This window comes from Acomys minous (assembly GCF_964271855.1).
Source record: "Acomys minous genome assembly, chromosome: 1".
Lineage (NCBI taxonomy): Eukaryota > Metazoa > Chordata > Mammalia > Rodentia > Muridae > Acomys > Acomys minous.
Window position 1 is genome coordinate 77,421,652 of NC_140483.1, and position 144,179 is coordinate 77,565,830.

Below are 144,179 nucleotides of genomic sequence, written 5' to 3' on the forward strand. Positions count from 1 at the left end.
TCCCTATGCTCCTTTTTTTTATAGTTAGTGTGTATGGTTTTATGTTGATTTCTTTGATCCAATTAGACTTGAGTTTTGTGCATGGTGATAAATATGAATCTATTTGCATTCTTGCATATACAAATATGGGATCAAAATTTAAAGGTGTAAATTGTGACACCCATAAGACCTCCATACTTTTTCATAAGGACTATTTCTTTAATTTTTTTCATTTCTAGAGGGATATGGGTATTCTCCTGACTTTGCTGGACTGAATGGTACTGATTTACTGAAATGATCTTTGTGTTCTCCCTGAAATCTCTTGTTGCTGTTTTATTTCTGGACCCACAGTTCTCCTCATTGGCCCTCATTTCAGTCTTGCAGCAGCACAACATGGTGATAATATTTTAGTTTGTTTGTGGGTTTGGGAATTGTGAAATTTGAGCCTTCTACTATGTTCTCCTTTCATAATAGTATGCTGCATATTCTGGACTCTTATAATTCCCCATGAATATATGAGTTTTCAATAATAATTTCACTGTGTCTTTTCTAACAGATGTCTGTGTGGCTCTTTTTCTTGCCTAGCTGTGGTCAGTTCTTCTTATTGAATTCCAGTTATGACAGTCAGTATCCTTCCTATAGTTGTGGAAATGCCTATGGAATTTCTGTAGAAAATGTTATTAAGTGTAGGCTGTTCAGAGATGCTCTAAATATAGAATGATAAAATTTAAAATTTCTAACGTCATATTTTTATTATAAGGCTCTTGCTTTGGACAACTGGTTTTGGCATGTATTAACATCACATATTTTGCCTTGTTAAAATATAATGTTAATTGATTTTTAATATGAATACATTCCTTGCGATCATTGGTATACTTTCTTTATTTGCTTTTCTGTTTGCTTCATGGTTATTTGTAACAACTTTGCTTCTGTAATTATGTTGCCTGAGACATTGCCTAAGTACACAATTAGTAAACAAAGAAGAAGTAATTACCTCTTTCATCTTTAAAGCCAAGGAAACAAACTATTAAGACTGGTGGTTTGAAAATACCAATAAAATCTCATGCACAAACAGCACAGAATTTTTATTTTTATATACTTCTATCTTTAGATGTGTACTTCTGCTCAATAGGTTTTGTTTGATAATAAATCCTAAAGATAATAAGACCTCTAATAAACTGGAGCAAGAGTAACTTGCTAGTGACCTTGACAAATGCTACCTTAACTTTCCTTATTTTGTCAACCAATCAGTGAAACAAACTTATGTTAATTCCTGCATATTTGATAACTTTGTTTTAAAATTAGAAGTGATACAAAAAAAATTCATTTGTGAAAAAAAATCATATGCACATAAAAACAAATCAAACTGTTCTTAGGTTCCTAATATAAGAAAGCATCTGTTATCTTATAAGATACATGAAAATATCCCTAGAAACTGGTATTACCTTGGGATTCAGTAACTGTGATAGCTTATTTGATAAAAATCCATATCATTTTTTTTAAAATAAAAGTTGAGTGTCAAATAATGATATAGACATGCAGTTTTAAGAAAGCCACTGTCTGGAGGAACTAGATGTCTCTGTCTGTGTTTCATCCTTTTCCTGATGAATATGTCCTCCAAACAAGAAGTTATCTATCAATAGTTTTATCCACGTTTGCCAAAAGGATACTACATGTGTGTCCTAAGTAATTTCTCCAGCTTTGACTATTTAATCCATATCAGTCAGTGGCCTGAACTTGGGCACAAAATTCCTGTTGTATTTGACTTAATGGTTATTGTCTGAACTTACCCACTTACTGCATTTCTGATTTCTTTTTTCTTTCTGCAGTTAACAATTTTTAAGGGGAGAGCTTCTGTTCATATATGCCTCTGACAATCACAACTAATGCCTCTAATTTCTAGCTTATGTTTGTTTTCTGAAGCTCCCTGAGCCATAATCAGGAAGATACTCTTTGTGCACTAGCTTCCTTGTTCTACAGTCTTCTGATGACCCTATCAATTGTTCATTATTAATCTTTCTCATCTTTCTATTTATTAATTTTAAGGGAATATTCACTAATTTGAGCATAATCTAGAGAGTGCAACAGAATATTCTGAAAGTAAGTTAGAAACCTACAAAGCAGCTATCTTTTTGCCTAGGTTTTGATGTCTGTGTATTTATAGATGTGTATAACGCTACAGGCATACAATGGCTTGCATATACATTTCAACCTCAGATGGGAATCCTTGCCTTAGCATCATAAGTAAGTATATCCAGGTATCCTAGAGACTTTCAACAGTTACATGACTATACACTATTCTATTATACAAATATATAATTCATTTCTTGTCTGTCAATAGGTTTCAAGTGTTATAAATATCACATCTATTAAATGTGTGTTGTTTATGCCATTGGGTGAGAATTATATATAACATTTAGGCATATCACAGAGTGGAATGCATGAGTATGTGGATATTTTGCTTTTAACACACCTTGCTAGACAATTTCCCAGCATGTCAGCAGTTTATCGTGTTACCACAAATTTATTAGAGTAATCTCCAATTTGACATATCTACAACCAAACTTTTTCCATTCTATGATCTTTCCTCTTCTAAAGATATCAGTTATGTAATAGGAAATTTATCTTTTGGTTTACTCATAATTCCAAATCAAATTTACATTCCTGACATTTCTCTTGACTCTTATTTTCTGATTACTCGATTCTCATACCCAGCAGCAAAGACTTTAAAGCTCTCTTAAAACATAAGCACAAACATACACATACAAGGACAAGTAAATTGTATGCAAACATATAAATCTGATGGATATTTATATGTACATATAATATATATATATATATATATATATATATATATATATATATATATATATATATATATATATTTGGAGCCTTCCTGGGCTTGAAATTCAGGAAGCCTACCTGAGAACCCCACCGTAGCTATTGTTTTCCTAATTGACCCTCGAAGGGAGGAGGAGACCGCCCTTTGCATGTGACTGGGAAGAGGGTGAGAGAAAAACAAGAGGTGGAGAGAAGGCGAGGGGAGAGCGCGGAGAGAGAGGAAGGGACCGGACCAGCTCGTGGGACTGAGACACCTAAGGACCCATCCTGCCGAACGGATTCCAGGAGGTTTTAATCTTCTGTCCCTTTAACCTTTTTTTTTCCTTCTTGTATATGCATGCTAGTTGGGTTGTATAATAAAGTTTAATTGTTAATAAACAGAGCCTATATATGAGAGAGGAGCATGGTAGGACAGAGAAGGAGAAAAAATAACGAATGGTCATGTCCTCGTCTGTCTTGTCAAGTTTAATTTTATAAGATTCATTTACTCAAGATCATGCAAGGCCTGGATCTTAATATGTATGTTTTCATTTAGCTCTTTGAGGAAGAAAGGCTGCATGAACAGAATTAATTTTTGGTATGATGTTTTAATTATTCTATTTTTCATTTTAAGTTTTTAAATTATGTATATGTGTTGGGTATACATACATGTGGGTACCTGAGAAGGCCAGAAAAGGATATTAGATCCCCTGTAATTGGAATTGTAAGAGGCCATGAACAGACATGGAAACAAATTCAGGGCTTCTGGAAGAGTAGAAAACTCTTAACCATTAAAACATTATATGTATACATACATACATACACACACACATATATATATCATATATATATATATACTCACATATATTGTGTATATATTTGTATATTCATACTACTTATACATATATGTTTATAGTTTTGTATATTTATACATACATTTATTTATTTATTTATTTATTTATGTATATGTATACTTTGGCACTACCCAGCTTGGTAACTGAAAGTAAAAGATGAGATTCCCATACCTTCTCAAACTGGAATCATCCCCTGACATTCCTCATACAGTTTGAGAAGGTATGGGAATCTCATCTTTGACTTTCAGTTACCAAGCTGGGACATTCATTGTTTCCACTAGTGGATTCTACTCTACAGCACAATTGGGGTCACAGAAAGCTAAGGGTACTTATGCTGGCCTGGTATACATCATTTCCTTGGTCTTCCTTGTGTCTTCATGGTTTGTTATTCCTGTTCTAGGCAGACCCAGCATACTGCCTTTCTTACTACCTCTCAGGTGATCAAAGTATACTTAGGCTCTAACTCTTTTATTATGCTATCTTTTCTATTTATATGTGCTGTCCTAATGACTTATCTCTTCTAGAAAGCAAAAAGAGTCCCTGGCTCCTTCTCAACACTCCATATATTCTTTTCTTCACAACACCCATGCAACATTTTTTGAACTGATGATTATCTGCTTATTACCTTTACAATACCAAAAAAGATAATTGGAAAGAACAAACTTTTGTCTTATTCTATCTATTTTCCTATTATTTGGTTAGAAGGCAGTCATGTAGTTGCTGAGATATTGTATATTTATTGAATAAATACATGGATTTATATGTTAAAAAGTAATTTTAAAACAGAGCAATAATCAAAATATACTAAGAATTGAAAAGTAGTTTAAAAACTATTTAGCTTAAATTCTGTATTAAAATCTCCAATTCACAAGGGTGATATTGAGGGTTGTTAAGTAATACAAATGTATTCTTCCATGCCAAGTAACTAAATTACTCAATAGAGATCTAAATATAGACTTTCCATGTCAACAATATTAATAATGTATGCAAGCCAGATAAATGAAATAATACTGAATTCTAATCTATAACATACTATGATTCAGTGTGTTCATGTTTCTAATTAGTCATGTCTGGCCTTTGGCAGAGGGGGAAAATGTTATTCCTTGTGATGATATCAAAAATTCTAAGACTTTTTACTTATGTGTGTCTCAATACAAGTTTATAATGGGCCAGGGATTTCCGAAGTAGTATGAGTAAGACAGTTTCTTATATTACAAAAATGTTAATGTGACCTATATTCACAGATTTGAGTTTTAAAATATTCAGTATAATTGTGGTATCATTGATCAACATCATTAGAGATTAAAAAATTATTTCAGAGCGCCTTTTCAAATGAATATCTGTAGCAAGTCTTTACGCAACACAAATCAAATCAAGTTTCTTAAAGAAAACTAGAAAATATTTTCCCATTTTCTCTTCCACTAATATTCTAATCTAGATGATTACATAATTAGCAAGGAATGTCTTCATTTCTTATCATATACACATTATAATGTTATGATATAATTTTCTATTCCATGCTCTAGATTTAACAAAAGAAGCAGACCCAATTCTGAGGAGATATCTAAGTGGCCAAAACTGTTTGCTGTACAAGCGTGAGGATTTGAGTTTAAAATCGTGACACTCATACAAAATTCACTGTGCATGTAGAACCCAAGAATGCAAAGAGGCAGAAATGTGAAGTTTTTAGGGATGATTCGCCGCAAGTTAACATCCATCTTCAGTGAGAAACTGTGTCTCAAGAAAATAAGAGAAAGTGTTATAGAGCAAGACATAATCTTCTTTGGACTTAGCACAAAAAAACTCATATGTGTACCTGTGCACAAACTTAGGCATCCAGAACACATCTATGTGCACATGCATGCACGCACACACACACACACACACACACACACACACACACACACACCACTAGATAGAATCACAACCTTTCATCTTAGAAAAAAGGGAAGGGAAGAACAGCAAGGATTTCATGGAGACAAAAGTAGATCAAAGAAGGAAGACAGAGTCACAAAAGTCAAGATTTCATACCTTCTCTGCAATTTATTTCAAGACAGTAGGACTGCAGTTCATCTCCCAGTAGCCATTATAACAGGAAATGTGCCACTTGTAACTGTGTCCTTGAGCTTATCTTGACATTGAATCTTACTTAACTGAGCAGTTTGCATTATTACCCTGACTTTAAATTCTTCATCTGTAAACCACAGATTTCAGGTTTTATTTTGATGTAGGATTAATTTAAAAATGTGTTAAGCATAATCTTTCACATAAGATTCACAATAAATGAATCTTAACCTTGTCTTCACTGGTGTTCTCATAAGTACATTTTTTGATTTGCTTCAAACAGTTGTGATGTCACTGTGAACTAGACTCAGCCCCTCCACAGGAGTCATCCTTCATTCTGACATTTCATATAAGAGTAAATGATGTAGGAATGATACTTAATGAATTTACATATGAAAGGTACTTTAGATTGTGCAGATAAAAGACTTGTTGACACTGTAGGTACAAGCCCCAGTTGGGGGAAGTGGACAAAAAAAAATGCATTAGTCAGTTCTGGTTCAAATTCAAAACATCCAACATCACTGATCTTCAAATGGCTTTGCAAAGGTATTTTCAAGTAAATTGTTTGAATTGCACATAATTTAAAGAAAAAAAATCTGCTAAAAAGTTTGAACTCATGTATACTTGCATCATAAAGCTATTTTCTAAGCTCTTTAAGCAGTTCCAGCAGTAACCAGTTCATTTAAAAACAGCAAAGGTAAATTATATGTAGTATATTCACAGAAAGGACACTTTTGAATGCTATAAAAGAAAATTACTCAAAGAGACTGAAGTCTGAAAATACATATGTAGTAGAAGGTAACATGAATGAAAGGGCAAAATGCCTGCCAAGTAATCAAGAAGAAGTGAGTTTGGATCAACAGCACTCACACAAAAAGCTGGGCAGAGCAGGGCATGCAAACAATGTCAATACTGGATGGTAGAGACAGCCTGAACTCTAGCCATCCAAGGTAGCTGAGCTGGTGAAATCCAGGTTCAGTAAGTGTGTCCTGAATCAAAAACTATGGATGAGAGAAAGTAAGGAAGATATATAACATTATCCTCATTCTTCTAGATGCATGCCTACCTGCACATTGGACACACATACAAACACACACACACACACACACACACACACACACACACACACACACACACAAATAGACACTGCAATTTCACAGGTAAAATCTATCTGTCTATAGAAAATTAAAAATATTCTCACACACACACACACACACACACACACACAATATAGACTCTGTAATTTCACAGGTAAAATCTGTCTATAGAAAATTAAAAATATTCTCAGAAAAGAAATAGTTCTTTCCTTTTTACTTTACCATAGTCACAAAAATCTTAGAATTAGAAAGCTAGCAGCAGCAGCATCATTCTGTGTACTTTGCAAGATTCCTATTATGTTCTGTGAATCAATGGTATAGCAGTTTAAGTTACTCTGAAGAAAGACATGACAGGAAATAACACCACATCCTGGGGGGACTAAGTCTTCAAATATAAGAATCCAGAGAGTATTTCATATTCAAATCATAACCTATGTTTTTCCATAAACTACTTGGAATTTTCTGAGGTTGCAACCATGACCTTCAAAGTTGAAAAATCTACCCCAGCACACATAAAACATGCATATCTCATGACCTCACTTCTTCCCTCCTTGTTACATTAGTTACATTTCACTTCCAAGATACAACTGTTTCTCGACTTCAGCTCATAAATAAAGGGAGATTCACAAGAAGTATCTCTTGACACTTCTATATTTAGGAAATTCAAATTGCTAGGAAATCTTTATTTATACAGAGATTATGCTCATTTCTTTTACATAAAGGAAGCAGTAGTTAGGAGTTGACATGTTATTTTTGAAACCTGTGATAATTAACTTTGACTCTGAACTCCACAGGGCTATGAATGATCAGAGAAATAGACTTTGACGCATGTCTGTGAGAGAATTTCTAGATTATTTTAAATGAGATGGAAAAACCTATCCTAAGTGTTTGTAGCATCACCCAAAAATTAAATGAAAATGAGTACACAGCACACACAAACTTCTGGAAATAATGAAAGTGGTGATAGCAGTGTAATTCATGGTACTAATTGCCTAACATAAAACATAAAAAAACATAAAAAGGAGATCCAAAGTTGTGGTGGCACACACACACACCTTGTTTGATTTACAAAGACTAGCAGCACACACCCAGAAGACAGGCAGCTTCTGAAAACAGGTTTACAGAGAGAATTTTGGGCTGCAAATCCACCAGTGTATGTGGCTTCTAGCACACAGACAAATGCACAGTCTGAAGTACAAGTGGATCTCACCTCAAACCACTTGGCCAATGCACAGAAAGTTCCTGGGTTCCTGCAGTCATGGGCACATGCTCCAAAGATTAGCCACACACCTTCCTGGCAGGCAGCTTTTGAATTCTGAGGCTTAGATAGAGGCCTGGCCTGCAAAACCGCCAATGTTCAGGCTTATATATCAGAGACAACCCCACAGCCTGAAACACATAAGGATCTGACCTCAGGTCTTGTGGCAAATATACAGAAATGTCTCAGATCTAAACAGGCATGGGTGCCCACTCCAAAGATTAGCTGCAAGAATGCATGGCAGGTAGCGTCTGACCTCTGTGGCTTAGAGAGGTCTGTGTGATGCAAAGACTCCAGTATCTTTCAATGTCCTCTGCCCACAGGAAGCAAGTGGGCCTACCAAAGCAGCTCTCTGCTTAGATATCTTTCTGCCTGCTCCCGAGCTGCCTGGTCTAACTGGTTCAAAAATATGGAGCCAAAAGAGACAGTGAACTCAGCAGAGGTGAATTGACTGATCACAGAACCAAAGTGTCATTGTCCTCCACCCAGAGGAACAAGGCTAGCCCACTGGGGCAGCTCTCTGTTCAAATATTTTTTCACCTGGTACCCAGGTACCTGGCCTACCTGAGTCATAAAGAGGAAGCCAACAGAAGAAAAAGTGAGTAGGGTACAGAACTAAGGCCAGTTGTCTATAACTACCCCAAACCCTCTGATCATCAGAATCCACCAAACCTGCTATTAACAGAGGCATAACAATGGGAAAATGTCAGTGAAAGAACACAAGAAACAATTCCCAGGCCATTTGATACACCCAGAAACCAGACTTTCCTCAGACCACAACAAGCCCTAGAGGTACTATTACACACCACACACAAGAGAAAGATTTCAAATATGAAGTTATGAAAATGATAGAGACCTTAAAGGAAAAAAGATGTCCCTTAAACTAGAATAATATTACACAAAGGAAGGGTTGAACAAATTGCTTTAAAAAGTTACAAAAATGCAAGAAACAACAATTGAACAGAGGGAAATGAATAAAAGAATTCAAGATCTAAAAATGGAGATAAGAGCAATGCAGAAAACACAATCTGAAACAATCCTGAAAATGGAAAACCTAGGGAAGAGGATAGGAACTAAAGACACAAGTATCAACAACAGAATATAAGAGATAGAAGACAAAATCTCATGACATTTGGACAGATGTCATGCAGACACTAAGAGACCACAGATGCCAACCCAGACTACTATATTCAGCAAAAACTTTCAATCACCATGGAAGGAGACAACAAGATATTATATGACAAAACCAAAATTTAACATTTCTTAACCATAAATCCAGTCATACAGAAGATACTAGAAGGAAAACTCCAATGCAAATAACATAACTTTACCCAGGAAACAAAGGAAATAAATAACCCCACATTCACAAAACAAAAAGAAAATAAGCACACAAGCATATACTCTACTAATACCAACATCAAAAATAGGAACCAATAACCACTGGTCATTAATATCTCTCAACATCAATGGCCTCAAGACCCTAATAAAGAGACATAGACTTACAAAATGGATGCAACAATACAACATTCATTCTGCTGCATACAAGAATCACACCTCATCAATAAAGATAAACATTACCCTAGAGTAAAGGACTGTAAAAGGGTATTCCTAGCAATGAATCAAAAAAAAAAAAAAAAAAAGCTGAAGAATCCCTTCTAATATCTAATACAATGGACTTTCAAACAAAAATAATAAAAACAGATGAGGATGAACATACTCAGCAAAGGAAAAATATACCAAGATGATATCTAAATACTCAACATCATGCCAAAAATGTAGGAGCACCTATATTCATAATATAAATATCACTAATGCTTATGTTACATATCAAACACCAGAAATTAATAATGGCAGACATCACTACCCCATTCTTCCCAATAGACAGATCATCAAGACAGAAAATAAATGGAGAAATAATGAAACTAATAGATGTCATGAATTAAATGGACCTCAGTGAGATCTTTAGAAATTTTCAACCAAATCCAAATGAATATGAATTCTCAGTACTTTGGCTAAGTGTTTGTCTAACTTATTGTTTTTCTCACAGAGCCAGCTTTTGGTTTTGTTGATTCTTTGAGTTGTTCTCTTTGTTTTAATTTATTTACTTCAGCCTTGACTTTTAAGATTTTCAGGCTTCTACTCTTATTTGTTTAGTCTGCTTCTTTTCTTCTTCAGCTTTTAATTGTTTTGTTATGCTCCTAATATTGAATTTCTCCAATTTCTTTATAAAGGCACTTAGTACGAAGAACTTTCCTCTTAGCATTGTTTTCTTTGTGTCTGATAATTTTGAGTATATTGTGCCTTCATTTTCATTGAATTATATTAAGTTATTTTCCTTTTTCTATTTCCAAGATGTCATTGAATAAGTTGTTCAGTTTACATGAGTTTGTAGATTTTCTGTTGTTGGTGTTGAGTTCCAGCATTATAGGACAGATTGAAAGCAGTGCTATTAAGAAAGTTCATAGCACTAAACACCTTCATAAAGAAATTGGAGAGATCACATCCTAACAACATAACAGCACACCTAAAAACTCTATAAAACAATAAGCAGACACAAACAAGAGTAGTACAAGGCTAGAAAAAAATCAAATTTATTCCCGAAATAAGTAAATTAAAACAAAGAGAACAAGTCGAATAGCCATTAAAACTATAAGCTGGTTCTGTGAGAAAATCAACAATATAGACAAACCCTTAGCCAAATAACTAAAAGGCAAAAGGAGAGTATTCAAATCAACTAAATCCAAAGTGAAAAGAGAGACATAACTACAGACACTGAAGAAATTCAAAGAATCATTTGGGTCAGCTTCAAAAGCCTATATGCCACAAAATTTGAAAATCTAAATGAAAAAGATAACTTTTTAGTAGTTACCAATCTCAAGAATTGTGTCAAGAGTAGGTAGACAATCAAAATAGTCTTATAACCCCTAAAGAAATAGAGGCAATCATAAAATGTCTCTCAACCAAAAAAATGCCCAGGGCCAGAAAGATTCAGTGAAGAATTCTACCAGAACTTCAATTAAGATCAAATACCAATTTTCTTCAAATTTTCAACAAAGAAGAAAGAGAAGTACCATTACCAAACTCTTTTTATGGTGCCACAGTCACCTTGATGTATAAATGACAAAAAGACTCAACAAAAATAGGGAATTTCAAATCAATTTCTCTTATGAACATTGATGTAAAAATACTCAATAAAATATTTGCAAATAGAATCCAAGAACACATTAAAAATATCACTATAACCAAGTAGGTTGAAGAGTCACAGGCACATAGGGTTGGTGCAATATACGGAATTCCATCAATATAATCAATCATGTAAGAAAACTGATTGAAAAAACAAGCGTGATCATTTCCATATATGCCAAAAATGTTTGAATAAATCCAACACCCATTCATGTTTAAAGTCTTGGAAAGAGCAGGGATACAAGACACATACCTCCTCATAATAAAGGCAATATACAGGAAGCCTATAGTCAACATAAATCTAAACAGAGTGAAACTGACAACAATTTTATTGAAATAATGTCTCCCCACATCTTTATTGTCCTAAAAAGAAACAGTCTAGACAGGAAGTCGTGGAAAAGAACTCTTTAAAATTGTGATGGGGACTCTGAAATGTGTGTATAGTTCTTCACAGTTGATGGCTTCTGGCATGGGGTGGGGAAGGAATAAATTTTCTTTCAGGGTTGCCCACTGAGAGTTTGATCATGTTCTAGTGGCAAATGGGAATCTAAAATTGGGCTTGGTATTTTCCTTTTTCTTCTTCCTTGTTTTGGAAGAGGTTAGAAAGGTGGAGACTACCTGTGAGAACTGGGAAATGACTTTGATCAGGGTATGTTATGTAAAATTTTCTAATAATCAATAAAAATATTGTTTAAAAAATACAGAAAAACAAAAAAGGAAATGATAATACTGTCCATTTTCTCTGTATTTCTTCAATATTGTACTTGAAGCCCTAGCTAGAGCAATAAGACAACTAACAGAGATAAAGGGGTACAAATAGGGAAAATAGGCCAAATTATTACAATTTTCCATGATATAATAGTATACATCAGTGAACCAAAAATTCTACTGAGTAACACCTAAAGCTGATAAACACCTTCAACAATGTGGCTGAATACAAATTTATGTAAAAAAAAAATTAGAATTCCTTCTCTATGCAAATAACAAATGGTCCAAGAAATAATTAGGAAACTATAATCTTAATAATAGCCACAAATAATATATTGAAATCATCTTGGTATAGCTCTAACCAAGCAAGTGAAAGACCTGCATAAAAAAAGTTAAAGTCTCTAAAGAAAGAAATTAAATACAATATCAGGAGATGGGATGATCTCCCAAGATCATCGATAGGAATGATCAACATAGTAAAAATGGCTATCTTACCAAAGTAATCTACAGATTCAATGAAATTCCCATCAAAATTCCTACACATTTCTCTACAGACCATAAAAGATAAATTCTAACCTTCATATGGGGAAACAAAAACCCAGAATAGCTAAAAAGAATCCTGTAAAATAAAACATCTTCCAGAAGAATCTCCATCCTAGATCTCAAGCTGTACTATAGAGCAATAGTAATAAAAACAGCATGGTGCTGTCATAAAAAAATAGGCTGGTTCATTGAAGGACTCAAATAAAAGACCCAGAAATAAATCCACATAACAAATGACACTTGATTTTTAACAAAGAAGCCAAATCCTTACAATGGAAAAGAGTTAATGCCTTCAACAAATGGTTCTGGTCTAACTGGATGTCTATATATAGAAACAAGCAAATAGATGCATATTTATCACTTTGCACAAAGCTCAAGTCCAAGTGAATTAAAGACCTCCACAAAAAAACTGACACAGTAAATCTATTAGAAGAAAAAGGGGTGAAGAACCTTGAATTCATTGACACAGGAAGCAACTTCCTGAACAGAACACCAACAGCTCAGGATGTATGGTCAACAGTTAAAAAAATGAGACTTTGTAAAACTGAAATGTTTTTGTAAGGCAAAGGACACTATGAACAGAACAAAAGTACAGCCTAGAGACAGGGAAAGATCTTTACCAAGCCTACATCTGGCAAAGTGGTAATATCTAAGACATATAAAAAAATCAAGAAATTATATACCACCAAATCTAAAGGTACAATTAGGAATACAAAGCTAAACAGAGAATTCTTTTTAAAAATTTTTATTAAATATTTTTACATATACATTCATATTATTACACATTTTTTAATAAACTACCTACATCAAGAAGAACCCTGAAATAATCAGTAATTATATAAATGTTACATTCACAGTGTTTTGGCTATTTGCATTTGGTAGTCTTGAAGAAAACATCTTTCCTGTCTTGGTGTGTCTGAAATTCTGAATATAAATCAAGACCAATCAAATCTCATCATTATCAACTTAAAACATCTATATAGACCTAAAAACATCTTAACCACTAAACAAGTAAGCAGTAAGCTTAACTGTAAAAGACAACTATCTGGCCTTCAACTCTATCAGATACTTGAGAAGTAATAAAATTGATTAGCTAAGTATACAGGGAGTGCAGGTTTGCGCCTTTCCAAATGAGAAGATGACAGAGACAGTTTGCTGTCTGAGCTGACAGAGGACTATCAAGTCACTGAGAAAGACTTAAAAAATGTGTAATGTACTTTGTCATCAGGGAAATACATCAAAATGACTCTGAGATTCCACCTTACACCTATGAAAATAGTTAAGAACAAAAACTCAAGTGACAGCACATGATGGCAAAGACATGGAGAAAGTGAAATACTTCACTGTTCTTTGTGGGAGTCAAACTTGTACAACTCCTTTGAAAATAAATATGACTCTTTTTCAGAAAATTGAGAATAGTGGTACCTAAAGACCCAGCTAGACCACTTCTGGATACATATCTGAAAGATGCTCCACCTTACAACAGGGACACTTGTTCAACTATGTTCATAGCAACCTTATTTTTAATAACCAGAATTTGCATCAACCTAGAAGTCCTTCAAGCAAGGAAAAAAATTAAAAATATTGTACATTTACATAATGGAATGCTATTCAGCTATCAAAACCAAAGAAACCTTGAAATTTGCAGGCAAATGGATGGAACTAGATATTATCATCCTGAGTGAGAGAACCCAGACCAAGAAAGATATGCATGGTATATACAGAGTCATAAGATGATATTAGCCCAACATAGATGACCTCTAAGAGAATCCACCCAGTGGGAGATTATGACAGATTCTGAGATTCAAACCTGGGCTCTTCATTAAGAGCTGTGAATTTTTTGGAAGAAATGAGGGATTGAAGGATGAGGGTGAGTGAGGTTGTAAGGAGCTCCACTAATAGGCAATCAGTGCTGGAGGATCTGAACCCACCGGGCCTACACAAACTGATTCTCCAACAAAGGACACTTTCATCAGAGAATCTAGATACCCTCTTCGGATGTAGCCAATGGACATCTCATTCTCTGCCGATGCCGCTCCCGTCCAGCAGGAAAGACACCAACACCGGGAACTCTTCTTGTAGCAGTTTTTATTCAGGATCCTTGACTATTGGAGTGACCCTTGGAAAAGCTCCCACAGAACCTTTTATAGTGTGCCTGTCCTATCAGAAACTGCCGCGTCACCACTCCTGGTTGGTGCATTCGGATCACACCACCTCACACCATGCCTTGTCAGAATCACGCCACCTTATGTCATGCCTTCAGGCATGCACATAAGGGGCTTGCTCACTGCGCATGTGCAAAGGTTTACTCACTGCGCATGCACAAAGGGTTTTCTCACTGCGCATGCGCAGAAGGGGGCACATTGCGCCAGTGAAGCAGCAGGAGGCGCTGCTATCTATGGCTCTCCACAATTCTCTACATAGAGAAGGGGAGGGGAGAGTGGGGGATTACCTCTGACAAGAACTCTGATGCCTGTGATTTGATCACTGGCCCTTGATGGAGAGGCTTGATGGGAATACAAAGAACAAAGACTAAGGGGATGCAGGTACCCAGATAAGACCTGAGAGGCTGTAGTCATAAAGTGGGAGATTAGGACCCCACCTGCCAGAGGCCTAGGGGAGAGGAATAGAGGGGAAATGGGAGGGAGTGTGGGAAAAGGAACATAAGAGTGAGGGGACTACAATCAAAATGAATGTAAATAAATTAGAATAAAATATGTGTAAAAATGTACAGATCATACTAGTGAGGTAATAGGACAACTGATATAATTCCTTTTTGTTTCATGTTTTTTTCTTGCTGTAGGCAGTATAGTATATATACATATATACATGTGTGTGTGTGTGTGTGTGTGTAGATATGTGTAAAAAATAAAAAAGAAAATAAATTAGCTTCCTAAAAAAAGAGAGAAATTAATTATACACAGTAAAAAAATAGCACAGATGAAAATTGCAACAGAAAGAAGTAAGAACTACCATGAATATTATATGGCAAGAAATAAACTAGGGGACTAAACAAATAAAGTATAAGCAAACAGAAGAGTATAGTTAATAAATGAAACAAACTTGGTTCTTTGAGTAACAAACATGATAAACACAGTCTTATTCAAACTGACTACAAAACATAGATTTGATATCAAAATTAACAAAATCATTTTAAAAAGTATACACAACCAAAGATATTAAGGAAATGCATAAAACCTATACAAAATTAGAAAAATAATTTTCTTAGTAGAATTTATCAAAGTTTTTTAAAAAATCAAGGTAACAATTTAAATAGGCTTATCACACCTAAAGAAATAGAAATAGAAATCACAAATCTCCCAGATAAAGTCTCTCAGAGTCACACTGTTTTAGTGTAGAACTCTGCCAGGTTTACACATAAGTGCTAATGTCAATAATTTTCATATTATTCAACAAAAGGGAAAGAGAAAAAACATTGGTTTAATTCATTTCATAAGGCTACACATAAACCACATACCAATTCAATAAATAAAGAGAACATCAAAGCAATTCCCTTAATGAACATACAAACAAAAATACTGAATAAAATACTTGCAAACCAAAATCAAGAACACATCAAAACAACATACACTATCATAAAATAGACTTCATCCTAGATATGCAGGCATAGTTAATTGTATAAAAAAACCATCAAATTAATCCATGATATAAAGAATCTTAAAGAAGAAACCCACATAGTCATATTAGATGCCAAAAAACACTTTGAAAAAATCCAACACCCCTTTATGATAAAAATCTTGGGGAAATTAGGGATTCAAAAGACATACCTAATATGTACTACAAGCTTATGGCCTACATCAAGTTAAATGGACAGAAACAGAAAGCAATTGAAATAAAACCAGTAACAAGATAAGAATTTTTAATCTTTTCATATATATTCAATATAATACTAGAAATTTTATCCATAGCAATAAGTCAACTGAAGATTTAGAAAATACAATAAGGAAAAAAATAAATCCAAGTATCTTTATTTGCAGATGATATGATAGCATATATAAATAATGTAAATAATTACATAAGGGAATGCCTATAACTGATAACTCTTTACACAAAGTGCCTGGGCAGAAGATTAATTCACAAAAATCAGTAGATCTTTATACAAATGACAAATGGAATCAGAAAGAAATCAGGGAAACAATACCTGTCAAAATAGCCTCAAATTATAAAAAACAAATTGCAGAAATTCTATCCAAGTAAGGGAAAGACTTGTATGATAAAATCTTTAAGTGTTTGAAGAAAGACATTGAAGATATCAGAAGATGGAAGTGTCTCCATTGCTTATGGATCAGTAGGAATAACATAATAAAAAGTGTCATGTGACCAAAAGAAAAATTCAGATTTAATGTAATCTCAATTGAAATTCCAACATATTTCTTAATAAAGCTGGAAAGAACAAGTATCAACTGAATACTGCAAAACAAAGCCCAAGATAGCTAAAACTATATTTAAATAAAAGAACAATAAATGTATATATAAATAAAAGTATAATAATAGATTGCCTGGAAGCATCTCATCCCTAATTTTAAGTTGGACTACAGAGCTGTACTTATAAAATCTACCTAGTATTTGCATAAAAATAGACATATTGATTAATGAAATTAAATGAAGACCCATGCATAATTCAGCACACTTATAGACACATGATTTTTGATAAGGAAAGGAGAAATACACAGTGGAAACAGGAAACATCTTTAGCAAATCATGCTGGTCATACTTGATGTCCTCATGTAAAAGAATCAATGTAGATCCATATTTAAAACTCTGCACAAAATACAAGTCTAATGGATCAAATATCTCAAAATAAAACTACATACATGGAAGCTGATTAAAAAGAAAGTGTGGGGTAGCCTTCAAAGAACTGGCACAAGAGAAGACTTTCTGAACAGAACAATAATATTGCAGGCACTAAAAACACCACTTAATAAATAGAACCTGATGAAACCATAAAGCTTTTGTAAGGATAAAGACACTAATAGTAGGACAAAATGACATTCTCCAGTGTGGGAAAAGATTTTCCCTAACTCCACATTTAACATAGGGTTAATATTTAAAATAGATTAAGTTAAACATATGAAACCAGATATTGAAAACCCAAAATAATTCCATTTACTTTTGTGGTAGAAGTATAAGCAGAGAATTATCAATAAAGGAAAATCAAATATCTGAGAAACATTTATGTAAATGTTCAACATCATCAGCAATCAACGAAATGAAAATCGAAACTCCTTTGAGATACTATATTACACCTTTTAGAATTACTAATATCAGTAACAGAAGTGAGAGTTCACGATGGTGAGGATATGGAGAAAGGGGAATACTCATGCATTGCTGGTGAGATTACAAGTTTCTATAGCTGTTATGGAAATTATTACAGCCATTCCTCAGAAAACTGGAAATGCCTCATTTAGTTATAACATTATTTGGCATATGCCCAAAGATACCAAAAAGATACTTACTCAGCTATGTTCACTGTCTCCTTCTTTATAATAGCTTGAAATTTAAAACAACGTAGATATTTCTCAACAGAAATATGAAGAATCAAAATGTGGTACATTTATACAACGGAATGTTATGCAACTGTTAAAAAAATGACATCATATTTGTAGCAAATAAAAAAAAAATCAGCCTGCAGGAGATAGTCCATACCCAAAAAGGCAAATATGTTATGTATTTACTTATAGTTGGGTAATAGACATTAAGTAAATGGTAACAAAGCTAAAATTCATAGACCCAGAGATTAGGCAAGAGGAGGGGTCTAGAGAGGAAAATAGATCTCCATGGGAAGAAGAAACGGAATAGATATTTTACATGGTCTGAAAATGAGAGTGTACAGTAATGGGAGAAATCAAGTGGTGTAGGGGATATGGGATGGAAATAGAGAGTGAAAGGAGAGATGGATGGAACTCAGAGGCATTTTTTGGCAGCAGAGAGAAATCTAATGCAGTGGAAAATTCTTTGAGTCTATAAGGGTGATCCTAATGAAGACTCCTAGTACTTGGGAATAAGGAATCTCAATTGCCCATCTCTTGTAACTAGGCAAGGCATCTAGGCATCTAGTGGTGAGGCAAATTTGTATTGGTTGAGCTGTGGGCCATGGAAATCATGTGGAGATAATGAGAAACACACACACACACACACAAACACACACACACACACACACACAGAGAGAGAGAGAGAGAGAGAGAGAGAGAGAGAGAGAGAGAGAGAGAGAGATATGCTTGAACTGAGGATTGTTCCACCTAATCTGACAGTGTGGCTCCATTGCTGAGGAAAGCATCAGTACTGATTATTAAATCTGGAGGTTGAGCTAGTGCCTACATGGAGCCTTCACCCATATGTTCTAGTCATCATGGTGGTTAAAGTGCTCCTCAGGCTACAAAATGTGGACACTAGTCCAACCACAAAACCTTGAATAACAACCTTTCCTGCCTGTAATACATGTTGTGGCAATGGTCATGTGGAACTTGTAGAAGTGACCCACCAAGCCTCACTTTACTTGAGGCCTCCTCTCTGAGATGGAACCTTTGCCTGATACTAGTGGGATGGCTAGGAGCAGAGACTGGTTAGTCCAGAACTAAGATAGAACCAAACAAGAGTGGTCTAAAAAAATCAATAAAATTGTTTATAATTATATTCTATTATACTCCTAGATTTGTGCCTTGTAAAGTTTCTATCAAGAAATTGTGTGGCCACAGAGATAGTAGACAGGAGCATATACAGAAACTCACAGCCAAACACTATTTTGGGTATCTAAATCAGAGGTTTTTATCAGGTACCTCCTGTTGGAGGTCAGTAAATCCCCAGGGGGTAAAAAATTGGAGGAGTCAGAAGAGACTGAGAACACCAAGAGAATATGGCCTATTGATTGGTTCGTAGATGCAAGCATGGGGCCTGAAGAGATATGTGCAGCATCCTCTGCATATATGTTGTAACTGTCAGCTTCGGGTTCTTCTGCAGACTCCTAATTGTGGGAGCTGAATCTGACTCTTGCCTACACTTAGGAAAGTTTTTCTATGGTTATGTTGCTTTTCTTTAGACTGTTTATCTCTTAGAACACAAAACTTACCTTCATTTCATTTTGTGGTTGCCCTTTTCTCTTCAAACATTATTTTTTTCCTTGCTCAGCTTGTTCCTTTTTTATGATAGGTCTGAATAAGAGTGAAGGCTGATAATTGCAAACTAGAGTCCATACTAGGCTGTTTTGAGATATCCTCTGCCAACAAAATTAATCCAAAATATGTCAATCTCAAGCCAACTTTTCTGACAATGCCAAAAAACAGAAATATTCTTTCCAAAACAAAAAACATGTTTACAGCCATTAAAACTCTCCCTCTCCTGAGGCTGTTATTCAGCTGTAGGCAAGGTAAAGGCATTTTAACCTCCCACACTTGGGGTAAAACAAAAACACATTTACATTCACTGTAATTAGGCATAAATAACCTAAGAGTCAAAATAAAATTCAAACTAAAATCAATCAGAAGATATAAAGGATCCTTCACTCTAATCAAGTGAATAAGTGATCAAAAGGCACTAAGAGGAGTAAGTGGACAAAAGGTCATCTGCAATTGATACGCTCTAGGAAACTTTTCAGTTTTCACCAATGGAGTGCCACTGGACATATTATCTACACTCCAGGTCTACCTCCATGCCCAGAAATACTTGGGCAACACAAAATGAACTCTGGTGTATGTGTGGACTTTTTGTTTTGTTTTTTCATTTTAATCTGATCTTTTACTCATTTTTTTGGATCAATGTATTTGTGTGTTTAAGGGTTTGTTTCTTCCAGAGACTGGGAAAAGAGAAAGAACAAGTTTGGTGGGAATGGAGAAGTGTAAGTGGTATAGAGGAAAACATGATATATTTATGAAAAATAATTGAAAACAAGAAATTAAGCAGAGGGACACTCCCCTAGAGACCCCAGGCTCTCCCCAAAACCCCATTTTTATGAATAGTCCAACTCCATGACAGGTCTTTACTCTGCCTAACTAGGCCAAGTTTCTAACAATTCCTGAAAAAGCCACAACTCATAGACAAATGATGGACAGCTCATGAGCAGCTATTCAGCTTGTAAGACAAAATGACCAAATACCTTGTGTTTATTACTTCATGGCCTTGGTATGGAAACAGCTAATCCCATGCAATCAAATTAAAGGCAAACTCCTGAGTAAAAGCCCAAAATTCAATGACTCAAAAAGTCCCCAGTAACCAAAAAAGCAGTCAATCCTGAATCCCTTCATAAACTCTGACCCATTTCTGGCCAATCAACTAAAGTTTGTCACAAATCCCTCTGACTGTCTATACATTGAACCTACACATCCATTTCAGTGTCACCCTCTAGAAGAGAGAGGCAATCACGGAATGCTTTTACCGTTTGCATAGTACCTTGGTTTCTTTCTTCAGCAAATCACCCATACTCTAACAAAGCCATGTATTTGTTAAATAAATGTAGAAAAGCAAAAGAAAAATTAGAATTGACCCAAGTTTATAAGGAAGCTTTGTCTTGAAGGCTTCTCATGACACATATCTTTTTGAAAAAGATCTCTCTCTCTCTCTCTCTCTCTCTCTCTCTCTCTCTCTCTCTCTCTCTCTCTCTGTGTGTGTGTGTGTGTGTGTGTGTGTGTGTGTTTGTGTGTGTGTGTGGTGTGTATGTGTGTGTGTGTGTGTGTGACAAGAGAGAGTCAGAGAGAGACAGAGAGGCAGAGAGAAAGACAAACAGAGATAGATATAGACACAAAGACAAATGCACACACATGCAGACAGAGATAAACAGAAAGACAGAGACAGAGATGTCATGTATGTGTGTGTGTCTCAGTGTGTGGGAAAGAGAGAGAGAGACAGAGACATAGACACAGAGACAGACACAGGGACAGATAGAGAAACACAAAGACAGAGACAGACACATGCAGAGACAGATATAGAGACAGAAGCAGATATAGTGTGTGTGTGTGTGTGTGTGTGCGTGTGCGTGTGCGTGTGCGTGTGCGTGCGCGCGCGCGCGAGAGAGAGAGAGAGAGAGAGAGAGAGAGAGAGAGAGAGAGAGGGAGAGAGAGAGAGAGAGGGAGAGAGAGAGGGAGAGAGAGAGGGAGAGGGAGAGGGAGGGAGAGGGAGACAGAGACAGAGACAATGAAAGAGAGAGACAGAGTCAGAGACATAGACACCAACACAGAGTGTCATGAGTTTAGTTCCCTGGTATCCACCTCATGCTTGTCCTGGACACTGAACTTGGGCCTGCTACATGACCAGTACATACTCTTAAATACTGGGCCATACCTCTGTGCTCTACAGCTGAACATCTTCATTTGCTAATATATATTATAAAATGTACATGACTTACTACTTTAAGTAAAAGCAATGTTAGGAATATTTTTATATTTATATTTTTATCAATATTCATGGATACTAAAATATAGCTCATATTTTTATTTTCTATGTATATACTACAGTGAGCAAAGACATTCTATTTAAATTTTCATAAATAGAAAATTCTTATCAATGTTCAGTATCTATGTAGCTCAAGATTTTGGGTAATTTTACTTTTTAAAAAAATTACACTTTAGTATTAATTTTACTATTTTCAATATTGTGTTTGCCATCTCTTTTTATTTGTGTTTTTTAATATTTGATATTATAATCACAATAATTTTGCATATTTTATATGACAGCAAGTTATATCTGAAATCAGTTGGAGTACTGGAAAAACAGTTTAAATTTAAGAGAAGACTGAATGAGCTCCATGGGACCTACATCTGGTGGCCCACAACTGCCTGTAACTCTAGCTAAATGGTATTTGATTCCCTCTTCTGGCCTTTGTGACCTCCACATTCATGCACATACACAGGGACTTTCACAAGATGAACCACATATGTGTATGCTTACATACACACACACACACATGCACACACGCATGCACACATACACACACACTTACAAAGTAGAACAAAATAAATCTTTAACAAATGAGTTAGATCTCATTTGGAGAGCCTGTTTATCTTTCCACTGTGACCTGCCAGGCCTCCTCACCAAGTGGATGTAATTAAACCGGGGCACCAGAGTTTACATAGAGGCAGTCCCTGTTCTCCCCAAAAACATGGAGAATGAGCTGTCCTTTGGCTACATCTGAACAAGGAGTCTAGATGTACTGCATGCATTGTATAGGTGAAGGAGGTGGTCCCGTTCTGTGATTCCTTCGATTAATGATGATTTTTTTTACCTTCATTATAATTACTCTGTATAATATTGTATAATGTTTAAAAGGAATTAACTTGAAACAATCTTATTTTTAAAATATATTAACATGAATTTTATATTCATCATGCCCTAATTTTCTGGCACATCTATTTTCCTTAATATAGACAAAACCATTTTGGCAGTTCAAGTGACTTGCCCTAGATCAAACAGGTAATAAAGAAGAATTGGCTTGGATTTGATCTCAGTTTTTGTAATTTTTAACCTCAGCTTACTTCTCATCTGTCAGTACATATCAGCCTGATTGTTCTTATGGAACATTCAGGAATACTAAAATAGGTTTAATAGTGCAAGGCTCTCACTAACTTTCTAGTTCCAAAAAGCATTAATATGCATAGGTTGTTAGCTTATCTTTGGTAGGCAATTTGACTGGATATATATTTTTTTTTCTCCCAAAGGAGTAAAAAGTGTATAATTCAGCTTGGCTTCTAATTCTTATTCTTTCCTTTTCCTCTTTTTCTTTTTTATTCTGTCAAACATTCTCTTTATCCTTTCAAATTTGTTAATATTTAATTTCACCCCATTCTTTCTGAGACTGTTATTTTAATAATTATTTAAATTATCTTAGGAAACTGAGAAAAGGCATTTTCTCTAAATATTCATATAAACAGAATCTGGACTGTGTGCTGGTACATACATGGGTCAGAATTCCATTTCCAGTATTTACCAACTTCATTGCTATAAACAGAGTCATTGAGGTATTTTAAACCGTGGTTTCCTTATGTTTTTTTTTTATTTTTTTAATTTGTTTTTTTTACATGTACATTTTTATTACTACACATATATACAATGAACTAGCTACAGTAAGAGGAACCATGAAAAAATTACAAATTACATAAATATTATATTCATTCTATTTTGTATATTTGTATATGACAGCCTTGAAGAAAACATCTTTCCTATCTTGGTGTACTTAAATTCTTTAAAATAAGGACAACTTCCATTTTATGGATGCTGTATGGACCCGAGGAAACTGCAGTGAGAGCACTTATCTCTTACCATGTTGGTAAAAGCAATTGAATGTCTAAAACTCTATGAGCTTGGTGAGCATGATGGTGATGTTTTTTACCACATCAAATATGTATGATTTCATTCATGATATATTTTAGATATTACATGGAATGCTACAGAATGTTGGTATGATTTCATTCATGATATATTTTAGATATTACATGGAATGCTACAGAATGTTGGTATGATTTCATTCATGATATATTTTAGCTATTACATGGAATGCTACAGAATGTTGGCCCTATCAAATAGAAACATGGCTGCTTATAGGTCATTTACTTCAACCAAAGATAAATGAAATATTTACAGAGCCTTGAGGGCTATAAGAAAACCATAAAGGCACCACTGGTGTGAATGTAAACTGGTCTAAACACTGTGCAAGTCAATATGGGGTATTTCCAAAAGCTAAAATTGTATCTTCCACATGACCCAGCAGTACTACTCAATATTACCCAAAGACTGCAAGTGAACACATCATAGAAACAGTTGCATATGTTGTTTACAACAGAACAATTTATGATGGCTAAATCACAAAAGCTCCCTAAGTGTCCATCAATACATGGCAAAATAAAACAAATGTGCCAAACATACACACAGATAATTTTAGGCATAAAAAATGAAACCAGGATATTTGCAGGAATATAGGAAGAATTGAGATGATCATATTAAGCTAATTTAGTAAGTCTCAGGAAGACAAATATCAAGTGTTTTCTTACATTTGTGGTCACTATATTATATATAAGTACATAAAATAATTTATGTATGTGTGGCAGGAAAGTAGAAGCAAATTTATCTACTGAAACAAAGGGAGATTATTTAGGGTTAGAAGTGTCTGGGGAAAATATTAAAAACAATAAATATTTTTTGGTTTTGAGCCTAACCTTTAACAGCCGCACCATCTCTCCAGCCATTCTGGCATTACAAATATGTCTGTCAGATCCATTGGGCCAGAAGGCTTAAGATGATGTTTCAATGTTATAGAGAGTTTTTGGTGACTATTCAGGCAGCAAACTGTCTCTGTTGTATACTCATTTTGGAAGCTGCTAACCTGCACTCCCAGTCCAGTCAAATGATTAATTACATTCCTTCTCAAGTCTCTGATGTGGTTGAAGACTAGATAGTTTGGTTTTACAATTAAGCTTAGTTGTTTGTGGGTTAAAATGTTTTTAGGTCTAGATAGATGTTGACACAGATAAGATATGACAGATATTGAATTACATTCAGAATTTTTAGACCTTTACTGAAGCTAGAGCTTATATTTTAGGGCTAGGGTGGTGGCTGCCTACTACTATAATGCACTTGATCCTCCTGCTATAGAACTAAGGTAAAAGTTTTGTATAAAGTCATAGTTGTCTTTTTTGTGGTTTTGGGGGGACTTAAACTCAAATCCTACTGCTTATGGAGTGCAGCAAGCACTGTTACCCACTGGGTCCTTTTCACAGCCAGTGTTTTCTATTTTGGATTTTAATTTTATATGAACAGCATCCATGTAGAAATGATTCACATAAGTTAAGGTATGTATCTTTTCTCACAATTCATTGTACACAATTCAAAGTTATGTTTTCAGATCTAATATATATTAAAATGGGTAATATTTTCTGTTGTACTACCACATATGTTTATGTTTTTTCCTATCAGTTAGATGATATGCCTATTTAGTTCTCTGCAAAGTTTTTACAAAAAGTAAAATTGCTGTTTTTAAGTGATTTTAGATTTAAAACACTCTACCAAAAAAAAGGAATATTCTATCTTTCAGGAAGGGAGGGGGCCAGAGTAGAGATCAGGAGGAAGAGGGTGAATGTGTGTGTGTGTGTGTGTGTGTGTGTGTGTGTGTGTGTATGCCCTTTTGTGTGTGTGTGTTACTGATGTCAGGATTGGGAAGGGCAATATATGCATGAATTCAGTATGAGTCTGAACATACTCAGTTTACCTTGGTTAATTTTATTTTTTGCCAATGAGATCAATGAGGTGTACAAAAGCAATGACACCAAATCAAATGATCTGACCTGAAAATAGCTACTTATTGAAAAGATTGAGTGTACTCACCAAGTTAACATATCAATAGGCAGTATGCGCTAGACAGGTCTTACATTGCACAAAAAAACCAAGTCTAAAAAGCATAGTTTGGAAGAGAAGGTCCTTAACTAGTATCCTCACATGTTTCCATGGGATCTCTTTTTCTGGCCACCAGCAGACAGAAACATATAGTATCAGGAAGTACTTTTATAGCCCTTTGATTTGGAGGCCTGAAAATGAACAATGCCTATTGAAGGCAGTATTCCAAATGTGAACTTGCAAGTCTCAGCTCCTTTCATCTGATTTATTCAGAAAATCAGTTGAAAATATGTGATCAGGCCACACTTCTTTAGGTTAACACCTCTTGTGGGTAGCATTTAAATTAGAAGAACATTTTTAGGTTGAATAGTAAGAAATGCTAAAGACAAGCCCATAGTTCGTAGGTTGTGAAAAGCAAAGACGCATCAGATCATGCTTCAAGAGAGTTATTCTGATATTTTTGGTGGGAAGAAGTTTGGATTTTTTGCTAGTTTATATATCACCTAGGAAGCTGTAACTGGATTAAGATTTCTGAAGCTTAAATATGAAATCTCTTATGTTTTTTCAAGGATAAATAGAAGCATTTTAAGAGAATACATGCTTAATAATTTTTTTATATTGCATTGACATTGTGTTGAAAGGGAAAATTTTTAATTAACATTAAAACAACCAGAAGAGCAGAGCTCTCTAACTCATAAGTGCAGGTCGACAGGTATGCTAGCCCAAGGTCCCAGATGATAAGTCACAAAGAATGCAGAGATAAGAGACAAAGGCCTACTGAGTGTTCCAGGGACCGGCTGGCCATAAAAGATAGGGAGGATACACAAGGACAAATTCCTGAGAGAAGCAGGTACCAGACATAATCAAGTGAATAATGAGCCAAGACCCCTCATCCCATTTTATGGTGTTTGCTTAATCCTCTTTGAGGCCCGCACACAATGTTCCAGTTTTGAGTTTAACCAGATGTGTTGTCAGCTCAGATAAAACATCTACCCTCGGGTTTCAAGAAAAACAGGAACCAAGGACTGTTCCCATATGATTAAGTCTGAGCTTACCCCAGATCTGCCTACGCAATTTGCTGATGTTCAAATGTTTGAAACAACCAATTGTGTGTGGCTGCGCCGAAACTTCCCACTCCCCCCGACCCTTGCCCATATAAACCCCAAGCCCCTGGGCTTCTGGGTCGACCCCTCTGTCTCCTGCATGAGATACGAGTCAACCCGGAGCTCCGCCAATAAACTGCCTCATGTGTTTACAGCAAGATGGTCGTTAGTGTGTCTTTGGGTGCGCGCCATCCCGAGGCTTGAGTGAGGGTCTCCCTTTAGGGATCTTTCATTTTGGGGACTCGTCCGGGATTTGTGCGACCAACCAAGACCCCCAACGACCCCTTGGATGTAGGTCTGTGTGAGTTTTGTGTGTCTGAGTGCGGTGCTGCTGATTTCGTGTCTTGGTTTCAGTTTCTGGCAGCTGCCGCTGTGGGCTGTAAAGACCCAGTGGCTGCGGAGGCAGATGTGCTAGGGCCGCAGGCTGCAACCCTGGGGGATGCCCTAAGGGTAAAGGGGAGTCAGGACAGCCTGACTGCCTCTTTTCGGGATGAAGGAGACGGAGTGCTCCTTCTTGAGGGGAAGGTGTGGAAGCCTACCCCATCGGAATTTGCGTTCGGTTGGTTGTACAAGTCCAGACTCGGATGAGTGTGCTTGGATGTGATAGTGTCTTGTGTATTTGTATTGTTTTTGTGCTTCTTGTTTTTGAAATGGGACAGACTGTGACAACCCCTTTATCTTTGACTTTGGACCATTGGACGGACGTTAGGACAAGAGGACATAATCTATCCGTAAAAATTAAGAAAGGACCCTGGCAGACGTTTTGCACCTCAGAATGGCCGAATTTCCATGAGGGCTGGCCACCTGAGGGGACTTTTGATTTACTTGCTATTAGAGCTGTCAGAGCAATTATTTTTCAGGAAAGATCAGGGTCACATCCAGACCAACAGCCTTACATCACTGTGTGGGAAGATTTGGCCCGTTACCCACCCCCGTGGGTCAAGCCCTTTATCCCACCTCGCCTACCAAACTCCTGAGTCTTGGCGGTGCGAGAAGGAACCGCAGAAGAGAAATCGAAGCCATGGCAGATTGGAGGAAGCGAGGCCAACGCACCACCGGAGCCCATCCCTAAAATATATCCTGACATAGCAGAACCCCATGAATGGCCCATGCCCCTGCTCCCACCATATCCCTGAGTTCCCCAGCCGGCAGCCCCAACCTCAGCCCCACCCGCGGCTTCCGGGGCAATGGGTGATGGACCCTCAGCGGGCACTGGGAGCCACCTTGGAGCAACCCCTGAGGGGCCTGATTCCACCGTGGCTCTGCCCCTTAGTGCTGTCAGGCCAGCCCCGACAGGCAAAAAATGTGTTACAATTCCTACAGTATTGGCCTTTTTCTTCCTCTGATCTCTATAATTAAAAAAACTAATCACCCACCTTTTCAGAGAACCCTACGGGACTTACAGGTCTGATAGAGTCCCTGATGTTCTCCCACCAACCCACGTGGGATGACTGTCAGCAGCTTCTGCAGGTTTTATTCACCACCAAGGAGAGAGAAAGAATTCTCCTTGAGGCTCGAAAGAATATCCGAGATGACGCTGGACACCCCGTCTAGACCCTGGCCAAAATAGATGAAGGATTCCCCCTGACCCATCCTCAGTGGAAATACAACACGGCAGAAGGTAGGGAACGGCTGTCCATTTTCCGCCGGGCTCTGGTGGCAGGTCTCAGAGGGGCCGCAAAGAGGCCCACCAATTTGGCGAAGGTAAGAGAAGTCATGCAGGGAGCGACCAAGCCCCACTCAGTGTTTCTAGAGAGGCTCATAGAGGCTTACTGGAGATATACCCCTTTTAACCCTACGTCAGAGGGACAGGGAGCCTCTGTAATCATGGCTTTCATTGGACAGTCAGTACCTGATATTAGGAAGAAACTACAGTGCATTAGCACATTGAGAGATTGCAAGATTATACCATCAGGGATTTGGTGAAGGAAGCTGAGAAAGTTTATCATAAAAAGGAGACAGAGGAAGTGAAACAGGAAAGAGAAAAGAAGGAGAGAGAGCTGAGGATAAGGAAAGAGGAAAGAAAGAGAGAGCTGAGGATGAGGGAAAAAAGGCAGGAAAAGAATCTGACGAGAATACTGGCCGCAGTGGTAAGAGAAGGAAGGCGTCAGGGAACAGGCAGGCCTAGGCAGACAGGGAACCTGGGCGACAACAGAAGGCAGGGGCCAAAGAGACCCAGAGAAGATTGAACACTGCCACCTGATCTCAAAGATGCCTTCTTCTGTCTGAGATTGCACCCTAACAGCCAATCCCTGCTTGCCTTTGAGTGGCAAGACCCTGAAAACAGAAGAACTGGACAGCTTACATGGACGAGATTGCCCCAGGGGTTTAAAAACTCCCCCACCCTATTTGATGAAGCCCTACATCGGGACCTCGCCCCTTCCGTGCTAATAATCCCCAGGTGACTCTTCTACAGTATGTAGATGACCTCCTATTGGCTGCAGAGACCCGTAAAGAATGCGAGCTTGGGACTCAGAAAATCCTGGCTGAGGTAGGTGAGTTGGGGTATCGGGCTTCTGCCAAAAAGGCACAACTGTGCCGGACTGAAGTGACATATTTGGGATACACCCTGAAAGACGGACAACGGTGGCTCACAGAAGCCAGGAAATGAACAGTGACTCAGATCCCAACCCCAACCACTCCTCGCCAGGTAAGAAAATTCCTAGGGACCGTGGGATTCTGCAGGCTTTGGATTCCCAGGTTCACCACTCTGGTGGCCCCATTATACCCTCTAACAAGAGAAAGGGGAGAGTTCACTTGGACTAAGGAACACCAATTGGCTTTTGAGACCCTTAAAAAGGCACTGCCACAAGCCCCTGCCCTAGCACTGCCTGATCTGAACAAGCCTTTTACTCTGTACATCAACGAGCAGAAGGGGATTGCTGGGGGGGGGTGGGTCCTCACCCAAACTCTAGGACCCTGGAAGAGCCCAGTGGCCTATCTGTCAAAAAAACTGGATCCTGTGGCCAGTGGGTGGCCCTCTTGTTTGCGGGCAATAGCAGCAACGGCTGTATTGGTAAAAGATGCTGATAAGTTAACCATGGGCCAAAATGTGATAGTGGTGGCCTCCCACGCTCTCGAGAGCATTATCAGACAACCACCAGACCATTGGATGACCAATGCCCTGATGACCCACTACCAGAGCTTGTTGCTGACAGAGCGGGTGACCTTCGCTCCGCCTGCCATCCTTAACCCTGCCACCTTGCTACCCGAAGCTGGCGAGACCCCAGTTCATCATTGTAAAATGATACTGGCTGAAGAAACAGGGACTCAATCAGACCTCACTGACCAGCCGTGGCCTGGGGTAAAAACTTGGTTCACTGACGGAAGTAGCTTTGTGGTAGCAGGTAAGCGGAGGGCTGGGGCAGCGGTAGTGGATTGGAAGTTTGTCATCTGGGCCAGCAGTTTACCAGAAGGGACGTCGGCCCAAAAAGCTGAACTTATTGCTTTGACCCAAGCACTAAGACTGGCAGAGGGAAAGGCTATCAATATCTACACTGATAGCCGGTATGCTTTCGCAACAGCTCATGTGCACGGAGCGATTTATAGACAACGTGGGCTGCTGACTTCAGCTGGCAAAGACATTAAAAATAAAGAAGAAATTCTTAGTTTATTAGAGGCTGTTCATTTGCCCCGCAAGGTGGCAATCATCCATTGCCAAGGACATCAAAAAGGGACTGGTCCTATAAAAAGGGGGGACCAAATGGCTGACCAGATGGCCAAAGAGGCGGGACAAGGACCAATGATTCTAATAGCTAAGGTTATGCCCCAACAGGCTGAGGGGATTCCAGAGAGAAGAATCCTCACAGAGGAAGAGGGGCTAGAATATCTGGCTAGTATACACCGCCTTACCCACCTAGGGCCCAAAAAGATGACAGAACTGGTCAATAAGTCACCCTATCACATCCCCAGACTACAAAAGACAGCAGAGGGTCTGGTAAAAAAACTTCAAGGCTTCAAGGCTTGCGCTCTCACTAATGCCGGTTCCAGCAGACACTGTGCAGGAAAGCGCTTGCGGGGAGATCGACCTGAAACTTATTGGGAGGTTGATTTCACTGAAGTCAAACTGGCCCAATATGGTAATAAATACCTTCTAGTTTTCATAGACACCTTCTTGGGGTGGGTCGAGGCATTTCCCATGAAAAAGGAAATGGCAAATGTAGTGGCCAAGAAGATACTTGAAGAAATCCTTCCCTGGTTCGGGATACATAAGGTAATTGGGTCGGAAAACGGGCCTGCCTTCGTTGCCCAGGTAAGTCAGGGACTGGCCAGACAATTGAAGATAAATTGGAATTACATTGTGCTTATAGACCCCAGAGCTCAGGACAGGTAGAAAGGACGAATAGAACTATAAAAGAGACCTTAACAAAATTGACCTTAGAGACCGGCGGGGGTGATTGGACAGCCCTTCTCTCCCTTGCTTTGTTCCGGGTACGGAACATGCCTGGACCGTTGGGACTGGCACCCTTTGAGATACTGTTTGGTGCACCACCACCTCTGTTTGAAATCCTAGAGAGTGTGGCATGTCCTGATGACAGTTTTGTGCCTTCCACCCATCTTTTAGTCCATTTAAAGGCTCTCGAGATGATCAGGCGAGAGATTTGGGAACAGCTGAAAGATGCCTACACCGCTAGAAACCCTACAGTTCCTCATCAGTTCGAGATTGGAGACGCCGTCTTGGTATGGAGGCACAGAGCTGGGAATCTCGAGCCATGGTAAAAAGGACCCTACCTGGTACTGTTACTGGCTCCAACTGCCGTTAAGGTAGAGGGAATCCCCACCTGGATCCATGCTTCACATGTGAAAAGGGCTCCTCCTGAGACTAGTCAAGATAAATGGATACTGGAAAAGACTAATAATCCTCTTAAGCTGCGTCTGCTTCACAGACACAACCCTAAGTCAGGACAACAACCCTCATGCCCCGATGCAACAGACTTGAGAGGTGATCAATAAAAAGGGGAACAAAAACAGGCTAGATAAAAGACAGAGGGACAAAAAAGCTCAACAAGGCTGGTTTGAGTCCTGGCTCACCCGGTCCCCCTAGATGACTATCCTATTTTCTGCTTTAGCTGGGCCAGTGTTGGTAATTTGCTTGATTTTAATTTTTGGCCCGTGTATGGTAAATAGGTTACTTGCTCTTATTAAAGATAAAATTAGTGCTGTTCAACTGATGGTACTAAGACAACAATACCGATCAATAAGAGACCCCGACAGGACAGAGTATGAATCTTTTAGTCTAGAATAAAATAATACACAAAAATTAGAACAGATATTCTAAGATTAGAATTATCAAATAGAAGAAGAGGGGAATGAAAGGGAAAATTTTTAATTAGCATTAAAACAACCAGAACAGCAGAGCTCTCTAACTCATAAGTGCAGGTCGACAGGTATGCTAGCCCAAGGTCCCAGATGATAAGTCACAAAGAATGCAGAGATAAGAGACAAAGGCCTACTGAGTGTTCCAGGGACCAGCTGGCCATAAAAGATAGGGAAGATACACAAGGACAAATTCCTGAGAGAAGCAGGTACCGGACATAATCAAGTGAGTAATGAGCCAAGACCCCTCATCCAATTTTATGGTGATTGCTTAATCCTCTTTGAAGCCCACACACAATGTTCCAGGTTTGAGTTTAACCAGATGTGTTGTCAGCTCAGATAAAATATCTACCCTCGGGTTTCAAGAAAAACAGGAACCAAGGACTGTTCCCATATGATTAAGTCTGAGCTTACCCCAGATCTGCCTACGCAATTTGCTGATGTTCAAATGTTTGAAACAACCAATTGTGTGTGGCTGCGCCGAAACTTCCCACTCCCCCCTGACCCTTGCCCATATAAACCCCAAGCCCCTGGGCTTCTGGGTCGACCCCTCTGTCTCCTGCATGAGATACGTGTCGACCCGGAGCTCCGCCAATAAACTGCCTCATGTGTTTACAGCAAGACGGTCGTTTGTGTGTCTTTGGGTGCGCGCCATCCCGAGGCTTGAGTGAGGGTCTCCCTTTGGGGATCTTTCAGTGTGTCCTTGAATGAGAGTGAGAGTGAGAGAGACAGAGACAGAGACAAAAAAAGAGACAGAGACAGATAGACAGAGAACATAGTATATCTGTAAGGGTAGAATGGATGGGGGACATATATATGTCTGTGAATGTGGAAGCCAGAGTTGGTTATGTCTTGGCTGTCTTTCTTCCACTATCATCCTCTAGCTTATCTCTGTGTATATATGAGATGTCTGCATATATGGTGATTTGTGTGGGACTCCTAACAGAGGGATTGTGGGCTGTTTCTGACACTTTTGCCTGCTTTTGGAACCCTTGACCTCCTCCTCATGGAACTCTTGACATCCTCCTCATGCATGCATTTCAGGTATATATATATATTAAACAATTTTCTAACTTTTTTTGGTCATGGTGTTTCATTGTGACAAAAAACATCTAAGAAATAAATAGATATGGATGGATGAATGGGAGATAACTATAACTTGTTTGTTTGCATGCTAATACTATGATGACTTTATTACTATCATTCTGTAGTACAATTTTGAGGTCAGGAATGGTTTTGCCTCCAACAGTTCTTTTATTATTCAGGATTGGTTTTTGCTACCCTGAGTTTTTAAAGTTTTCATATAAAGCTAAAAATTGTCCTCTAAAGATCTGTGAGAAATGATGTTAAAATTTCGATGAGAAATCCATTGTATCTGTAGATTACTTTTGGTAGAATAGACAGTTTTACAACATTAATCTTACTTGAGCTTATGCAGGGGGGCCTTTTTCATCTTCTCATATCCTTTCTATTGTACAAGATTAACTCTTTTCATCCATAAATAAGGATCAAATTGGAGTGGCATATATATTGCTCAGGGATAGCATATTTGCCTAGAAATTCCATTACTCTGGTTTTGGTTCTTAGCACTAGACAAGAGATGTGGGGACAGAGAGAGGGAATGAGGGACAAAAGGAGTGAGTGAGTAATAAAATTTCTATTATTAAATGTTGAAAAACATAACTGTATCCTAAATATTTCTCTAATATCCTAAAAGTTAAATATCTAGGCCTTGGTTTTCTTGTCTGTTCTTTTATTTAATTGTGTGTGTGTGTGTGTGTGTGTGTGTGTGTGTGTGTGTGTGTTTGTGTGTATGTGTGTGTGATGGAAATAGCATGAAAAATATACCCACTAGACAAGAATAGAAAGAAAACAGGCTTATTTAGTTCTCTCTATTGCCAACACTAGGCACAGCAGTGAAAGACAAATATGGACAAGAATAAGACGATTTGTGGCAAGGACTGTAGGTATGGGTAAGATATATGTTCTATTTCCCCACCACCCAATACATCTCTCTCTTAATGGTTTATGTTATAATTGGAATTATTGGAACAGATGTGGGAAAAAGAGTCAAAATCTGAGACAATGGGCAATATTCCTTAATTTGACTATTCTTTCCTTATTTTGGTATTAATAAGATCATCTTACAGCTGAAGGTATCCATTATCAATGCTAAAGAGACAGGGAAACAGCTTGGAATTCCCACCCTCAGCAGCCTGAACCTCCAGGTAGTTTGGGAGGAGTTAAGTCAAAATGGGGTTCCTGGTTTCAATACTAAAAACCATTTTAGAACAAGTTACTTTATAATAGAGCCATTTTTCTGATTTCATTAAAGATATTTTAATATATCACAATGCATAGATGAAGAAAGAAAGAGGCCTCTGCAGAAGAACCTAAGATATAAAAGTAAGATTATGAAACAACAACTACCATGTGGTAGGAAAGATATCCAAGAGACACTCTTGTCCCTCCCTTTGGCTGTTGGACACTTGGAACAATAAATCCCAAGGAACTGGAATTTCCAAGGAAATTGTATATTGTAAGAATAATTTAAAAAATAAAGACAGAAGCTTTTTCCCCAGACACGTGGGAGCTCTGTCTTCTGGAAAACATATCCACAGTATGACAACTTGCCTGGCTACCTACAGAAAAAATTTGTAGCACAGAGAATGACAAATTAGTGACAGTGACTGCAACATCCTGACCAGGATGGATTAGTTATGCGTATTTCTTACCCTGTTTTAAAATCTAAACTTTAAGTTAGAACAACAAAAGTGGACTTGGGTGATGTGAGTGCATTACTGACGTTCATTGTTCCCTTTTGTATTTGGCTACATGGAGTAAATCTCCTTCTTCTACATGTTACTGTCACTTGTTCATTTAGTTAGCCTACAGAAGGCAAGTGACTGGTCCTGGTTCTCAATGCTGCTGGGTAGTTGATACTCAGTCTGCATAAAATTCTAATGAAATAAAGAAGCCATGGCAAGTGTGGGGCATTTAATGCTAGGATTCAGATAAAAATGTCATTTGTAAGTGTAAAATTTTTATGTATGTGCAAACATTCACTGAAGATAATTTAATTGAAGAGATGGCATTGTATAATGTTTTCAAATTAAGAGTTATTAGAATTAAAATCATTCTTCCCAAGTGTTTTAGGCATATTGTTCACTTTGATAGATTTAGTTTGGCTTCTACAATGAGCCCTTTAAGGTTACTTTTTACAATTAGTTTCCCTAATGTAATTTTGAACCAGGAAGAGTTCACCATGACAAAGTCTTCAAAGACAATATTAGACATTTATTCTTACATATTTGTGTAGGATTGCTCAACAATGTTGACAGAAAAAAAAAGAAACGTATGATGGTAATAGATTAGTTCTGAAAGGGGAAAAAAGTCGAGAGAAGGTAGATTTGAGATAGCAGAATGGGAATGTATGCCCAGTGTAAGCCTGGACCAGATGGATTGCCCCAAAGAGAAAACCCAAAGCTCAGCTCTAATGAGACAATTGGCAAGCAAAACAGAGGTCCTGGAAACTGATTGTTATTCAGTAAAACAAAGCTGTGGATTCTCAAACAAGATTTTTTCAAGGAATAAACATATATATACATGCATGCTTGCGTGTTGTACAGCAATTTCCTCAAGGATTAAAGCCTTCCATTTTTGCAAAGAACTCTTTAAGACACATCAAAAGGACACTCTCTAACTTGTTTAGTTACCTGCTGGGTGTTTAAGTGCTCCAGATTCCAAGTTTTTGTGAGCTGTCTCATATGCTAGGGTGGGTCTCAGGGAATCAACTGTATTTGAGTCATTTCTGTTCCTGTAAGTAAACCCTTCTCTAAATTCCTGTATATCACCCCAGTAAAACTCATCGATTCTCCAGGTTAGTGTATGGTATTATATAAACTTATTCTGTAGACATGTGTGGTTTCTCCTGGGATGTCTCACAACAGCACGAAATAAAAACAACAACAATGAAAATAATAAAAGTACTTCCAGGAAAACAATGTTTTACAGAAATGTCTGAATCTTTGATGTTTGAGGCTATACTGTTATGTTATTTTTTATTTTTACATGTCAATATAAAACATGTATGTATTTCTTTTTCTTTCCCTATAACTAAACATTTAATTCCCCCTAGGCTTTAAGCAGTACATCAAAAGTATGAATAATTATCAGGAACTTAAATTTGAATATGTTTATAGTTTGAAGACAATGTTTAAAGTTGATAAGCTCTGCAGGTGGAGGAGACACTCCCTCCCAGTAAGCTTTGTGCTAAGACATAGGTGAATGGAACCCCCTGCTGATAACAACCCATCAAACCCAAATGTGTTAAAAAGCTAATTCCTTGCAGACCCTAAACCACACAAAAAGTGTCAAAAGCTGGCTCTTTGAAGGAAAGGTCTCAAAGGTTCCCTGGAGAATAGCCCTAGGAAATGTCCTCGGAGTGTATCCTGCTATTCAAGTACCCTTGATTTTTAAAAAGGCTGATGCTGGAAGGTTTGCTGAGCAGAGCACTCTCCATTTCTCCCTCTGTAGCTCCTTGTCCTTCTCATTTTTAACATTAAGTTTGGTGAATTAAAATCTAGGTCTTTACCACTTGACTGTCTTTATTTTAATCAAGTGTGGTCAGTTATTGGGAAGGGATTCAGTTTTCCATTGTCTCCACCCCTGAGCATGGCTGCTCTGCACTCCCTCCCTGTCCAGAAGGCCTTCTTTGTGAGGGTTCTCAGAACAGACCTTTCTTCAGTTAGCCTTAGAAGGAGAAGAAAACTCTGCTACCAGATTCTCAGCCCAGTCTCCCAAAGAAAGGAACTCACAGTTGGCATCAGAAGTGGGGCAACACTGTCATCTAGTGCTGAAAATTAAAAATACCAATCACGAGAGATGAGCGTGAGTTTTCCCATGCCATAAGGCTTAAGGGGGGTAAAAATCTTTATAGCTATTCTTCCTACTTTTCTCTTCCTTTCAGAGGCCTCGCACAGGTCCAGATATGGTTTATGTAATAACTGAAGCCTTTTGGACTACCCAATCACCTGCCGCCCTCATCCTCAAGGCCATTGTTAGATTTAATACTTCCTGCCTTGACTAAGCTCTCAAATGAGCCTTTCCGGGTTGAACAATGGCATCTATCAAGGGAGAAGCTTGAAGCCCTCACACAATTGGTAGAAGAACAACTTGTACTACAACACATCTGCCCCTCCTGTAGTCCCTGGAACATCCCCTATCCCCGTATTCCCTATTTAAAACAAAAACAAAAACAAAATTTAAGAGGTTGGAGACTAATACAAGACTTGAGGGTGGTTAATAAAGCTATGTGAATTTGAGGTTCCCCTCAAAGGGGTACCTCACATCTCACCCATTCCTACCAATGTTCCTTTATTAGCAATAGATATAAAAGTCTGTTTTCTATTCCCCTCCACCCCCAAGACTGTGAAAGGTTTGCATTTTTAGCAGGTTTCATTGACAAAGAAGGGCCAACCTCTCACTATGAATAGATTGTCCTCCCTCAAGGCATGGCCAATAGGCTGACCCTCTGCCAAGAGACTGTGGCCACTGCACTACGACCTCATCTTGAAAAGGGGCTCAATATTTACCATTTTATGGATGATATCTTAGTGTGGGGGAGTTCTTCCATCTCCCTTTCCCAACTTAAGGACCAGTTAATACCTTCATTATCCTCCCTAGTATTTGAAATAGCTCCTCAAAAGATACAACTTATCCCACCCATGAAATTCTGAGGAATGGAAATTTCCCTCACCTCAATATGCCCTCTGAGGCCACCCTCTGATTTCCACAAAAATTAACTCCGGCCTCCCTCCAAAGTATTTTTGGCAACCCTAACTGGCTTCGACCCTGGCTCTCTCTCCCAACAAGCACTCTCCAGCCCTTTTTTTTTATCTTCTAAAAGGAGACCAAAATCTCTCCTCCGCACGTACATTCTCCCCTGAGGCAGTCCAAGTGCAAAATTCAGTTAATAACATAAAAAATATGACTCTCGCTAGATATGACCCTACCATGCCCATAAAACTCCTTATCTTTAATTCCTCCCCTACATTTGAGGGAACCCTACACCAGACCCAATGAGTGCTGGAATGGCTCCATACCACAGTGAGTGGTGCTCCTCGAATCCTAACAGAAGTGGATGCACTGGCCACTCTGATTAAGCCTGGCAGTGACAAAACCCTACAAACCCTAGGGGAAAACTCAATGTGCTTGTCACCCCCTTTCCCTTTCTGATACCCCGTGGCTACTCAAAAACCACTCCCACTTTGCCACCTGTTTGATAGTATTTTCTGGACAAATTGATAAACATTATCCAAATGAAAAGTGGGCTTCTGCCCTTCTCCTCTTAATGTGGCAGATTGCCAGGCTCTTTACCAAAGAATCTGTTGCTGGTGTCCCTTAAATATTCACAGATTGAGGAAAAGAGGAGTGACTGCAATAGTCTTCTACTCCTCAGGAGAAGATGGCCCCATCATCCAAATCAAAGAATTACCTCACCACTCCCCCCAATATAAAGAACTCTACACTGTCTACTTAGCCCCAAAAGAAGTTAATAGACTGCTAAATTTTTTTTCTGATCGTGTCTATGTTGTTAACCTACTTCCCTGGCTACCAAGGTCTTTTAAGTTCTCTCAATTGATCATATAGATCTCTACTCTCTTACAAGAAAGAGCCTCCTCCCTCTTCATCCTACATGTAAATCCCCTACCAGGACCATGAGGGAAATGCCCTTGCTGACCAAACTGCCTCTATAGGGACATTTGTAGCTTCGATCAAGCATGCAGATCAATTTCACACACACACACACACACACACACACACACACACACGGACTTCACACCCACTTTACCCATTTCCCTTTTAGTCAACTCCAGAGGATAATAAAAACAAGCTCTCACTGTGAGTCTGTCATTATGACACAAGCCCCACAAACTAGGGCCACCAACCCTAGAGGCCTCAAATCCAATGCCCTATGGCAAATTAATGCCACTCATATCCCTCAGGTTGACAGAAAAATATGTCTTTGTCACCACCGACACCTATTCACATTTTATCTGGGCTACTGCTCAAACAGGAGAGGGCTCAAAACAAAACAAACAAACAAAACAAAACAAAACAAAAAAACTAATTTACCATATGCTCTCCACATTTGCCATCATGGACATATCTCAACAAATAAAAACTGATAATGACCCTACATTTGTTAGTTCCTAATACAAAACCTCTTGCTCACAATGGAAAATTTTCCATACATGCAGAAAAAGGTAGGTAGTGACACACATGAATGCCTATAGCAAATACACACATAGGATAGGTACATTGAATACAAGCCATGATAAAGTAGATAGATTAGTTAATAGTTAAGATCCCTTATGAATACAAAAGACTTTCTTTTTCTGCCCAGCACACAAGCCAGATATTTAGCAGGTAACTGTAATTCCTGCTTTTGGGAATCTGATCCTCTCTTCTTGCTTGAATATGTATGGACATGTATAAGTTTAGGCACACATAGACAAAGACACAATAGATGTGTATGGTATAAAAGTATAAAAGTAGTCACAAAATATGATATAGATAGAAGATATAGGCAAAACTGACAATCATATTCATTCTATCGTGTTTTTCCTCATATTTATATGGCATATACTTCATCATGGTCATAGAAAATAATATAATGGGTAAATAATGAGGCATATGAACATAGGTTGAGTGATGAATGAAGTAAATTTCAAGTATTTTTCCCATTTCTGTCTACTCCTATTAAGACTACCCTGAGCGAGAAAGCTAATGAGAATTGTGACTTTATTTAAATGTAGAAAAACAAGAAATAATCTACCTAAACTAAGCCCTGCATAAGAACATCAATAACCACAAAGATTATGCCTCCACCTTGGCTTCTCATTGCATGCATGTCCTGAAGATAAAGAAGATAGGAAGCAAAATGTAAAAAATGTGGCATTTCCGTTAGCTATCTTTTGCGTTATAATATATTTCTGCTTTGAAGATATATCTTACCTATTTGGTAGCCTGAAACACCTCTAATATCTTTTTAATAATGGATTCAAGAGAAAATTATTATTTTGGGTGAAATTATTAAAGTGAAAGCAATTTTATCTAAATTACTACTTTACATGTTTCAAATGATGGGGCAGCCAAAATTAATTCATAAACATTTCAATTCATGGAAAGAATGCCCTCATCTTTGTGAAACATTTGAATAAATAGTCTAAAAAGAAACATCTTTCAGAATTAAATTATATAAAGCTTTATTAATGAGTTCAAACAAATATTAGTCATTCGATTCATGTGTGGATGTGTGTGTGTGTGGATGTGCATGTGTATTTTCAGGTGTGCCTGTCCTTGTGTAAACATATATGTGGAGAACAGAGGTCCATATTAGGTACCATACTCGGTCTCTCTCCATCTTATTTGTACAGAGAATCTCACTGATCTTGGATTTTGACATTTCAACTATGATGACTGGTCATTGACGGTTCTTAGAAAATATGAACACAGAATTCTGTATTGCAACACTATTTCATAATTTCCTTTTAATAGCTTCTCATTGTCTATTTGACATCTGCATAAATGTCCATATTTCATAGAAGAGGAGAAATCAACTCACTGAAAAAGAAGGAATGTGTGAACTCTTTTCTAGATTGTCAAGAGAATAAGAATGAGGAACAAGCTGGTCAAAAAGTGAGCAAAATCCTAACTTACATTTAGTGTCGTAAACACATGAATAGACAAGAGAGAAAATACTTGATATCTTGCTCTCACACAAGCATGTGTGTGTACATGTGCATTTTTATACAAATTCACATGCATACATCATACATGTATATATGTATATCACACATACAATATACAAAAATAAATATGTAAATAAATGTTTTAGAAGATTCTTTACAGTAACCTTTATGCAATATTCAAATTAGATATATCCCATCAACAAAATTGGACTCTTTTTGCCAAGGAATGTGTGTTATATCAGATAAGCCATTTAAAATCTAAGACATCAAGGTAGAATGCTTAAAATGGAAGCTGATTTCTCTGCATGGCAGTGTAGTTCATCAGTGATAGTCAGTTTGGCTTCATGAAAAATTGGACGCCACAGATGTTATCCATTATAGTGACCTCTATATTACTTAAGGATGTGTTGACAGAAAGTAGGGAAATCACCCTCTATTTCAGAACAGTATGGGGAGAGGCAAGAGTCCACATATAAGGAAAGAGGCCTTTCTTTTATGTGCAGATATTTGGAAAATTGCTTAGATTCTCTCTCTTCATCTACATTCATCTACATGTAATTAAACCATCCTAATTATGTGTGAAAATGGAGAAAACTTAATCATGTGTCTATAAAGAATGGGAAAGCAGCATTTGAGAGAGAGAGAGAGATCTTCCCAGAAACAACAGTATGCAATTTATATTACTTCCGTATCTCTTTCCTCTTATATTCTGTTATATCATAAACAATTGACACATTGAGCTGCTATTAATTGCCTTATGTAAATAGGTTAATTTCCAGTATATTGTGGTGTCAAAGATCTGCTATCTGTCTCTGTATGCTGCAATATTTAGAATCAGGTATAAGTTAGAGTTCTGGTCTTTCCTCATTCATTAAAATCAATGAATTCAGGCCAGGCTAAGAGCTCTTACTGCACAAACATCATAACTTGAGTTGAAATCCCCAGCTCGTCCATAACAATTCAGGGGTAGACAAGTGTTCCTATGTCCTCAGTGTTGTGAACGAAGGAGACAGGAGAGCCACTGCTCAATTCAGTGATATCTTTCTCAAAGGAATAAGACATAGAGTGATAGAGCAGGACACTGAACTTCATCATACTCTTGTCTCCACATGTGAGTGCAAGGGTGCATACACATCATGCAAAATAATTACACACCTACAATCCTTCAGCCATTTGACCCTGACTTAAAAAATAGATAGCACCTGACATAAAATCATAATTAGCTAATAAATTAGTAAATTACATGTTTAACAATGTGAATGACTGCCAGTGAGATGATTCTGTGAGTAGAGACACTACTGGCAATCTTGATGACCAGAGTACAATACAACAGACCCTTTGATCTCCACACTGGAGCTGTTGTTCATGCAGGCGAAAACAGACACAAATGCATACATTGAATGAATGAATTAATGAATGATTGAAATTTTATAAATTAAAAACGATTAAAGACAAATTTTCTAAAGCTATATACTCAGAAATCTAAATATCTCAACCTGTGTAAAATTCTTGTCAGAATGGTGCTACAGTCATATTTACCAAAAATATTTCTGTAAATTGCCATGCAATTAAACCAAAATCATTTATTTACAAAATTTAATTCATGAGATGCACAGCATATGTTTTACAGTCTACTCAATTTCCTTACGTACTCTCTTGGACATTTCTTTCATTATATCTTATAGATGAATAAATTGGCCATAATAAAAATTATGAACAAGTCCAAGTGGAGATTGTTTGTGCCTGTCTTTTATAAGTATTATGTACATAGAGTTTTCTCAGCCCATGACAAAAATTTCCCCAAAGAGCAGAGAGATTTCCTGCTGAGGTTATTTGAATAGTCAAAGCAGCACTACTGCACCAGCAAGAGGCTCTGAGAGAGGATATACAACATGCTGAGTACTGAGGAGAGTATATCTATCATCCTTCCCATTCAGGCATATGTCTTCTCAGCTGTCAGAAAAATCTCTTGTTTGCTTGCCAGTCTTTTCCTTATGGCCCCTGGAGAGCATAACAAGTAATGATAAAATACTCATGTCAGATGCCTAAGCCATCTCTGCCTAGGATTTCTACAGCAATGTCAATAGGGTAAATCTATCCTCCATAAAAATCCTGGCTTGGCAGTTGAAGTTATTTTACTAGTATGGTCTAATAATGTTTGTTATTAGGCATATAATTATTATTAAGGCAGTATTTTCTAACCCACTAGCAATCAATCAAGACACAGATACCTGTTATATTGTAAAATAGCCTTAGTTAACCTGGGGCAGTGTAGATATTAATCCCCTAAACAACTTCCCATAGTGGGGCCAGTACCTGTCCCAATTCCAGTCTAATGGGCTGATAAACTTCTGGATTCTCAGCCTTCCTTCCCAAGAGGAAGGTAGTTTTAGACTAGCTGGACAAAGCCTGCAAACCATTATAAATTCTATTTTATTTTAATATTTATATCCATCCTATCAGTCCTGTTCCTTTAGTTTACTACAATAGGAAAGAAGCTAAGTTCTGCGATAAGAGACCACACAAAGTTCTTTATGTTGACATTTATTTAGATTCAGTGTACAGTGATGTAAAGAGGATTTCACTAGAACACATTAAAATGGGCTTCCCACTCCCGTACATAATATTCCCTTTCCATCTCAAATGTTTCTGGAAGTTAGTTTTTTCTGCTTGTTCATGCATTTGAAATAATCACAGCTATGTACTCTTATAGAAAAGTGGCTGTAACATATAATCATCTTTCATGGTTAATCAATTTTTCTGATATTAAATAAAGGTATATTATATTGTTCTACAGAATATATGTGAAAAGCTTCTCATATTAACATGCTGAGGACAACCTCAATTGTATTTCTCAGAATGGGATTAGAAGATTATTTGAATATCTTGCTGTGTTTTAAATTCTGCAATCTAAAAGCCCATACTGTAGTTTTTATAGAAAGAGATGTGAGGAAAATTCTTTAGTCTTTGTTCTCTTTTGATTTTTTTTTTAGCACAGTCTCCTCTCATACTGACCTGCCTCAGCCTATGCAAATTCATTTTTCTGTGTATGTTTACATGTGTGTGCTCATGCCCATATGTTTGTCTGTGTGTGTGTGTGTGTGTGTGTGTGTGTGTGTGTGTGTGTGTGTGTGTAAACATGCATGCACATGAGTCCACGTGTAAAAGTCAAATTTAAAGTTTGGGTGTTGTGCTGCTCATCTTGTCTTGTTAGGAAAGGTCTCTCACTACTTTAGGACTCACCCATGCAGCTAAAGCTAGTCTGCATCTGGCAATGATCCTCCAGGCTCTGCCCTTTATATCTGGAATTATCAAGTTCTCTTTGCCATACTTGGCTGTTTTTCATGTGTCTGAGGCTTGAATGCAGGTACTTGTGCTAACAGGGTACATTACCTGTAATCTAACAAGCCATCTCCCCAGCTCCCTTCTTGTCACTGTGTCTAAAGGACAAAACTCTCCTCTCTGTAGAGCCTCTCAGAAGCCTTTGTGATGAGGATGTGATTGCTCTTCCCCTTTGTGACATTTCCTTTATGAGTTTTTCCTCTTGATTTGCTCCCCATTTCCAGTGGCATCTCAATAAAAAAAAAAGAAAACCACACAAAAAACATAACATCTAACTTATTGAATTTTGGGAAATCAAAATAGTAAGATTCGGGAAGATCCAAGATGGTGGCGAGCAGTGTGGACCATGTTTGGAAGCTCCAGTGAACAATTCAGCGAATTGCACAGATTTCTGAACCAGGAACACCAAGGTCTCCACACCACTGCAGCAGGAGTGTTCCACAGTTCAGCAGGACCAGGGTGCAGAGGACCTGCATGCCCCTGCACACAGGAGGAGCTCGGATTTTCTCGGATCAGAGCAACAGCAGCAGAGGCAGCAGAAGCAGTAGCAGCACCAGCGGCAGCAGTGGCAGCAGCTGAGGTTTGCAGCTCAGAGCCTTCCGGTGGAGGCCATTGGTGTAGTGGCCGGTGGGAGTTGCTCCAGGAGAAGGGACTCTGGACAGGATTTGGGTCACGTGGTGCCTTGAGCCCCAAACTGGGCGGACAGTTCAGCCCCAGAATCTAGGGCTCAGCACAGTACGCAGTGCCATGGAGACACTGGCTCAGCTCAGTAAACAATTCTGCCTGAGGGACTACCTCAGTGCAGGCACAGCTCCCCTGCTGTGATGCAGGCTGGGCCAAGTGCTCAGTTCCACCCTAGGTACCAGCTCATCTTATCTGCAGTTCTCCTGCTGTGAGGCAGGCTGAGCAGAGCACTCAGTTCCACCCTAGGAGCTATCTCAGTGCAGCCGCAGTTCTCCTGCTGTGATGCAGGTGGGGCATAGCCCTCAGTTCCACCAAAGGCACTTGCTCAGCACAGCCACAGTTCTCCTGCTGTGACGCAGGCTGGGCAGAGTGCTCAGTTACACCAGAGGTGCTAGCTCAGCACAGCCACAGTTCTCCTCCTGTGGCAGATGGTTCAGGCCCTGAGAAGCTAGCTGAGCTTGATGCGTGTTTTGGGCCCAGTGTCCCTGGCTAGACTTGGCAGGGGACCTGGAAGTCTGTGGATACCTTGGACTGACCCAACGCTCATTCAGAGACCCAGAAGGACTGCAGAACCCACAGCAAATGGGAGCAGAGGATCACTGGCTGTGAGAGCCCAAAACGACAGGACTAACCTCCTGCCATCCACACCAATAAAGCATCAGAGCTTCCAGCCTCCAGAAATCATGAGAAAACAAGTGAATCTATCAACAGATTCCCTCCATCCAACTCTGAAAGTTACAAAACAAAAAAAGAGATGACAAGATGTCTAAAGGATAGCTTAAAAGCATACACAAAAAAACCCAAAACAACATGGCATCTCAGGTTTCCAGCTATCCCAAAGAAAACAACCCAGAGAAATCAAATGCAGCGGAAACACAAGAAAGTGACCTCAAATCCTTGGTAATGAGGATGATAATGGAGGAAACAAATAAAATTCATACTCAAATGCAAGAAGATGCAGCCAAACAGGTGAGAGACATAAAAGAAGCACATAGAGTGGAACTAGAAAAATTTCAGGAAAATGCAAACAACCAGATGAAAGAAATAAATAAAACAGTTCAAGCTCTAAAGACCTATAAGGGGACACTGGAAGAAAATGAGGAATATACAAAAAATCAGATGAAAGAAATAAAAAAATCTGTTCAAGATATGAAGATGAAAATGGATTCAATGCTAAACACACAGACAGAAGAAAAAGGAGAACCTGAGACCTCAGAGAAGAAGGCGAGCAACACAGAGGTGAGCTTTTCTAACAGAATCCAAGAGACGGAAGAACGAATCTCATCTCTAGAAGATACAATCACAGATCTTGAAGCAACCATTAAAGTAAATGCCAAATCTGTAAAATTCCTGACACAAAACATCCAAGAAATTAAGGACACCATGAAAAGAAGATCTGAGAATAATAGGCATTGAAGAAAGAGAAGATATCAGACTCCAAGGCCCAGAAACTATTCTCAACAAAATCATAGATGAAAATTCCCCCAATGTAAAGAAAGAGATGCCTATAACCATACAAGAGGCCTACAGAACACCAAATAGAATTGAACAGAAAAGAAAAACTGCCCAACACATAATAATCAAAACACAAAAAGTACAGAAAAAAGAAAAAATATTAAAAGCTGCAAGGGAAAAGGGTCAAATAACATTTAATGGCAAACATATCAGAATTATACCTGACTTCTCAGCAGAGACCATCAAAGCCAGAAGGGCCTGCACAGAGATCCTGCTAACCCTAAGAGACCACAGATGCCAGGCCAGACTACTTTACCCAGCAAAACTATCAATAACCATTGAGGGAGAAAACAAAATATTCTATGAAAAAAAAAAACAAATTCAGACAGTACCTATCCACAAATCCAGCTTTACAGAAGGTACTAGAAGGAAAACTCCATCCCAAAGGGTCAATCTACAACCAAAACTACTCAGGAAATAGATAACTATACCATGGCAAAAAAAAAAACTACACAAATGCTCGACTGGAACCAACATCAAAATTAAGACACTTAACAGTCACTGGTCATTAATATCACTCAACATCAATGGTCTCAATTCTCCAATACAAAGACACAGACTAACTGAATGGGTACATAAACAAGATCCAACATTCTTCTGCATTGAAGAAACACATCTCACTCATAACGATAGGCATTGCCTCAGGATAAAAGGTTGGAAAAAATATTCCAAGCAAAAGGTCACAAGAAGCAAGCAGTGGTAGCCATTTTAATATCGAACAAAATAGATTTTCAACCAAAATTAATCAAAAGGGATGCAGAAGGACACTTCATACTCACTAAAGGTAAAGTCAACCAAGATGACATCACAATTCTGAACATCTATGCTCCCAATACAAGGGCACCCACATTTGTAAAAGATCTGATAAAAAGGCTTAAACCACACATTGATTCCCCACCCAATAGTAGTGGGAGACTTCAACACCCCATTCTCACTGAAGGATAAGTCATTGAAACAGAAACTAAGCTGAGAAATAACATCATTAACTGATGCAATGGTTCAAATGGATCTAACAGGTATCTATAGAAACTTTCACCCAAACAAGAAGGAATATACATTCTTCCCTGCACCCCATGGAACCTTCTCCAAAACTGATCACATCGTAGGTCAGAAAGCAAGCCTCAACAGGTACAAGAGGATTTAAATGATACATTGTATCTTATCAGATCACCATGGGCTTAGGCTGCAGTTCAACAACAACAGAAATAAGAAAAAGCCCACACGCACGTGGAAAGTAAACAACTCTCTGCTAAATGACACCTGGGTCAAGGCAGAAATAAAGAAAGAAATCAAGAGTTTCTAAAATTCAACGAAAATGAAGGAACAACATACCGAAACTTGTGGGATACATTGAAAGCAGGGCTAAGAGGAAAATGCATGGCACTAAGTGCCTTTAAAAAGAAATTGGAAACATCACACATAAGCACCTTAACGACACAACTGGAAGCTCTAGAAAGAAAAAGAAGCAGACACACCCAAAAGGAGTAGACATGTGGAAATAATCAAACTCAGGGGTGAAATTAACAAATTAGAAACTAAGAAAACAGTCCAAAGAATCAACAAAACCAAGAGCTGGTTCTTTGAGATAATCAACAAGATAGACAGACAGTTAGCCAAACTAACCAAAAGGCAGAGAGACAGTATTGAAATCAACAAAATCAGAAATGAAAAGGGAGACATAACAACAGACACTGAAGAAATACAAAGAATCATAAGATCCTACTTTGAAGGCATATATGCCACAAAATTTGAAAATCTAAGGGAAATGGACAATTTTCTTGATCAATTTCACTTGCCAAAGTTGAGTGAAGAACAGATAAACAAGCTAAATAGTCCCATTTCCCCTACAGAAATAGAAGCAATCATTGATAGTCTCCCAACCAAAAAAAAAGCCCAGGGCCAGATGGTTTCAGTGCAGAATTCTACCAGACCTTCAAGGGCAAGCTAGTAGTGATACTCTTCAAGCTACTCCAAAAGATAGAAATGGATGGGACATTACCAAATTCATTCTATGAGACCATAGTCTCATTAATACCTAAAACTCACAAAGACTCAACCAAGAAAGAGAATTTGGACCAATTTTTCTTATGAACATCGATCCAAAAATACTAAATAAAGTACTTGCAAAACAAATACAAGAACACATCAAAGATATCATTCATCATGACCAAGTAGGCTTCATTCCAGTCATGCAGGGATGGTTTAATATATGGAAATCCATCAATGTAATCCACCATATAAACAAACTGAAAATAAAAAAACCACATGATCATCTAATTAGATGCATAGAAACATTTGATAAAATCCAACACCCAAACATGTTTAAAGTTTTAGAGAGATCAGGGATACAAAGCACTTTCCTCAACATAATAAAAGCTATACACAGCAACCCAATAGCCAAAATCAAAGTAAATGGTGAGATACTCAAAGAAATTCCTCTAAAATCAGGAACAAGGCAAGGCTGCCCACTCTCTCCATATCTCTTCAAGAGTACTCGAACTTCTAGCCAGAGCAATAATACAACAAAAGGATATCAAGGATATTCAAATGGGAAAGGAGGAAGTCAAATTATCCCTATTTGCAGATGAAATGACAGTGTACATAAGTGACCCTCAAAATTCCACCAGAGAACTACTACAGCTGATAAACACCTTCAGCAAATTCTCTGGATACAAAATTAACTCAAAAAAGTCTGTAGCCTTCCTATACACAAATGACAAGCTTGCAGAGGAAGAAATTAGGAAAGCCACACCCTTCTCATTAGCCACAAGCAATATAAAATATTTAGGAGTTCCTCTAACTAAGCAAGTAAAGGACTTGTTTGAAAAAAATTCAAAATTCGGAAGAAAGAGATTGAAGATGAGATGAGAAGATGGAATGATCTTCCTTGCTCATGGATCAGGAGAATTAACATAGTAAAAATGGCCATCCTACCAAGAGTAATTTACAGATTCAATGCAATCCCTATCAAAATATGTACACACCTTTTTAAAGACATTGAAAATTCAATTCTGAACTTCATATGGAAAAACAAAATACCCAGAATAGCAAAAACAATCATGTACAATAAAATGTGCTCTGGAAGAATCTCCATACCTGATCTAAAACTGTCCTATAAAACAAAAGTAATTAAACAGCATGGTACTGGCACAGCAACAGGCTGGTTGATCAGTTGAATCGAATCGAAGACCCAGATATGAACCCACACACATATGGTCACTTGATATTTTACAAAGATGCCAAAACCATTCAATGGAAAAGATAGCATCTTCAACAAATGGTACTGGTCTAACTGGATGTCTATGTGTAAAAAAATGCAACTGGACCCATATTTGTCACCTAGCACTCAAATCCAAGTGGATTAAAGACCTCAACATAAAACCAGAGACACTAAGTCACTTAGAAGAAAAAGTGGGGAAGAGCCTGGAACATATTGGCACAGGAGACAACTTCCTGAACAGAACACCAACGGCCCAGGCCTTAATGTCAACAATTAATAAATGGGACCTTATGAGTCTGAGAAGCTTCTGTAAGGCAGGAGACACTGTCAAGAGAACAAAGCAACAGCCTACAGACTGGGAGAAAAAAATCTTCACCAACCCTACATCTGACAAAGGTCTAATATCCAAAATATATAAAGAACTCAAGAAATTAAACATCACCAAACCAAATAACCCAATTGAGAAATGGGGCTTGGAACTAAACAGAGAATTCTCAAGAGAGGAATATCAAATGGCTTAGAAACACTTAAAAAATGCTCAACCTCCTTAATCATTAGGGAAATGCAAATCAAAACAAGTCTGAGATTCCTTCTTACATCCATCAGAATGGCTAAGATCAAAAATTCAAGGGACATCACATGCTGGCGAGAATGTGGAGAGAGAGGAACACTCCTTATTTGCTGCTGGGAATGCAAACTAATACAGCCACTTTGGAAATCTATCTGGTGCTATCTCAGAAAAATGGGAATAGTGCTTCCTCAAACCCCAGCTATTCCAATCCTTGGAATATATCCAGAAGATGCTCCAACACACAACAAGAAAATTTGCTCAACTATGTTCATAGCAGCCTTATTCATAATAGCCAGAACATGGAAACAGCCTAAGTGTCCATCAATAGACGAATGGATAAAGAAACTGTGGTACATATACACTATGGAATACTATTTAGTTATTAAAAACAAGGAATTCCCGAAATTTGTGGATAAATGGATTGAGGTAGAAATGATCATAATGAGTGAGTTAACCCAGAAGCAGAAAGACTCAAAAGGTATATATTTACTTATATCTGCATATTAGGCCAAGGGGCATGTCCCACGAAAGCCTTCACTTACCAGGAAACTGGGACAGAAGGGAGGACATCGTATTGTGACTCTAGATGAGAGAATCATGGGAGAATGGCAAAGTAGAAGGATCCAGAGGGTCCTAGAAACGTACTAGAAGAACATTATGATAGGCAGATTTGGGCCCCGTGGTCCCACTCAAACTAAGGCACTAGCCAAGGACAATATAGGCTGTAAACTTTAAACCCCTACCCAGATATACCCAATGGTCAGAACATTCTCCACAGTAGAGTAGAGAGTGGGATATGACTTTCTCACTTACTCTGGTGCCTCACATTTGACCATGTCCCCTGTAGGGGGAGAGCTGGTGGCACTCAGAGGAAGGACAGCAGGTTACCAAGAAGAGATTTGATACCCTATGAACATTTACAGGGGGAGGTAATCCCTGTCAGGAACAATCATAGGGGAGAATAATAAGGGGAAAATGGGAGGGAGGGAAGAATGAGAGGATACAAGGCATAGGATAACCATTGAGATGTAACAAGAATAAAGTAATAAAAAAAGAGATACAAATGAAGGGGAAAATAGTAAAATTCATAATTATACCTATCTCTCAGGAAATAATGGCTTAATTAATATACCTTCATGAGACTTTGCACTGTGGGAAGTGCACAGCTGCACTGGTTGATGGAAATTAAAATGCCATGAACTGCAGAAGCCTGAGCCTTTTGATTGTATGTATTTTAAATATTTAGTTCAGATTTTCTTCTTCATTTGGTAATTTGTGCACAAACCTTGGCTCCTCCCTTTCTCCAGCCTTCAGATGGATATTTCATGTGCAGGAGGCAAAAGGTATAGAATACAGAATTCCCTCGAGTTTCAGAAATAAACATCTATCACAGCTGCAAGGGTCTGGACCATGCCTTCTTCCAATCACACATTTTATGATAATTACTTGTCCTGTTTTGCTCAATTATTCTATGAAAATGCATTACACAGTTGTTTGGAGGAATATTTTATTTTACTCTTTCCACGTGAATAGACTTTTAGGAGAAAAATTCTGTTATTTTTCAGGCACTCAGAATGGGGGAGTTTATCCAGTCCAGGCTTTAGAAAAGTGTCTTAGTTACCTGTGATTTGGTAGAGACTTCTGTTTACTACAAGTGAAAGTTTCTCTGCTTGACACCCTTGAGCATAGGGTACATCCAGTGAAGTTTAACCCAATTGACAGCACTATTTCTGATGGGATAAAAGTTGAATGTATACAGAACCACAGAGGCTGTCCTATTGTGCACTGGGTAGCTCAGGCTGCTCCTCAATTCACAATTTTCCTTGCACTTTTCTCCTAACAGCTGAGATTACAGGAATGCACTTCCAGAAATATCTTCCATCTCTTTCTCTTTCTAATGCAGAACTTTAGACAAATGAAGTAGATAGACGAATGAACAGATTAAGATAGATTATTGATCATAAATAAAAAGATTTATACATGATAAATAATAGATTTATAGATAAGTGATAAATAGATGAGATAGGTTGATGCTAGTTACATAAATAGATGAGATATAGATAGATAGACAGACAGACAGACAGATTATCCCTGGGTTGGGGATTTTGGGATAAGATGTAAGGGGGAAAAGGAAGTGATTTGGCAAAACTTTAAGAAGAAAGAGCAAATAGAAAAGTTTTGGAAACATTGATTAATTCAAAGGAAGTTAGAAACACTCAAGAAGGGGAGGCTGAAGATCCCACTTTGCTTTTTAAGATTGAATTTTCTTCTCATTTTTAAAGAAAAGAGAATTATATGATAATTTCTCCACTCATTTACAAGCAAGAGAATGAGTGAATAATTATAGGACCATATCAACCACAATGACTTGTCCTTTAAATTGTGTAGACTGTTCTCTCAAAAGCTGCTTTTACTGTGGCATTGTATCACAGGAGAAATTAAATTAAGATATTATACATCACTTGACAGTACATAAACTTTTCAAAAATAGACAAGGTTTTCAGTTTCTTAATGCCAAATTGCTCTATATTTTTTAAAAATACATTACTCTCACTATTCTAGTAAAAAATTAAATTATATGAACACTAAACAAGAGTCTTTAAGCCATTTTAACACAACAGTGCTGGACATACATAAATAAGGAAAGAAAACAATGTTAATAATAATAACACATACAGTACCAATGAAAAATCCAGTTGGTAACTAATGCATATGAGAAAAAGATGTAATAAGGTACTATGATTTTATTCTTAATTTTAAAAATGATAAAACTGCAGTGGTTAATTCTTATCTTGTCCTTCTTAGGTGAAATTATGATATGGAGTGCCACATATATTAAAGTATATAGAGTATAAAAGTATATGGCAATTTAAATTGGACTTGATGAGTTAAAAGCCAAAAAGTGAGTATGGATCTAGAAGGAGCTAGGGTGGGTAGAATATAGTCAAAAGACATTGTACAAACTTATTAAAAGAACTAAAAAAAATTTTTAAATGTGTATTCTCCAATTATGCAAACCAAAATTTGAAGTTTCTTTTAAATACTATTACAATATGCTCGATCTTACCATCTTGCTTATGCCATAGCATCACCGGGATCATTTTGAATATTTGATAAGGTGATGAACAAATCATTGACTTTCTAATCCTAAAAGTGGGAAATATTTGCTATCTTCTATTTTCATTAGGGGATGCATTATCCAAGTAACAGTGGGATATATATGCACCCCCGGTTTCTGTAGACTAGATTTGAGTATTCAAATATCAAAAAAAAAAAAAAAAGAAATTTTGTGAAATGAAGTATTTTTTTCTGTGTATTTGAAATGGCAGATATGCATTGCCTGAGAAAGCTGATTAGCTGGTACCCATGAGCTTGCAGTTCACATGACAATACCAACCATCTGCTGAATGGTTTCAGTGGTTCTGAAACTCAGGCTTGCCAACACACTGTGTGATGAAATTGCTAGGTGCTTCTCATATTTTCAAAGGCTCTGTTACCAGTATTGAAGGGTGGAGTGTCATTCAAATATTACTACTCAACAACAACAATAACAACAAAAAACCCAGAATCACAAAATATACTTTAAAACTACATAGAAAAGTACAAAACTCTTTCTCCCTAGGGGCACATCACCTGTGCATAAGTGTGAAGATGTGTGTCTTCACTCTCTTGTTCCTCTAGTCTTTAAAAAGGATTTCAAATTTGAGCTACAAACATAACTATTCAGCAGATAACTTTCTTAAGACTATTTGTATACACATGTATGTGTGATTCTTTGTGTATGTACCAGGGTACATGTGTATATATGCAAGACAGATGTAAACTTAAGATTTCCCATTTGTTTAAAATATTGTCCCTCATGGCCTGGAATTTCCAAATAGGCTAGGATGGCTAGCTAGGTAGTGCTGCCAAGTTTTGGCATTTTCTAGCACTACAATTAATTATGAAAACATGCCAACAAACACTGATATTTTTTAAATTTAGTATAATTTCTAGAGTTTGTGCAGCATTGGTTCCCAGCCACATCTCCTAACTGCCAGTCTCCAGCACCTAACCCCCAGGATATAACTTCTATATGCTTGAATTGGCCATATATTTAAGGTTGTTAGCAACAGTTCTTACTAATAGAAATTGCAAGTTTGCAATATTAGCTGGACTAATGTAGAGGCGTAAAAGCCAGGCAACCACTTTATTCAAACTTATTTAAGAGGCATAAAGACACTTTCACACATGGAAGTACAGAATCATCCCTACAGTGGCTGTTGGTTTTTCTTTGTTTGTTACTATATTTTTGTTTTTGAGGCATTTGGTGTATAAAGAAACAAGTTTCTTTTCTTTAAGGCACTGAAGTTTTACCTAATGTTATGGGTTGCTGGCACAGTTTCCTAACTATTAACAACACTGACATCTTCCCATGTCCTAGAGGTGATGGGCTCCTCTTCAGCTTACAACTATCCAAACTGTAACCTTTGTGGAAGGGGAGGAGAGTCTCCATCCAATCACATTTGTAGTTAGGAATCATGGAGATGGATTAAAAGAAAAATAGGTGATAGATAGGTACTAGCAGAGAGATGATAGATAGATAGATAGATAGATAGATAGATAGATAGGGATAAACAGATGCCATAGATAACACAATTAAAAGATGATAGATAGATAGATAGATAGATAGATAGATAGATAGATTAAAATATAGTTAGATGCTAAATAATTGATAGGGAGATCTATACCTGGTAAGTATTTTAAAATGATAGATGAATACTTAAATAAATGGCAGATGGATGATAAATAAATAGGGACTTAGATTAAAAATGATAAATAATAGGTAAATAAATTATATATATATATATATATATATATATATATATATATATATATATATATATATATGATAGTTTAGGACAAATAGAAAATAGGTATGTTGATAGATGATAAATAGGTAATACATAGATTCTTAATAGGAATATGATAAGTAGGTGCTATAAGATACTATAGATGATAGATGAATAAATGAATAAATAAGTAATAGATTAGATATATATACTAATCTATAATTAGTATATTTAGTATATATATATTATATGTATATATATATACTAATATATATATTAGTATAATTAGTAAATAGAAGATATATATACATATACGGATGATACATATAGATGATAGATAGATAGATAGATAGATAGATGATAGATAAATACATGATAGAGATAGATAGATAGATGATAGATAAGTAAATTTGAAAGAGTACTGATAATGTTTAGAAAATATCCAAAAGGAAGAAAGCTTGATATCTAATGGAAGAATCTGGAACCCAGTATCTCCAAAGTAGTGAAGATATTTTAAAATATAAAGTCTGAGTAAAGAGGGAGGCTTGTACTAATTCTTAGGTAAGTAATGACTTATAAAAAATGTTCTGTTTCTTCTTTTTACTCATTTCAGGACACCAGCATAAAGTATAGAAATATAGAAATTCAAATCTATACAATCCTCTAGGATTTTTAAAAATCATGATCTCACTAACATGTTTCTTTATTTATTTAAATTGTATTTATTTAAATGCTATTTATTTGTATATATGTCTGAAATTTGGTATCTGTGCTTGTTCATGGGGTGCATTTGTGTGTGTGTGTCTGTGTCTGTGTGTGTATGTGTGCATGTGCATATGAGTCTGTTTGAGTGTAATGCATGTGACTGTGTGGATGTATAACCTCATGTATGCATATGCAGAGATCAGATCAGGATATCAAGTGTCTACCTTTATCATTGTCTAGCCTATCTCAATAAAGCCAAGTCTCATCTTGATCCATAAACTCATTCTTTCAGCTAGGCTCTCTGGCAAATGAACCCCTGGGACATCTGAACATCTCTAACCTGTAGTAATGGGATTACAGTCATGCATTGTCATGTGTAACATTTTGTATGAGCTCAATGGATTTGAATTCAGGTCCTCATGCTTGCAAAGTCAGCACTACTACCCACTGAACCATCTTTTTACTGGTTGCACTAGATTAGAAATAATCCAATAATATTATCTGGGTCATCAAGGAACTATAATAGAATTATATTAGTGGGGTGTGTGTGTGTGTGTGTGTGTGTGTGTGTGTGTGTGTGTGTGTGTGAAATGTGAGGTGCCTTAAGATCTCCAAGAGTGGCTGTCGGGCTCCCTCATGTGGGTGCTGAGAAATGAATCTAGGTGTCCTCTTCCAGAGCAAGAAGTGCTCTTAACCATTTAGTCATCTCTTCCAAACCAAAGGCCATGTTTCATAAAGAACTAAAAAGTAATGTTATGTAAATCCCATAAAAAAATTTAAAGCACACACATATACATTTTTGTCAGGCTTAGAGGATTATAAATCCTGAAAACTTCAGCCTAAAAGAAAATGTTGTTTCCCTGCTGCTGATCAGTCATATTCAAAACAGGAAAGCTTAATACAAAGGCTAAAAATAGGTAGAGGAAACAAGGAATGCAAGGGTCAAAGACAAAATGTGATATTTTTTCAACATACTAAATGCCTTCCCAGTTTCGGCTTTAAAGCTGATCTTTAGTACAGACTCGAGTTAATAGGCTTTGGTTTTTCTGTTTGCTGGTTTTAAACCAGTACCCTGATGTCCTTAGTTTATGCCTGCTTAGGGCTTTATTTAATCTCCTTTTGTCAAATAGAGAATGAGAGGCTTAGTAAATCCTTTGTTCTGCTTTTTCTTTCCCTTTACTTCTTTGCTTAAGGATCATCTCCCAGTGGGAGTATTGCATCTGCCTTATGAATGTAAGGTTTTATACATTTGACAGCTACTGAAAGGTACTTAACATGGATTAAATGCATATTGGACAATCATATATTCTACAGATAGGCAATCGACTTTCATCACATGACATCTTCTAGTCTCATTAAATCCTTGAGATATATTGTTTGCATATTAAGTATTTTCTCAAGGAAGTCTTAGCAAGAATGGGATAGTGCTACACTCTTCAGTGAGTATGTCTTCATTAAAACATCTATGCTTCTCATCTCAGCTAGTTTCCTAGTTGGGGAAACTACAGTTTTCTGCAGTTTTCTACCATGAAATGTTTTTAATCATGTAATGTCCTTCACAGTCTCCCATGTTTAAACAATTGGTCCAAATGGAGTAAACGTTTCAGAAGGTTATGAACTGTTTAGGAGGCAAAGCCTTGGCAAACCATGCATATTACTAGGTTTTTATTTCAAAATTTAGTTTCCTGGCCACATTAGCTGTTGGCTTTTTCTCTTCTTTTACTATGTATGCTGAAAACATAATTGGTCCACCTCATAACTCGTTGGTCTACCTTCCCTATTAAGATAGATTATATTGCTTCCAGAATTGTGAACCAAAGTGAACCTTTCCTACCACAAGTTGATTTTTGGTCAGGGTATACCATAACAGCAACAGAAAGCCACTATTACATCGACTAAGAACATGCACACATTCTGTCACTGGATGACTTAGACAGTGAGATATATGTTGACAGCAACTATGGAAAGCTCTGAGGTTGAGTGTCACCGTCACTCCCTTGATTTTTAACAGTAATTCTGCTAATTTGGATAATTGACTTTAGGTACACAAACAGAAAATACAGGCAATGACATTAAGCATCTATTTAATCTCTTACAGAGACATCCAGAAGTGGTAAACTATAACAGGAGTTTGAAGGTGGAGAGATTATGATTTTCTAAGGAATGGGAAGTTTGATATTAGGAAACATTAGAAGAAATAATTAAGTTCAAGTGGAAGGTTAGCATTAGTAAAGAGAGAGTCAATACACAGAACATAGAAAAAGAGGGAAGAAACAGGACAAAAGGGTCAGAAAAAGGTAGTTCTTGCAAGTGAAGCCACAAGAGTTAAAAACACACTTGTCCTAGGAATATTTTCACATTTTACGAGAGAATAAAGAATAGAAACTCTGTGGATATAAGAATGCCCAACTCCAATTGATACAGTTATAATACAGTTCAACAACTGAAGTCAAGGAACATTATATGAAAAGGAAGAAAATAAGGTCCAAAGGACCAGTATGTCTGCTGTAAGTGTTAAACTATACTAAAGCTATTATTCTTCCTATATATTGATAAATGTTCTTTGTAATGGTCTCTATGTTGTAATTTTTCACGTGTTCAGGAGGAATACTATTACTTTTCTTTACCTAATTGTAGTCACATAAGTCTAAACTATGGATAGATAGATAGATAGGTGTGTGTGTGAGAGAGAGAGAGAGAGAGAGAGAGAGAGAGAGAGAGAGAGAGAGAGAGAGAGGGATTACATGCATTATGTGCAGTTTATACTATTCTGTTACTATTCATTTCTATTACTGTCAGCAAATTGCTTTGGAATATTGTTTTTAGCACACATTTAATAGGCACAGTGCTACTTGTTGAACGTGTTGTTTTCTTTTGTTTTGTTTTTGAGTTACTTTGGCACCTCTGTCTCTGAGCTAATTGTTTACATTTCATCCAAATTCAGTATTTTCCAATAAATGCTATTAATATCATTGCTTAATTGTCAATAGCTTTCAGTCTGTAACTATGTTGCCTTTTATTTTTTTTTCATTTTTTAATTAATTTATTCTTGTTACATCTCAATGGTTATCCCATCCTTTGTATCCTCCCATTCTTCCCTCCTTCCCATTTTCCCCTTATTCCACTCCCCTATGACTGTTCCTGAGGGGGATTACCTCCCCCTGTATATGCTCATAGGGTATCAAGTCTCTTCTTGGTAACCTTTTAATTATTACTGATAATTTGTTTTAATTCTGTTTTCCTATTTATAATTTTTCAACTTTATTGTTCTTCTTAAAGGGCCAACTTGTACTTTCTTTGATTTTTCTCTTCAAGTTTACCATTTTCATTTCAAGGATTTCCATTATCTTTATTGTTTTTTTTTTAAATGATTTTTAAGAGATTATAGTTCCTTTGTCTCTTCTTAGACTTTTATTATAATTACTGAGAGACAGACAGAGAGACAGAGAAAGTCCTCTGTGTCAATGTGGAGGTCAGAGTGGATCCATTCTATTTTTCCACTTTGTGGATCCCAAGAACTGAACTCAAGTCCTCAGACGTGGAGGCATATTTCTTAATTGGTGATCTATGTTACCAGCTCCTATGATATTTTTTAAATGTAAAAACTGAGGATCTACCTCTGAGACACTTTTTGTTATCTAGAATATACACATGAAGTGTAATTGCCTGTTGAACTGCAAAAGCAGTGACCTATAGTCTTTCATTTGGTAGAATCACCTTTAAACCATTCAAGATTTATTTCAGCTTTGTCCTTTGATTTCCTTTTGTCTGACAATAGTACAATATGTTATTTTCTAATGTTGAAGACCTTTCCTGAAATATATTATGTACATCTAATTTAATTTCATTAAGGATAAGGAAGGTATCTTTTATGCTTTAAATCTTATTTTGCTTTTCTGAAAGTAGGAGTAGTATTATAGAACATTTTCTGCATTTAATAAATATAACATAAACATGTGAGTGTGTGTTTTCCTGTTCTTGCTGGGGAATGTACAATAAGCTGAAGTCAGATAACATATCTTGATAACACCAATTAGGCATTTGCAATACTGTCAAACCCTGAATTTTAGCCAATGTAAATGTTAGCTTTTTCTCCTTTTAACTTGTCTAGAGCATACTTTACTCTGAAAGTTAGTCATTAACAAACCATTTTGACCATCTAATTTTGGATTTCAAGAGTCACTATCAGAAATAATCTGAATAGCACTGGACAGCAACCAGTGATTCATCATCCATGACTCTCTCTTTTTGCTATTTGCAATAAGCACTATTCCCAGGCTTCTGTTGGAGGGCAGATAGGTCACTCTGATCCTTAGTTGATTGTCCCAACACTGACGAGTGTCTCTTCATACACTTCATTGTGAAGATCCTAAGAAATATTTTAGGTGAATCCCCCAAACATTTCAAAAATATCTCTGTCTGTGCAGCTTTTTCTCCCCTCTGATGCTTTGTCTTACAGACACTAGAAAGCTTAGTCTGCCAAGGATCTCACTGATCTCTGTAACCATGGTACACTTCCTAATTATATAAAAAATTTATACTTATATCGACTCAACATAGCGGTACCATGCACTGAGGCCTTAACCATTACACCATGATGGCTATATATGTAAAAACAAGTAAAACAACTTTTTAGGTTTTATTATCTGTCAATCCTAGTAATTTTGTGGCCTTCTTCCTTTTTTATTAATAATTGCACATAAATAAGTAGCATAATTACATAATTTAAGTATTTCTGCGTAAATATTTTTATTCAAAATGTTACTTTATGCTTAAGAGTTGTAACTATTAGTGTTCTAGTTTATTCCAGAATCTGATTTACATAGGATATTGGAATAATCATGAAAAAATGTATGATATGTATGGTAGAGACCTAAACAGAATTTTGTTTTTTAGTTATTTTTTTAGTAACGTTTTGTTCTTTGAGAATTTTATTCATTAATATAGTCTATACTGATTATATTTATCACCTCTCTTTAACTTTTCCCACTTCCTACTTTGATAGTATTTAATATTTTTTAATAAAAATTTCAAATTTCAATTCAGCTGTCACACAAATTCAGCAAAATAGCTAGATACAGCATTAACTCACATAAGTCAGTAGCCATTCTGTATATTAATGACAAATGAACTAAGAAAGAAATCAGAAAAAGAATATCTTTCACAATAGCCTCAAATAATATAAACTATTTTGGAATAATCCTAATGAAGGAAATAAAATATTTGATGACATAAACATCAAGACTTTGAAGAATGAAATTAAGGAAGATATCAGAAGATGGAATAATCACCCATGCTCATGGATAAATAGGACTAACATAGTAAAAATGATCTTCCTGCCAAAAGCAATCTACAAATTCAATGCAACTCTCATCAAAATTCTAATACAACTTTTCATAAAGATTGAGAGGACAATTCTCATGTTTATATGGAAAAACAAAAATCCCTGGATAGCAAAAAAAATCTTAACTATTTAATGTCTGCTGTTTCTCCATTCCCAATTGTAAGTTGTTTTACAGAGCTATAGCAATAAAAGCTTCATGGTATTGGCATAAAAACAAACATGTTGATCAATAGAATTGAAGACACATGTATATATCCTCATACATATGGACACCTGAGTATTTAATAAAGAAGCCAGAAATACACACTGAAAAACCATAACCAGCTTCAACAAATGCTTTTGGCGAAACCACTTGTCTGCAGCAAGAAGAATACAAATAGATCCATACTAATCACACTACACAAAACATAAATCTAAGTAAATAAAAGGCCTCAACATAAAACCACATACAGTTAACATGATAGAAGAGATATTAGAGAACAACCTTGAACTTACTGGCATGGGAGATTTCCTGAACAGAACATTGATAGCACAGACACTTAGATTAATAATGAATAAGTGAGACCTCATGTAACTAAAAACAATCTATAAGGCAAAAGACACTATCAGTTGTACAAAGTAACAGTCTAGAGAATAGGTAAATATTTTTACCAACCCCACATCCTATAAAAGACTAATATTCAAATTGGAAATCAAAAAGCCAAATAATCCAATTAACAACAGGGTTCATATATAAACAAATATTTATCTATAGAGGAAACTTAAACAGCATTTGTTGAAGCTGTTTATGGTTCTTTAATGTGTATTTCTGGCTTCTTTATAAGAACTCAGTGTCCTTAGGTATGTGGATTTATACACGTGTCTTAAATTCCATTGATCAACATGTTTGTTTTTATGCCAATACCATGTATCTTAGAGACATTTTCAAATTACTTAGCCACCAGACAGTTACAAGTCAAGGTTACTTAGAGATTCCATCTCATACCTCTCATAATGGCCAAGATCAATAGCACAGATACCTCATTGTATTGAAGATGAGAAATTAAGTGAACACTCATGCACTGCTGGTGTGATTGAAAGCTCATGTATGTGGAAATCTACATGGTGGTTCCTCATAAAGTTGGAAATGAATCTACCTCATAAAGTTGGAAATGAATATAACTCATGATCTAGTTATACCACTTTTGGACATATACCCAAAGATCTCTCCATCTTAGCACAAGGACACTTGCTCAAATATGTTCAGTATTTCTCTCTTCATAATAGCCAGAAAATGAAAATAATCTAGTTGTTCTCCAATACAAGAATGGATGAATTGTGGTATATTTATACAATAGAGTTATACTTAGCTGTTTTTGTTAATTGGTATCTTCAAATGTGCAGGCAAATGGAGGGAACTATAGAAAACCATCATGAGTGAAGCATCCTAGACCCAGCAAGATAAATAAAGCATGAATTCACTTACATATGAATATTAGTCCTTAAATAAATGACAGAAAACCTAGAACCAAATAGGTTGGGTATTGAGCAGTTGTTCTCAACTCCTTTGGTGGTTGAATGAACTTTTCATAAAGGTTACCAAAAGTTAAAAAATGCAGATATTTACATTATGAGTCATAACTGTAGCAAAATTACAATTATGAGGTAGCAACATAATTTTGAGGTTGGGAGTCACCACAACATGAGTAATTGTATTAAAGGGTCTCAACATTAGAAAAGTTAAAAACTTATGGTACAGAGGAATGGACTGGAGAGGAACACAAGGATCTTCCTGGAAGGGAATACTTTCTTGATGGACTGGAGTAGGTTGGGATGAGAATCTGAGGATCAGATTGAGAAGGAAAAGATAAATAGTGTTGTGGGTATAATGCTGGGAGAAATGAGGGGCATTTGAGTGTGGGTATGAAAACATAGTAAAAAAGAAACTTCCTAAACTATAAGGTCATTTTAATGGAGTCTACTAGTAATGAGGATGACGGAGTTCCAACTGGCCCTCTCTTATTAACAAAGAGGCTTACAAGAGAAGGATTGTGTTGCATTCAATTAACTTGTTGTACAAGGCTGTTGGTAAGACAATGAGCTGTTCTCTTCAAACTGACTACAGAAATCCATTGCTGGCAACAACACCCACCCAACTCATTTAACAAGGAGAAGTCCAGCTGGAGCCTAAATGTAGCCATCACTCCTATGTTCTAGTTTCTTTGTTGTGGAAAAGTACTCTGCAAACTACCAAAAGACAAACGTTAGTATCAACTGAGCCACAAAAGTTTGAACTACAGTATGTCCAGTCTCCAAGATATGGTATGGCAATGATGGCACAGATTTATGGGCGTAGCCAACCAATGTCGGTTAAACTTAAAGTTCAGTCCATGAAATAGAACCCATACCTGACACTGTTTGGGTGACCAAGAAAAACAAAGTAGATACTGCAGAGATCTCAGGTGAAACCAAATACTACTGGTCTTAATTTTTTTTAAGTATCAACAAATTAACTCCATATGACATTCTGCTGTAGTCATAGAATGGTGCCTGATTCAGCCATCATCACAGAAGCTTCTTCTTTCAGCAGATGTAAACAAATACAGAGACCCTGGCTAAGTTTGGGTTTATTGCTGTGAAAATACACCAAGACTATGGCAACTCTTATAAATGAAAAAAATTTAACTGGAGCTGGCTTACAGTTAAGAGGCTTAGCCAATTATTGTCATTGCAGGAAACATTGTGGCATGGAATCAAAGATGGTTCTGGAGACTGAGATGAGAATTCTATATCAGATTCTTATGTAGCAGGGAGATACTGAGACACACTTGGTCTGGATTGAGCATTTGAGACATCCAGACCACTTCCAATGACATAATTACTCCAACAAGATCACCCTTGCTAATAGTGTCATTTTCTATGGGTCTATCAGGGGCATTTTTATTCAGTTTACCACGTACCACAGACCCACTGCCAGACATTATGCAGACAGAGAGAGAGAGAAAGTAAGAGAGAGACAGAGAAAGTGGGGGAGAGACAGAGAGAGACTGAGATAGAGAGACAGAAATAGAGAGACAGACAGACAGAGACAGAGGCAGACAGACAGACAGAGACTTTGGAACATACAAAATTAAATTGATTATCTCCCTCAAATTTTTCTTCTCAGAGCTCAGAGAACCTCAAGGAAGAATGGATGGAAACAGAGTAAGAGTCACAGGGTTTAAAAGCCTTCTGGAGAATAAGGCCTTCAGATTCAACTGAACTCATAAAGAGTGAAGCAGCAAACAGTGCATACAGGAGTCTACACTAGTTTCTCTGCACATATATTATAGCATTCAGGTTAGTATTTACATGGGAATCTTGAGTATGTAAATAAGTTGTTCTCCACTATTTTGCTAGGTCTTGGGCCCTTTTTATTCTGTTATGTTGCCTTGTCAAGAATGACCCGATTTAGAAGTCTGTCCTTTCAGAGAGACACAAACAAATGGATCTGGACATGAGGGGTAGGCATGGGAAGAGAACAGGTTGGGAGGATAAAGCATGAGAAAATCTATTTCCAATAAATAAGAAGAAAATTTTAAAAAGGAAAAATATCAAATCCATTGTCTTGCTAATATATAAAAGTATTGATTGTGCTGATGTCTTCTATGTAATTTAGTAATTGAATTTTATATATTAACACTTGTTTTCTGAAGCTCCTTAATAATTACAGTATTTTTTTGTACTTTGGTAAAAGGTAAGGTATAAAAATATTATGGCCCATTAAAATATGGACAATAAGGAGATTTTGAAGCTTTGATTTTTAAGTAGTTGACACTTCATGTTATAAATCTATGTGAGAATGGAGGCTAATTGGTCATCAGCACTAGAGTAAGATAAGTAATAACTAAAACATATTGCTGAGCATCATTCTAATTTGTTTTTCCTTAAAAATTATATACTTGTTTATTTGTATATTCCTATGTGTGTGTTCACATGTGCATGTGTGCACATGAGTGCTTGTGGAGGTAAAAGGACAACATGTATGACCTAGTTCTCTCCTGCCATGTGGATCTCAGGTATCTAAAACAGGTCAACAGACTTATCAGCTGCTGTTACTCACTGAGCAATCACATATTGTATGTTCTTCACAGGTAAATTTTCAGCTACTTCTGCCACTTTCTAAACTCCATAATATGTTGTGAGACATGTTCAGCCATCATGGTATATGTCACCATAGTGCTTTGGTGTACCTGTGATTCTGAAGGGAATTTTCTGATATTTTTCATCATGAGATTCTCATATGTGGACATAATGTATTTTGTCCAAATTTGTCTTTATTATTTTTGGTTGACTCCCCTTCCACTCCTCATAATAACTGTTCAGTTTACAAGTGTGGGAAAGATTAAGCTTTGTCGTAGGTGGAAACAGTCTTGGCGGGCTTTACCCTTGGGGCACACCATGAATACCTTGTGAGAGACTGTTTGGAGCCTTCCTGGGCTTGAAATTCAGGAAGCCTACCTAGGAACCCCACCGTGGCTATTGTTTTTCTAATTGACCCTCGAAGGGAGAAGGGACCGCCCTTTGCATATGACTGGGAAGGTGGGGGAGAGAAAAAAACAAGAGGTAGAAGGAGAGAAGGAGGAGGCGTGGAGAGAGAGGAGGGGACTGGACCAGCTCGTGGGACAAAGACACCTAAGGACCCGTCCTGCCGAAGGATTCCAGGAGGTTTACTCTTCTATCCCTTTAACCTTTTTTTTCTTCTTGTGTGTGTTAGTTGGGTTGTATAATAAAGTTCAATTGTTAATAAACTAAGCCAACAACAAGTATGCTCCCTTCCACTTTCATGTTAGTTAGTTAACTTGTTTGTTTGTTTTAATTACCTACAGAGAGGGTTTCATTAGGGTGGCTTAGAGAAGCATGCATAAAAGATTATTTTCTGGCACATGGACAACTTACCAGAGGCTACACTACTAAAGGAAATGTCTCTCCTTTCCTAAAGAATCATTAATCACCTATAAATCCTCAGAATTAGGTTGGGTCTCATGAGCTTTCCTGCCTCCAGCATCTGAATAACGATGGGTCCAATGGTGTGCAGGTCTTGAGCAGTACAGCCCTTCCTTCAGCCCTTCAAACTTCCATTTATCCTGGGATGTTCCCTAAACCCTGGAGTGAGTGATATCATGTCTCACTTAGTCTTGAAATTCAGCATTAAAGTATTCTCAACCTTTTGATGAACTATGATTCCCTTCATTTTCTGCAGATCACTCTAAGAAGCAACAAGGTTGATAGAAGCACTTATCTTGGTGTTCATACAATTATTCAGAGGGCTGTTTCATCTATATGTATTTATTTGGAAAAACAACAGTAGCTTTCCCATTAAGGCTTCCTCAGCCACAGACTTGTTACCAGTTTTAGAGTAACAAATACATATTCTCCTATTAAACATTGTGGAACACTGCAGGATAAGATTGAAGTCTGCCTTATCCAGATCAATTTTTTCAGTACAGTTCTCATTCAACTTGTCCTTGTAACCCCTGAACTTAAAAAGAATATCACATAGGCCTCAGGGAAGATTACAAGCCTGACACTTTCCTGATGAGCACCAGGCATGCTTCGAAGTACAGCACCCTATGCTGAGGAGATCCTAGCCTCCAACAAATGACCATTAATCATATATTATTGTTTTTAAATTACCTGTATTATCTGTAGGCCCAGCTACTTATCAACTAAGACACTGACACTTGTTATATTTTAAAATAGCCTTAGTTAACTTGGGCAGGGCAGATATCAATCCTCTAAACTATTTTCCATAGTGGGGCAGGTGTGTAATACTTGCCTCAATCCCATGCCATCTGCTTCTAATAACTTCTATGAAGCTACTTCCCATCCATAATCACAAATACTTGCTAATGTTCTTCATCTGGGCTGAATCTCCTTCCATGCCTGCCATGTGCTTCTCTTCCATCTAACCCATGGTAGCCTTCCTCTCTTCTCCTCAGAGTCTCTCTTCCTCCTCTTTCTGGAATTCCTGTCTCTTTCTCTCCTTCTTGGGACCCTTAGACACAACTCTGTGTCATCTGCCCTGCCCAGGTGGCATGGCTTTTTAGTAATTAAAAGGTGGGTCACAGAGACAGCAAGCAGTAATTAGCATCAAAATACATTAGACTATCCCCCAACAATACATAGAAGACATTCCCTCTCATATGGAGTAATTAAGTACTGTTTTCTCCTTGGATAAGGACCCATGCTACTCTATGTAAATAAGGTACTGTACCACTGTATGCTGATTAAGTATCCTGGCACCCTTAGCCCTATCCAATTAGCACATCTACCATCAAATCTCCTCTCAACTGCCCAAGGTTTATAAATAAAGGCTGACTGGTATGCTCTTAGGCTCACTCGCTTGCTTGCCATTCCTCTACCATGACCATCTGAGACTCCATTTACTCCAGGAGGAGGTTTAGGGGACTGCCATAAGATGCCCAATATTCAGGCAGCAATGGCAGAACTAAGGTCGGCCACTGGGGTCTGCTACATCCACTACTGCTGCTATTTTGGTGTTGATCCGCAGTAATCCTGGTAACCTGTCCTAGGACCCAGGCCACGGGCCTCACATTAACATTCTCTAGCCACCTCTGTATGAGAAACAGGCTCTTGTGACATTTGATTCCCCAGTCTCCCCATTTTGTGCAGAGGTAAGCAATGCCTAGACAAGCCAGCTAGATGTGGGACACAGGCCACCCTGTGCCAGATGGTGAATGACAGAGCAGGCTTCCGTTCTAATCATGTTTTAAAACCTGTTATAGACTTTTGACTATGGCACCAGTGGGCACAGTTTACATGGAAAGATGATTGTGTTGCACTGAGTGTCCACAGCAGAGATAAAATAAATGACAATTTTCTCCCTCTATCTTCCAGCATCTTCCAGCACCCTGAAAGCCATCCAAGATTTACATCTTTTATTCCATCTTGGTTTGATCAAGGCATTTCAACATTTTGTTTACAAAACTCTTTTGAAGCTTTAGAAATTATAAAGGTACTGTTTTGTACAGCTTAGCTAAATTGTTCCTGTGATTCCCTAAGTGGATAAGCATGAGGGACAGGACCTTATAGTGTTGAAAATCTCACATTGCTTGGTGCAGGAGTTTCTATGCCTATAAATACTACATGGAAAACATCTTAGAAAGTAGCAGATCTAAAGAAAATACTTAATTGGACATAAATTTGGACCTAAGAAGTACATCTTTCAAAGTAGCCTTTAAGAATGATGACTGAAGAATCACACTTCTAAGTGTTTTTACTAGCATGCAAATTATCTTCCTGAATAGGTTTCTGGGATTGCAGGTAATGTAGCTTTCCACTTTGCAGTCACTTGTAGTGTGCTTATTAATAAACAGGGTCTCTCTAAATATTGATTGTCTGGCTATCAAGGGAGAAGTTTGGAAGTTCTCAGTGAGTTAGCTTTGGGAGACAGCTCAGTCAGTACAGTGTTTCACTGCTCATTCTTGAGATCTTATGGTAGTAAACAACCATGACTGCAAATTTCTTGTGTTCTTCTGTGAGTTTGAAATTCTAGCCATGGAAAGGTGGAACAATGCAAAAAAGCTTGGGGTCACTATAGATCCTGGCTTAAAAAATGAAATGAGGATTGCCTAAGTCATGAAAGCCAAGGCTGACTACAGGCCTTAAATATATGCCCCCACAACAAAGCACACATATGCTCAAATATATGTAAGTACATATGTATCCACAAAGAGGCTAGCAGTTGTTTGTATCTGATATGGATCGAATTCCACTACCAGTTTCTCCTTTTTGAAACATTCTCTGCCCCTTTAAGCATCATAGTCTAATTGATGATATGGTTAATAAAATTCCTTATCCTGGTTTGTCGATAGGTTTACTTCCATATCCAGAGGATACATTCATTTCCATGCTCCTGGGTACTATTCTTAGGAATGTTAAAGCCATATCTGTGTGTTTCCAGCACTTTTTCCTGAAGATATTGATGACAAAGGATTCTTAATAATTTCTCCTATACATATGTCTACAATCAACATGAAATGTGTCCACCTTCATCAACTGAAATGATTAATTGTAATGACTTTACTTAGATGTGCAACAGGAGTATGATTAGCATTTTAGAGAAGAGTAACCTTTAGAAACAATTTGCATGCATCTATGAATTCATTCACTTCATTTAATGTAACTTCTTTTTTCCTCATGGTAAGGAATGTCCATTTTTAAATTTTATTTTATTTGGAAGGAGAACTCCAATCAGGGGAAGAGTGTCCTGTTTGGCATGTTTCCTAGGGAGACAGGATCTGACAGTACTAAGAATATACCAATGAAGACTTTTGCCAATGTGCCTGGTTCAGATTTTACCCTCTTTTGTTTCTGTGAATTCTCTTTGTTCATCTTAGCCAATTGCACAATTAAATGAAAGTTTGAGTAATGTTTTTAGAACATTTTTAAACCCCTATTCTCCAAGTTCTGTAGTTAAGATAACACAATCCATTCCCCCAGCAAGGAGGGGGAATAGCCATGGAATACAGATACATTATGGGAATCTGTTATTACACTTGTGCCTCATTAACTTTCTGTAGAGTTCACATAACTTTTCATACAAATGATAATTTTTATTTCCTTTCTTTAGTCTTCATACTCCTATTAAACATGTTTTCTAAACTTCATTATATGTAGGTTTTGAGTGATTTTGTCTCATTGGTTTTCTTTAAGTCAGCATAGCTTTACATTTAAAAAGACATGTTTGTGTGTCTGTCTGTGTCTGTGTGTTTGTGTCTGTGTGTGTGTGTGTGTGTGTGTGTGTGTATGTGTGTGTGTGCATGCCATGTGCTTTTGCACTTCTGTTAATCATCAAAAGAATGCATTGGATCCCTTGAAACCAGAGTTACACACAGTTGTAAACCACATGAAGTCCGTGATGTGAACTGAACAAAGGACCTCTGGAAGGGAAATAGTCATGTTTATCAATAAGCTATGATTTCAGCCCATGATTTTACTTTACAATGACACTCTGATACTGTCATGAGGAGGTATAGACACTTATTCATGCTATTGTTTTACTATGTTTTGTTGTTTTCACTGTTGTTGTTGTTGTGATATCACTAGCTTGTTAATATTTGTTACTATTCTCTGAGTTTAATCATTGTTTTGTTGTAGAGTTCAAGACCATGTGAACAGATGACCAAGACAATTCAGATTATAATTAAGCCAATTTCCTAAAACCATTCGAAGGGCCACAGTCTCTACCTCAAATCAGAAACATGCAATCCAGAGGAAGGGACTTTTAAATGTAAAGACCCAATAATCGTACTGTTCTGCCAAGATTATATGGTTAAGACAACATCAAAATTCTCCTTGAATGTTTGCATATGCAGGTTACAGATGTCAAAAATTAGTACTTAGTCATATCATAACAAGAAGATAGTCACAGCTTTACATTTCTGGTGGGCATCACATTGGCAATCAAGTCAGAGACAAAGAGCTACTAGGTACCAAAATGGATACCTTAAAAAAAATGGAGTTTCTTTAACCATCACAGGTTATTGTGGTGGATCGAATGAGATGCTCTCTGTAGGTCCCAGATATTTGAATATTTTGTCCTGATTTGATGACTGTTTTTCACTGGAGGAAGGCTTTGAAGTTTCAAAAGGGTCCATCATTAGCAATTAGTTCTCTCCTTCTCCTCCTGTGGTTCCATATGTGAGCTCTTAGCATTCCTGTGCCATTACTCCACCTGCATGAGTGCAGAAGTAATTGCACAAGGTATCTTGAGAAAAGCTCATACATTGGAACATTATATAGCTAGGCATATTATAATTTACAAAGGTAATAATATTGTTCCATGGACAATAAAGATAGGTATCTTCAACAAAGGGACAACACTGATATGATTGTTTTCTGAAAAGAAACAGTTTGACCCAGTGAAAGAATGGGAAATTATGAAAGTTTGATGTTTGCCCTCTTCCTCAGTTTATTAATTTATTTTCTTGCTACTGTGACATAAAATAACAAAAACTCCTAAAGGAGAAAAGTGTTCACTTAGGCCCATGTTTTGTGGTTTCATCAAGATGGGAAAAAGCCTAGCAGTAGGTATATGAGACAGGTGCTCAGATTGACACAGACAGGAAGCTGAGAGGCAGATGCTGTGCTCATCTGGACTTCATAGTCTTCTCTCTTTATTCAGTCAGGGACCCCCATGTTATGAAATGGTACTGTATATATTCAGGGTACATCACCATCCCTTAGTTAACGGTCTTTGGAAATACTATGACAGACACACCTGGATGTGTATTTCCTGGGTATTTGTAGTTATATTCAAGTTGATGATGAAGATTAACCATCACATAAGCATGAGATACAATAAAAGAATTCATCATTTTCAATTATCAAGTCAGTTTTTATAGTTAACATTGTCATGAAGCTTTTATAATTTAGTTAATGTCCCATATTGAATAGAGCATGACCCACTATAACTGCTGCTTATTTGTCTGAGTATATTTTCAAGTACAATCAGTATGCTGTGTTGTATCTGTCTGCTTGAAAATCTAAACCTCCCTGGACTCTAGGCCATTGAACAATGTGAAGAAAAACACAAAGTTTTAAAACACTAAATCAAGGTAGGCAAATGTTTGACTTGAATATAAAATTCAATCTTGTTTCTAATAATTTTAGGACTTCTAAATAAGGCATATCTATGTGAATCAAATTCTGGAATTACAACAATTTTAATGAGAAAATCAAGTCCAGAAGACAAATTTCAGCCTTTGTACACTAGTTAATTCTAAAGCAACAGCAACAGTGCACACACACATACACACACAAAGACACACACACACACACACACACACACACACACACACAAGTGACATGGTCCTCTATGTCCACTCAATGTGAGTAAAGGAGTAATATTTAACTTTAGTTCCGTGGGGTGTCTATTATAAACAAGGCAGAAGGCAGGAACTAGACCTTGTTTCTCACAACTTACAACCTGAGTAAATAATAACAGCATTTACTTTTTTAAACAGGTTTCAGAATCTGAATGCAAAAGACTTCCCAATAATCCAATCAAAAGCAAAATATCATAAACAGGATACCCTTGAGGACAGAGAACCCAGGCTGCTTCCTTTCCTGTGGCATGAATCAGTTCACCTACAATCTATTCAGCAAAACTTCTATTCTAAAACAAGGTGAATGTTAATTATGACACAAGAAAGTTTGTTTGGTGTTAAGAAATTACTGTGTACAAATATATTTATTTAGTATGGATATGTATGCCAATGGTAATGGTGTAAGACAGAAAAGGGGAAAATTCTCCATATAAAGCTACTGGAAGAGGCCAAGCATAGTTATCTATAAGAAGTCTGTAGTGCCATTCCTGTATCTTGTCCTAGACTCTGTGTATGGAATTTTTTTCACGTCATGGTTTCTCTGTGTGGATTTTACTGTTATGGACTCACTTTGTAGACCAGGCTGTCCTCTAACTCACAGAGATCTACCTGCCTCTGCCTCCCGAGTACAGGGATGCATGCACCACCACTGCCCAGCATGCATGAAATTTTAAAGTATGGAATAATCAAAAACAGCATGGTTGGGGGGAGAAAGCTAAGAAAAGAAAAATCAGTGGCCCTTCAGAAAAGTTGTGACAAACAGGCCACAGCAACTTTTTAAAAATTAACTGTACACTGTGAGCATACATAGAGCAAAATTTATAAACATATGTATAAATTAGCACACTACTCAAAAGATAGCTTAGAAAACCATTCTGAAGGCAATGGCAATGATATATGCCCAATTCTGTCAACAATAAAAAAATACTATTTCCATTGCCACAGGTGATATTGAGGCTCAAAGTTGCTCTGATCCTGATGTGATCTGATCATGCTGCCATGGCATCCAAGTTTTGGCTTTCTTTACAGGCTTAAAGAAACACTAACTAAAGTTAAAATTTATTGGATTTTGCTGATCTTGAGTTTTATAGAGAGTCATATTGAAATGTGTTTGAGAATGTTTGTGTGTGTTTGTGTGTGTGTGTGTGTGTGTGTGTGTGTGTGTGTGTGTGTGTTTATGATAGATGTATCTAGTGGATTAATCCATGCAAGGCTGAATGAAAACTGGTTGAATATGTACATACACTAAATGAAATTTCATTCTAAATATTGCTGACACATAAATCCTCTAGAGGTCTGAAAAATGAGTTGAGATTCTTCATGTGCTACAAAACTTTACCTGATGCTGTAAGATGGTGGCATCTTGACATGCATTTCTTTTATTTTCATAACATGATGGTGAGGTCATGCTGATGCTCCTTTACCTGAAGTGCTTGAGCCTGGAGAGAACGGATCCATATCTGCATGTAAGAGTTGCTCCAGATCTAAGTTTATTTTGATTGTAAATATTTGCTTTCATTTAATGAGATCTCAAGCTTAAATTTAAAATTGATTGATACTTTATAAATACATTATGCATGCATTAAAGATAATTTTATATAATTCCTTTCTTTTATTTGTGTTATAAGCTACAGTTTTTACATGAGACATTCAGGGGAGTTTCCTCCTGTGGTGTCAATTATTCTCAAAAGTTTCTAATCTTGAAGCATTTTTGTAATCAGATAAGAGATTTACACCTTGTACATAAAAAATGAAAAATCAAGTTTTTATTATGTTTATGTTTAAGTCTTTGTGTGTTCTTGTATGTGTACATAGTGTGTGTGTGTGTATGTGTGTGTGTGTGTGTGTGTGTGTGTGTGCATGTGTGTGCATGTGCCCTCAGAGGCTAGAGACATCATATAACCCTGGAGCTTGTTTTAATATGCAATTGTAAACTGTCTGATAACATGGGTGCTGGGAAGCACACTTGGTCATCTGCAGGAACACCAAGTGCTCTAGGGTGTTGAGACATTCTCTAACCCAAGGAAAAAAATAATTTTTTAAAATATGCAACACATTTGAAATGTTTATCATTCTCATTGCTGTGATTAGATACCTGGCAAAGGTAATGTATGGAGAGAAAATGCTCATTTGGGTATCTGATATTTGGGAAAAAGAAGCAGCTTGTCGTATTCCATATACTGCATGCAAGTGGAGCAGTGAATGCTGGTGTGTAGCTCACTTCTGCCTTTTTATATAGTCCAAGTTCTAGTCCACTGAGTAGTACATCTCATACTTAGTATAAATCTTACCATTTCAAATGGAACAGTCTAGAAGTCCCCCTCCAAGTCGTGTGTGCTAGAGGCTTGTCTCCTTGATGAATCTAGTTCTGTCCAACAGACAACCAATATGAACAACTGGTCATATGCACCAGAAAGTATAATTTTTATGTTTATGCCAATGGTGTGTTTGCCCATCAGTTGTTTTGGTTTATCAACAATATTGATCATTAATGTTAATTGAAATACACTTTTCTGATTATTCTTACCAAGCTGTGTTCATCACCCACAGAATGCTGTTCAAGATTTATTTCCAGATATGGTTCTCTGGGCAATTTTAACATTTTAATCTCCTTTTCTAGTCTTTTACTTCAGTGGCAAACAATAATTTGATAGGTGTCTTTAGGGTTTTCTCTTTTTGTTGACTTTACTGAAAACAGTGATTATTGTCTATAAACCCTTTGCCCCAGTGTTTAAATTGCAATGTGTTTTTAATGTAGTGGTTCTTAACCTTCCTAATGCTATAACCCTTTAATATAGTTCCTTGTATTTTGGTGACCCACAATCATATAATATTTTGTTGCTCTTTTATAGCTGTGATTTTTCTTCTATTATGAATCATAATATCTGATATGCAACCCCCAGAAGGGTCATGACCCCCATGTTGAGAAACATTGCTTTAATATGCACAACTCATGTCTTTAGTAGTTTTTTCTCTATTTTGTTTTTACTTTTTTCTTCCTTTGTTTTTTTTTCCTGCCTGGCTGCCTACCTTTCTCTTTCTTTTATGAAAGAGTTATTTACAGATCAAGCTAGTCTCTGAATCTCACCAATTTGAACATCAGATCTTCCAGTCTCTACTTTGCAAGCACTGGGGTTACAGTTGCACACCACCTAGTCTGGATTAAGCAGTATTGAGATCTGAACTCAGTTATTCAAACATACTAGGCAAACACTGTACAAGCTGAGCTGCATTTTTCTCCCATAGCATTTTCCTATTGGAGCTGCAATTTGGTATTGTATATACTCTTAGTATCTCTTGAATATTGAAAAGTTGGGGAAAGGATCAGGGCTTCATGATGTATTTATGACATTTTACTAATGATTCAATGGTAAACCTCCTTATAATAGATTTCATTAGCTGCAAGAGAAGATAATTTAAATATTTACATATATATAGACAAAATTAGTCACTGATTCCACAAGTCTATAGATTCAAATCTTAGTAAGTTGATTTATCAATGAGAGTACCAGAAGTCATATAAGAAGTCTGTTTCTCAAGAGTACACTGGTACATGAGCTACTTTAGTTAGGAATTGTGAAAATCTATTTATTGTGTTTATAGCATACCCAGGCTGAGTTATTACAGAGCAGATAGAATCACCACAACACCTGACAGAATCCTCCTGTAAAAAAGGTTTACTTTGTGTTGAGGTAGCTCAGTGGTTGAATGATTGCCTAGCAAGCACAAAAACAAAAATAAAACAAAACAAAAATCCCCACACACATAACCAACAATAAAGAAAGTTCGCTTTTGTAGAAGAAGAATGAATTTAATGACATGAAATGTTTCTGGTCACCTTATAAACAGATCGCAGTGCTCTTTCTGTGTTTGTAATTTCATACTTTCTTAAGCCCAGTTGGAAATCTCAGTTGAATTCATTCTTTTCTCCTTTCCAGTAAATTTATTATAATTGTTTTTATTAAAATTTGTTTCACCTCCTGATGTGCTGGGATATTGACTATGTGTATCCATCAAAAATTTCCTGCATTATCCTGTAACCTTGCAAACTAATTGACCACACAATAACAATTAAAATGGACATTAATTGTCTTGAAGAAAATTTTACTTCCTCTTCAACTTAATTTCCTTCCTCCCTAAAAATGAAGAAGACTTTGATGTCACTGGCTACAAATCTGAGGAACTAATTTGAGGAAGAAAATGACAGGTATGGCTTCTTTCATATTAAAGTATTTTTCTGCTCATTATACAGAAATGAAAAAAAAAAACTAATATGTTAACAATTATACAATACCCAAATGTATTGTGTTCTGCAACTGAAATGGTTATTTTATTAGGTTATATCCAACATTTCATTGCAATTTCAAAGAGAAATGCTTTGTAAATGTTAGCTGGCTATATTGGAATATTTTCATTAAAATATATATCTAAAATACAACTTTTATTGTGTTATTTCTATGTTCCTTCAAAATTTTGTATACATTTTTCCTATCTGTCTTATATAGTCTCTTGTTAGAATAATTTCATTTCTATTTTGGAAAGGTGTGTAGGTAGGCTTATTCATCAGGAATATTTGTACTAGTGCCATAGCCTCCTGTCTTTTCATCCTACCTCATTGTAGGAGTGCTGTGAACATAGTTGTTAACATATCAACAATCATCCAATACTATTTGTGTGAATTTTCCAAGAGCAATAATTTAGATGAGTCCTTGTGTACGTGTTAGTTGTTGCCAACTTGGAATGAACCTCATAATACCTGAGAAAAAGCAATCCCTGCTGAGCAATTGCCTCCATGATAGAGGCGTGTATACAAGTCTAGGGGACGTATTTTTTATTGATAATTCATGTGGAGGTGGTTCAGGAAGTGTGGATGCTGCTGCCTCTGGGTAGGTGGTCCTGTACAATATAAGAAAGTAAACTGAGCAAGCCAGGAGTGCAAGCAACTAGGCAACACTACTTCATCGCCTCTGCTTTAGTTTCATAATTCATTTAGTGAAGGATGATAGCCCACAAATTCAGGGAAAATGCAGGAGATGAGAGGGGTGTATGCTGTATTAGTTATTCTTCTGTCGATGTGATTGAATATCAAGACCAAAACAACTTAAGGAAAAAAGGATATATTTTGGTTATATTTCCAGAGGGATAGAGTCCATCATGGAAAGAAATATACGGCAGCAGGCAAGAGTAGAGATGTCCACAGAGCAGGAAGCTGGCTGGCCAATTTTAAGTGCACACAGAAGAAGTAAAGAGAGAACAGTAAGTTGGGAGAGATTATAAATCCTCAAATCCTGCAAATCCTGTCACTAGAGACATACTTCCTCTAGCAAGGCTATGATGTTAGGTCCTGATGCATGGTGCAGCTGGCATGGCCTTCCCTCTGACTAAGGGTGGGGCTTTCCCTCTCCCAGAGCCTCACAATATTAGCCAGACATTTTGGTTTCACTGGCCTTTTTGTCCTTTTGCCTTGCTTTTTCCTTGCCCCTTTTCACCCTTCTGCCCACTCTCCTTCCATTTCCCCTCACACCCAGTATACCATCTCTCTTGCTCTCCCCTTCCTGTGTTGCATTTATAAATTATAGCTTCATCACCAGTTTGCTCATTTTGATTATTTAGTCAATCATCTGATGCCCATGGCTTGGGGGAATTTAAGCCCTATTTAGCCTGGCAGGCCAGATTTGTGGGGCCATTCCCTATACCTCATCATTCTCTGCCTGCTCTAATCCCATCAACTTTGAACCCAGGAGAAGTTGAGTACCCAGCCTGGCATCTGAGGTCCATATGGATATGAGTTCTCTCCTACCTCCCTCTTTACCTGATGCAACTATGCACTTGGCAAGTTATCCTGTTGCCCAGCTGCAGCAGAGCAGTACCAGATATCCTTTCAGGGAAATCTGGGGCACTCATGGACTTAGGTATGTGAAAATGAGGCCACATAAGACCTAGTCCTTCTGGAACAAAGCCAGGCGTTTGTTCATAGGTAATCTGACACTTCAGAGACTTTTGTTCATGTATTAGCCCCCCACACACCTACCAATCCCAGAATATCGAATTGGCATATCACTTCATATTCTTGTGATTTAGCAAAGGCTGGAAGACAGTTTTGCCACTGAGTGTCTGCATAAATTATTATTTTTTTCAAATTGCATCTTTCCAGGTTTTTTAAAAAAGTATGTTCTTACCCTGACCTCCTCCTCCACTTTTATCAGCTGCTCTCTGCACAGCTCCAGGTTTCACCTCACACTCTACCCCACACCCATGCAAGCCCTCAGTGGCCACTGCAGCAGCTCCAAGCATAGCCCCCAGATCTGGTGGCAACAGCTGTGCACTTTTAGCCAGTTGCTGGCTGATTACAACATTTTTGGATAAAAGGCGTGGAACTATGGCTTCATCCATACCTTGACTGAGGGTAATCACATGACTAGTGGCCATCATTACTGAAGGCTGACAGTACGGTTCAAATCTCTGCTAAACTCCAAATGTAATTTTTGTCTTTTAAGGTAGTGCTGTTCAGTCCCTAACGATGTCATTAATTACAGGACTGGGCTTTATCTAGTCTTTTGTTTTATGTTCTCAAGGTTAAGCCTACAATGGGTAACTAAAAACAATTTGTTCAGCTCAGCTATACTTTATAGACGATCGTCCTCAAACATTTTGGAAAATCTGTAGTATAAGTATATTTAAGTGCTTGATAAAAAAGCTTAATGTGACAGAGAACACAGCTTCTAGCATTGTCCCCAATACCTCGAAGAACACTTGGGAACAATGACATATGACTCTGTCTGAATTGTGAAAATGGGCAGATCTAGCCTACTGTAAAGGCCCTGTCTAAATTGTGAATTGATGCCTCGTTTTGCCTAGACAAAATAAGGTTGGCCATTCTCCCAAAGTCCTCTTCCATGCAAAGACCTCTCAGATTTTTGGGGCCAGCACTGATGGTGTAATGCTTCCCTAGGACCTGTTCCCAGAATGAATCTACTAAATGCACAGCAGCCTACTGGTAAAGCCATCTGGGCAATGGATACCTCTGCCATATTATTCAATACTTAGGCCACTTGTATTTTGCTCCTGGCAGGAGTTGATCTTTCTTTGGTCTATGATAAGCTTGAAGATCAATATAACAAAATCAAGGCTTCAGATGTCTTCTCAGCAAAATGTGAAGGTTATGTAAGGTCTGAGGATCTAAGTAATGTTTGATGGTAAGGTGGTAAGGTTGGTAAAAGTATATAAAAACACTTCCCCCCACTATGGTACTGTTGTATTTAGACTGTTCATAGCTTTATTATTAACCAGATTTTAAATAGTCTCCCAAGATAATTTGTCATTTTTTATAAACTTAAAAAGATTCTTGTAAGCTTCAGGAGAGTCCCTGGAATATATAGGTCTCACGCCAGATGAATATTTCCTATTTCAGCAGTGGTAATTCATCCTCCATTCCCATTTTAGAAATCCCCTCCCACAAATACCAAGACCATGGGCCTAAAAGTATCAAATGTGAACTCCTTAATTTTATCTTCTGCTCCTAATATATATATAGTTCCAGCATACTGCCAGGTGCTACAACCGGAACACAGTTGATCCCACCTAAACTTTACAGCCTGCATTAGTTATACCTGCAGTGTCATAGCTGTACATGGTCTCACAGATGCTGAACAGCACATACAGCAGCCTGATTTTCACGAATTTGCCCATCATTCCAGCCTTCTGTACCCCATCCATGAATCAATGTCCCCATATCAACATGAAGCAGTAAAGACCAGATTTCTTCAAACATTATCCATTTCTTATCAACCAAAGCATGGAATGTTAGATTCTGCTGGAGGGCTTGGCTGCTATGGTCTACCCTAGGGTCAGAGTTTCCAATCTCCCAGAGCCTCAATATATAAACCAGACATTTTGGTTTCCATGGCATTTTTGCCCTTGTGCCTACCCTTGCGTTTGTCCTTTTCCCACCTCCCTGCCCACTCTTCTTGCCATACCCCCATGCCCAGGATATACTCTCCCTTCCTTTCCCCATTCTACCCCACTTCCAATAAACCTGCATTTATGTATTAGAACTTTGTCACCAATTAGCTCATTCTGACTATTTAATCAATCATCCACCTCCTAAATGTTCCATAACACACAACAAGTGGAACAAGGTGTTTAAATATGTGATGCTCTAAGTGGCATTTCTCATTCAAATAACTGTAGATATCTTATTTAAGGTGGAATACAGCAATACAGAAACATGAGGTGGATTTGGGGACCAAAGTTTGTTTTTCTAGGTCTGTTTTCAAAAGAATGTCTAACCTAGGCATGAGGAATTAAAAGAACCTGGGTTAAACTGGAAGAGCTTTGTATTTTATAAAAAGGAATGGAGGTTTCATTCTAGCAGCTTCTTAAACCATAAACACACCATACAATTTTATTATTTTCCTCATGTTTCTCTATTTTACTTCATACCTGTTCTTGAAGTACTTCCTCGTTGTTGGTTTTGTTTTTCTGTGTACCTGTTTGTATGAGTGTGTGTGTATATGTGTGTTTGTGTACTTGTGTATGCATGCACAGGTTTGTGTGTGCTCATGTGTATGATAATGTGGTCAGATATGTGTCCCAGAATATATGGCAGTCAGAGGACAACCCTCAGATAAGTGTGCTTACAGGCACATGACATAGCATCTGGTTTTATGTGGGTTCTTATAGTTTGAACCCATATTTTTGTGCTTGTTTGATAACTGTTTTACCCAATGAGATATCTTCCAAGCCCATGTTATAGAATGATTTCTACCATTATTTTCCACTGCTATCATGCATGAAATACTATGCAAAGTAATTTTTAAGACAACTCTTGAACAAAATAAGGCAATAATACTGTCATTCATAAAATGAATGGATGAAAAATATTATGAGCCATGTATTTTTATGGTGTGTGTATTTATCTGCTTACACTTAATCTCCAAAAGAGGAAAGTTAAGCCATTCCTTGTCATTTGTGTTTGACTAATGACTTTCTGCCTTTCACTTAGAGCGTATTTTACAATTGATGTAACAAAATTTTTGTGTTATTTAAATCTCTGCTGGGAAAAATTTACCATTCACTGTCCCAACCACTGTTAGTATGCCTTTCACATAAAAGTTTGAAATAAAACAAGCTCTACACCTAAGTTGAACAAAGATTTCTGCCAACTCACATATTGTATGAATTACACACCAGCAGATACCCCAAGGTACAGTAAGCCACATTGTTGTGTGTTAAAATATATCCATATAACTCTAGCCACTGTCATTTTCTCAATTCATTTTTATGTGTATGTGTCTGTATTTATGTTCAGGTTATGCGCACAGGTATGGGGTTGCCATTGGAGTTCAGGAGAGGGCATGAGATTCTCTGGAGTGGAAGTTACAGGTGGTTGTTATCTGCCTGGTGTGGCTGCCTGGAACTGAACTCCAATCCTCTGGAAGAACAGCAAGCACTCACTACTTTGCAATCGTTCTACATTTAATATTTCAATACTTTTAATTTCTGTATTGGTTCAAGGATGCTATTCTGCTATATAGTATATATATATATCATGTTTTTGAGTCTTTTATATAATGCTTGCTTTCAGAATTTGAAAACATTATAATTCTAATGGTGTAATCGTATGTCACATTTAAATTGTTAGTGTTTACAAGATAATACTTTGGAAGTTGTATTTTATAGGCTAAGCTAAACCTTGTAGGTGTTATTAGCATATAGTAATTCTAGTTTTATTTTTAAATAACTAATATGTCACTTCTTTATGTTTTATTCAAATGCACGATGGTTATATGTTAAGATTCCATCTTTATTATTCTGCTTGAGTTTTGATGGACATTATTTTGAATAATCATGCCCATGCTAATAGTAATTGTCTTGCATTTAACAGTATATACTTATAAAATATATTTATACTTACAAATCCAACTAATTCATAACATATTTTCCTTACAAAAACTATGGTGAATTGGCTTTTATTTATTTCTTATTTTCAAATATTATTTATTTATTCTCTTTCTATGTGTGTGAATGCGTGCACATATGCACATGTGCATGTTGTATGTTCATGCATGCTGTGGTGCCCAGCACCTGCAGCTGTCTGAGAACAACATTCGGAGATGGGTCCTATCTTTCCACCTTACAGGTTCTAGAGATTCAACTAACTTCATTGACAACAAGCCCCTTTACCGGCTGAACTATCTTGCCAACCATTTGTTTACACCTTAATGACTAATAGACATTATTTTTCTCTGCCTTTACATGTATATGCTTTTATGTATATTTATACACAGAAACAGTACATATCTTTATATTTCAACAAAGGACACATATTTTCTTGTTCAATTTTGAGTAAGTTGGAAGATTTCTACTTTTCTACTACCTGAAAACAATATCTTAAATCATTCATTCACTCTTGTCATGAATGCTCATTTTTTTAGACTATTTTTGTTTTGTTTTTATTGAGTTGTAATATGGTTGTTCAGAAGAAAATCTTATGGTAAGGGAGATACTAAAAACACTTTTGTCTGGAATTCTGTATGCTTTTGATGATTTTTTGAATTTTTAATATTACCTTTTTTGTCTTGCCATTTATTTTTCAGCCTTTGTACCAGAGGTACTATCATTTATGCATTGGTTAAATTAGTTGGAACATTGTTTGTGAAGACTTTGCCAACTAACTTGTGACTTTTCATTGAAAGGTGGTAGAAATCCAGCAAAAATAAAAAAATCAAGTTCAATGGGGGTATGTTTATATGGGATTATTAGACCCAACTCCTCCTCTTTCCTTTTTTACTTCCTTTCAGTGGTAAATACCTTTTTCAGGTGCTCTTCTCAGAAATCCCAGCTTCACTACAGGTCTAAAAGCCTTGGGTCAAAACTAACAGGAGTGAATACAGTGATACCATGAAGTAAAATGACATTTCCACTTTTGAAATTGACTGACCAGTACAATTGATATAATGACAGCAGTCTGTCAAAAACTTTACATAGTATTTTTATATGTGCATTTTTCAGAAATCTTTCTATTTCTGTTTGTAGAAAAAGAAAAGGAAGCATAATCACTTACAAGAAAATAAGGAAAAATAAAATTATCTTCTTAACAAAAAGTAGAAATAAATAAATGGTAGATTTCAGATCCAGTTCATCTAGATATTCAAAATATATATAAACAGAGTATAAACTTGCACCGTCAAATTTGCTTTTAAGTAATTTTTTCTTTGTTTAATTTAATGCAAAATGCTTTAGACAAAATGGACCACAGTTCCATTCTATCTTCACAGCTTGAAGATTAGTTATAAAAATGAATATACCATGTCTTCAAAATTTATTAAAAATCTTCAGGTTGACTCTGTCTGGATGCAGATTATAGGAAAACTGTTCACCAATTATCATTATCTTGAGGATAGCAAATATTGATTGACACTGAATGATATTCATTTTGTGTCCTGGAATTTACACTGTTCTGTGTAAATAAAGGTATACTGCCACATGTATTCACTAGGTCACAAAAAAAAAAAATAATGCTCATTGTAATTAGAAAACTCTGGATTTTGTTACTGTTTTTATGTTATTGTGGTGTGTGTGTGTGTGTGTGTGTGTGTGTGTGTGTGTGTTGTGGGAAACATAGATATTGGCTTGTATATGGAGGATAACATTCTTCAGAAACATCCACTATATTCTTTTAGACAAGATCAGTCCTTCATTTGGATCTGAAACCCACATTTTCACCTAAACTGGATGGGCATAAAGACCTGGGGATCCTTCTCTCTGCCTTCACAACACTAGGATCATATTCATACTAGGGTCATACTCATGTGCTTCTCCTCCTGTTTTTTTTTTTAACCTGGTTTATTAGTATAGAATTTAGGTCCACTTGTCTAGATTGGAAATACTACACTGATTGAGCTATCTTGATATTCATTTTCTTTGATTTTGATTAACCCCTTGATATGAGATAATTATTCATTATGTGATATGAACTTGCAAAGAGAAAAATATTCAAAGAGAATAGTCATATTTTCTTCAATATTCTGATCAATGTTAGGTTGTCCAGGCTCCAGCAAATGGACTTTGACTTATACCTATACAAGAAACACTAGTAGGTGAAAATAATAATGAACAAAACATGTATCAAGTTAGAAGAATGGGATTAGAAATAGACTGTGTTTACAGATGGAGTTGCTGGGGGGTTTACTGAGTACATTTGATCAAAATGTATTGTATGCATATATAAAATTACCAAAGAATACTTTTTCTAAAAAAGAAAAAATTCCCATATTTTTGGACCATAAGATGTACCTAAACATAAGACACACCAAATTTTTAGGGCAGTAAAACAGGAAAAACATTCTGAACCAAATTAGTACTAGCATAATAAAACATTTATTAAAATATTACAATATACAGTGATATTAAATAGTATTAACTCAACAGGAGGAAAGATTTAAAGACCCAAGCACTTTTCTAGTTTTCTGGAAACCTCAAACCCTCATCATCTCTAGGAAGCTTATAGGAAGCTCAGTTGCTGACAATCACTTGTATCACTTTCTTTGCTATCTTCATATATGATATTATCTTTACTTCTATCTAAGGCATTGCTAATGCCACATTTTCTGAATGGTCATACAGTTTCCTCTTATACTGATTGACATGGTGTTTTAACCCACTCGCAAACTTGAGTGATAGTGGGCTTCTTCATTAGCCCTGTTGGAGTCAGATCATAACTCCCAGCAGCCATTCATGTCTTCCAATTTTCTTCCATAAAGAATTTAAACAGTTTGTTGATTGAAGCATGGAGAGGTGGCAATTGACTGGTAAGACCCTCAGGAATTACAGCTAGATCAGTCTTCACCTCTTTAAATACATTTTTTGTTGTTTCACTATTACATGATCTTAATTTGTCAAGCACTAATAAAGCACATTTTTTTCAGAAGTCCTCTAGGACATTTGGACCACACTTTTTCAATCCATCTGTCTTCTCACATATACAGAATACACATTTCTATCTTCTCCCATATGCTGAGTACAATTTCTGCAAAACAATGTGGCTCCATTGGAGTCAAGGAGGGACAAATGGTAGCTAGAGCTTCCTTATTCCTACACATTTTACTGAACTCCTCCTGCCCTGCTCCTTAAAACAGGCTGACCTGCTTACCTGTAACGCTAAGACTGGCTGTCAGCTCAGATCAGCGCAATGCAGGGGTGGAGGAGTGGAGACTAAGCTCTGTGTGAGAAGGGATTTTGGCAATGCTGCCCTTGTCTCTTCCTGTTCCCATGGACACAATGAACCTTGCAAGTATTCCTCAGGTGGCACACTGAAGACATTGGTAAGGGACCTCTTTGTTGATGCCTGATGGACAACAATCGGACCATAAGATGTACCCAAAATTTCCCCCTACTTTTGGTGAGGAAAATTCTTCTTATGGTCCAAAAAATACGGTAATTCTTTTAAAAGAAAATTCAATGGGCATCATAGAGTTCTCTTTGTTAGCATAGATTCATTCCTTGAAACATAATCTCTAGTCTTTAGATTAATTTTCATCTCTTTGTGCATGTGTACTTGGTGTTGTGACTGCTTCCTCCTAATAGAGCAACATGAGTCATGCATTCTTCTGTGACTGGGACTTCTATGGCTTGATGAAGACTTCGTTCTTTCTCTTTTCAATTCTTTAGTTACCACCTTGATGTAGAAAACTCTGAGGCACTAAAAGAATCCCAAGCCATAAAAAGGAATAGTGTGTTTCTCAATTACCATATAGAGACATTTATCCAATCATGAACATTTGACATGGATTATGACATAAGAAACACTTAAATGACTGAAAACCTGGAGTTTGGTTATTTAATGATTTCTAATGTTCTAATAATTAAGAACTCAAATTAAAATAAAAGAATTATTATTCCATAATTCACACTTATTATCAATACCTGTTTTGGAGAATAAAGAATTTAGGGGTGTTTGTTTCTTCCCTTTGAAATGGAAATGGATCTGATTTTTAGAGTGAAGTCCCAGAGAACAACAACAAATACTCTTTCATTTCATCAAATACAGCATTATAAATATAAATTACTACTTAGAATAATTATCTCAAAATTCTACCCACTACAACCAGAAAAATTGTCTTGCCTAAACAAAAAAGAAATTCCAGACAGATGGCAGAATAGGAATTAACAAGATTTAATATGAGCAGGGAATGGTGATTTGCTGTAATTCAGACTATATTAAGTCCAAAGTATAAAAGGGGAGTTGTGACTGAGGAAGAATGGGAAGTTGGCAGAAATCAGATTGCAAAAGGGATTGGTAGCCATCAGAGTGAGTTTAGGTATATTCCAAAGAGAATGACACACTAATGGATTATATGCTTAGGGCTTAGGATTGTGGCTTTCAAAAATGATTCTTTTACCAAGCAAGTACAGGACAGCTAAGGCTAAACAGAGAAACCTTGTCTCAAAAAATACTTCAACATCTCAAGCAACCAACATGCCAAACAAACAAAAATCCTAATTCTTCATTTTAGGTAAAAAGTACATCACAATAGGTATTTTTGTCTCTGTAACTTCAGAAATGGCACAGGAGTTGAGAGTGCTCATCGATCTTGCAAAGGATCTGAGTTCAGTTGCCAGGATATTCTGAAGACTTCTTTTGCTTTCTGTGGGTACTATGGTTACATGTACATATACCTCAATACACTTACACATACACACATAGAAATAATTTAAAATAAAATAAATAAGTAAAAATAATTCTTAGTCTGAAGTGAATAAAAGCAAAACAGATGCAAATTGGAATATACATCAAGAAGAACTGAGAAAAAAACCTACCCACCTATAGATATTAATCCATGAGGTTCTATGTGGTGCAGTGGATGTTCAAATAATTTGTGAATAAATTCATGTTTGAGAGACTTTAGCTATGGAGATCTCCCAAGCTGGCATTTTTCTTAGAATCCCTTGTAAACAAGCTACCATCTCTGTGGGAGGGGGAACTTTTTCACATCATTCTTTTACCTCCTTTAACAACAGAGCTCTGTTGTGAGTTTAAAACCAGCCTGGATTATAAAGTGCGGTTCATACCATAGTAAATAGTAAATTTCTGTATCAAACACAAACACACACACACACACACACACACACACACACACACACACACACACAAACAAACACACACACACACACACACACACACACACACACACACATACAACTGGAGGGTGCTGGTTAGGAGGAGAGTGAGCTTACTCTGTTTTATCAGCTAAGATACATACTAATTATCATGAGCTGTTGAAGTCTGGAATTAATGAAAGTGCAGTGTCTTTGCACATACACAAATTTTAACCTGGGGAACAGAGGCTTAGAAGATTTACTGGGAGCCATCTCTTTCCAATATCTTGACCAAATGCTTATGGATGGGCCAACTTTAACTGAAAATCTAATACCTTAAGTTGTCAACAGCTGCCCTAAATAGCTGTTCTGTGATTGAATTCACTTTAAAACTCCATAATATTTGATTTGTTATTTTATGAATGAAGAAAGAATAAGAAGGGAAAAGAAAGGAAAGAAAGCAGAGAAGAGAGGCAGACAAACAAGATGAGAATAAAGAGAACACAAAAGAGAAGATAGAAAGTCTTCTGACTCTATAAACTATAATTTTGTGTGGGTATGTGAGTGAATGACATATGTGTGTGTGTATACCTGTGCCAGGTGTGCTCATCCACACATGCTTCAATGGACATTAGAGATTGATGCTGAGTGTCCCCTAATTTTCTTTAAGTTCTCCCAAAAATGATAGGCATTCTTTCTGAACTAAGCACACTTATTGTTTAGTCAGACAAGCAAGATCAAGCAGCTGCTTTCCCTAAGGTAGAGTTACAGTCACCTCTCACTTCACTGGTATTCATATAAATGCTGAAGGTCTAGTCTTCATTCCTGAATAGTAATAAGCCTCTCCACATCTTTCAACTGATGATGGTTTTGTCCACCTACCACCAAACAGCATCAAGAATGGTAGCTCTTTTTTGCTGTGCATGAACTCAGAGGTGTTTGGAGCAGCTCCTTATATTGAACATGTGACTGTTTCTCCAGTAAATCAAAAACACATGTATTCTAAGTAGGATAAATATGGCCTATCAATAACTTGAATATTTCAAGTTAAGATCTTGATATTGATTAGGTTTATGCTTTGCATATCTCATAAAACTATTAATGTTTTACTAGTGAATAATTAAGCAGCATATGAAGATACTTTTTTATATACTGAGTGTAGCTGTGTCATTTCTTCTCTAATACTTGTTCAGTAACCTACAATATTTGGCAAAATATCTGACTTGGTAAAAATATTTTATGATTACATTCTTTCTTTCCTAGAAAGACTCCCTATGGCCAATTCTCGTTCATCTTTGTTTTCTGACAATACAAAAATTTTGAGATCCCTTTTACACAGTTCTCCCATAGTGTGAAGGAAATTGAGTTTTTTTATATCTCTGATTTGTTCTGATTGGGATGTCCATTATATGTCTCATCTTACTGATGTTTGCATAACTCTATCACAGATTAGGTTTGTGTCTACAATGAATGACCACAGTAAAACTGCCTTAATATGCTATTTATACAAACTATAATCTGCATGACACTATTCTTATATGCCCTACGACTCATGACACACACACAAAGACACAAAACTGAAAGAGAGACCACTTTCATGCACACCACAGTCCAGCTGAGTTCACTAACTCTATCCTTACTCAATGTCCCTTTATGCAGTGTTTTCTTCTCTATCAATACATTTAGAATATTTTGGCATATAGTATTATGTATCTTTGCCCATCAGATCACAACTTGAGGGAAATAACTCTATTTGCCTCCTTTAATCCCAAAGTGATCTTGTTTAACAAAAGAACATTGCTGAGAAAAATCACAAATACATGGGTTAGTTAATAAATAAGTGAAAGAATAGATGAACAACGTATTTCCAAGAATAGTTTACTCTTTTCAAAGATTTCAACTTACACAGTTTCAGTTATCCACACCAACCATTGTCTCAAAATATTAAGTTGTTATTTTCAGAAAGAAACAATCCATGTGTTCCACATAACTTTTATTCAAGAATGGTTTTTTGAGTTTTTTATTAATAGTTGGAGTTTAAATTTTACTGTGCCTCACATTTATATTTTGCTTTGCCATAAAAGGTTTCCATAGTAAAGATATAGAATATATAGGGCTGATATTGTATTAGTTAATCTTCATGTTGCTGTGAATAAAAATACACAGGAAGTCTTTGTTTTGGCATGGAAGACACCATACCAAGAGGTTCAGGTACCTGGTCATACTCTATCCAAAATCAAGAAGCAGAGAGTTGAACATTGTTGCTTAGTTTTCTTTCTCCTTATTTTCCAATCCAGTTTGACAGCTTAATTAAGCTAATGTAGACAAGCATATCAGAAACTAATCATGTTGAAAATCAATACTATTTATGATAGTCTTCAGTACTAGATTTCACTAGGATTCAATTGTTACTCCTATGGATAAAGGGGAGTTACTGTGTTGAGAAACTTACTCTTTCTACATTAAGGAGGGAATACAACAAGGGTCAAGACCTCTACTATTTCCTGATAAAACCATAGCTCTCCCAGAGTTACTAACATATTTAGATAATGCTAATTACCAAACCTTATAAGGGACTTACAAATAGTTGTGTGCTACAAGTGCTCATTATATGCTGTAGCAAGTTCCCAAACCATTCAGCCATTTGTATTTTTAAGGTAATGACTTTCTTTCCAAATATACTTCTGTGTAATAAATGGAAAGCTGGATTTCATGTGACTGTGCTACCCAAACACATCAGATATGCCTAGGAGTTTATCTCTTCTAGTGCCCTTTACAAATACAGTCACATTTTAAGTGCAAAAAAGTTTAAATAACTGACTTTTAATTTCAATAGAGTTTCAAAATATATATCAATATAACTGAACAAAATTTTGACAATAGTAATTGTTTATAAGCACTATGAGTCTTTGCTTTGACTTGATCTCATCTCAGAAGATGAATCTTACCTCATTTACGATTTAGTGGATAGACTATGTGCAAGGATTAAAGCACACTCCATTGTTCTCTGCTCTACTTTCAGTGAAGGAGAAAGCATAATTATGTTTTGTTAGCTTTCATTGGATATCAGTCTGTTACTAGGGACTATTGATGAAGGGAAAGAGTTTGGATCACACACAGGGAATCTGTTCCTGATTATCTAAACTGCTCACAAAGAAACCTCCATAGTGAATAAGATTCTCCCTACCACGTTTCTCATTTTCACCTTTTTCCCTTTCCTTTATTCTAGGGGCCTTGGTGAGCATCAGTATTTGCCAGCATAAAGTCCCTGTGATTTCAAATGCAATACAGTTGGTTTGTGATTTCTAATATCTTATTTAGAAAAGTAGAGTAATCCTATAAGCATTGCAAGGTTTGTTAATAATAAAGTAGAAAACTTTTCAAACAGAACTTAACAATTGTTTACTTGGAACCAGAAAGTTTTAAAACATCTTTTCTGTCTAAGAAAATACATTATTCAGAATAGTCAATGTTCTTCTAATTAGCATTTTAGTGAAGATAAATGATGACTTGTAGAGAAAGAGGTATCAAAACTTAACTCAGGTAGGTCGACATCTCTAGACATTTAGCCTTCCTTAGTATATTAGAAACTAAAGTTTTATTTTCTAGGATATCAAACTGGGATGGATTTCTCAAAAGAAGAACCTGAGACCTGTGTACACTAAATGAATGTAGAAACAAGGAGGAAACCAGAGTTGAGCTGGTCATAGGAGACTGCTTGTTTTTTGCTCAACACCTCTAGATTCTATTGCATCATCTGAATAACAAAGAGATGAATCCACAAAGAAAGGGACAGAAGTTCAATGAATACTTGCTAGGAGAAACTTGACACCAGCAGGTGAGCCTATGTAAAAGCAAACACCAGATGGTGGGTGGTGTTTTAGAGCATTAACTTCAGAAAGAATTGAGACTCTCCAGCCCTTTAGTTATTATATTTTTGGTGAAATTAAAATTTTGGGGCCCTCATGGCTGTAGAATCCAGGATCAGGGAAATGGTTTCCACAATCTCAATATTTATATTTTTCCAATAATAAACTATAATGATTTTTAATAAATTTACTAGCACATATAAATTATTCACTATCAGTTTGCTCTAAATTTTCATACATATACCTAATGCAGTTTGGTTTGAAATCACCACCAACACCCTTTGTTGCTCCTTTCCTTATAACCATGTATTTCTCTGTTCTTTACAGCTGTTTCTTCTTCTACATGTATGCCTTTCTCCCCACATATTGAGTTAATTATGTTTATGTACAGAAGCATCGGTCAAGGGCTTATTTATAGGATCAGAGACATCCTGGCAGTGTCTACACTACTGAAGAAAAAAAGAAAAAGATTTCCCTCTTCCATCAACTGTCATGGACCTAAAACCCAGAGAGACATCATGTCCCTAGAATCTCACATGATCCATGATAGAAGGTTGAGAGTTTCAACACTTCTTCAGAGCCTGTGCAGATAATCACAGCTCTGGTGAGTTCAAGAATGGAACAACCACTTCATGGAAGCACAACTGAAAAAGAAGTTAATTTAAACTTACTGTATCAGAGACATGGAGGCAATATTGTAAATAAGTCATGGTAGGAGGGATAGGAAACATTGAGAATATATTTTATCCTTATACAAGAATATGATAAGATAGAAAACAGGAACTGGGGACAGAGCAATGTATACTTCCTCCAGCAACACTGAGCATCCTAAAGGTTCCACAAATCAACTACATAGCATCACCATCCGGGGATCAAATATTAAACTACATAAGACCAGTGGGGCCATTACTCATTCAAAACAACCCACAGTAGTTTATATTTAATTTAATAAGTGTATATTTTTTGAAAGAAGGAAAACTTTCTTTGGGTATTTACCATGCATCTACATTTCTACAGTATAAAGTTTACTAATAATTATAAAAATATTAAAAGTTTGTGCACATTTACACAATTTTAAATATGAGCCTAAAGGTCAAAAGATAAGACTGACTCAAGGCTGCTGCAGACACACACCCAGACACAGTGCTAAAGTGGAACACCCAGTTTGTCTAATCTAACAACGTGGAGGAATGGTGCGCACTTTCCAATAGCTTGACAGGTTCCTGCCAGTGATAACTGGGAGCTTGGGATCTGAGATTGTACTGTGGGCAGTGTAACTCTAGGTTGGAGCTGCTAGCCCAGGAAACACACAGGAAAATGGGTGCTTCTGACCTAGGAATGACCTGCAAGTTATGAGAAGGCCTCAGGGACCAAAGACCACACTAGCAGGAACCTGAACACAAAATCCAAACCCAGAACCAAAAGTGTTTGCATCAACTGCACCCCTGTCTTCCTTTCTGACCACTTGCTGGCCCGCTGGGAATTACTTAGGAGAAATTTAAGATAGAGAATCAGTGGCTGTGTGATTTTGTTATACAATATAGGTAAAGTCTGATAGCCTTGTGTTCTTCATTCTCACAGTAACATTTAAATTATCGAGATATACTGAGTATGGAAAGATGGCTCTAGAGTTAAGAGCACTAGCTACTCCTGCAAAGGATCCAGGACTAGTTCCTAGTATTCATGTTGTGACTCAGAACCATTGTCTATTTTACCTCTAGTCAATCTACTACACTCTACAGACATCTCCAAGCATTGGACATGTGAGTAGTACATATACATACATGTAGGCAAACACTCACATGAATGTAATGATGGAACAATTATGAAAATATATTCATAAAAATAAAGTCTTACAACTTTACCTTAATTTTGTTATTATAATTTTCATCATCCTTCACCATCAATGAATATAGTATTAAATGAATAAAGAATCTTGCACATTTCAAACACGGAAGGACATTCATTTTAATTCCAATAGAATACAGTGTCTTTGAACACACAGGTGGTCTCAACATGTCATTGTGAACTGTCACATTGCTTTCTAACCCTAATCTAATTATTGAGTCCTCTTTGTTTTGCCAATAAGAATATTAGTAGTAGCTCAAATCTTGATCCTGATTTTCCTCATAGAGTCAAATAAATTGACATAAACTATGGAATCAGGCACAACCATATTTAATGGGAACAATGAAAGTCAAAAAGCCAGCACAGCTGCTTGACAAAGCGCCAGCGAAGCTGAGCCTTGTGATGCAATCACTTTGGTATGGTCCCCCACTTTTTGGCACTGATTTCTACATGTCACATGCTTGGATGCTTTTATTATTTGTACGACTTGAGGACATCAGATTGATGGAAATTTTTTTATGAAAAACTTACGCCTTCTTTCAGAAATACAGCTTATAAACTATCCCAGGAATGTCCTGACCATAATACCACTCCCATATTTAAGGACATATCATTAACTGGCCCTACTTGAAGTTTGTTGTGCCACGTAGGTTGTGACTCAAGTAATTATACCAGAGACATCCCTATGATGCTCTGACTCAAAGATCCTCTTGGAACATTTATCCCAGGAATTTTCTTACTCAGAAACAAGATAACCAAAACAAATTTAACTTAAAAAGGAAAAAATATTCAGTATGCTAGATAAGTTCTCAGCAGATCAAATTAACACCCTCTTTATTATACCAATTGACAAAAAAAAAGGTGTGTATAAAGAATAAAACATTAAGACTTCTTTTTCTTAGAAAAAGTAAACTCATACAGGACAATTGTATGGAATAACCAAGGAACAAAATAACCATGATTAGACAGATAAATAAATTCTGCAAATATATAAAATACAAACATTGTATTGTGGCAGAAACTGAATAACTGCTGCAACTTTGCCCTGAATACTTTTATTGTGCCTAAAGACAATTTGCACTATAACTTTTAAAAGTTTATAATGCAATGTTTGCAAGATGAATATCTGCACAGGCTAGCTTGGAGGTGTTCATTCTATTTGGTGCCATTGAAACATAAAGAGTTACCAGCCTGAGCAGAGACTGCTATGATTTTGTAAATTATGCTCTTGAAAATTCAATATTGTTAAAAAGTTGGGCAAGTCAGGTTGATAATAAAATATTATTGTAAAAGCTAATTTTCTAGCCTTTGAATTTTTCCAAACCTTCATTATTTTGTGTTACTTAATGCCTATTCCTACTTTCTAACCTACCTACCCTAGAGAGGAGAGAAATATGTTAATGGGAACAGAAGAAATAGCTAGTTTTAGACTCTTGTAGTCCTGGCTGTCCTACATTACATATGCAGACCAGGATGGCCTTGAACTCACAGGAATTTGCATGGCTCTGCCTCCTGAGGGCTGAGATTAAAGGCATGCACCATCATGCTCATCAATACCATTTTTTTCTAACATTAATATACTGTATACAATAAGAATACCTGTGAGTATTATCTGGTAAAAGTTACATCTACAAGGTACAGTCAATTTGTATTTGACAGTTGGGAGAAAGAATTCCACTATTCTACTGAGTAATATCCCAGTGTCCAATTTATCAACATAATAACATGTTTTTATATCCTAAACAGCTAAAATGTAATTGTAGTATACCATGACTATCTCATCTTCAATCTCATCAGGGACTTAGGAACGAAATATCAAATACGGAGAAAGTGCATGCAAGCAGATTGAAGAAGTATAGAAATGACACAGAGAGTTGACTGGACAGTTAACAAAGGTTTTTTTCTGCATTGTTGGTCCATCAAGTCTTCAGCATGCAGGCTCAGAATATCTGACAGACTTTTCTGAGAAGCAGCAACTTTGAAGGACTGTCCCACATAGTCTTTGCAAAGTTGGACAGTCAATTTCCAAGTATCATGCTTGTTCATAGTTTGGACATAGTTAGCAGTAGAGATAACAGTGTTTTGTCCAACGGCTGTTTTCCCACAATTTTTTCTTTGGTGTCTATCATTTTCACTGAAATAGACTGGAAGTGCTTCCAGGAGCAGATATATCTCTCTGTCATAAAAAACTTTTTTTATTAAGTACCATATTCTGTAGATTTCTGATGTGTTTGAAGATCATATATTTACTATAGTGCATAACCATATATATCTATCTACCTATCTATCTATCTATCTATCTATCTATCTATCTATCTATCTACTATCTATCTATATATCTCCTATCTATCTAACAATCAACCTATACATCTATCTATTGATCTATCAATTGATCTATTTATCTATCTCAGTATATTTAATTAGACAAACATTGCTTTTTTTCTAGCTATGGAGTATCTTCTTAACATTGAAAACATATACAAGAGACTAAATAAAGCTTATTTCTGTAACTATCTAGACTAGTATCTAACAAGACTATAAGTAATATTTATAGGTGACCAAATACTACCTAGCATTTCTAACCATCCTGAACAGTTTGCAATAGCTAGCTTTCATAAATCTAGAACAAACAAACAAAATAATCTTAAATTTATATCAATAAGCAATATCAATATAAAATATTTGAGGCTAGTAGATTCAATAAAATATGTTCCCTCTTTTTATTATTCACCTTTTCCTAACACCAGATAGGACAGAAAAATAAGAGAGAAAGAAGGATAAAGACAGGAAAAAAAGAAATTCCTAAATCTAACCTTTACCAATATATAACCAACCATCTAGAAAATAAAAAACATTAGTAACCTACCAACAACACCCACTCAACATGGGGGCGTCATGTTTTTAAATTTTTCTTGTGCCAATGCACCTGGTAAGCCCATATTAGAGTGCATATGAATAATATATAATTTACATAATATATACTATAAGAATAAGAGTATATAATGGGTATTTTCTACTTCTGTTGGCCTGTTGCAATTCCATAAATAACAAAGTCAATTCTGATTTTCTCGGAGTAAATTCAGAAGTTCCTATATGCAACACAGCTTTTTCAGGAAGATCTAATAACACCATGAGGACTGCATACAATTCTGATTTTGAACGAGGTATAAGGGCTTTTGATCATCTTGCATAGTTTGCCTGACTTAGAACCTGCCTTTCCCATCAGGTTTTCATCAGTATAGAATGTTGGTGCCTCTGTAATTGGTGTTCCCTTTAGAATATATGGAAGAATCCAATTAATTGTTTTTATAAATTTTGTGTTTGTTTTCTAGATATTTGTTATTCATTTTTCCCAATGAGTTCTACAAGTTCTTTGTTAATCTTCATTGATTTTTTACAATGAAATCTCAGCATTAGTAAGAGGCGTTATAATTTCATCTGGATTTCTTTCTGACAATTGATACAATCTTAGTCTATGCGTTATAATTAATTCAGAAATTTTTTCTATGTATGTCTTAAATTTTTTATTTTGCTTATGTGCTAAAAATCCATCTCATAGTATTATCTTCTTTTTGTATAATGAGCTTAGTAGGAGAATGAGTTGAAGGTAAAATACCCAAATACAATCGAGTTTAGGATCAACTCTACCCATATATGCATTTTGCAATCTTTTTTCTACCATATTTAACTCTTTTTCTGCTTCAAACTTTAGATACTTTGGACTGGTTAAATTTGTATCTCCTTGTAATGATGGAAACAAAGTACTTAAGTCATAAGTAGCTAATCCATTTGTAGGTCTCTCCTAGAACTACTTTGGTATCAAAGAAGAGAATGTCTTAGTGGTTCCATAGTAAAGAGAATTGTGCAGGTGGGAAATAGCTGATTAATAGACCAACGGTTGATAAACAGTTAGTTATAGGGATCTCTTGAGGAAAGATTGAGGAAAGGAGGAGAAAAAAAATACTGAGGCATAGACATAAACTGCATGTCAAAGTGAAAGGCCTTCTAGCCCAGGAAAACATTTTTTTTCTTCTGCTGTCGCCTTTGGGCCAACCCCAGTAGTTTATTTAAAGGGAAGTTTAGTTTTTCATTAGAGATTACATCATAATTTTCTCACTTTCAACAATCAATAGAGCATTAAAAATCAGCAGAGCAAGAAAACAATTTAACAAAGAAATGCAAACAGTTATTTATAAGCTATGATAAAGCATATAACAAAATTCAATCAATATCCAAGCATTGTTCATCCTGATCTGATTATTGTTTCTTAAAATAAGACTCACAAAAATTTAATCATGAATTTCCCTGGGCTAAAGCCATTGTGTTTACATGATTTTTATAGCAACATAGCTTGAAAGTAAATGTGTTTAAGAAACACACACACAAAAAATAATAATTTGATTTACTTCCAGTCCCAAACCAAATCTGTGGTATCCAAGCCTACATTAATTGCCAAGGGGGTGTCTGTTTTAAAATATCTGAAAATTATCACATTCCAAGCCCAACATCTATTACTTTCAAAGCAAATTTAGGAATCCTGGGAGTTTGGTAGATATCTATAGAAGCCCAGCACCTATGTGAAAGCTGGGTTTTGTGGTGCATGCTTATTAGGCCAAAAACTCCAGTGAAGGGTGAGCAAAGCCAAAAGGATATAACATCTATTGGTTTAGCCAGTATAGAAAAGCATCAAGCTATAGGACAGGAGGCAGATGAAGTCTCAAAAACATAACAGCAGTAGAGGAAGTCATTTAATATTGACCATTGCAAATACAAGCAAAATTGTCCAAACTCCAACCCACATGAGAATATACAACACACACACACACACACACACACACACACACACACACACACACATACACACACACACACACACACACACACACACACACACACACACACATGATGCCTGCTTCTTTTTTGTTTTGTTTTGTTTTGTTTTTTGAGACATGGTCCCTCCATTTAGCCTTGGGTAACTTAGAATCACTTTTTAGACCAGTCAGGTCTCAAACTCACAGAAATCCACCTTCCTTTGCCTCGCTGAATGATATGACTACAGGTGTGTCCTAAGCTTCTCAGTTCACTGCTTGCTTTTTATTCTATGAAATGTGAATGGAATTTTTCACAGATAAATTTGCCACTATACTCCAGTGAAAATTTTCCTGTGTTAGAGACACAAAGTTTTGAAATAAATTTTGTACAAGCATATAATCCTAGATCTTTAGTGTGTTTTTGTCTGGTGGATTCTGAGAATCACTAGTTTTGGTGTTCATAGCGTAAGTCTTGAGAGACAAAGTCATTGATGAATATTAGATTCCAGGCTTATGTTTCTGATAGAGAATATTAATCAGTAAATTATCAGCAACATTATATAAAAGTTAGGTTGCATCCATTAACATAGTCTAAGCTATCTTCACTATCATCTCTTTCTCTTAAATAACAAATACTATCTTCTCCGTGTCTCTGTATCTCTTTTTCTGTGTCTGTGTCTCTCTGTGTCTGTCTCTTCATCTTTCTGTATCTCTTTGTGTGTCTCTTTCACTGTGTGTGTGTGTGTGTTTCTGCATGTACATGTGCAAAGGAAAGCAAGAAAATGACATTGTGTATCTTTATTAAGTATATTTATTCAACCATTCTCTACTTTGATTTTTTGAAAGAAGATATTGTGCTGAACCTTTAATTCACAGTTAGTTAGTCTGGAAAACAGGCTCCAGATAACTGCCACTTTCCGTCTCACCAGTGCTGGAACTTTAGATGTAAGCCCCATGCTGTTTTTTATGCAGGTACTGGAGATAGAACTCAGGTTTTTATGCTTGCATGGTAGTATTAATTGACTGAGTCATTTCCCTAGCCAACTGACATATATTCCTAGATAGACCCTAATATAAAGTAAAACTTTCTAAGAGATTTTCTATCCCAATTATTTTATTTGATGATGAATAATTTTGTATATTTTTATGAAGACTTTTATTGTGGCTCTACATTCCAATATTGAAGAAGATAAAGACAGGTAGAAAAATAAGTTTGCTTCATTAATGTTTTCTCAGTCTGAGAAGTAGAAATTCAGAGAGCAGTTCTAACTTTGGAATTAGCTGTTCATATCTCATTGGAATGAAGAAGAAAATAGATTTAAGTCAATGTCAAACTAAGTTGCATAATCAACAACAGCTGTGGCATTTGCAGCAAATCTTACTAAGTAGGATTTAACATGATCCTAAATATTGTGAGTCATGCTGTGAGTGCCAGAAAAGACTGTGAAGATGCAAGAGATGAACTGAGAGAAAGGATGAATCATGAATGTGCTTTTTCCTGAGAGAACATATCTATTAATGAGGAACAATCCCAGTGCACCACCTTGCATTGCTATTAAAGTGTGATTGTGGTTGAAATACTTATTCTGGAATGTAGGGAATCCACAAAACTATGTGTATGTCAATGAGTTGCAGCTCAATGGTTGTCACCTATCTGGGGTTTCTAGTAGACAAGAGCTTCACAAAAAGAGAAACTAGGCCAACTAACCAGGGACCAGAGGGACTTGCCAAGATTGAAGTATGAACCAAGGATCTTGCATGGCCCCCCTACAAATAAGTAGCCAATGGGCAGCTCTGCATTCATGTGGATCTCTTAGTAAGGGGAGCATGGAATTTCTTTGACATGGACTCTCTTGCCAGGCCACAGGAGAAGAGGACATGCTCAGTCCTGATAGGACTTGATGAGAAAAGTGGCAGTCCCTTTTTCTGAGGAATAGGGGAGGGAGTGAAAGAGAGGGAGGATGGTTCTGGCAGATAAGGAGGGATGGGACTGTGACAAGAATATAAAGTGAGTAATTAAATAAATAATAAATAAACAGGCAAAAATTTAAAAATATGATAGTGACATTGTCTCTTGAAAAAAACAACAACAACAACAACAAAAACCCAACAGTCGAGATAAGGTGCATTCTGGGTGGTATGGCCATAGACTATCCAAACCAAATAACCCAATTGAGAAATGGCACTTAGAACTAAACAGAGAACCCTCAACAGAGGAGTATTGAATGGCTGAGAAACACTTAAAGAAATGCTCAACATCCTTAGTCATCAAGGAAATGAAATCAAAATGACTCTGGGATTCCATCTTACACCCATCAGAATGGCTAAGATAAAAAATTCAAGCAACACCACATGCTGGCAAGGATGTGGAGAAAGAGGAACAGTGCTTCATTGCTGGTGAGAATGCAAACTAGTACAGCCACTTTCGAAATCTAGCTGATGCTATTTCAGAAAACTGGGAATAAGGCTTCCTCAAGACCCAGTTATTCCACTCCTTGGAAGTGGAACACTCTGAAGATGTTCCAGCGCACAACAAGGACATATGCTCAACCATGTTCATAGCAGCCTTATTCATAATAGCCAGAACATGGAAACAGCCTAAGTGTCCCTCAGTAGAAGAAGAAACTGTGGTACATTACACAGTGGAATACTACTCAGCTGTTAAAAACAAGAAACTTCCAAATTTGTGGATAAATAGATTGAACTAGAAATGATCATAATGAGTGAGTTAACCCAGAAGCAGAAAGAGTCAAATGGTATATACTCACTTATATCAGGACACTAGCCCAAGGGGCATGTCCCAAGAAAGTTTACTCACCAGGAAAGTGGGATAGAGGGAGGACATCCTATTGGGACTCTAGGTGAGATAATCATGGGAGAATGCAAAAATAAAAGGATCCAGAGAGTCCTAGAAACCTACTAGAAGAACATTATTACTGGTGGATGTGGGACCAAGTGTCCTGCTCAATTATGGCACCAGCCAAGGACAATACGTGCGGTAAACTTCGAATCCCTACTCAGATCTAGCCAATGGACAGAACATTCTCCACAGTTGAGTGGAGAGTGGGGATTGACTTTCACACAAACTCTGGTGCACCATATTTGAACATGGCCCCTAGATAGGGAGGCCTAGTGACACTCAGAGAAATGATAGCAGGCTACCAAGAAAAGACTTGATACCCTATGAGCATATATAGAGGGAGGAGGTCCTTCTCAGCCACAGTCAATTGATAGGGAAGGAGGGGGAATGTGGAAGCGGGGGAGGACTGGGAGGATACAAGGGATAGGATAACAATTTAGATATAATATGAATATCAGAACCCATTATAAACTAGATGTAACTGTTCTTCCATGGAGCTTTGTTTTGTTTTTTGCTTTTTAGTAGGAGGTTTGGCTTGTAATTTGTCTGATTTTTTTTTTCTGGTCTGTAAGGTGTCTGTTTTTATTTAAGTCTACTAGATGTTTGTGGATATATACACACCTCCATATGGTTACCCTTCAGTGTCTTCTACAATTATTTGCCATTTCCTTTCTTGAGCAAAGATTTTCCACTTCTCTAGAGCCTATTGATTCACCCCAGCAGGCCAGTGAATGAGTATCTGAAGTATGCCTGTCTCAGCATCACTGTCATTGTGATTACAGATTTATGCCTCTATTCCTGGCATTTAAAGCGGATTTTGAAACAAACGCAGTTCCTCATTCTTTCAAGGCATACGTCATTTCTTCAATCCCTAACTGTGGCAATTCTTAGCTTAATTGGCAAAGCGTCTGTTCTCCGTCATATACTAGACTAAAACTCTACTTGTTAGGGTAGATTGTATAAAAGTGTGTCTCTGTAAATTCACTTGTTGATTGATAACCAACAGAGCACTAAGTAAGAATGACATAAGACTCCAAGATACTTTAAATTATTATTATGCTATTTAGTCCTTAGATAAATCAATATGATCTGGGTCTATTTTGGAATTGGAATCCTGGTGGATGATTTTAAATGAAACATCCTTCCTTCCTGGGGATTTGGAGAGGGAGGCTGGGAGCCAAATTCTTCACATGAACCTCAAGGCTTTCCAAGACTGCCAAGCTATAATTCTGTTATCATGTCTGTAGCAATTGTGCAGCCACAAAGTTGACAGGCATTTAAATAGAATAAAAACAGAGAATCATAGGAGATGGGTAAAAGAAAGGGGTAAAAGGAAACACATTTTGGTCTAGGGATGATTACATCCACTGACTCTAAATCTAGCATCCATGTGTAGCTGTCCAAATATGCTTCACTGACTCTTTGCCTGCAGTGCCTCTAAGAAGCCACCACCTTAGATGTCCTCACATTAAGTCTTGCACACCTACTTTGAATGGTAATGCTGTATTGTAGCAATTTTAATTGTATTCCATTTCCTTATCACAGAGACTCTTTTCTATTAACCCTTGAGGTCTGACAGCAAAGGAATGTGCTACTTCTGATTGGTTTCTACACCTACTCAGATCCATATTTCATCACATCTACTTTTGACTAAATTAATCTCAGATTTTCTTCCAATGCTAAGAAGCATGCATATGGTATCAATAATATATTTGTATTCCAAATAAATGTTTGCATTGCTTTTTTGTTACTAGAAAACAGAGTTTTGTTCCTTTGATATTATAATCATCAGTGTCAGATTCAAATTGCCATTTGCCAGATTATTTACTGCATAGCAATGGGCAAAGTATTTCCCTAGTTTCTTTCTCTCTGTCTCTCTCTCTCTCTCTGTCTCTGTCTCTGTCTCTCTCTGTCTCTCTCTGTCTCTCTCTCTCTCTCTCTCTCTCTCTCTCTCTCTCTGTGTGTGTGTGTGTGTGTGTGTGTGTGTGTGTGTGTGTACAGTGTGTGTTTTAATCTGGGGTTTTGGAGTCTCACAGTATAAGTGTAGAGGTCAGAGGACAATTGCAGATCTTGGCTTCACTATCCATCTATTTTTTGGAATAGAGTTTCTGTTATTGTGCTGCAATTTATGTCCAGTTTCCAGAAATTCTCCCATTTCCATCTTCACTGTCTTTTATAATTGTGTTGGTCATGGAATCTCTTTACAACAATAGAACAATAACTAAAATACAGAGTTTACTTTGGGTGTTGTACTGTTTTGCTTTCCACATTATTTTCAGCCAACGTCTTCTATTGAACTTGGTCCTTACCAGTTAACTAGAAAAACTGGTCAGATTAGTCAGTCTCTGCAATGCCTTCCTATCAGGAACAGACTTACAGGTACCCAGTGTTGTACCTGCCATTTGTGCACTAGGTACCTGAAATCAGGTTCTCATGCTTGGACAACAACTGCTTTCTTATTGAGCCATCATTCCAAACCCTAGTTCTCAGATTTTATATATAGTTTTAAAAATAAAAAAATTAAAAAACTACAAGAAGAAAATTATGATAGGCAGATTTGGGCCCAGGGGTCCCACTCAAACTACAGCACCAGCCAAGGACAATACAGGCCATAAACTTCAAACCCCTAACCAGATCTAGCCAATGGACAGGACATTCTCCACAGTTGAGTGGAAAGTGGGGTATGACTTTCACACGTACTCTGGTGCCTCATATTTGACCATGTACCCTAGAGTGGGAGACCTGTTGGCACTCAGAGGAAAGATAGCAGGCTACCAAAAAGAGACTTGATATCATATGAGCATATAAAGGGGGAGGAAGTCCTTCTCAGGCATAGTCATAGGGGTTGGGAGTAAGGGGAAAATGGGAGGGAGGGAAGAATCAGAGGATACAAGGGATGGGATAACCATTGAGATGTAACAAGAATAAATTAATAAAAAAATGGAAAAAAAAGAAAAAATAAAGTGAGTATTTAAACAATGAAAAAAAGAAAAGAAAAAATGTTGAGTACTCCAGGTTGTTGCGGGGAAGCTAGGGAGAAGATCAGACAGACCTGTTTTCTGAGACTATTTTTCTAGGTTAGCAGGTCAAAGCACTATCTTTTGGGTATCATAATTTAAGACATAATAAACATTTCATTATTTATGAGTTGTCTCTAGACACTAGTTAGAGAAAAATGTCCACTGTATCTTACTATAATTACTTAAGAAAATCTTACTAAAAATCAGGACAATGCATTCAAATAATTTTAGATCTGTAGCCAGCAGAGTTCATTCACATTTCAACATATTTTTACACCTACTGCAGAATTAATATTAAGAATCTGAAAATTTTGTATTTATTACATGTTGTGGCATGTCTATGCAGGCAGATTTGAGGTCCATTATGTGACTGTGTGTTTTATGTTTATCCTCTTTTGTTGTTAGAGACAGAGTGGGGTTTCCTTCTTACCCTGCACTTCTTTTCTATTTTAAACTTTTCCAGTATTGCAACTTCCTCTTTACAGATAGATATTCCTCTGGAAATCTCCTACATACAACAGCCCTTGGGCCCTATGTGGAACAACTAACAAGGAGAGGAGAGGGGGGAAAACCTTATCAAGTAATCCCAGAGTGCAGCCAGGGCTGAGGGGCTAAGAAATACATATAGAATCATTTATTAATTAAGAGAATAGTGCCATGAAACTGTGTTGAGGGCTGAACTGAGCTCATTGAAAAAGAAGTATCAACTATCTTAATGATGTGCAAAAATCCATGATAACAATTTTAAGAATATTCTTATACATACAATGTGAGTCTTATAAACCATCTCAGTATTCACTGTCAGCATACAACACAGATTGGACTGTATATACTTTCAATAAATGACTATAAACTTTGAAAAATAAGTTAAATTTTATGTTAATAAAGTCAGTACATTGTTTTTGAGTTTAAGTTCAAATTTGTGGGATATCATAAATGAATGGAGTATGTTAAGATTCTTTATTTGGAAAGCTATAAAAGAAGACAAAAAGTTCTCCTGTGTTGTATGGGTAATATCCAGTTATAAGTGAATCTATACCATGTCATTTTGGGTCAGGGTCTCCTCACTCAGGATGTTCTTTTCTAGTTCTATCAATTTTCCTGCAAATTTCAATTTTTTTTGTTTTCAATAGCTGAATAATATTTCATTATGTAAATGTACCACTATTTTTATCCACACTGTGGTTGAAGGACATCTAGAGTTTTTTCCAGATGTTGGCTATTATGAATAAAGCTGCTATTATTGAGCAAATGTCCTTGTTGTACGGTGGATCAACATTGAGATATATGCTGTGAATGGTATAACTGGCTCTTGAGGTAGTAGTATTTCCCAATTACAAAAATGATATTAAGGAGGATATTTAATTATCATTAAGAAAGATAAATAGAATAGACACTGGAAGGTATTGAAGAGTGGGAACAAGATGGAATCCTACCATAGATGTCCTCTGAAAAACTTCCCACAGCACAGGATTTATACAGCTGCTGAGATTTACAGTCAAACATTTTAGACCTCAGGGAATCTTATAGAAGCGTTGGTGTGATATAAGGACCTAGGAAGGAACAGGAACTGCACAAGGAGACCAAAAGAACCAAAAAAGCTTGGCCAAGGGTGGTGGTGGTGGCAGAGGCTGAAGCATCAATCAAGGACCATGCATGGAGAGGACCTAGACCCCTGAGCATATGTAATAATAAACAGCTCAGTACCCATGTGGGTCCTCTAATATTGAGAACAGAAGTTGTCTTTTATATAGACACTTTTTCCTGCTTTTGATTATTTTCCTTTGCTGGGGCCCCAGAAGAAGAGGATGAAAACAGTGATGATAATTGATAGGGTGGGGTCAGTTGGTAAGGGAGGATGTCTCCCCTTTTTGAGGTCTAGTGGAATTAGGTAAGGGGAGAGAAGGAGGTAGTGTAGGACTGGGAGGAGACAAGAAAAGAGGTTACAATTGGGATGAAAACTGAATATGTATTTTTTAAAAAATAACTTAAAAAGAAGCAAAAATGATTTGAAAATGGAGATAATATGTGCAGGTATTGCACATGCCTTTTAAAGTTGTCATTTTACACAAATTTATCTGCAAATTTAAAAAAACACTCAAATCAAATTTCTTAAGAATGTATTATATACATGTTGATTCTAAAATTTATATTGAAATGCAAGCAAAGAAAATCAAAAGGTAAGAAGAAAACCTCATGAACTATATGAATCATTTGTGTTGACACTCAGTTTCCCATAAACTTATTTCTCAAGTTCTGACAGAAAGAAAGCCAAATGTCATACTTTTATTCCCTTACAGTTTGTAACCATGAGTGAACATTTATTTTTAGACAATCAAAAAGACCACTAAGGGCAAGAGAGATGACTCAATAGGTAGAGATGATTGTGTCCAAGATTGGTTACTTGAATTTGATCTTCCATAGTGGAAGGAGATTTACTTACTTTTATACATAAACATGTGTGCATTCCTACACACACACACACACACACACACACACACACACACAGAGAGAGAGAGAGAGAGAGAGAGAGAGAGAGAGAGAGAGAGAGAAACATTCATATACAGAGATAACTATATAAGTGTTATTACAAAAACATAAAAAATAGACACTTAGAGACAAGTTGTTTGGATAAGTAAATAACTTTTTGGGAAAGCCTATGAAGATTGAGGCATTGGATCTTTCTATATGACTGTCATTTCCTTCACCAAGTCACAAATGAGAATATAGAGAAATAGTACATAATCATGGCCATACTCAATGTATTATGTACAAATCAGAAAGTCTGTCTTCTATAAAGAAATTTCCTAGAATCTGGGGAAAGAACCATGGTAAAGTAAAAAATTACTAAGTTTAGACCATGACAAGGCAGACCCATCTATACATAGAAGCTTTGTTCATATATTTCCAAACTGTATATCACCCAGTATTCTTCAGTAGGTGACTGGCAAGCCAACTAAAAGCCTCTGTGGAATAGAATGCCATTTAGAAACAAAAAGGAACAGAATATTCAGAACAACTAGGATGCCCCTCAAAGATATTTTCCATATCACTGTAGTGTGTGAATGAAACCAGTCTCAAAGGTTTTACACTATATTATGCCATTCATCATTCAAAATTAAAAGTCAAGTCACAAGAAAGTAAAGTACATAATTACTGCCAGTGTTAGGAGTCTAGATTAGAGACAACATGCATGCCTTTTTGAAGTCATAGTGCTGTGTATCCTAAATATGAGGATGCTATTCAAATCTACATATTTGTCAAGCCATATAGGGCCACATACAAAAATGACTCTTGTTTTGTTTCTTTTAACTTATAAACAAAAAAAAAATTTCAGCACATTTTAATACTGAACAAGCCTTTGAAAAGTTGTATATGGGTAGAACCCACTAATTGGCTAACATTTTAAAGTGATGGATGTGTGATCACATTCCAGCACAGGGAATACAGTTTTGCAGGTGTTGGAAAGGATGTAAGAGTTCAGAGTATGGGGAAGTGTACAGCCAAAAGAAACCCATGGCCATTGCACTCATGAAGTTACTTAAGCTTTGTTTATCTGACTAACCAAAACTTTCATAAGACTTGGGCCACAACATCTCCACATGATGGGGGAAGGGTCAATAGGTGTTAAACCACCCAAGCAACTTCTAGATATTAACTGTTATAGAAAGAGTGGTGTCATTTTATTCAATGGTGTAGCCACCAATATACCCCTCTGCTTTAGTAAGTAATCCCCCATCCACGTATAGGTAAGAAATTCTAATCAAACTCAGTAGGTCACATAGGAGACTTATTGAGCATAATTTAAACTGGAAATGTGAGGGATTGGGAGACAGGAATGATGAGGTTTGGGACTATTGAAATTCACTATGTAAATGATGGACTGTCAAATAACACATTTTTCTTTTGTTTATGTAATTATACAATCGGTTCTAGATTAAGGATTCACATTCCAGCTTTAAGGAAGAGACTGTCATAATTTCTGTTTGGAAAGAGTGTAGAAGAAAAGTGCTGTAAATCGAAATGTAAAGGATCTATTCTCCAAAAAAAGTCTCCATTTTCTTTTCCTTTGCAAGGGTCAGCAATTTGACTCATTTACCAATTGGCTCTGATATTCCTTTTCATGGAAAATTGGGGGAATATTATACATCTGATATAAAACACTGTCATTTTTTATATTTCTGTAATTATTATGTATTGAGATAAGAGAGGTGAGAGGTGTTTCTCTTAATTTGTCTAGTTATATGAATTAGTTCTAGAGATATGTTTAAAAAGATAATTCTTAAAGTCAACAAGATGGAACATGTAGCTGCAATGTAAAGAAGTGGGACTTGCAATGAGGTTTGAATAACACAAACAAAACAAAAGTAAACCAAACAAAACATTATTAACATATGGATGCATTGGTGGCCTTGGCTGTGAAAGGATGTCAGGAATATATATATACATATTTATCCATGTGTACACATATCATACACATGGTTTATTGGATAGTAGTTATACCTATATAAAACTATTGAAAATAAACCAACACTCTCATTGAGCTGCTTGGGATATTGCTAATTTATCAAGATCACCATGGTTAATTTTAGTTATGTCTTTGAGATGAACCTGTATCTTTGTTAAAATTTCAAGTATTTCCTCTAGGAAAAAAGACTTAAAGACTCCATCATAAAAATATAGTGTGGTGGCCTAAATGCAGTGTATTGTAAATTAAAGTAAGCTCGGATTCTATCTTCTTCTGACAGTTCCTGTTCAAGGCAGGCATATCCAGAGTACTAACATAATTGTTGACAGAGCTAACTACAAATAATGATACTTAATATTTTTAAGTATGTAAGTATTTCCTGCATCATGACACAGGAAGCGGTGAAGTCATCCTCAGTATTGCTTTGTTCCTAGTTCTGTACTCCAAAAGTTTTAAGCTACTTTCCTCCACTGGTAAATTAAACAGGTGACTATGACTATTATGTAATAGCCATATGCACACTCAAAAGGTAGCTAAACAACTCCCAAGTAACAAGTTCTGGCCTTGGCCCTGAGGATCAGATAATAGCAAAGACAGTGTCTTCTAATTTAGGGAGCTCAGATATGAAGCAGTTTTATAAGGTGTTTGCAAAATAATACTAACATAGTTGTCAGTTCCCAGAAGAGTAACCAGTATTCTGTGTAGTGTCTGAAATTCCCTAAAATTTACAGTGAGTGATAATTTTATTCATCTTTGGGGAAAATGTTCATTACATTAAAATGAAGAGAGATGTGCCAAGTATATTACACAGTTGAAGTCAAGGTCACCTCTTTCTGAATTCAAACTCTTCTAACTGCAAGTTAGTATAAGCACCACAGGAGAAGACACATTGAACTTTTATCAGTTTCATTATTGCAGTGTTTTAGAGTGAATTGTGTTTCTTAATGAGCCAAGGTCAAATATGCAGTGTCAAGAACATGAAACAAATTGACAGACAAATTTAATTGAGTCAGTTCATTCTAAAAATGGTCTTTATTGGAGATGAGGAGGAGATAGAAATTATAGACATAAATAGAGATGAGGTTATATATATATATATATATATATATATATATATATATATATATATATATATATATATATCAAAATTACAGAGATCATTTTCATTACTACTTTCAGGAAAGAAAGGGAAAACCACTTAATAGCAACTCAGTGTGTGCTTATTATACAGCATTTAGTAAGCTCCAACATTTTAATGCAGATAGTGTTCCTTAAGGATATGAGTAACTGCATGCAGAATAAATACTTGTAATTTCCACCATCATTATATGTGTCTTTTTCTGCCTAAGCAAGAAGTTAATACAATAATGTCATATATAATTAATGTCAGCCTTAATTCTTCGCTCTTAAGAGGCCTATTCACTAAAAAAAAAAATCACTTTTGTCTTCAAATGATTATCTTTCCCCCTAGGCTAACCTCAAAAATAAGCTTATATTAGTGAAATAAGTATATATAAATTTACATTCTTATTTTGAACTTTGAATCAATTCACATGTGTTTCACAACTTCCTAGATTATTGCAACAACTGGATTTTAAGAAGAATGTCAAAGGAGCTTCTTTCTCTGAGATATTTCCTCCAATTAATGAGATTTTTAATAGCCCATATCTTAGAATTTAACCTGCAAAGATGAGCCACAAGGAGACTGACCCACATTCTATGCATATATAATAGTTAAGCACAGTGGTGTGTGTGTGTGTGTATGTGTGTCTGTGTGTGTGTGTTTGTGTGTGTGTGTGTGTGAGTGTGTGAGTGTGTGTGTGTTGTAAAATCAAATTTGAGGATCTTAAATTACTTTTAATTGCCTCCTGTAATAACTGAAAGGGATTTTACATATTGGCTTATGTGAGATGAGGGGACCCATGCTGAATGTAGGCAACATGACATGTGCTAGGATCCTGGACTGAATAAACAACAGTTAACTGAGCATTGGCATCTGTTTCTTTCTGCATCCTTATGGCAGATACAATATGGTCAGATGCTTAGGCTTCTCCCTGTATTACCTCTCTGCCTTGAAGAATTATATATTTCCAAAGCATGATCTAAAATAAGTTTGTCCTTTCTTAAGTTGCTTTTGTAACACATACAAATTAACACAGTAGTGAGAAAATAACTAATACTCCTACATGTGTATCCTCCTGAGTGTGGCTGTAGAGGAAGAGCCAATGGATTGAACAGCTTCCCTGACACTGAAGTTCTTGCCCTTCTATGGAGAGGACCATGGCACAGAAAGATGCTTCCTTTTCCAATCTGCCACTGTGTGAACTTTTCTGTTATTTGTACTGGGTATGATCATAAAGAAAAACGACTAGTAACAGGGATAACCAAAACATTACCCACTCTATAAATAAAGCAAAGATGACCAGGGAATGCTGTACACCAATGAGTGTTTTATGCCAGTTTGCTACACAGACAGTAGAGACCTGACTAACTCAAACCTGTGTGAGTGTACTGCCGAAATACACCTTCAGACATATCTTCCTATAGATCAGTTCTTAAGACTTCCTTTTTGAAGTCCCAAGGCAGGTTGGGAGGACACAGGCTGTAAAATGAGTAGGGTCAGAAAGTCAGGGTCTCATACTAAGTGACGTATCCCAGGCTAGGAACACATTCACATATCATTCACACATGTTCCCTCGCATCTATGACCCATAGCTTCAAATCTTCAAATATGATTATATAACCTGGAATAATATTTGAAATCAAGAAAATAAAAGGAAACATTAGTAAGCAAATAATGAGCTCTAGAGAGGGAAGTATCAGGATGTAGATTATATGAAATGGAGAATGGGTAAAAAGAAGGTGGATTTAACTGAACAGTGTGGTAAAAAGGAATACAGAAGAGTGAGGATGAATAACTAATACTAAGTAAATTTTAAAAAGCCATGGGAAAATATTATTTGGTATAAAATTTGCTTCCCCCATTGTGTGTGTGTGTGTGTGTGTGTGTGTGTGTGTGTGTGTGCATGTGTCTGTGTAATTAACTTGAGACATTTGGTGTGATAATGTTATCTATAAGAGCCATAGACAACTAACACAATTCCCAATACCAGACCCAGGAAATCTTCTTTTGGATTGCTGGTCATGGGAGTTCAGCAGATTTCCAAAACAACATAGGATATTGATGGTACCTTTACTTGCTTTCCAAACTACATGGCACACTTCAGACACAGGATTCGGAAGAATCAAACTGGGTCTGACTTGGTGGACTCCTTTCTGAGAAGTGCAAACATACTACCTGAAGGAGCTTTGCAAGCTGATAAGAGAGGAAATAATTAATAGTCTGCTTCAACTTTAATGCATATGAACCTCAGCAATAAAAAAGAGGGAAAAATATTCACAAAAGTGCAGTAATAGGATTTACATTTGTATATCTTTTGTAATAACAGGAAATCCTTGTCTGCTACTATAAATCCAACCAACAACTTTTTTTTATGAAGAATCTGCTGAACTTAAAGGAGAACCTAGTCCTTTACACTTTAATAAGCCAGTATAATTGTAAGGTACACTATAAAGAAGTATCCACATACTCACAGATAACTGTAACATTCATCCCCCACATGCAACATAGACCACATCAAACAGAGACTTTGACGGTAGCCATGACTGTCAAAATGTTATTAACACCTGACCTTGAGGCTCCCAAACCCAACTAATATGTACATCAGTGATTCTACCCCTACATATGAGGCTTGGGAAACATCATGAGAAAGAGGGTGGAAAGACTGTCAGAGCCAGAGAACCTGGACTTCTGCTGTAAGACTGGGTCCCTTATATATGACAGAGAAATTCTACCAATGAAATCACAACAGTAAGACAGTGTAAACATACTTGAACAAGGACAAGTCCTGTTACCATGGAAATGATATGATACTTCACCTATGTTCATGCTTAGATGAAAAACAATAAAAGTTAATGAATGCAGAGGGAAAGAAAATCAGTCTTCCCTTAAGTCTTCCCCCTAATTGTTTATTTAATACCAAGTTTTCATTCTTACACACACACACACACACACACACACACACACACACACACACACACACACACATTTAAGTGTTTCTTTTGTTTCTTTACCTCCTGGTTTTAAGGCTTGACAAACCAAGATGCAGTAGATGTATCTTGATAAGACTTCATAATATAGCAGTCAGAATGTGTTGGAACAAATGGAAAAGATGGTAGCATGCAGATGAAACAAGATAATAAGCAACCTCATTTCATAAGAATCCCGTTTGGATGTCTGTAGGCCAGTTCTGAGATACAGGTTATTTATAATCCTCATATCTTAAGAACTAATCAAGCCTTAAAGAGCTACTCTCTAACTCCACTTTGGAGGAAGTCAGACTTCATTATTTATTTCAGAATGAATAAACCATTTTCCCTCTTTAGCTTTGTAAATTTGATACAATTTAGAATCCTTTGATGAGGGAGTCTCAATTTGACAATGTCTATATTGGTTTTACCTGTGTTTCTCTTGGGGATTGCCATAGATTAATTGATATTTGAATATACAGTGCATTGTGAGCAGCACCATTCCCTATGTACAGGTTCCTCACCATATAAAAGTGGAAAAATTAACCTTAGTAAATAACCAAGTAAGTGTATATACATCCACATATTATCTCTGTTTTTGGACATGATGTAAATGTTTGCTTTAAGGCCTGACTTAATGTCTACTCCATACTAGACAATGACTGAGAATTAAAAGCAAAATAAACCCTTTTCCCATAAAGTTACCTTTTGTCAAGATATTTTGGCACAATAACAGAAATCAAACTATAGGAGCAGAGCATATTATTAACTCATATATCCATCTTGATTTGATCATTTTCCTTTGATGAGGATGCCTGGCAGCACATAAAAAAAGGGGAATCAGGCTATCTGGATGAGACCTGATAGGCTGTGGCCTTATAGTGGGGGATGAGGTCCCTTTCTGTCAAATGTCTAAGGGAGGAAAATAGGGTAGAGGAGGGAGGGAGTGTGGGAATGGGAAGATACAAGGGAGAGGAAACTAATTGGGACAGAGTATGAATAAATTAGAATAAAATAAACATTTTAAAAATATGTATATTGATCTTAACAGCCTTGGGCTCAGAAAAACATTCAGTGCAAAGACAAAACCAGTTGTTGTGGCAACCTGAACAACAGGTGGGGAAGAAATTACAAAAGGGAAAGGTGTTGACTACCTGATTAACTGTTTCTTATCTACAATGAGAATGAGGAGTGTACTATTCTCTCCTCTGCTAGCTTTGGTTGTTGCTCTTGGTCATTGCAGATAATTGAAATTATTTCTTCTAGACTTTTAGTTCAGTAAGTCTGATGTGCAAAAAGAAAAGAAAATAATCATAACTTTTATTTCTTTTTAAAATATGAGTGTTGTGCATTTCCATGCTTGTACATACATGTGTGTGTGTGTATGTGTGTGTGTGTGTGTGTGTGTGTGTGTGTGTGTGTGTGTGTGTGATGTGTACCACAGCATGCATGTGAAAGTTTGGGTGTCAGTAGTCACCTTACTTTGAGACAGAGTGTTATCACATACCACTGCATCTACCAGGTTTGCTGGCCTCCAAGCTTCCAAGGATTCTACACAGTTTTAAAATATGCACTTTTGTACTGGTCTTACATGAGATCTAGGGAGCTATATTCATTTCCTTAACTTTGTACAGCAAGTGCTCTCACCAGATCCAAATTGCAGTTTATAAATGCCAAGTTTCCATAGTAGTAAAGAGATACAGGTATATATATATATATATATATATATATATATATATATATATATATATATATATATATATATATATATTATAATATATAGTATTTATTTATTCACATCCTGGTTGTAGCCCATCCCTCACCATCGCCCAGTCCTACCTCATTCCCTTTCTTCCATTGCCCCTGCCCTGTTCCTCAGAAAAGGGGAGCCCTCTACCTATTCACCTCAGCTCATCAAGTTGCATCAGGACTGTATTTTTTTTTAAATGGGAGCTTCAGTAGGCATTCAGAATATGGTTTGTTTCCTTAGTTATAAAATTCTGTATAATCAAGAGTAAAAATTAATTATGGAGTTTTGAATAGGTAATTAAAACACACACACACACACACACACACACACACACACACACACACACACCTCAGTAAGAATAATAACAACAATAAAACCTATTTTAAATATTATTTGCAACATATTATTCTGACACAATACTCTTTGGAAAATACTGTGAACAGTCTGTGTATGGTGATATGTTTACACTTAGGAAAAGAAACATGAGGTAAGCACCTTGTCACCTGCCATTAGAGGAAACCAATGAGAAATGAGATAGCAAAACTGGCCAGCTGACGAAGAAGCAAAAGAGGAGGCCTGAAGCCAGCTGGGTCTGGAAATGACTTGCTTGGATATTACAAAATTATATAAACAATTTATTCTGATCCGTTAGTCAGGAGTTTCCAGAAGCAACACAGGAAATTGGAGCTCTCAGTTGTGTCTTCCAGCTTCTTCAAGGGAAGTCAGTACCAAATGTCCTAGTGTTGTTCACAATGTCAGACTTCTCCAGACCCAGGGAGATAGCTTCTTGGCTCCTATATATTCTATGTTCAGCTAATAAGAAAAATATATCCTGATGCCATGACCAATTTGGCTGAGAAAGCTGTTTGTTAAAATTAAATTCAATATCTTTGTTAATACATAATTACTATTTTGTATGTTTAGTATTAGAAAATATTAAACAGAAGGATTTCAACATTAAGCGTGTGTATGTGTGCGCGCACTCAATTACAACCTTCACAGTTTTAGTTATTAGAATAAATGAGTCCTTGTGAGTACCACTGAATGAATAAGGCCATGTTTAGTGCAGGGTAGGTTACCCACTGTGTCCAATGCAGGGTGCTAGGTACATTTGACATAGAATTATATGTTGTGGTGAATTGGTCCTCTTGGACGATGAGTGTAGAACTCAGATCTCCATGATTGGCCAGCAGGTAAATTTAGTTGTTTAACTGTTTCTCCAGTGCTTATTTACATTTTTAGTTACTTTTCCGATGTGTTGTTTCTTGTTCTTTAGTATTTGACCCACATGAATGAAAACACAAATGAAAATTTTTAATAATAGAGGTATTTTAAGGTGGCTGATTAGCTCTAAGGTCTGGGTTCCATTTCCAGCACTGTAAGGGAAATTCATGATTTTGTGAGGTTTTTTTTTTTTTGTTGTTGTTGTTGTTCTTATTTTTGTTTGTTTGTTTGTTTGTTTTATATTTCCTTTGAGGATTCTCTATACTGATATTCATAGTGGGTGGGAAAGTTCAATCCTAACAACATTGAATGAGGTTTCATTTCCCACATCCCTCCAATAATAGTTGGTTTGTTGTTTCATTGTTGCCACTCTGACTGGGATAACATAAAATATCAACATTGTTTTGAGTTTTATTTTCCTAATTTCTAGGCCTGTGAACACTATTTTAATGAGTCATACATTTTCATTTCATTCTAGTTCATTTTTGAATGTTATTTGTTTTATTGATTGTATTTTGATCTTATTACATATTCTGGATATTAATCCTCTGCTAGAAGAGTAGAGTCAAGATTCTCTCTATTCCTGTGGGATTTATCTCCACAAGGTTGACTTTTTTCCTAGCTGTGCAGAAGGCCTGTAGTTTACTAGAATACACCTTGCAAATTGTCAGCCTTAATTCTTGGGCAAGTAGAATCCTAATCAAAAAGCTATTCCCTAAAGCAGTATTGTATAGTTTACTGCATACATTTTCCTTTATCGGTTTCTTTTTTTCAGATTTCACATTAAAGTCTTTGATCCATTAGGTCTTAGTTGTGTACAATGTCATACATATTGGTCTAATTTCATTCTTCTACATATGAACATTCAGTTTTCCTAGTACCATGTAATGAAGATGTCATACCATGATTGCCCAGAGCACCCAGATTGCAGGACCCCCAAAATGACCACCAGGACTCGATACCAATGCAACATACACAGTGTCCTGTATTACAGGATAGAGCTTTGGTTCACAATCTTTCCTGGTGCAGCAGGATAGAAGAGTGAGTTTATAAGGGGAAAACCATAAGAGGGGTGTGAGTCACAGGAATGTTTACCTTCAGGCAGGTTGTTGGGGGCTGGATCTCAAAGGAAAGTCATGGGTCAAGGAATGTCAACCTTCAGGCAGGTTTCATAGAGACTGGATCTCAAGGGGAATATTTTTTATCTCAGAGGAACATTGGGAGCTAATTGTATCTAATCGCTCCAGTGGAGTTTCTAGAGACTGCTGGCAGGTCTAGTTTACAGCAGTATGTGGCCATTCCAGTAATGCGGAAGAAGTGAGCTCACCTGGAGGACAAGTTCTCACAGAACATTCACAGACTTTGGCATTAGTTGCCGAATATATATTACATGTAGACCACGGCATTAGTTTTGCCTTTACAATGATTTTTTCTTTTCTCCAGCACATGTTTTTCTAACATTGTCAAATATTAAGTGGTTAATGTTTTATTTTAATTAGGTAGGACATTTTACTTTATTCCATTGTTCTACATGTTTTCTCTTAGCCCGTTATTTTAGGTTTTCTGTTGCTGTGACAAAACATCATTACCAAAATAAAAGTTCATCATCATAGGAAGTTGGGATAGTAATTCAAACAGGGTAAGAACCTACAGACAGTAGCTGATACAGTAACCATTGCTGCTAACTGGTTTGCTTCTACTGGCTTGGTCAGCCTGATTTCTATTTGTTCAATAGTTTGAGGAGTATTGGTAATAGCTGTTCTTTGAAAGTCTGATGGAATTTTGCACTGAAATCATCTTATCCTGGTGTTGTTTGTTTGTTTGTATAGAAGACTTCTGATGACTGCTTTTATTTCCTTAGAGTTTATAGTACTATTTCACTTGTTAGCCTGATAGTGATTAACTTTTCTAAGTTAAGTCTATCAAGAAAATTGTCCGTTTTAGTTAGGTTTTCCAATTTTGATGCATACAGGCTTTTGAAGTAAAATCTAATGATTCTTTGGATTTCTACATTGTCAGTTGGTATGTCTCCCTTTTCCTTTCTAATTTTGTTGATTTGTTTACTGTCTTTCTACCTTTTAGTTAGTTTGGCTAAGATTTTACTCATTTGTTTATTTTCTAAAATAACAAGCTTTGATTTCATTAATTCTTTGTATTGTTCTATTTCTTTCTAATTTATTGATTTTAGCCCTGGTTTTAATTATGTAATGCCATTTACTCATCTTGATGTGTTTGTTTCTTTTTTTGTAAAGTTATCATGTGAGCTGTTAAGTTTGTATTATGAGATCTAATCAATTTATTTTGAATGCTCTTAGTTCTATAAGTGTTAGCACTTTCTTTGTGTCCCATAAGTTTGGAAATATTGTGCCTTCATATTCTTTGATATTTAGGAAGACTTTATTTTCTTTCTTTATTTCTTCCTTGACTCATTGTCATTAAGTAGGAAAAATTTCATTTTCCATGAGTATGTAGGATTTTTGTTATTTCTCTTGTTTTTGAAGTCCAGCTTTAATCCATAGTGATCTGATAATGCACAATTGGGTTAATTCAATTTTTTTTGCATTGGTTGAGGTTTGCTTTGTGACCTCTATGTGGTTAATTTTGGTGAAAATTCCATTGGATGCTGAGAAGAAAGTATATTTTATTTTGCATTTGGGTGAAGAGTTCCATAGACAGCTATTAGGTTCATTTGATTCATGACATCAGCTGTTTTCATTATTTTTCAATTTAGTTCTGTCTTGATGATCTTTCCATTGGTATTAATGTGTAGGAATCGATGTGTGATTTAAGATTTAATCATGTTTCTTTTACAAATTAGGGACATAGACATTTAGGATTGAGATGTCTTTTGGTTCATTCTTTTCCTTGATGAGAATGAAGTGTCCTTCACCATCTCTTTTGATTAACAGTGGTTGAATGTATTTTATTAGATAATAGGATGGCACATCCAGTTTGCTTCTTGGGTCTGTTTGCTTGCAAAATCTTTTTTCAGCCATTTTCTCTGAGGTAATGTCTATCACATTTGCTGGTGTGTGTTTCTTGTGTTTGTCTTCTTTGTTTTTGCTGTTATGAAAATATTTGTATCTTGTGATTTCTTTGGTATAGTTGACCTCACGGGGTTGCAATTTTCTTTCTAGTATCTTCTGCAGGGCTGGGTTTATGCATAGATAGTGTTTAAGATTGTTTTCTTTTTCATGGAATATCTTTTCTTTTTCTCCTTCTATGGTGATTGAAAGCTTTGCTGGGTATAGTATTCTAAGATGACAAATGTGGTCTGTTAAGGGCTGTTTGACATTCAACAGAGGCTCGTCTGGCTTTCATATTTTCTATTGAGAAGTGTGGTGTGATTCTGATAGTTTTATCTTTACATATTACTTGGCCTTTTCACTTTGCAGCTTTAAATATTTTCCTGTGCTCTGTATACTTACTGTTTTGATTAATATGTGTCTGGAGGAATTTCTTTTCTCATTGAATCTGTTTGTTGTGTTCTGTAAGCCTCTTGTATGTATAGGTTCTAGATTATGGAATTTTCTTCTATGATTCTACTGAAAATATTTTCTGGTCTTTGGAGCAAAAATATTTCTTTTTATTCAATTCCTGTTATTCTTAGGTTTGGTTTTTTCATGGTACTCTTGATTGCTGGGATTCATTGTATAAAGAATATTTGGACTTAATATTTTCTTAGACAAATATATAATTTTTCAATTTTGTCTTCTATGTCTGAGAATCTGTCTCATATCTCTTGTCGTGTGTTCGTGATTCTTACCTCTGTGGTTCCTGTTCTCTTCCTTGTTTTCCATCTCCAGGATTTTCCCAGGTTTTGTTTAATTTATTAATTCTCTTTCCATTTTCAGGTCTTGAACCATTTTATTAATTTTCTTTACCTGTTTAATTGTGTTTTCCTTTATTTCTGTAAGCAATTTATTTGATACCACCAGGAAAGATTTCTATTTGTTTTATTGTATTTTCCTGTATTTATTTGATGGATTCATTAATTTCCTTTAAAAGGCCTCTCTGCTCTTCATAATCATAGATTTAAGGTCATTTTTCCTGTATTTTAGCTGTGTTAGAATATCATAAGTTTGTCTGCATTCCCATGAGCAATGAAGGAGTGTTCTTCTTTCTCCACATCCTCACCAGCATGTGATGTGTTTGAATTTTTTTATCTTAGCCATTCTGATGGGTGTAAGATGGAATCTCAGAGTCATTTGATTTGCATTTCTCTGATGACTAAAGACATTGAACATTTCTTTAAGTGTTTCTCAGCCATTCGATATTCCTCTGTTGAGAATTCTCTGTTTAGTTCTGAGCCCCATTTCTCAATTGAGTTATTTGGTTTAGCGGTGTTTAATTTCTTGAGTTCTTTATGTATTTTGAATATTAGACATTTGTCAGATGTAGGGTTGGTGAAGATCTTTTCCCAGTCTGTAGGCTGTTGCTTTGTTCTCTTGACAGTGTTTCCTGTCATACAGAAGCTTCTCAGTTTCATGAGGTCCCTTTTTTTCATTGTTGACCTTAAGGCCTGGACTGTTGGTGTTTTGTTCAGAAAATTGTCTTCTGTGCCAATGTGTTCCAGGATCTTCCCCACTTTTTCTTCTAACCAATTTAGTGTCTCTGGTTTTACATTGAGGTCTTTGATCCACTTGAACTTGAGTTTTGTGCATGGTGACAAATATGGGTCTAATTGCATTTTTTTAAACACATAGACATCCAGTTAGACAAACACCATGGAAATCTATCTGGTGCTATTTCAGAAAACTGGGAATAAGGATTCCTCAAGACCCAGTTATTCCACTCCATGGAATATACCCAGAAGATGCTCCAGCACAGAACAAGAACATATGCTCTACCATGTTCATAGCAGTCTTATTCTTAATAGCCAGAACATGGAAACAGCCTAAGTGTCCCTCAGTAGAAGAATGGATAAAGAAACTGTGGTACATATATACTATGGAATACTACTCTACTATTAAAAACAAGGAATTCCCAAAATTTGTGGACAAATGGATTGAACTAGAATTGATCATTAGTGAGTTAATCCAAAAGCAAAAATAGTTAAATGGTATATATTCATTTATATCTGGACATTAGCTCAAGAGGCATGTCCCATGAAAGTCTTTACTTATCAGCAAAGTGGGTCAGAGGGGAGGACATCGTATTGGGACTCTAGGTGAGAGAAGCATGGGAGAATGGGGAAATAGAAGGATCCAGAGGGTCCTAGAAACCTGCAAGAAGAACATTATGATTGGTGGATCTGTGCCTGGGAGTCCTGCTCAAACTTTGGCAATAGCCAAGGCCAATACATGCAGTAAACATTGAATCCCTACTCAGATCTAGCCAATGGACAGGAAATTCTCCACAGTTGAGTGGAGAGTGGGGTATGACTTTCACGCAAACTGTGGTGCTCCATATTTGACCATGTCTTCTGGATGAGGAGGCCTGGTGACACTCAGAGGAAGGATAGTAGGCTACCAAAAAGAGACTTGATACCCTATGAGTACATACAGGGGGAGGAGGTCCCCTTTAGTCACAGTCATAGGGGAAGGAAGTAGGAAGAAAGTGGGAGGGAGGGAGGAATGGGAGGACACAAGGGACGGGATAACAGTTGAAATGTAATATAAATAAATTAATAACATATATTATAATATTATATTAAATATATGTGTATATATAAAGAATATCATGAGTTTGCTGCCATTATGCCTTGGCTTTTATTGATTATGTTTTTATGTTGGCCTACAGCCATTTATTTATTGCTGCACCTTGGCAGGTTTTTCTGGAATGTGCTAGGTATGTTTAACATGCAGGAGGGACCCTAGGATTTGATTTGGGTTCTTAATTTCCTCAAGTAGCATATAGTTTTGTTCTACACCTTGTGTCCTAGTTTGACCTATAGGCTAGAAATTAGCGTGTCACTTTCTAACCTGTGTGCTCCAATGAAGTCCTGGCAGTCTCCTCAAGACAGCTAGTGGGCACTGTTAACTATAGGCTGAATTTCCAGGTCTATGTAATCTGTAGTTGTCTTCAGGATGGTCTGACTTCACAGGAGGTCTGAGGGTAGTACTGTGCATATCTGACATCAGGGATCTTCTCCTCACTAAAGAAAATATGAATAGACACTGATGTCTGAAGTGCTGCAGTTGTTTCTCTGGCAGACAGTATGCTTCTGCTACTCAGACTCTGCTGGATGCTATCATCTTGTATTGGGGTTTGTATATGCTCCTTTTGACCAGGTGTTCACACAAGGGAAACAGTATAACAATGGACAAGAGGCTGGGCCCATGTCTCTGGTATCCAGGAGTTGTCCTCTGGTAGGCAGGAGGAATCTAAAGTCTGGATTCTGAAGGCATTTGTTTCTGGAACTCAGGGGTCATGTTCAAGTAGGTGAAAGGTGCCATGAGTTTAGGACCATGTGTGACTCTTGGACCTGGGAATCTTCCAAGGGGGTTTTGTATGTCCCTAGCTTCCAGATGACTCTTTTTATATGGGAAATACAGAGGTTGGTGTTTTGAAGTCAGCAGTCAGGTCACTGGCATGTTCCACAATCTCTGATCTTTTGCTACTCAGAGATAGTCCCCTCAAGGTGCCATCATCTTGAAAATTCACAGGTTTAATAAACATAATACAAAAATCAATCACTAAAAGAATAATTAATTAGTGAAGTAAACAATTTTACATGAATTTAAACATAGAAGATAAAATATGTAAACTTCAAAAAATATTTTGTTACCATTGCTACATACTTAAGTACAATTAGAGAGGTGTTGTTTAGACCGAAGATCAAAGTCCCTTTATTGTATCACTAAGGATATTGTGCCAGGCTGTTCTTTGTTGTGGTTCATTGTCTTTAAAGCTTTTTTGGGCTATTGGCTCTCTTTTTCTCTTTACAGTTAAAAGCACATATGCCAGGGGAACTAGTCGGCAGGCTCTTGGTATCCTCTGGGCTCTGTCTTACATCTTCCTATCGGAGTGCAGGTTTACACGTACATGCAAGTGCTGTCACACTCAGCTTCATATGAATTCCTGCTGTTCAAACTCAGATCATCTTGCTTAAGAAACAAGGACTTTACTCACTGAGCAGTTTCTTTATTGGCTAGAATCTAGGCTGTGCATGGTAACAATCTGGGCTTAACTTATTGAACCCAGTACAAAACTTGGTCCTCACTTTGTTTTCAGCTAGCACTAATAAATTATTTCTATCTTTTAAATTTTTAAATATGTTTATTTTATGTGTATGAGTACTTTTGCTTGCATGTATGTTTGTTAAACATGTTGGTGCCTGGTGATGTTGGATGTAAGAATAGGACATTATATTCCAGGGAAATGGATGTATATATGGTTCTGGACCTATATGTGGTGTGAAAAATTGAACGGGTCCTTTAGAAGGGCAACCAATGCTCTTAATGGATGAACCATCTCGCCAGATCTCTCTCTCTCTCTCTCTCTCTCTCTCTCTCTCTCTCTCTCTCTCTCTCTCTCTCTCTCTCTCTCTCTCACACACACACACACACACACATAGAGTTCTACTGATTTTTCAATATATATTTTTTGAAGTACTGAATATCAGAAAGTGTTCTCTATAAATACTCAATTAATATAGTGAGTGCATCAGTACAACCTTTTCTTATAAATACATTTGAGTTAACGTAGCTTGCTCATGACATTCACTATTCTCTCCATTTTTGGCAAAAGGCACAAAGGAATGAAGGATCAATGGGCTCTGATGTTAAAGGCAGTACTTTCACTGACATATGGACATGAAATTACCTGCAGTATATTGTTAAATATTTATGAAAAAACAAAAGGAAAAAGAAAGGACACAGTTGATGCTATCTCAGAGAAGTATAACAGAAGAAATTTGTGGAAGATTCTACTTCTCTTCCTCTTAGTTATTTGAAAACATATGCCTAAGATTTTTTTCTCAAGATACCTTTGTGTCCTTAATATTTTAAAAGTCTACAAGTATTTGTATGAATTATATCAATCATTATTTTAGAATTTTAAAAATATTTAACTTAATCCATTCAAAATTATTATGATACCTATGTATATTTTAAATAAGTTTTCATATACAGAATTATATTTTAAAATATAACAATGTATTAAATATTCTTTGGATTTAATTAAAATTTTGTTTATGTACTTTTGTATATGTTCTATGTAGGGGTATGTGTGTTTGTGTGTTTGTGTGTGCATGAGAAGGAGAGAGGATGGTGAGTTGTAGGGAGCAGAAGAAATGAGGAAGGAATGGGAAGCAGAGGTGGAAGAGGAGAAGGTGAATGAGGAAAAGGTGAGGGAGGGGAAGAGAAAGAGGGAAAGAAAGAGGGAAGGATATACATGTCATAGTACGTATTTTGAGTCAGGATACAGGCCAAAGGTCAAGTATTTAACCCATTTTTTCATATCACAGGCTCAAGGTTTAGTTTGCTTTTTATCCCTTTGATATCTGGCTTAATAAAATCAATCATATTATCATAGCTGCTGCTGCATTCAACCAATTGCAATTTGTTTTTAAGTACATGAAGAAAATTGAGCCCACCTTGACATATACAAGAGGATTATATATGTATATAGCTACATTAAATCATAGAAGACAGCTTTGATACTACATGAGAACTTATTAAATGATAATTTCTTAAGCTTAATTACAATGTGGATTTTAAAAGATTTTTATTAGTATATAACTTATATTTTCTGAACTTTTACAAAAACTTCCTCTATTTATTGCAGTGTTTTCATTAAAAAGACAACAGTTAACTGTAATTTCATTTCTCCTGAAACATGAAAGCAGAGATGTATTCATTTTCATGGGTATTTTTCCATCATGTATGTCAGTATGAGGGTGTCAGGTTTTTGGATCATGAGCTTAAGGCTGTAGTGAGCTGCCATGTTGGTGCTGAATATTGAAACCAGGTTCTCTGGAAGAGCAACCAATGATCAATTTTCCTTTCTTTTTCTTTCATTCTTTCTTTTTCCTTTTTTAATTTTTAATTTATTTACTTTTTTTCCAAGATATATATTATTTTATTAATTTGTTCTTGTTACATCTCAATGGTTATCCCATCCCTTGTCTCCTCCCATTCTTCCTTCCCTCCCATTTTCCCCTTATTCCCCTCCCCTATGACAGTTCCTGAGGGGGATTTCCACCCCCTGTATATGCTCATAGGGTATCCAGTCTCTTGGAAACCTGCTGTCCTTCCTCTGAGTGCCACCAGTTCTCCCCCTCCATGGAAAAAGACAATTGTATCCCTATCCTGCCTCTCCTCTTGGTCCCACCATCCCTCCCACTTTTTGCCTCCCAGCTCCCTCTAATCCTCAGAAAGAGGGAACCCTTCTTCTCCTACCATCTGATCCCAGCCTATAAAATGTCATCAGCAGTGCCTTCATCTTCTTCCTCTGAGAACTGGCATGACAACCCTGTTAGGAAGAAGTGATCAATGAATGGGCAATCTTGCCCATGTCAAAGGAAACACCTAGTCCCCAAATTCTGGGACTCACATGTACACTGTGTTGCCTATTCACTACATCTGACCAGGGTGCCTAGGTCCTCTTCATGCTTGGTCTGGTCCTTGGTTGGTGCATCAACCTCTGTATGTCCCCCTAAGCCCAGATCTTTGGCTCTGTTGCTCTCTTTCTAGAACTCCTGTCCAGTTCAGATCTTTCTGTTCCCCAATTCTTCCTTAAATCTCCCTGTTCCAAAGATTAGCTGTGAGTTTCACCATCTGTTTCAATCCCCTGCGGGATGGAGTCTTTCAGATGAAATTTATGGTAGGATCCCAACCTGTTCCCTTTCTTCAAGCTCTTTTATTGTCTACTTGCTCTCCTAAATGAGAATTAAACATACTCCCCAGGATCCCCATTGTTATGTATAGCTATTATATAGCTAATAATTGTTTATAAGGGAGTATAAACGATGCCAGTCTTTCTGTGTCTCAGTTACCTCACTCTGGGTGATATTTTCTAGTAATGTCAAGTAACCTGAAAATTTCAAGATTTTCTTGTTTTTAATAGCTGAGTGGTATTCCATTGTATAAATATACTACAATTTCTTCATCCATTCTTCAGTTGAGGGACATCTAGGTTGTTTTCAGATTCTGTCTGGTGCAAATAGAGATGCTGTGAGTGTAGTTAAGAAGATGTCTTTGTTGTATGAGCATCTTTCATGTATATACCTAAAAATAGTATACCTGCGTATACTTATGGTATTACTATTCCCAGTTTTCTGAGAAAGAATCACGTTGACTTCCAAAGTTCTTGTACAAGTTTGAAGTTCCACCAGAAAAGGAGGAATGTTTCCTTTTCTCCACATCTTTGCCAGCATGTGCTGTCACTTGCATTTTGGAACTTAGCAATTCTGTAGGGTGTAAGATGAACAATTTTCTACTCAAGGACAATTGAGTCAGGGATGAAATAAAGAATGAAATTAAAGACTTCCTAGAATTCAATGAAAATGAAAGCACAACAAACATATACCAACAGGAGACAATGAAAGCAGTCCTAAGAGAAATGTTCATAGCACTAATTACCTTCAGAAATAAATTGGAGATATCTCATACAAGTAGCTTAACAGAACACCTAAAAGCCCTAGGAAAAAAACAAGCTGACACACCCAAGAGGAGTAGACAACTGGAAATAATTAAAAGCAGTGTTGAAATCAATAAATTGGAACCAAACAAAGCAAATAAAATATTCAACAAAACCAAGAGCTGGTTCTATGAGAAAATAAAGAAGATAAATAAACCATTGGCTAAACTAACTAAGAAGCAAAGGGGTATATCCAAATCAACAAAATCAGAAATTAAAAGAACCATTAGGTTTTACTTCAAAAGCCTACATGCCACACAATTTGAAAATCTAAATGATATTTACAATTTTTCTGATATATTCCAGTTACCAATAATGAATCAAGAGCAGGTAAACAGTTTAAATATTCCTGTAACACTTCAGGAAATAGAAGCAGTCATCAAACTTCTCACCCCCCCATAACATTAAACAAGACACATTAAATCTGTTAGAAGGACAAGAGACAACTTACTGAACATAACACCAACAGCTCAGGTTCTAAGGTCAACAATCAGAAAATGGGACCTCATGAAACTGAAAATCTTCTGAAGGAAAGAATGTCATCAACAGAGCAAAATGACAACAATATGATAAAAGAACTTCACCAACCCTACATCTCACAGAGGGCTAATATCCAAAATATATGAAGAGCTCAAGAAATTAATCTGTAATCCAAATAATGAAATTAAAAATGGAGTATAGTGCTAAACAGATAATTCTCAACAAAGAAATATAGAATGTCCAAGTAACACCTAAAGAAATCCTTAAGCAGCCATTCTCCACCACATCCCCTCCAGAGATGTATTTATTATGAGGAAAGGCTATTTGAGACACAGTGAAGGGATCATGGGTAAGTCTTTCCCTTCCATCTTAACTTTATTTTAATCACTCTTTTTTTTTTTCACAACACTGTTGTCTTATACTTTGTGTGGCGTTTGGAAGTGCCTTTTTTAAACTAACTTTGTTTGTATTTCTGTGTATCATTTGGTTTAATTTATTGCTATTAAAGCAGTTAGTTTGCTTCTCTTGAGTTTCTGTGGAAAGAGCACTAAAAAAATCCTAATAAAAATATGATCAGAAATTGTACCCAAAATATGACATGCACAAGACCCAGTCACAATAAAAACATGAAAAAGCTAAGTATCATGTTCCTACCACAAATTATAAATCCTGAGTTCCCAAATCCAAGGACACTAAGATAATTGAAGTGATGGTTAAACAATTTAAAGGTATGCTTATGAAAATAACCTATGATTTTAAATTGGAAACAAAGAACCAGATGAATAAAAAAGAGAAAAAAATAGTGTAGATATTAGAAAGTCAACCCTGTTAAAGAGAAATTAAGCAAAAATAGAGATATTAAAAAAGTAAACCAAAGAATTAGAAACATAAAGAAAAAATACATGAAAATCTTAAAAGCACAGTAGAAAGTATCACCAATAAACTAATTCAAGCACAGGAAGAACATGGGTGTAGAAGACAAGGATAAGGAAATAGCACATTAAGACATTCATACAGGAAAAAGGAGCTATGCTAATCACAGCATCAAAGAAACTTGGGTCCTGGTCCAGATTCTGAAATAGGAGTTCACAGGACATAAAGGTAGCTGAGATGAAATGAAGGCATAGACAATATATTCCTTAATTTTATACGAATAAGCTATGATCCATCTCTTTAGTGTTCATTCAAGAGTAAGAAGGCTTTTGAATTAACAATCTACATAATCAGAGAAAAGCAAATTTGACTCACTGTTATGAAAAAACAGAAATATAAACCAAAAAAACTATTAAAAATATCAATGCATTTAAAATTGTTTATCCAAAAATATAACATTGGATTATTTGGCAGAAATTTCAAAAGCAAGAAAAGCATTGAATGTTACATTTAGAGTCCTGAAGGTCAAAAACTATAATGCAATGTTATTATGTACAGCAATCATACAGCAATGTTATCTTAAGAAGGAATGAATCCCATTCAAATCAGTCTAAAGGAAAATTCCAAAAATGAACAGATGAAAGAATGTAACAAAAGCAATTGACTCAAATAAGAAATAACCCAACATATTATAGAAACAAACAAACAAACAAACAAAAATCCCAGCTTCACACAGATTTATTGTCAAACTGTATATACAACATTTAAGAATCAGATCACACCAATGTTTCTCAAAATGTTGTATAAAATAGAAAGAAGGACATTACCAAACTCAGTGTACAAAGTGCCAGAACTCTGAGATAAAAAGAATAAATAAATGGTAATGAATCCCTTTAAGAAGCTCAGTATTATTGGAGGAGTTAGAGGGAGTCGATGGCTGCTGAGGGGGATGGGAGAGAAGCACTTTATTTTATATACATGGCCACAGTTGGTTAATGTCCCAGTGGATGGGCACACTCTCGTGTGCATATGATTAATACTAATCAGATTCAGGGTTATTAATTCCATGAAAAAAATTTTAAAAAGACATGACCTTGGGGTACAACTACTTCGAGGTGAAGGGCTATATGGTGGCTGATGCATACGATCAAACTAAAATACATGAACTTATAAAAATTTAAAAGATATAATATTTTAGTTTATAATTAATTAAAACAGGAAAACTATATACTGTAATCTCAAAAGTAAAAAGGAATTACAGTGAAAAAGAAAGTTTAAGACCATTTTTCCTAATCAATTAAACACACATACATATACAAAATCCCAATGAAATTCTTGATAATTCCATTCAAGAACAAATTTATACATTGTGAACAAGTTGGTCACATTAAAAAACATGAAGTTAACTGTAGTACATTTACAGTATGGAATATTACTCAGCTATTAAAAACATGGAATTCCCGAAATTTGTGGACATATTGTTTGAACTAGAAATTATCATGAATGAGTTAACCCAGAAGCAGAAAAAGTGAAATGGTATATACTCACTTATATCTGGACACTAGCCCAAGGGATATGTCGCATGAAGGTCTTCACTTACCAGGAAAGTGGGACAGATTGGAGGACATCCTATTGGGACTCTAGGTGAGAGAAGCATGGGAGAATGGGGAAATAAAATGATCCAGAGGGTCCAAAAGAACCTGTAAGAAGAAAATTATGATGGGCAAATCTGGGCCCAGGGGTCCTGCTCAAACTATGGCACCAGCCAAGGACAATACGTGCAGTAAGCTGTGAACCCCTACACAGATCTACTCAACAGACAGGACATTATCCACAATTGAGTGGAGAGTGGGGTCTGACTTTCACAAGAACTCTGGTGCCCCATATTTGACCATATCCCCTTGATGAGGAGGAAGGATAGCAGGCTACCAAAAAGAAACTTGATAACCTATGAACATATACAGGGAAGGAGGTCTCCCTCAGTCACAGTCATAGGGGAGGGGAGTAAGGGAAAAATGGGAGGAAGGGAGGAATGGGAGGATACAAGGGATGGGATAACAATTGAGATGTAATATGAATAAATTAATAAAATAAATTTTAAAAATAAAAATGTGAAGTTACAGTAACAAACCTGTAAAAGTAATTAATCATTAAATAGACTTAAGGACAGAGATTGCATGATTATTCCAATAGGTGCAGAAATAACCTCTAACAGTTTTCAAAATTGTTACATGATTACAGCCCTGAAACATAAAAGCAGAAAGAACATATCTTAGCATAATAAAGACTGCACTGTAAGCCTATAGAAAAGAAAATACTAAAGGGAGAACAACTTAAAATGTTTCCTATAAAATAATAAACAAGATAGATACACCATTCTCTCTATTATTTATTAATATAGTACCTATGAAAGCCATAGCGATTTGGATCTTGTGCCCAGTTTCTCTTTTCCTTATTCCTTAGAGACAGCCTGTGTAATTGAATGTGTTCCATGTTGGAGAGGCTGAATGCTTATTGAACTCCTGGGATCTTCCTGTCTCGGTCCAATAGCATCAAGGTTCCAGGGGTCCATGGTTACATTCATGTTTGACACAGCAATGCAGAAAGTGCTCTTACCCAGTGATCCATCCAGCAGACCCATCTGTGTTAATTTGTTTTCTCAAACACATTTTATGGGCATAAATTTTAGTATTTAAATCATCAGGTATTGAATTAAATTGAAATATAATGTGGACTGCCTAACTGACACTTGTTTTTGCATAAAGGGCATCATGCCAAATCTAGCCAAGACAAAACATATTTTCAGTGTTATTTACACTAGAGGAATCATTTTAGCCCCCAATAAGTAAATAGCTTGCTCTGATTTTCCCCTTTGGCACAGTTAAATAAGATGATTCTATTACTAAGTGGGATTATAAGACACTTTTAAAACAAGCACCCTTGATTACCTAAATGAGGGGAAAATTACCTCACTTATTCTTAATATCTTTACAGAGGCTGTGCATCCAAATTCATGTTTACAAGGCAAATGCCACAAGAGGAAGAAGATATCACTTTGACTGTGCCAAATCACTTTCCTAAATCAATCAACAATCGAGAAGCATAGAAATGGTACAGAAAAGTAATCATGGACAAAGAAGAGTAAAAGGGATGTAGAAGAATGGTGTCATCAGTACTGTCTTGATGCTTGGATGAAATTCACAGACTCTCTGAAATGTCTTCATGTGCACCTGGACTCTAAGGCAGTTGAAGTCTTCTTAGATGTAAGTGAAGCCAGATTTCCTGCCTGAGTGCATGAGAAAAACCACTAATTTTCAACAATGTCAAGTTTTTTTTAATTTATTTATTCAATTTACATCCTTGTTTTAGCCATATCTCTCCTCACCTCTTAGTCCCAGACCACTACCCCCTCCACATCCTGCTCTCCTATTTCTCAGAAAAGAGGAGACCTCCTTCCTGACTGAGTTTGTCTTCTACTGTGGCCGGGCAAGGCAGTCCTGATGGTGGGAAATAATTGAAAAGCTGGCAAAAGAGTCCATGTCAGAGACAGCTCCTGGTTCACATACTAGGGAACTCACATGAATCCCAATGTTCTCACCAGCTGTTTCTTTGTAAGAGTCCTAGGGACAGTCCTTGCAAGTTCCTTGGTTGGTGTTTAAATCTCAGCCTGCTCTTCTGCACCCAGGTCAATTGGCTATGTTGGTCTTCTTTTGAAGCTCCTGTTACCTCTAATTTTTTTTCTCCAACCACCTACTTATATGCAAGCCTTCCTACTTATCATCCCAGGTTTGGCTGTGAGTCTCAACATCTGTTTTGAGGTGCTGAGGATCGAGCCTCCCAAAGGACAACTCTTCTTGACTATTGTCTGTAAGCAGAGCACAGTAGTTTTAATAGTGTCAGGGCTTGGTTCTCTCCCTTGGGGTGGGTCTTGAATAAAAGCAGGTATTGTTTGGATTTTCCCCTCAATCTTCCCTATCTTTATCCATGCACATCTTGTAGGCAGGGTGAATTTTTAGTGAAAGGTTTTTTGAATGAGTTGGTGTTCCCCTCTCTGTATTAGGAGACTTGTCTAGTTAGAGGGTGTCCTCTTCAGAATATGACTAATATGATATAACACCACAAAAATTACATAAAATTAAAATTGCTTGCTTTTCCTTTCATTCTCTTTAAAAACCACCAAGTCTGATTTTATAATACATCAAGACAACGTATATTAATCAGTATGTTTTAAAGTGGATTAGAAACAGAATTTAGCATGTTCAAAAAGGGCAAGTTCTGACCTTTGCAAATCTTTGTTCTTTAGTTAACTAATTACATACAGATAAAGAGGCAGTGAACATATTTAAATGTATATTTTACTTCTCAGCCTCATTTAAAAAAAGGAATTCCAGTCCTGTCACTGATTTTGAGCAAAGAGCTGCAGAAGTGTGTTGTGCTCTGCTTCAGTATCAGCTGTGAAATGAGATGTAAAAGCCCTTTGTGCCATCATTGAAAATCTGTTTTAACAGGACCACAGGAAATCTCACTAACTTTACCCAGAATCCTCCTCCTCTTGATCCAAATGAATCAGAACCACTGGGGTTCATGGTTTTGTGGAAGCCGAGGAATTCTGTATTCTGAAATGTTATTAGCTCCATCATGGTATCACTCCCCCCAAATATTAATGAAGCCCCTACCAAATTATTTAATGAGCTTCCTCATTACCACATCAGCTGAGCTTCTCCTGGAGCCATTTATCCAGGTGAATAACAAACTGGTAGACAGGATTATATCCAAGAACTGAAGTAAAGCAAAGCTTTGCTAAATATGAAGCCTATACCCATCCTGTGCAAAGCATTATACAAATTTTACACTATAAAATATTCACAGCCTTGCAAAATAAAATGGTCATTTCCAAATGAAAACTAAAACTCATTTCTGTTTAAATAAAAAAAGATAAAGAAGCAAAAATTTGGTAACTAAGAACCGAGAGAACTGCAATGAAAATGTGGTTGAAATATGGTTATATGACTATATGATGTCTTCATGAAGTCCCTCTCCTTGGAGATTGAAGAACCTTACAGAAGGCAGGTGAATGGGAAGATAGGGAGGCAATGGGCGATACAAGAAGAACAGGGTCTGCTGAATCAGTTAATCAAAACTCACATGATCTCAAAGAAACTGATAGGACAAGCAGGAGGCCTGCATTGATCTACACAAGTCTATTGCATATATGTTATGGCTGCTTGCGTTGTGTTTTTGTGGGACACCTAACAGTGAGAGCAGGTATATGTCAGACTCTTTTGCCTGTGAGTGGGACCTCTTTCCTCCTGTTGGGTTGTCTTGTTTATCTTCATTCCTTCTTGCCTTGTCTTATTGTGTCTAGTTTTGTGTTATTTGGATGTTGTCTCTTTGAGGAGTGCTCTTTTCTGAAGAGGAAATGGAGGGATAGTAGATCTGGGGAGAGGAGAGGTTAGGGAGATCAGAGAGGAAGGGAGGAGCTGAAACTGTGGTCAGAAAGTATTATATGAGAGAATAATCCATTTTCAATAAAAATACAAAATAGTGCTAAAATTATTCAGTTACATATTGTAATTCTGCTTCCTATTTCTCTAATAGGTATGTTAAATTACAAAAGGCAACTTAGGAGAAAATTTATTTTATTTCAGAATTCCATATCTTTGTCAGGAATTTAAGACAGGAGCTTCAAACAGATTGTTAAAGCATTTCTATAGTACAAAATAGAAATAAATGAAGGCATATATATTCATTTGCTTGTTTGCTTGTGCTTGGTTGGACTTCTCTCTTACATAGTTCAGAAAGTCTTGCCTAGGGAATGATGCCACCCACAGCTCTCACATCAATTAGCTTAATTAAGATTATCCCACACAGACATGATGACAGTCCAATTCATTGAAAAAAAATCTCTCTTTGAGGTTCTCTTTCAAGGTGATTCTAGGTTGTGTTGATGGTCAAACTACCAATCACCTGTGTCAGAGTTTCCCCTGAGATTAAAATACTCCATCTTGCATGGAGCACTTTAAGTAGAGAGGTAACTCAAAATAGTTTCAGGTAGTCCCTGAAACTGGCCAGATTCACTAGTCCACTCCTTTCTAGAATAAGCAATAATAATTGCTGAGTGTCACTTTCAGAGAAGCTAAGTTGGAAAAGGAGGCTCTGAATAGATCAGCTTCCAAGAAGAAACACTAACCAGTAGAGCTGACTGGAAAATGTTTAAACCAAAATAATTTGGTAAGTCTTCTCTCCAACCTCTTCAGCTCCTGCAGGTAGTGCAATGCTTCAGATTTCTTAGATATTTTGACCTGTAACCATGCCAGGGTAATGAAACTGTCTTTGATTCATTTTTATTTCTGTAAGTAAGCCCTTACCCTTACTTGCCCCGGCACTCGAGGTCTTCAAACGGATCCTTGGAGGGGACACCGAAGTGAAAGGACAGGAGACAAGAAGAAATGAGGGCAAGTCTGAACCCTGATCAAGCCCCGTTTATTGAAAATTCTTACAGGGTTTATATAGGCAATATCTAGGGCAAGGGCAGGGTTGCTGTGGGAACCTAACGGCAGATATCCAGCCATCCGTCCTTGGCAGGAAGAACTCCAAGATTAGGGAGTGAGCTCTAAGGGAACACAGCTAAGGAAGCAAGATAAGCAAGCAGCCTCCCAGGATCCGGAGGAGCCTGCTACATGTCAGGCAGCAGTTCCCAGGTCCGGGTGGAGTGGCCTGGGCTGACCTCAGCCTGCTACATGCCAGGCAGAGGTATAGAAAACTGAATCTACAGACAAGGTGGAATGGCCCAATGTTTTAAGCCAAGAGCTGCTAAGGGCAGCTCCCCACACTTACTGCTGTAACTAACCCCAACAAACTCATTAATTCACCAAATTGGACTTTAATAGTAACTATATTTTTGGTCTGCCCTGACATTCCTGTATTGAGTGAGTAGATGTGTATGCTGTGACTCCCTAGAAAGGGTTTTGTCATACAACACCATCACAGATATATCTACTCAGAAATGTTTTTAAAAAACTCTCCTTGCTTATAAAATTTAAAAATTTCAAATCTAGTTTAAATTTTTGTAGGTTTACTTACTTCTTTAACTGTACACACAAGCAGATGTAGCTTCAAACTAAGGAAGGATTTAGGATTCCTGGTAGATAATAGTCCATGTGCTGACGGGATCTCTTTTATGATGGACTGGTGAATATTAATCCTGGATGTATGAATGACTACTGGGGATACTTTTTATTTTATTTTTTCAAGATATATATTATTTTCTTAATTTGTTCTTGTTACATCTCAATGGTTATCCCATCCCTTGTCTCCTCCCATTCTTCCATAATGATAGAATCTATATGCACTTTAAGATGCAGAGTCAAAGATTTTTTTCAAGGTGTTAACCATCTTAAATTGTAGTGACAATTTGGAAATTGTGGTCTCTTTAAAAAACAGAGAAATATTATAACAATATGTGTTTGTTTTAATACCAGGTGTGGGATGTGACGATGCTTCAGAGTGTCTGCAACAGCTGACTATGACTGGCATTTTGTTTTAGCAGCATTATGGTTTTTCCAGCTGCAGATATTCATTGTGGTTCTGTGACCTTTGGAACTCTGGAGACATTACAGAGGGTATATTAATGCTAGAGCTTAGACACGCATGGAGGCAATGTTGATTGACTGTTGCTTGCTGTTGGTCATGGTTTCTTAAGTAATTCTGCATGAGGAAGAAACAACAAGAAGAAATTAGAAATCTTGACATTGAGGATCAAATTTGTCCCAAGGAGCTCCATGCCCCTATCAACAGGAAGTTGTCGAATGACAATGTCACCCACTTTCTGACCCCTGATTTTATTCAGGGATCTCTTTCCTTTCCTTTCTATCTGTTTTCCTCTCATATCTAGTGTTACAGGCTTGAAAGGGTAGAAAATGGGGTGGAGAAGGTTGGCAGAAAGCAGAACCCACAAAAAAGTAAAGTCCAGCTTCAGCAAATAGCAGATGTTTCTTTTTTTAATATATTTTATTAATTTACTCATATTACATCTCAATTGTTATCCCATCCCTTATATTCTCCCATTCCTCCATCCCAGAAGCAGAAAGAGCAGACGTTTCTTTGCTGTGTTTACAATGTCTAGTAGCAATATGTTGGGGGCCATGCAAGAAGAACAGAAAACAGCTCTAGAAGTCATGGAATACTGCCCACTGATTAGCATACCCATGATGGGTGTGTCTCAGAAAGGCAGAACCAGAGAAATATGGGTCCTGTTGACTTAATGCTGGTATGGAGCATGACATTGCTTGTTACACTTTTTGTCCTCATAATCCTCCTATTATGTGGATTATGTGAATATTATAAAGGGGACTTCCAGCTTCTCACTTGGCAATATCATTTGTACACGCAAGAACAATGCTTGACCTCTTTCAGGCATTGCAGATGGAACAGATTAATGATTCAACTACCACCCTTGAAATGAACCTGCAGATGTAGATTACTAACAATGACCATTAGAGAAAATTTGAAAAATAGTTTGTTCAACTATGTTAAGTAAAGATGTTTTTGATAGTGGCTTTGACATAGATTGTCTTGGACAAAAATAGAAAGTTTAGCAATGCTAGGTAAAGATGTTTTGTTATTTGTTCTGATGCAGAAAATCTTAGGGAGCAATTTGAAGATAAGAAAAAGTATACTCTTAATAATACAGCTAGGGATTTTTTGATGTTCGTGAGAAATGACAATATTCCAACTAGCACTAGCTGATGTGACTCTCTTTGAAGCTGGAATTTAAAGGTAATTATTTTCTTATACTTCTTTTTGTCTTCAGGTTCCTGATATGATTTAACAGAAGTTATTAATAAGTAGATGAACAACTTTAGGCTTTAAAGTAGAAATGACTGATTGTGATTATTTTAAAATCTTTATAAGATTACTTCTTAAGATAATTGATTCTGTCTTTGTAACTGCAAATTGCAGCCTGCCAGTAAAGAAAAGATGGCTGAGAAATCCACCTGGTTTGCTTAGTCTCTGCTAATATTTAACAAGTTGCTTAGTGACAAATGTATATTGGTTCTTTGAAATAATTTGTTTTTCGTGTTTGTTTCACACCCATAATACTTAAAACATTTGATCATGTGAAGGTATCCAGGAACATGCTTTCATACAGATAATCATTGCAATCATTCACTTAAAGAAAGTAAAATGTAACAACATTGTGATTTTTGTACTGCTTAAAAGATCTTGCTGGGATATAAAAGCTGTGGGAGAAATAAGAAAGTTGTTGGAATCCATTGCCAGTTTCAATCAGTCCCATCCTGGAAGGTTGCCCTCAGAGAAAGTCTGCAGGATCTGGGCTATCCACATGTTCTTTGCCCTTGCCCCATTTTCATCACTTAAATTCACAGCTGGACTTCAATAGCCACAACTAATACTGGATACTTAAATATTTATAATAAAAATATACCTCTAAATAAAGTTCAGTATCCTAAAGATGGTTAAGCTTCATTACGTTTATTTCTTGGGAATGGGTGTTATGCAGGTGTGCCACAGCATGTATGTAGATGTCAAAACACAATTTCAAGAATTGTTTCCTCCTGGAAAAATGTTGGGGATCAAACTTGAGTCTTTAGCCCTGACTGCAAGTGTCTTTCCCTACTGAGTATCTTTGATATCCTATTTTCTTAAATGTTTAACCATTTCCATCTGTCTATTTCACCATTCATTAAAAGGCTTGTAGCTGATCACATACTCTGGTGATTTTTAAAAATAGTTTTATTTACTTATTACTTATACAATATCCTGCCTGCATGTATGCCAGCAGGCCAGAAGAGGGAACCAGATCACATTATAGATGCTTGTGAGCCACCATGTGGTTTCTGGGAATTGAACTCAAGACCTTTGGAAGAACAACCAGTGCTCTTAACCACTGAGCCGTCTCTCCAGCTCTCTCTTTAGTGATTTTTATTTCCCATGTTTGAAGTCTATTCAAGTCCTATTGATAAATTCTCTGTTGATGAATTCTCCGCTGAAATATTTGTGCTATTGATTTCTATGTGTAATTTACAGATCAGAATCGAATTTTTTATCTTATAAATGTGCATATATGTATGCATTCATATAAAGTATTACCTATTGATATGTCTCTTTACTACCTTACAGGTTTCTCTGATCAACAGTAGTTGCTGAAGTTATAACAAAGCTGGATGTATAATTACTACTTTTTTTACTATTCTTTCTTTCAAAAGAAGTATTTTCATATATGCTGGCAATTGCAGATATTCACTGCTATTCTTATTTCAAAGCTTGACATTAGAGCTTTATTTTTGACAGGCCTTTTAGCTTTTAACATACTTTGGTTGTGGATATTGTTGTGGAGTTTGTACCCAGTACCCCCCCCCTTTATTTTTTTTGAACATGCATAGTCAAACACCTCTTCGGCATTTATTGGAAATCCTTCCTGCCTTCTCTGGCATCTGGCATAGTTCCTCTGCTTTCAGTAAACTTTCTTTCTTCAGATTTGCGTTGATCTTTTATACATTTCACATCATGCACCCCAGTTTCACTTGTATCCATCATCTGCCCTTGTAACCTTGTAATCCAAAATAAAACAAAACCAACCAAACAATAAACAAAACAAAACAGAACAAAGCATAGAACACATCTTGTTGTAGAAGCTATAGTATTTCACAGTGTGCTCCATAGTATGTAGCCTTCTCTGTTCACACATCTGTACTTGCAAGTGTTTACTGAGGCCTCTGGCTCTGTCACATTATCAGTAATGGCTCCTCACTGAGATTCCTCCAGATTATCTTGTTGTTGTCCTGTATCATGGAGATCCTGCAGATTTTGATCAGCAGGACTGAGCTTCTCATGCTCTCAAACAGTTCACAAATGATATTGATTCTAGGTGGGATATCTCAAAATCATGAATCTGGGCATAGGTGGTAGCTGGTAAGCTGCTGGCTCTCATACATCCACAAGACTAGAATGAGTTCTCCAGAGCTGTTCCAGATAAGCAACTCAGTGCTGCCTCCAGCAAGAGACAGGATCAACTCTCCTGTTCTCATGCCTTCCAGGCTGATTCACTGACATCCACACCTCTAGAGAAAGCTAAACTGTGCTGTCCTGTCAGAGTTTGAGGCACACACTCCCATCCAACTCTTACAAGCAGTGAGGGGCAGGCATATCTTGCAAGCTCTCATGACCTTGGGGCCACTTTTCAGCACACCTCCACACACACTCCACCTCACAATTCTTGCTTTTACTTTATGTAACCTGTCTGCAGTGTCCACTGATACCAGAAGAGGATGCTGGATCACATGGACCTTGAGTTATTGTTGGCTGTGGCAGGCCTGATGTGGGTGCTCGGAACTAAATTCAAATCTTCTAGAAGAAAACCAAGCTCTTATGGCTGAGCCATCTCACCATCCCCAGATGGTAAGGTTTCTTCTAGTTTTGTTTCCTTTCTATATTATAAATACCTAGAAATAATTGAAACACTGCTAGATTGTATAAGGTATGTTAATTTCAACCTGATTTTTTTATTCTTAGCATGCAATTGTCATAATTTGAAGGAATTTTAAAATACAAAAGGTCTATTTGTATTTCTTTGTACTATAATTTATTACAGTAAACTTACTTGAATTATATTGGATTGATCTGCAAATGAACTTGTAAAGAAATAACACAACACTAAACGTTGTAGTTGACTAATTACTATATCTCTTAAAGTATCTGAGAATGTCTATGATGCTTCCATGGGATTTTATGCATTTTGTTTTAATAAGCTTCCTGTGTTTCTTTTTAAAATTGTTTTAAGTATTCATTTACTTAGTATGTGAGTATGGATGTGTATGTACGAGTGTGGGTGTGAATGTGTCTATGTGTGTGTTTGAGGGTGTGTGTGTGTGTGTGTGTGTGTGTGTGTGAGAGAGAGAGAGAGAGAGAGAGAGAGAGAGAGAGAGAGAGAGAGAGAGAGAGAGAGAGACTGCCTATGTATGTAGAGCAGGTGACAGCTTAATAGAGTCATAGTTTCCACCATGAGGGCCTAAGGCTATCCCCTCTTATAAGGGCTGGTGACAAGCACTTTTACCACTGAGCCATTCTGCCAGCACTTGTTTTATATTTTCAGTATCATAGTGCATTGATTACATATTTTTCTTTTATTTATTTATTATGTATACATTTCTCTGCCTTCTTATACCCTTGAAGGCCAGAAGAGGGCCTCAGGTCTCATTATAGGTCGTTGTGAGCCACCATGTGGTTGCTGGGAATTGAACTCAGGATCTCTGGAAAAACAGTCTGTGCTCCTAACTGATGAGCCATCTCTCCAGAACTATTACATATTTTCTTAACTTTGAACCTAAACACATGATATTTGTAATGCTATTTTAAAGAATATCTTCATTTAGTATTTATTTGTTAACATTTTATGTATGGGAATGAAAGATAATTTTGCATTCAATTTTAATATCCATACCTGTTGTTTACTTGTTAATATTTATAAACAGAAAATACCATCCTTGACATTTCTATATACATAGTGAGATCATCCAATACTAAGAATTTAACTTACATTTTTGTACTGTTTATATCCTTTGTTTCTTTTCACTGATCTACTGTTTTATTAAATAGCAGTAGCAAGAATAGGCTGTGCAGTTTCCTGATCTACCTAAAAGACACTTTGATATTTTACACAAATGATTTGATTCTAGTTACAGAAGGGTTTGTGTGAGACAGATATGATTTATTTCCTTATTAATTATTTAAAATCTCACTATAGTTATTTGTTGTAGAATTATATCAAGATTCTGTTAGTTTTACATAAAATTCTTATCTTATTGTGATACTGTGACAACTGCATTAAATGAGAAGTTTTACTGCATTCTTCATTTTCTAGAATCACCTTAAAATCTTCTGAAAATGTTAACAGTATTGCTGGCTTTAAAAAAAGTTCTGAGAAAAGTATAACTTGCTGTCATTGGCAAAAAGTGGTAGAATGAAGAAACAGAAAAAAAAAATCATCCTGCATTAACCATGAAATGTTTATTGTAAATAAGAGAATAATTAATTAAGTAAAACCCAGTAGGAGTTCTTAATGGATTTCAGACCTGAACTACTTCTGAATGCAGGGGACTTAGACATACAGGCTATGGTCTTATGTCATTGATACTAGACATAACAAATTATTTTCAAAATTCATTTCATTTTTATCAATGTGTGTGACAGGAGTTAGGATGGAAAATCATATGCACATGACTACAGTTTCTTGAAGAGTCCTGAAGAGGCCAAAAGATCTCCTACAGCTGATGATACAGATAATTGTGCACATTGTTCATGGATTTTAAGAACTGATCTCTGCTCATGTTCAAAAACAGTAAGCCCTTAACCATTGAGTGATCTCTCCAGTTCCAAAGATAAATTTTAATCTAGAGAAAATATAGCCCTTTGTTTTGACTTATCTAGTGATTCCCTGAATCCATGTTTCAGAATACTTAATATTATTTTTCCTAACATGAAACACATCCAGAGCTGAGGTGAATATGCCTTCTGTGTCTGTCACAATACTTATAGACAAAGGTTTAATTAGCACTGTAATGAAGTCACAGTACAAAAAAAGGAGTGGTGGCAGATTGCATCAGAAACTTAGAAAGAAACTGTTAATTCTGATTTATGGGGACAGGGCTTTGTAACATTTACTAATATTAGTAAAAACATAGGCTATCTGCAAAGAATAAGAGATTTTTTTCTCCTTGTTTTCTTCTTTCAGTTCATTAAAGATGCTTCCATTAACTTATGTGTGTGTATGTGTGCGATCATGTGTATGTGTTCAAGTTTGGGGCATGTACAATTTGTGTGAGTGCCTGTGGTAGCCAGAGGACAGCTTGAGATTTTATTCTTCAGATTCCACCTTGTTTTCTTGTGTCTTATAATTGGCATGGCACTTGGCTAAGCTGGATCACCAGGGAACCCTCAGGATCCACCTATCTCTACTTCCCCAGGATTTTGGAATATAATGGAGGATACTTTGCCTGGATTTATATGTTAACTTGGATTCTAGGGATCAAAGTATCTTTTATGCTTGCATAGCAAGGCTACTAACACCCAGTATTCTCAACTTCATTAGCTTATTATGTTATCACATTGCAGAGTTTTTGGTGGACAAAAAGAACAAGCAATAGAGACTTTATGGAAGATGCTCCCAAAAATCACAAAACAGGGAACTACACAAGAAACAACAAGGAAGTTACTGATAAGAGAGTCTCTAGTCTCATTATCACATTTTTGAACTTGAAGTTGAAAGTTTTCAGTGAGGTATTAATAGTCACCTAAAATATTAAGAATACAACTCAAATGATAAAAATTGTAAAAAAAAATCAGAGCCCAGAGTTTTTAATTTTACTAAATGAACAATATTTAACAGAACATGGGATACAGAGGTGGCTCAGTGAATAAAGACACCTATCATCAAGCCTGGTGACATGAATTCAATATGATGGTGGTACATACAGAACTAACTCCTTCATATTCAACTCTGAGCCCTACAAGTGTGCTGTAACATGCATACTTGCTCTTCCTGGTTCTCTCTACTTCTCTCTATCTCTTTCTCTTTCTCTCTGTCTCTGTGTCTGTTTGTCTGTCTATCTGTCTGTCTGTCTCTCTCTCTCTCTCTCTCTCTCTCTCTCTCTCTCTCTCTGTCTTTCTCACAGACTGACTAGTCATTTAAAAAGTTATGTATTTTATGTATATAAATGCTCTGTTTTCATGCACACCATGAAAGGGAATCATGTTCCATTACAGATGGTTTCTAACCACAAAATCATTGCGGTCAATTCTATTTGGTGTTCTGTAGGTTTCTTGTATGTTTATAGGCATCTCTTTTTTTAGATTGGGTAAATTTTCTTCTATGATTTTGTTGAGAATAGTTTCTGGGCCTTGGAGACTGATATCTTCTCTTTCTTCATTGCCTATTATCCTCAGATTTCTTCTTTTCATGGTGTCCTTGATTCCTTGGATGTTTTGTGTCAGGAGTTTTCCAGATTTGGCATTTACTTTAATGGTTGCTTCAAGATCTGTGATTGTATCTTCTAGACCTGAGATTCGTTCTTCCATCTCTTGGATTCTTTAGAAAAGCTCACCTCTGTGTTGCTCGCCTTCGCCTCTGAGGTTTCACGTTCTTGTTTTTCTTCTGTCTGTATGCTTATCATTGAATCCATTTTCATCTTCAGATCTTGAACTGATTTTTTTTATTTCTTTCATCTGATTGTTTGTATATTCCTGAGTTTCTTCCATTGCCTCTTTATAGTTCTTCAGAGCTTGAACCGTTTTATTTATTTCTTAAATCTGGTTGTTTACATTTTCCAGAAAATTTCCCAGTTCCACTCTATGTGCTTCTTTTATATCTCTCACCTGTTTGGCTGCATCTTCCTGCATTTGATTATGAATCTTATTTGTTTCTTCCATTATCTTCCTCATTGCTAAGGATTTCAGGTCATTTTCTTGTATTTCCTTTGTGTTTGAGTTCTCTGGGTTGTTTCTTTGGGATAGCTGGAATCTGGAGACGCCATTTTGCTTTAGGGTTATTTGTGTATGCTTTTAAGCTGTCCTTTAGACATCTTGCCATCTGTTTTTGTTGGGTAGCTTCCAGAGTTGGGTGGAGGGAGTCAGATGATAGATTCACCTGTTTTCTCATGATTTTCTTAGGTTGGAAGCTCTGATGCTTCACTGATGTGGATGGCAGGAGATTAGCCCAGTCGTTTTGGACTCTCACAGCCAGTGATCCTCAGCTCCCCTGTACTGTGGGTCCTGCAGTCATTCTGGGACTCTGATTGAGTGTTGGGTCAGACCAAAGTATTCACAGCCTTCTGGGTCCCTTGCCAAGTCCTCCCATGGTCACCAACCCCGAACCACTCTCCAAGCTCAGCTAGATTCTCAGGGACCGAACCGTCTGCTGAGCTCAGCTAGGGACTCTGGGCCCAAACTGCACACTGAGTTCCCCTAGGGACTCTTTCCCCAAAATGCATGCAGATTCCAGCCAGAATTTTTGGGCTGGGACTGTGCAGCAAGATCAGCTAGGGTCTTTTGGCCCAAAGCATGTACTTTGGTCAGCTAGCAACTCAGGATCCAAACCGTTCACCAAGCTCAGCCAGGAATGCTGGGTTCAAACTGCACAGCGTGTCCAACTAGAGTCTTAGAGCCGTGACTTTGCCAAAAGCTCAGCTAGAGTCTCTGGGCCCAACTGTCTGCCAAGCACAGTTAGGGAATCTGGCTGCAAACTGCACACCGAGCTCCGCCCAAGTCTCCGGGGCAGAATTGTGCACCAAGCTCAGCCAGGGACTCTAGACCCACACTGCACGCTGAATTCATCCCGGGACTCCAGGCCTAAATTGCGTGGAGAGTCCAGCCTGAGTCTCAGGGTGGCCAAGCCTTGCAAAGCTCAGCTAGATTCTCTGGCCTAATCTGCCTGGCAAGTCCAGTTAGGGACTCTGGGCCAAATCTGTGTGCTGACCTCAGCCTGAGTCAGAGCAGCAGAATTGCTCACTGAGCTGAGCTAGTGCCTCGGGTGGAACCGAGTGTTCCGCCCAGCCTGCATCACAGCAGGGGAGCTGCTGCTGAGCTTAGCTAGCTCCTCGGGCAGAACTGCTTGCTGAGCTCAGCTAACGTCTTCATGGCACTGCACACTGAGCTAAACTTGAGACTTAGGGGCTGAACTGTCCACCGAGTCCAGTTTGGGTCTCAAGGCACCACGCAACCCACATCCTGCCCAGACTCCCCTCTCCCGCAGCAACTCCCACTGGCCACCACACCAATCACCTCTGCCAGAGGCCTCCGAGCTGCAAACCTCAGCCATTGCTGCTGCTGCCACTATCGCCACTGCCGCCACTGCTGCCACCACCCCTGCTGCCACTGCTGCAGCTCCAATCCAAGAAGTTCCGCACTTCTCCTGTGTGCAGGGGCATGCAGGTCCTCTGTACCCTGGTACCTTTGAACTGTGGTGCACTCCTGCTGCCGTGGTGTGGGGACCTCAGTGTTCCTGGTTCAAAAATCTGTGCAATTCTCTGAATTGTTTACTGGAGCTGCTAAACATGGTCCACACTGTTCACCGCCATCTTGTATCTGGCTA